The following is a 144179-nucleotide window of genomic DNA, read 5'->3' on the forward strand; positions in this document are numbered from 1 at the left end:
CCACAGATTAAATTTCCTGAATAGCAGTCACTTCTGCAGATACTTCAATTAAACTGCAATTGTTTCTCAGCTTTGGGCTCTTCTGTCAATTACATTCTTGTGCGTGGGGCTGAGAGGTCTTCATTCATAGACTCACAGAATTCTAGAACTGTAGAGTTGGAAACTGATTCCAAGGGTCATCTAGGAATCTCCTAGCCATTTGAAACCATATTGGATCCTGTTTAGCTTTGCAAACATGCTTGCAGTTTTTTTTATTGTACAGAACATGTTTTCCCACAGACACAAACACAAGCGCTCTCCAAAGAGTTACTAAGGAAACAAGAAACTATGGTAACTCAGATGTAAAGAATACTCTCTTATCCTATGAAAGGGTGATGAAAGGCAAATGATGTGGGTGGTCTGTAGTCAATGGGGATCAGAAAGTCAGGAGAGTCACTTTGGGGAAGGATTTTAAGAATGTTTGCTTCTGGGCTTCAGTTCTGGACCTCATTTATCTCATCGTGGCTGTAGGAAGTGTTCTTGATATATTATTGAAAGCTGGCTTCGACTTCACTGAAATATATATACCGTAAATGATGTTAGAATTATAAGTGCTAGTGAAATATTATGCAGCCTGTGCAATCATTTGAAATATCTTTTCTACATAAAGGTTGATTTAAAAAATACAACACAATAGTGCCTCACGACAAATGTTGAAGGTCATTCAACATTCAGCTCACAAGTTGTGGATTGTTTCATTCTCTGGGGTTACATGAATTCACACAAAAGACTTTCTCTGCTAAAGCCTTTTAATTTTTTCCCTGAAAAATTGCTCAGATGTATTTTCTCTAGCGAATAACTTAACATGAGATTTGTAGTTGTGCAACCTGCTTATTTCAAACTAGGGTTATTCTCCTGAAAATTGTACAAGGAAGTAGATTCATGGCTTCTTCTGCACATTTTGTTAGTAACAAACTGCCATTGCTCTACTTTGAAGATGCTAGGAATGCAGAATCAGTAGAATATATACAGAATATATACAGGGATGTGGGATGCGGGTGGCGCTGTGGGTTAAACCACAGAGCCTAGGACTTGCCGATCAGAAGGTTGGCGGTTCGAATCCCTGCAACGGGGTGAGCTCCCGTTGTTCAGTCCCAGCTCCTGCCAACCTAGCAGTTCGAAAGCACATCAAAGTGCAAGTAGATAAATAGGTACCACTCCTGCGGGAAGGTAAACGGTGTTTCCATGTGCTGCTCTGGTTTGCCAGAAGTGGCTTAGTCATGCTGGCCACTTGACCCGGAAGCTGTATGCCAGCTCCCTCGGCCAGTAAAGCGAGATGAGCTCCACAACCCCAGAGTTGGCCATGACTGGACCTAATGGTCAGCGGTCCCTTTACCTTTATATACAGAGATATACAGTGGTACCTCTGGATACATACGCTTCAGATTACAGACTCCACTAACCCAGAAATAGTGCTTCAGGTTAAGAACTTTGCTTCAGGATGAGAACAGAAATTGTGCTCCGGCGGCACGGCGGCAGCAGGAGGCCCCATTAGCTAAAGTGGCGCTTCAGGTTAAGAACAGTTTCAGGTTACGAACCTTCAGAACGAATTAAGTACTTAACCCGAGGTAACACTGTATTAACTTTGACAAAAGTTAGATAAATGTGTCAACAATGTACAGGCAAGCAATCCTTGAAGAAATTCAGATTTTACTCTTTGTACACAGGGATTCCACCCCCCCCAGCCCCCAATCACAGATCTTATTTAAACATGAAACAAGGTGTGCATGAAAAACTTACTTATGTAGCACTTCACATGCCTGGTTTCATATTTAACCTGGGAAAATTTTGGTCTCTCTGTTTCTGAATTTTCCAATCTTATGTCCAGTTCTCCACATTTCCACATCACTTTGCAATTTTTAAAAAGTATTCCTGAAAATTCATCAATATTTTAGTATGCTTTTTAAAACTAATGCACATATTTTTGTATATTTGGGTCCTGTGTATTTATTGTGTAGATTTCATCCTGAATGCTTTTTTTAAAAAATAGAAATGCACTTTATGACAGGAAAGTCTAGGTCGCTAAAAGGAATTAACTCCCATTTAGACACTCGACATAAAAGAGACAGATATTTCAGCATTTCCCATGTAATATGTGATCAGAATTCGGAAAATGAAACAAAACAAAAGCACCATTAAAAAGAGACGCAGGAGTTCTCTTATTAAAAATCTGATCCCTCCAAGTACGGGAACCCGTATGTGTTGGGGGAAAAATGACATGAACATTACAAATTAAATCTGTGCTTATTTATTCTGTCAGTAAGTACATATTGTGTAGATTGTTGCAGGTCACCCTTGTTTGCTTTGAACAGCAGACAAATCAGATGTCAGGGAAAAGACTTCTCCTTGACAACCCAATTTTCTCTGTGTGGGGATTATTATTATTATTATTATTATTATTATTATTATTGAAGTCATGTTGGTCAACAAGAACTAGGTTGGAATTGAAAAGAATCTTGTGCTTTTAAGAGCACGACAAAGATAGAGAATCTGGAAATAGTAATAATAATAATCGGTTTTAAGAAGGTAAGGAATGCTGTTGATTGGACTGACACACACACACACACACACACACACACACACACGATCTATAGGTCAATCTAAATCCATCTTGTTGTTGAAAACCCTTGTTGTTGAGTTCAGGTTTTCATCATAATTCCCCATGTCTTCAGCTAGCTTGATCGTATCAAATCTACGTGCAGTGTAACTCCCAAATGGTAAATTACAGCTTTTTGAACATAGTACACTGCTGGTTTCCCCCTCATGAGAATACCCGACAGATTGTATTACAATCTGTTGGCATTCTTGATGGCAACTATAAAGTTGTAATTGTTCCTCAGCTAGTAAGCTGCGAGAGGTAGGGACGCTTCTGCATGTGTTGCTTCCTGAAATGTATGCTGGTGTTTGTGTCCCTGCAGTCTCAGCTGGTTTGAGGAGGAGGGAGAGACGCAGGGAGTTTAAATGAAAGTAGACAGAAGGAAAGAAAGTAGATAATTAGAGGAAGAGATCATAACGAACCACTAGGAAGGGTTCTGCAGTCAAGGCTCAGAAACCAAGAAGACCAAAACTTCAATAAAGAATGGGGGAAAATTATAATTTATTTTGGAGACCACAGTAAGCAGATGAAAACGTTAGCAGGATTTCAACAACACTTGTAATGTAGCGAATATTATGGACAATATGGAAAGATGCAAAATATGGATTATGACATAATATGCAGTTGAGAGGGTGTACGATAGGACCCAGTGCCAGATTTAAGTATAAGCTAAACAAGCTATACCTTAGGGCCCCACTCTCTTGGGGGCTCCCCAAAAAAATTAAAGGAAAAAAAACCTGCATGTACATTTCCAAAATATAAGATAAAAAACAAATAAAATAAAACCTACATATAGCAACAATGTTTTGTGTTGTGTAGGCTCCTATTTGTTATGTGCAAATGGCTTTAGAGACCTATTAGGCACAAAAAACAGCGACAATTTGTTGCTGACAAAGGACAGTTGGACATATAAAAGGGCGCATTACTTTCAGTAGCTTAGGGCCTCAGGAAAACTTAATTCCGGCCCTGACAGGACCTATGGAGGGGAAGATGGGAAGTCCAGAGATTTGGTGAAATCTTGAAATATGGATATGTAATTTGGATTGTTATAAACTAGTATTTGTAAAACCAGATAAAAATTATTATAAAAAAGACAATTTTATTTTTTTCCCTGTTCACAGCTTATTTTACCTTGTGCACTGGTAATTTTATACTTATTTTTCAATTAAGAAAATAATAATAATAATAATAATAATAATAATAATAATAATAATAATTGTCAGCGCTGCCCAAGGTCCCAGCTCACACAAGACCAACGCTGCTTCTTTCTCTAGTATAAAAGTCTTTATTGAAGTTCAGTTTCACTTCCACACGCGCAGCGTGCAACGCTACGTCTGTACCTTAGACCGTCGAAGCTCCATCTGAATCTCCTCCCCCTTGACACCAGTTTAAGATTCTAGCCTTACTCCACCTCTTCCTCTGTTCCTTTCTTCTCTGGGTCCGCCTGCTAGTCGGAGTCTCAGCCTTCCTAGACTCCTCTGACGCTGAGTCCCCTGACTCTTCCCCCTCCCTCCTTCGGGCTTTTGGACCTGGCTCCCAATCCGGGTTTTCTGCTGTCCCGCGCTCCTCCACATTTGAACTTGGCGCGCGCGCGCAGCCTCCCACTTTCCTTCTGAGCGTTACACTTGTGTCACTGCTCCCTCTTTCGGGGAGGCTAGCTGGACCTGGCCTTCCCTCCGTTTCCCCACTTCCCGATGGGGGCGTGGTTATCCCTGACTCATCTTCTCTCCCCGCTGGAGGAGAGGCTGGTCCTGACTCATGTGACTCTTCCCCCCCACTGTGCTCTGGTGGGGGAACTGGTCCTGATCCTCCGCTGCTCCCTTGGGAGTCCCCGCTGGTCCCTTGTTTCTGGAGCGTCCCCCCTGGGACCCCCCTTGCCCTTACCATAGGCGCCCCCTTCTGGGAATCTTCTGATTCGCTGGAGAAGCTCATGGAATCTCTCTGGTCACTGTCATATTCCCCTACGCTCCCCTCGGATTCCTCTCCTCCGCTCTCTATTTGCTCTCTCCCCTGTGCTTCTGCTCCTGAGCCTCTGACAATAATAATAATAATAATAATATGGTTAGCCATTGCCATGCCCAATGTTATCAAGCTGGGAGTGAGTCTGTGAGGCCAGAAGGAATCAGACATCACTGGAGAGACACATCAACTGTACCTTCAAGAACTGCAGTCCCACATCTCCTCCCATCCTTCTCTCTCTTTGATAATGTGTAGTAAAATCAAATGCCTGACAGATGACATCATCACATTTATCGAACCCTGCTCTACTTCATTAGCTGATTGTGGGGCAAGGAAGCTTGGGGCACAACAACACCATCACAACACCTGTTTTGTTTTGCTATGCAAGAGGAAGAGACAGGTAGCTGTTGTTTTCTACATCACCAGTTGTTTGTTTTTTTAAAAAATAATATTTATTAGCAGTTTAAAAATTACAAAAAGTAAGATATTAACTGATGTAAAGGAAAGGGGTGGATTTGCCCTGCCAGACTTTAAACTCTATTATGAATCAGCAGCATTCTGCTGGTTGAAAGATTGGCTGCTTCTTGAGAATACAGACATTTTGGATTTAGAAGGTTTTAACAACGTTTTTGGGTGGCATGCATATCTGTGGTATGACAAGGTTAAAGCACACAAAGCATTTAAAAATCATATTGTCAGGAAAGCATTGTTTAATGTTTGGATTAGATATAAGGATTTATTGGAAAATAAAACCCTAAGGTGGTTGTCACCAATGGAGGCTAAGGCTCAGAAAAAACTCAATAAGGAGGCCAAATGGCCAAAATATTGGGAAATTTTGGAGCAAGAAGGGGACAGACTGAAATTGCAGAGTTTTGAGAAACTAAAAGATAAAGTGCGAGACTGGCTTCATTATTATCAGATAATGGAGGCTTACAATTTGGATAAGAAAGTTGGATTCCAGGTGGAAAAATCTAAATTGGAAACAGAACTGTTAGAACCCAAAACTAAGACTTTGTCAAAAATGTATAATTTGCTGTTGAAATGGAATACTCAGGATGAGACGGTTAAATCTGTAATGATTAAATGGGCACAAGACGTTGGACATAATATTATGTTTGCTGACTGGGAACAGTTGTGGACCACTGGGATTAAATTTACGGCATGCAATGCCTTAAGAGAGAATATTATGAAAATGATGTATAGGTGGTACATGACGCCAGTCAAGCTAGCAAAAATCTATCATTTGCCCGATAATAAATGTTGGAAATGTAAGGAAAATGAAGGTACATTCTTTCACCTTTGGTGGACGTGCCCCAGGATTAAGGCTTTCTGGGAAATGATATATAATGAATTGAAAAAGGTATTTAAATATACCTTCTTGAAGAAACCAGAGGCCTTTCTCTTGGGCATGGTCGGCCAATTGGTGTCAAAGAAGGATAGAACGTTTTTTATGTATGCCACAACAGCAGCAAGAATACTTATTGCAAAGTATTGGAAGACGCAAGATTTACCCACTCTGGAAGAATGGCAGATGAAGCTGATTGACTGTATGGGATTGGCAGAAATGACTGGCAGAATCCGTGACCAGGGAGAAGAGTCGGCAGAAGAAGATTGGAAAAAATTTAAGGACTATTTACAGAAATATTGTAAACTTAAGGAATGTTGAATGATGCTGGATTGAAATTAAGTGGTTTCTAGCTGTAATGGTATAAAGGAATATGAAAAAATGGTTTTTTTAAAGTAAAAATTTAAGGTTATAATAACCTAAGATGTCGGATAGAAAATAAGGTGTTTTTATAAGCTATAATGCTTTGAGATAAGGATTTGCTGAACAAATAATTTGAACTGGACTACAAGAAGGGGAGGTATGAGGAGGTCAGAGAAATATGTTATTGAAAATTAAGTATTGTGAATTATATGTGTTTTTAATTTTTTTGTTTGTTTTTTGTTTGTTAAAAAAATTGAAAATTTTAATAAATATCTTTTAAAAAAAACAAAAAGAAGAAAAAAGAAATTAAACAAGACAATACAATACATTACAAAAACAAAAACATTACATAAAACCTTGAATTAACAAAAGAAAACAAAACAATTAAAAACACATCCAATAATTTTAAAGTCTTATCTTTCATTCACTTGTTTCAGCGACCTCCTCACACCTCCCTTTTTGTATTCCACTTCAGTCAACTGTTTCAGCAATTCCTTTCCATCTTCCTCTGTTTTCTGTCCTGTAATTTATCTTAACATATTCTAACCTTATTTTCCCTTTAATGCATTAACAATCTATTTGTACTTAATTCCTTATAACATTTCTGCTAAAGCCATATAACTTCATTCCAACATTTTTCTAACATTCATTGATTTTACAGTATTTCTGTAAATAATCTTTAATTTTTTTTCAGTCTTCTTCCACCAACTCTTCTCCCTGGTCTCGGATTCTGCCAGTCATTTCTGCCAGTTCCATATAGTCCATCAACTTCATCTGCCATTCTTCCCGGGTGGGTAAATCTTGTGTCTTTACATCACCAGTTGTGTCTAGCAATGCCCAATTTCAATTATATGGGTAAAACACATGCTTGCCTGCAACAGGTCCCAGATTCAAATCTTTTTTAAATAAGATTTTATTTATCATTTTTCCACAAATACAATTAATCGAACATTTCCCAATATACATTCACTTAAAAAAAAAACGACTTCGCTTCCATCCTTCCTTGGTTTTCTCATTATTATATTTTACTGCTGCATATTATAATTATTACATACCTTCTTTTCTCAGCTTTATTCTCAGTCATTTCTGCCAGTTCCATATAGTCCATCAACTTCATCTGCCATTCTTCCCGGGTGGGTAAATCTTGTGTCTTTACATCACCAGTTGTGTCTAGCAATGCCCAATTTCAATTATATGGGTAAAACACATGCTTGCCTGCAACAGGTCCCAGATTCAAATCTTTTTTAAATAAGATTTTATTTATCATTTTTCCACAAATACAATTAATCGAACATTTCCCAATATACATTCACTTAAAAAAAAAACGACTTCGCTTCCATCCTTCCTTGGTTTTCTCATTATTATATTTTACTGCTGCATATTATAATTATTACATACCTTCTTTTCTCAGCTTTATTCTCAAAATACCTTTTACTGCTGAACTTACTCCAAACCAGCTAGTGTATTAACATGTTTACAATAAGTTTTTAAAATAATCTACAAACATTTTCCAAGCCTCCTGGAAGGCTGCCTCATTTTGTTCTCTAACCTTACTAGTCAAACTTGCTAATTTTGCATATTCCATTGATTTCAACTGCCACTCCTCTTTTATTGGTACTCCAGACTCTGACAGTAAAGTCTGCCAGAGATCTTATTAGAGCTCTTTGTCAGCTATGGTTATAATTTTTTTTTTGGTAATATATCTTTATTGTTTTAAAATAGATACATTTATGTCAGGAAAGCAAACCAACCAACCAACCAACCATCAAATAAACAAACTATAAATTGACAAACAGACAATAGCAATATATGAAACAACACAATTCTTATAACTAACATCATTTGTCCTCCCAATGATGTAAACGATTGTAAAACTTGTAAAACAAGAAATTAAACATGACTTGCAATTAACAGAAACTATATAAGAAATGTGTAACTGTGCAGTATAAGATAATCAACAGATAAAGTACAGCGAGAATAATATACTGTATTTTTTGCTCTGTAAGACTCACTTTTTCCCTCCTAAAAAGTAAGGGGAAATGTGTGTGCATCTTATGGAGCGAATGCAGGTTGTGTAGCGATCCCAGAAGCCAGAACAGCAAGAGGGATTGCTGCTTTCACTGCACAGCAATCCCTTTTGCTGTTCTGGCTTCTGAGATTCAGAATATTTTTTTTCTTATTTTCCTCCTCCAAAAACTAGGTGCGTCTTATGGTCTGGCGCGTCTTATAGAGCGAAAAATACGGTAACTTTTATTTTTACTTGTATGGGCTAGTATCCACTATGCAGATCTGCCAGCTCTTACTCTCCAGTCTAGGGCATATCTCTCTGCACCTTTGGATGTGTGATCTCCTGGATTTGTTCTCATCAATTTCTAAATTTATTGAGGTTTCCTATTTGATGTTTTTGGAAATTGAAGTGAGAGCTCCAAGAATCAGTTTGCTGGATAAAAAGCACTCGAGAATGCAGCTCAGCCTTGCACTTTGCAACTCAGTTCAGATATTTCCCTTTTGAATTTCTAATACCAGAGGAGACCACCAATTATTGTAACATTCTGCAGCAGAGACAAGAGAAAATTCTCAGCACCTTTGAGATGTTACAAACATAGCTGTCAACTTACAGATTTGAAAATAAGGGACCAGCAGCCTTGAAAATAAGGGACCAGCAGCCAAAATAAGGGACCTGCAGCCTCACCTCTTCCAGGCACTCCAGTCTTCCTGTCCTCCTGCAGTCTGGTCAAACTCATGCTGGTAGCTTCGAGAACACTGTCCAACCAACTTTGTAACCAGAGGTTCAACTGAATAGAATCTGAACCACATGCACCACAAGGCCTATGCAGCCTCAACTTAAGATGGCTCCCTGGCCTGGCTTTGCACTGCAAAGTTTGCAGCAGCACATGCAACAAAATGGCGTCCAGCATTCAAAACCCCCCTCAGCTTGCATTAACTAGCCACACACAAGGCATGCAAGCTCCACCCCCCAGTCGTTCTTAGACTTCTTATGGGGTGAGCAACACAGCCGAGCAACACAGTTGGAGCCTCCCTCCTCCCTGGCCGGCAGGGAGGGAGGGAGAGGAGCTGCTTCCTTTGAAATTTAAGGGACATCATTTAAGGGACATTTAAGGGACATCATCAATAAGGGACAGCAGCGGAACATGGCGCTGGAATAAGGGACTGTCCCTTCAAATAAGGGACACTTGACAGCTATGGTTACAAATATATTTTTGGAAGAAAGTGTGCATGCAAACCAAAAGGGGAAGTTACGAAGCGATGGCAAACAGGCATTCCTGGGCTTTGCCAAACATTACCCCATAGGAATATTAATTTTCACTTCATACCAGTCAAATTGTACTGAGTAAGAAATACGTCTAATACCATCAGCCCATTTTTGCCATTCTTCCTCGTAGTTATCCCTCACTCAGTTAAATTGCCTTCTTGAAACAATGGACTATCTTACATAGTAAGATGCTTTTCAACAGAAGTCAAGTTGCCAGAATGAATAAAGCCTTTTATGCGAGGCTGTGTAGGTTAGAGTATGTTCCATAGCCCTCAGCAATAAAAAAAGGACACTCACATACATATAGTGTTATGATTGAGTTCTATATGTTACTCACCAGTTAATTGGCTTTGCTTTGAAACTAGATTCACGGCAGCTTACAGCTAAAATCTTATTTCATTCCATTTAGCTGTTGAAGTTGTTGCACGCAAGCCTTTCTGTCACACGTCTTTCTTTACAACAAACCTGTGAGGTAGGATAGCCTGCGAGGTTGTAATTGTCTCAAAGGTGACAGATGTATACGTTCGTATGGCAACTGTGTGCGGCGAGATCAAAGCTTCCTTATGTAGAATAGGTAAAGGTAAAGGGACCCCTGACCATTAGGTCCAGTCATGACCGACTGTGGGGTTGCGGTGCTCATCTCGCTCTACTGGCCGAGGGAGCCGGCGTACAGCTTCCAGGTCATGTGGCCAGCATGACTAAGCCGCTTCTGGCGAACCAGAGCAACTCATGGAAACGCCGTTTACCTTCCCACCAGAGTGGTACCCATTTATCTACTTGCACTTTGACGTGCTTTCGAACTGCTAGGTTGGCAGGAGCAGGGACCGAGCAACGGGAGCTTACCCCGTCACGGGGATTTGAACCGCCGACCTTCTGATCAGCAAGTCCTAGGCTCTGTGGTTTAACCCACAGCGCCACCCATGTCCTTATGTAGAATAGAATGTCCGTATTTCCGTCGGAGAAATATTGGAGGGTATGGCTTACGTACCAAAGGTAGAGCTTCTTTGAACTTCTGAGATATATCATCTCTATCCTGGCAGCTGAAAGGACTTGAATTTTCTGGCCCTGAAACCAGGGAAGTTTCCCTTAAGTAAAAAATGTATTAACATGGAAACATTGCTGCAATCAACATATTAAGTGTTTCCTGCTTAGTTACAAATGACAAAGAGCATTTCAAATGCTTTGAAAGGGGCAATCACCATTATTATTATTAAAAAAATTCTAAGTAATTCAGGCATTTGTTCTTTAGCCTCTTATCCCAGAAATGTAAATTCTTTTGAATAATTTTGTGTATAAATTACAAGTTTTGCCATTTTTTGAAAAGAAACAAAGCAATACATAAAACGGGAACATTTTAAACTGACATTTAAAGTAGTTTCACTTGCAAGGCTGCACATCAGGGTAGCCAAGATACAGTAGTGCACTCCAGATGTTGATGGACTCTCAAATCCCATCAGCCCCAGATAAATGAACAACACTTGGAAAGTGCCATTCTATTGTTTTCCCAGTCGTTATGTATGGAAGTGAGAGCTGGACCATAAAGAAGGCTGATCGCAGAAGAATTGATGCTTTTGAATTATGGTACTGGTGGAGACTCTTGAGAGTCCCATGGAATGCAAGAAGATCAAACCTATCCATTCTGAAGGAAATCAGCCCTGAGTGCTCACTGGAAGGACAGATCCTGAAGCTGAGGCTCCAAGAGTTTGGCCACCTCATGAGAAGAGAAGACTCCCTGGAAAAGACCCTGATGTTGGAAAAGATGGAGGGCACAAGGAGAAGGGGACGACAGAGGTCAAGATGGTTGGACAGTGTTCTCGAAGCTACCAGCATGAGTTTGACCAAACTGTGGGAGGCAGTGGAAGACAGGAGTGCCTGGTGTGCTCTGGTCCAGGGGGTCACGAAGAGTCGGACACGACTAAACGACTAAACAACAGCAACAACAACAACTGTATACAGATTTATCTAGGAGTGACTTTCCCCATAACACAATGGCAGGGCCTGTGCTTTTCATGCAGACAGCATCTCCATTTTTTAAAAAGGCTTAGGTATCTGGTGATGGAGAAATGTGTTCTGCCTGAGACCTTGGAGAGACTCTGCCAATCAGAGTAGACGTTTTGGGGCTAGACAGACGTGGTAAACAGCAGCCCCTATGAGCATAATGCTGGCTCTTCTTTCGTATAATTAATAGTAATCTGATAACGGTCTTCATGTAGGGATCATAGCTCAGTCCCTGACATCTTTAGTTAAAAGGATCAGGTAACGAAAGATTTTCCTGAGATCCTGGAAAAAGCCACAGCCGGTAGACAAAAGTGGGCTAGATATATACTGACTGTATGACCTTGCAGAAGTCAGCTTTCTTAATGATGTTGCAGTTGCAAAAAAAAAGCAAAAAAAAAAAAAAAAGCAGAATGTCATAATGTAAATTCATCTCCCACTGGACAGTCGCATGGCCATGCAAAGCTGTTTTGCCCTTTCACATTTTTAAAGAGCCTGAGAGCGCTTGGATTACCAAGGAACATTCTCAAAGTCAACTCCAGCCCTGACAGCGTTATTCCTTTCACAACAGGGGGTAGGGATTTGCTGATCTCAATCCCCTTTGGATTTTAGACTCTGGCTTTCTGAGCTGCTAAGGGTTAAGCAGGTAGAAATGATGTGATGTGAACTAATTTGTCAAGCTCACAAGGATGAGTCACTAATGTTTCTGTAAAAACAATGGCAGGTTGTCTTTCTGCTATTGCAGGGTTACCAGACGTCCCCGTTTCCCAGGGACAGTCCCTGGATTAGTGAATAAGTCCCTGGACAAATTCCATCCCTGGAATGTCCCCGGATTTCATCTAATGTCCCCGGGAAACGCAGCAGTGACAGTCTCAGCAGCCCAGAGCAGCTGGATCTTGCTGGCTTCAGGAGCTGCTCAGAAGTCCCCATATGATGGTGGTGCAGGGGCTTCCAGGCTGCCTCCACCTTCCCTGACCCCAGCAACTAAGCTGTGAAGGGAGGCTTCATGCTGCCTATCAGAGCAGCCTCCCACTCCTACTTGTGTGCAAGCAGGAGGGGGCAGGGATCTCTCAGTTAGGCAACGGGAAGCCTCCCTTCCCAGCTGAGGGTTCCCCGCCCCTCCTGCTTGCACACAAGTAGGAATGGGATTGGGGCTGCTCCGATGAGAAGGGAGGCATCGTGCTGCCTGAGAGATCCCTGCCCCCTCCAGCTTGCACGCAAGTAGGAGTTGGGATGGGGCTGCTCCTGAATGTGTAGTATTTATTTATTTATTTCCAACTGTATTACCTGGGTTATGAAGGCGCCCTAAAGACGATAAAGCAAAGATTATGGGATAATGCACACAGTGACTTGCGATCTTGATCACATGCAGTCTGTAGTCCGCTGGCAGTAGGAGTACAATATGGGCATGTCTTTAAATTAACATCTTACATTAAAAGCCCGACAGTACCAAACTATCAAAGGCTTTTCACCAAAGCCAGACTAAACGTCTTTCCTTCTGCAGTGTTGGACGGCAGGTTGAGAGGAGTTCCCTACCAGGACAGACTTTGCTCGTGTGCTCAAGACATTGATTCCATAAAACATATTTTGTTGCACTGTGCAAAATATGAGCAAGCCAGGGCTGAACTGATATTACCCTTGAGACTTCCGGGTTGGCGCCTCCGGCAATGGCGGAGCTCCTCCGATCGGGAGGAACTTGCTCCGTGAAAAGCAGGGTCTGACCGCCATGGCGAAGGCGGAGACCCACAGAAATCACAGGCGGGAGAAGCCTGTGAACTTGGGATTCGGCTGGCACCTCTTGCGCCTCCCCTACTCGTGGGGAAACCCTGTTTTGGGGATCCGGAGCGACGTGGGGTGAGTGGCGCGGTGCTTTGAATCGACTGCTTCTTTCATGGAGTGAAGCCGCATTGCTGCTGCCGGAGAGCGCTGACTTTTTCCTGTGAGCAATTGGACTTTAAACAACTACCCGTGAGTAGACTGGAAAATTTGGATCTTCAAATATTCTAATTTGGCAAAGTAGCGGGAAGGCGCTAAACAGGAAGTCTGCCTCCCGCTTTTGTAAATAGATTGAAGCAAAGGCGTTACAAACTAAAGTCTCTGAAAGTTTTTGGATAAAGGATTAAAATTCCACTGGTTAAAAATATCAGACCCCCCTTGGAAGCAGGAGAAGAGGGGGGAAGCTGTGGACCTAGGGAGAACCTGCAGGAGAGAGGGAAAAGTAAACTACCACTGCTCTGAACCTGGGGACGGTCTGCCTGATGACGTTTGGGGAAGGTTCACTGACAGAACGGATTTGACAGTTACTTAAAATTAGAAAGATACTGTTTCCATGGATCTCTTCTGAGTTTATTAAAGGGAGGAAAAATAACTGAAAATCGAAACTGTTTCTGTGACTGAAAGAACTGATACAATTTGAAACTGCTTCCCTCTAGAGGGAGCATGTGAAACTGTTACAGGAGTGTAACAGGGTAAACTCCAGCTGCAAGATAAAGTTTCTGAGAATCAGAGATTGACCTTGGACTATTCAAAATACTGATAGGAGAAGGTATTGTGACTGCATTATTTAAAATAAATCATTCACTTGAACAGCTACATAAAAATGTAGACGACATGATCTCAAACTTGACAGCCGGGAACAGAAAGTGACTAATTTGAATCAAAAAGCAAGCAACAACATAGAAATAACTCAGGACTTGGTACAGGAAAATATCTTGGCAAGACAAATGGTGGAGGAAAAGGAGAAAGATGCTGTTGTGAAACTTAAAGTAGCTCAAGAAGGATCCTCAGTTCTACAGAGGCAAATTGAGGATTACAAATGGAGGCCCTGCATGATTGATTTTAGCAAAAACCAGAGCTTGAGGAAGGAACCCTGGCTTGGACTGAAGAACGAAAGTTGGAAAGACCCCTTCATCCAGGGATTAACTGACATCTGGGACATGGGTTGGGGCCTGGAGGAGCTTGAAGCTATGGGGGCCTATGGACTTGGAGGAATCCTGAAATACGTCCTGAAATACCCTATGGACCTTAGTTTCAAGTATGGAAATTTGGCTGAGCTGTTCAGAAGGAATAAAAGTTCTGTTTGGTTGGAGTTTTCCCGAGATTTGCTCCTAAGCATCAAAGAATATGAAGAAGATCCGCAGAAGGGACTTGGAAAAGAATTAAGAGCCTCGGACATAAGATCTCCAGGTTGATGGAATATATGGATCTGACGGAAAGGACTGGCAGAATCTGAAACCAGGGAGAGGAGAGGGTGGAGGAAGATTGGGAAGCTAAAGCTTATATTTAGAAATTTTGCAAAATTAATGACTGTTAGAAAAATTGTGGAATGTTATTATATGGATTTAGTAGAAATGTTAGAAGAAGTTAAGAATAGATAAGTAATTTAGTCTTAAAGGGAAATAAGGTTAAAAAATATGTTATCTACAAGACGATAAAAACAGAGAAAGATGGAAAGGATTTGCTGAAATAATTAGAAGAATGGGAATACAAAAAGGGAGTTGCGAGGAAGTCGAGGAAACAAGGAAATGAAGGATAGAATATGGAAAAGGAGAGATGTATTTTAAACTGTGTTGTTTAGATTTATTTATGTGTTTAGTTTAATGGGATTGGGTTGGGGCTTATCTTATTTGTATACTGTATTGTATTGTGGTGTTTTTTCACTTTTTTGTTTTTTTTCTTTCTTCGTTTGTCTTTAAATTTTCTCTTTTCTTCTTTTTCTGTAATCTTTAAAAGCAATAAATATTATTTTTTTAAAAATGAACTGATATTACCCTTGCTGGTACCTTTCCTGGGAAAATCAGAGGCTCACTATGTCAAGTTCCTATTGGAAGACCGGACAAACGCTTTAGCAGTGGCAAAGTTTTTATCGGTGGTTACAAGAACAAATGATCCCTGTATTCTGAACAAAATGCTTGTTTAACCTGGAGGTAGGTTGTATGAATTGTGTATTGCTTTGTAACGATTTGTTGGGTCTCTGAACCGTAATAAAGATTGATGATGATTGATTGATTGATTGATTGTGTCCCCGGATTGTGTCCCCGGATTCATTGAAAAAAATCTGGTAACCTTACCCTTGGCTCCTCTTATCCAATCGCTTTAAGGAAGGAACGGCTTTATGGTCCAGTGTGCATTGTCTCAAGTCCTCAGACCTAAGGGTGAGAATAATGCTAGCGCAATATGAAATCCAATGGAACGGTCGCACTGGTGTAAGCTTGTGTGCAGCTGATTTTTGCAACGGGAATTATTGGGGCAACAGCAATCTGTTGCATAACAATAACATGCTGGATTCCTACCCTTTTCTTGCACAAGCCATTCTGCTGCTGCAACTGGGGCCAAATGACCTTCACTTGGTGCAACATTGAATTCATCATTAGGGAATGAGCCTAAGCACACTAGGATTTACTTCTGGGTAAACATTTTCAGAATCTTGTTGATGGAAGATTGCCATTACTTACTCTTGCCTTTGATGTTGGGAAAGGTGTTGCAGGATGTTAATGAAGATATAGCACTGTACGAAATGCTGTGGAATAACATGTATAATTGCACTTCTAGCTGATAGTGGATCAGCAAGTGTTTCAGGGTGTTGTAGCAAATTATTATTGCATCTCTTATATCTGCAAGTCCCCATCCCCCTGCAGTAGCTGGTGGTTTGTGTATGTCCCTTATTGGATCAGGCACCCTCTACCGTTTTCTAAATGAAAACCAGGCTTGCTATGTGCTCCATTAGGGAAAACATATGAAAACCTAACAGATTGGAAGTCATTTTAATGTGGATAATTATAGCGGTGGTGATGGGCAAAGGGTTAACGCCCTTCTCAAAGTGTTGTGGTTCTGATTCAAGCTGGTCACTCCCTACAGTAGCTTTCTACAAAATCGAAAGAGGTGACAGAAATGAAATCAGACGATTGTTTTATGCAGTTTGGCCCTGTGCACGTAAGAAACTGGTTGGCGGAGGGAGGCTGCCTGATGGTGAGTGGAGAAGGAGGGCAACAGAGGGAAAGAGATTGTCCTCTTTGGCCTGAAAAATTAATGTTGGTCTTCCCATTTCATAAATCTCCCACTGTTCCCTTCTCCAGTCTAGGATGCTGGTTGTAATAAATCCTTCAGATTATAGTTAGAGGGTGATTTCATTTGTCTTCACTTAACAAGGGTCAGAGTAAGTGCAAGGAATCTAAAAGCCTGGCTTGATGAAGAGCAGACTGCATTAACAGAACGTCCATCTTTCCCATTAGCTGAAATGCTGGATGAAACGACTAGCTTCACCTTGTTTTCTGCTGCTGTAAACCTGACGTCACTTGTGGGTGTTTGCAGGTTGCCATATTCGGGGCCAGGCGGCACTTTTCTCCTTCAAGCAAATTGGCCGGCTTGCAGGTTTTCACATCCCTCACAGCAACTGTCACAACTTCATGAGGACTCCCCTAATAGAGGCTCAAGAAAGGATTCATGCACCCCGCCTAGCACTTTATTGCTGCCCTTTGTTACTATATGCAGATGACGCAGTCATCCTTTCTTTTTCTAGAGTAGGTCTTATGAGGGCCTTAAAATTTTTTGGATCATATTGTAACGCAAATTCCCTTACAATTAATTATGATAAATCTAAAATTCTAATTTTCTCAAAGAGCCGGAAACTCCATAATTGGAGAATTGATGGGAGAGTCATCGAACAAGTCTATAGATTCCAATACTTGGGAGTTTGGTTACAACATAACCTTAGATGGAAGGCCCATGTAGCCTATGTTACAAATAGAGCCAAAGCTATCTCCTTGGCGATCTTGCGATTCTTCTTCACCGATGGGGTCCTTCATATCCCATCGGCGTTGAAAGTCTTCAAGGTCAAGGTGATCCCGACAATTGCTTATGCCATCTCAATTTGGGGGACTTTTGTCAACCTATCTCACCTAGAGGTTATTCAAAATCAGTTTTTAAGAGGGATATTGAAACTGCCCAACTGTGTAAGTAATACAGCGCTTCGCATGGAACTTAATATTGTATCCCTGGAAAACGCTCTGTGGAAGCACATACTTTGTCACTGGTTATCTCTATGGCACAATCTCCCAAACTTGTACTTGACACAATGCATGTGGAGAGATGATTTCCAGAGCCCATGGGTAAAAAATTTACAACTGAAAATTACGGCAATGGGAATCTCCCCATCCAAATTACTAGAGCAGGATATAGTTCCAGCTAAAAGAACAGTAACCTGTAAACTAGAGGAGATGGACTTGCAGCAGAAAATGGTCTTGGGCAATGGTACCTGCTCACCTCTAAACCTTGGTTTATTACCCCTCTTAAGGCTCCCAAACTATTTGAATTCCTTAACTTCTTCGGCTCATAGATATGCCTTTGTAAAGGCAAGATTCAACACCTTCCCATCGAATGTGCTGAGAAATAGATTCTCCAATGGACAGATATCGCTCTTATGTGATTGTAATTGTGGGGCACTGGAATCGTTGCATCACATAATTTTTGATTGTGCTTTTCACTCATCGGCCAGGAGTAAGTTTCTTGCTCAATATCTAAAGGGAATTGCCGATGATACGAATGAAGCCAAACTGAGATATCTATTAAATGATGATGACCCCCTAAGATCACTCATGGTTGCCAGATTCTTGATCAGCGTCCTATCCCTGTGCGGCTCGGATAATCTTTTTAAACTATGATCTATGTTTTAGGATGTAATTAGGTGATTTCACCATTGATGTCTTCTACTAATTTATGAGTAGAGGGCGATGTTTATGTTACAAATTTATTGTAATGTATGATGTTGGTCTTTTGTTTTTGTTTTGCTTTGGTTCTTGTCTGTTTTTTGTAAGTCTTGGCGGTTTTAAATTTGGAGGTTTAAGTACATTATGTTGGTATGGGAAACTGTCGTGTGATGGGCCAATGGCCGTAATAAAGATCAATACAATACAATAACTGTCACAACTTTGGCGGGTAAGGCATTGGGCTGGGTTCTTATTCATGCAGGTACCCCATTAAAAGGGTCTAGTAGGGACTACTCTGTCCAGAAGCCCACCCAAGGGCCAAAACACCTCTCCCAATGGTGGCACCTGATCCATGTCGGGAGCAACTCCCCAGAATGAGGCTGACCCTCTGAGTTTTTGTCCGTCAGCACGAGGACTGCGGGACGCGCGTGGCGCTGTGGGTTAAACCACAGAGCCTAGAACTTGCTGATCAGAAGGTCGAATCCCTGTGACGGGGTGAGCTCCCGTTGCTCGGTCCCTGCTCCTGCCAACCTAGCAGTTCGAAAGCACGTCCAAGTGCAAGTAGTTAAATAGGTACTGCTCTGGCAGGAAGGTAAACGTTTGCCAGAAGCGGCTTAGTCATGCTGGCCACATGACCCGGAAGCTGTACGCCGGCTCCCTCGGCCAATAAAGCGAGATGAGCACCGCAACCCCAGAGTTGGTCATGACTAGATCTAATGGTCAGGGGTCCCTTTACCTTTACCTATGAGGACTGCCTGATGCTAGATACATGCCCAATACCTTAGCCCAGAATACTTCAACCTTTTTGAGACCACGGCTCTCTTGACCAACTACATTCTTTCTGAGGCATTCTTGTGGGGCTCAGAGTCCAGCTATGTCACCCTTTGTCTGTAGAGCTGGCAGCCTCTCAACGTTTTTCGAACACCCTCCCTTGTGGAGTGTTCCCTCAGCCTCCTCTCCTCTCTGAGCTGTCCTCCTGCCCCAAAGAGAGGTGCCTCCTCACGCCGCTCCACAGGCGCCTGGGAAGAGGATGCCCCTAGCCTTAGTGGCCCAAGAGAGACTGGCCAAAGGTGAACGTGAGGCCAGCGGTAGTCTCGTAATCTGGGGAACTGGGTTCGCTTCCCCGCTCCTCCACATGCAGCTGCTGGGTGACCTTGGGCTAGTCACACTTCTTTGAAGTCTCTCAGCCCCACTCACCTCACAGAGTGTTTGTTGTGGGGGAGGAAGGGAAAGGAGAATGTTAGCCGCTTTGAGACTCCTTCGGGTAGTGATAAAGTGGGATATCAAATCTCCTCCTCCTCCTCCTCCTCCTCCTCCTCCTCCTGCTGCTGCTGCTGCTGCTGCACTGGGCTCTCAGCTCCCAGGCAGGTCTTGCACACCACAAGCACCAGAAAGGCTAGTGCCTGCCTGCATAGCCTCCCACTTGTCTGTCCATTCCCAACAGCCTAGCTGGCCTTCCTCGTCTGCTTGCTTTCTTACTCCAAGGCCACCTCCACCCCTGGCAACCAGCACCCCCTGGCCAGCCCCAGAGGCACCATTTGCCCAGGGAGCTTATAGCCAGGGCTGCTGCAACAAACAGCTGTGCAAGCCTTTGGGAGGCAGAGACACAAGAAGGCATTGGAGGAGGGAGGGAAGGAAAGAGGAGCAGAGGCCAGTGTTGCCCGTGGCATCCCTGACCGGCACACTGGTTGAAAACCACTGCCTTAGCCAAACCTACCTTTACCTGAAATCAATAAAGTTGTGGCCTAACTCAACCCAATTCCAATCACTTGCGTTCATTTCCTTTGTCTTCCCCACACCAGCTGTGGACAGCATGAGGGGCAGCTGATGTGGCGGCAATCAGCTTTCTCTTCAGTTTGAAATAGTTGCCCTCCCCCTCTTTTTAACCAATGACATCTAATGTAATATGACAGCACTTGCTGGAAATGTACCTTCCCATTACAGTGGTACCTTGGGTTACAGACGCATCAGGTTACAGACTCCGCTAACCCAGAAATAGTACCTCGGGTTAAGAACTTTGCTTCAGGATGAGAACAGAAATCGTGCTCTGGCAGTGCGGCAGCAGCAGGAGGCCCCATTAGTTAAAGTGGTACCTCAGGTTAAGAACAGTTTCAGGTTAAGAACAGACCTCCAGAGCAAATTAAGTTCTTAACCTGAGGTACCACTGTAAATTAAAAATATATATAACTGTGTCAGTCGATTAATGCATTCGCTCCTGTAAGAAACAGGTGCTCAAGAATATAAAATTCTTTCCATGTCCGCACCGGGTTTACCTCAGTGTGCGGGCAGTGAGGCTTCGGATTGGCTGCAGGAACATCCAAAGTCAGTCCCCACGAGGCGCAGCATTCGTAGCTTCTTTTCAAGGAAATGCTGTGCCATGTCGGTTTAGCTCAACACACGGGGACTGACCGAGTGGGCGGCAGGGTCCATGGGCCAGATTTATGAGCCTGGAAGGCTACATCCGGCTCCCGGGCTGTAGTTTGCTGACCGCTGAGCTAAAGTCTGCTTGCAGGGATCATTCTGTGAACTGAATGTGAGTAAACTTCTTGTTACTTTTAAGGAATGACTCTTGTGTCTTTATTCTTTTAATAGGGATCAAAGGGGACACCAGGAATAATCCAGTCTGATCAAACCAGACTGGATTGCTTAAGTAAAGAGATTCAAATGAATCTGCAAACTAGCTTCCTGAGGTATTGAGGGAATCTGCTGTGCTACATGACTCACTAGCGTGAGTGAAAGAAGGATAATATTTAATCAACATATCCTCTCCTACTAGCCTTAATGTAATGGAGGAATCTGCATGATGGCGGAAATGCAATGGAATTAAGACAACTTTGCCAATCCATTTATGGAAGCCTAGTGCAATTCCGTACAAAGGCATCATCATCACCACAAATCAAGAATGGGAAGATGGCAGAGGAAAACTAGATTGTACCCTTTTACCAGTGTGCAACGTCTGGATTCTCCATAATAAGTAAAGGATGACAATTCCAGAGGGAAAGGTTAGTATGGAAATATATGCCTCGTGGTCATATAGTTATGTTAATGTTTACACCTTATAATAGCAGGGAGTTTCTGTTCAATTCTCAATCTGCAAAACCGTAAGTACTGTACAAAGAAGTCTCTTTGTTGTTGTTGTTTAGTCGTTTAGTCGTGTCCGACTCTTCGTGACCCCATGGACCAGAGCACGCCAGGCACTTCTGTCTTCCACTGCCTCCCGCAGTTTGGTCAAACTCAAAGAAGTTTCTAGAAGTCTCTAGAAAGATATAAAGAGAAAGAAAGAAGTTATTTATTTATGTACTACTTAATTAAAAACAATGAAACAATATAAAACACTCATAACATCCACCAATATAAAACAAGAAGACATAATTAAATTTATCAAAATATAGATAAAAGCAACAGTTTTAAAAATAGGTAAAGGTAAAGGGACCCCTGACCATTAGGTCCAGTCGTGACCGACTCTGGGGTTGCGGCGCTCATCTCGCTTTATTGGCCGAGGGAGCCGGCGTACAGCTTCCGGGTCATGTGGCCAGCATGACTAAGCCGCTTCTGGCGAACCAGAGCAACGCATGGAAACTCTGCTTACCTTCCTGTCGGAGCGGTACCTATTTATCTACTTGCACTTTGACATGCTTTCGAACTGCTAGGTTGATAGTAGGGACCAAGCAACGGGAGCTCACCCTGTCATGGGGATTCGAGCTGCCAACTTTCTGATCGGCAAGTCCTAGGTTCTGTGGTTTAACCCACAGCACCACCCACGTCCAGTTTTTAAAATAAATACGCACAATAAAATATGTCTGACTAGGCTGCCTAAACAAAAAGGTTTTAGCAGGTAGCTCAGTTGGTAGAGCATGAGATTATAAATCTACGGGTCATGGGTTCACATTGGGCAAAATATTCCTGCATTGCGCTAGATAACCCTCATGGTCTCTTCCAACTCTGCAGTTCTATAATTCTATGATTCTAGGTGTCAACAACAGTACAGTGGAGGTGCCTGTCTAATATCAATAGGCAGGGAGCTGCAGAGAATAGATGCTGCTACACTAAAAGATTGATTTTTCCCAAGCATGGCTTTCCTGTTCTCTTGTAGTCTAGAGGCCTAGGTTGCTCACAATACAAGGTCCCTCTGTTTCAAAGGCAGACACAGCGACAAGCGTGCAGACAGGGGCATCAAGTGTTACAGAAAAGCTTTGTTTAGAACGTTACGTTGTCAAGAAAGACAATGCACAGTTTTGACACCGGTGGCAAAACATCACTGCCAGGCAAGGGTGCACCAGAAACCTACACAATGGCTTGCAAGAATCCATGGCTACTATGTTTGTGTATACAATAACAGCTTGTGCATGTTCAAGGAGTCTCCTCCCCAAAAACTTCACTGGATACAGAACAGGCTTAGGAGCAAAGAGAAAGGCTCCAATGCCAAGACCAAAAGTAAGCAGACCGGTTCTTTCACTAAACCTGGACACTTTGAATGGCCAAATAAGAAAGGTAAGCACTGCAAAGAGGCGCTGAATGATCAGGTTAAAGCAAAGGAGGATTTAAATTCCCTCTGACTTCAACAGGGTATTCCTGCTACTCATCACTCTGTCTTTAGCTTAACATCTGATGACAAATGGCAATAAGACAATTAGAGAGATGCTGCTTCTCTCGACACAAACTATAAATACCCTACTAAATGGAGAAGCCCATGTAAGGTTGCATTAAGCTCTCAAAAGTCAGAAAATGCCACAATTAAAGTCCCTTGATCTTTATGTCTTCAATATCATTAAAGCAAACATTTAATTATATAACCACAAACTCCCACCACAATGAATAACGTTAATTTTTCTATACCTTTCTATAGGTTTACATACCTTTCTATAAATTTACATACTTTGAGGGCATCTGATGGCATTTATTGTTTCTCGCAAACGTGGATGTTCAAGTGCAAGTAGATAAATAGGTACCACTCCACCGGGAAGGTAAACAGCGTTTCTGTGCGCTGCTCTGGTTTGCCAGAAGTGGCTTAGTCATGCTGGCCTCATGACCCGGAAAAACTGTCAGCGGACAAATGCCGGCTCCCTCGGCCAATAAAGTGAGATGAGCGCACAACCCCAGAGTCGTCTGTCGTTTTAAGGTAAATGTTGGAACAGAAGATACAGTCTCCCCTTATTCATGTATTCAAAAGAACACATGTGGGCATAAACCTGTTTCACCCCCTCGCCCTTCTGCATTCCCAAATGTTGACGCTGTCAGTCACAAAGTGATTTGCAGGTGCATCCACTTTGAAGCCCCTCAGAGGTGGAAAACGTGTGCGTGGTACCAGGAGAGAACTGGCAGTGAGGGTGGCGCATGCACACACATTTTATACACTTTGTGCCCACTCACATTCTTCCAAACACATGAATAGAGCTTTCGTTGCTTTGTTTCTACGTCACACCTTTAAGCCAACGTTCAAGATACCCAAATAGGCAACTCCTACTTTGTTAGCCTTATGAAACACAAAATGTCTTGGAATGCAATTTATCATAACATATTATCAGTTTAAGTGACAGGGAGCTGTGACTCGTCTCCACTGCCTTGTGCAGTGTGCTCTGTTCTTCTGTAGCTCAGAAACAAAAAGACAGGTATGAGATATTTACGGGTGGCGCTGTGGGTTAAACCACAGAGCCTAGGACTTGCCGATCAGAAGGTCGGCAGTTCGAATCCCCGCGACAGGGTGAGCTCCCGTTGCTCGGTCCCTGCTCCTGCCCACCTAGCAGTTCGAAAGCACATCAAAGTCAAATAGATAAATAGGTATCGCTCCGGTGGGAAGGTAAACGGTGTTTCTGTGCGCTGCTCTGGTTCGCCAGAAGCGGCTTAGTCCTGCTGGCCACATGACCTGGAAGCTGTACGCCGGCTCCCTCGGCCAATAAAGCGAGATGAGCACCGCAACCCCAGAGTCGGTCACGACTGGACCTAATGGTCAGGGGTCCCTTTACCTTTAAACAAGAAGACTTACAAGAAGTCAATGTTTCCATGATTTCTGAGAGGAGATAACAGCCAGCTGCTTATTCTTCACTGCAGGGGAGTCTGCTCTTCCTGGCAAAATATCCCTACTTGTTGTGGTCTACAAGAGTTATGCTGTTACTCATGGTGGTACCTCTGGTGGGGGACACACCATGCTCCTTCCAGGGTAGTTTGTTCGCCTTCATCCCCATCCTGCACTCAGCTCTCACCTGCAGCTCCTAGAAGCTGTTAGCAGGTGTGGCTGTCTCCATCCCCTCTGACTAGCTGTATCCACAGTGAACCAGACTGAGGTTTCCAGCTCAGTGCTTTGCAAGCTACTCTCCACTCTAGTGGAATTCCACTGCACTCCATCACCAAATTCTGGCCTTTCTCAGCTTTCCATCACAGATGGCACATTGTAAACCTCCCTCCAGCAGTTCCTGCAGCCAAGCTAGTGCCAAACGTATTGCTCTGCTTTCCCTTGGACCCCATCAGCAAGTCGTCTGGGCAGCCCAGGACCTCCAGACACACTGCCCAGGCTTGAGCCCTGGGGAGGTCACTTTGCTGCCGCTGAAACAGCAGTTTGACTTCACCCGCAGAAGCACAGTCCATATGTGGGTGTCAACAATCACATATCACTGGTTATTGCCTTTCACAGGGTTTGCTATGACAGAAATGCTACTACAGTGGTACCTCTGGTTAAGAACTTAATTTGTTCTGGAGGTCCGTTCTTAACCTGAAACTGTTCTTAACCTGAAGCACTACTTTAGCTAATGGGGCCTCCTGCTGCTGCCTCACCGGCGGAGCACGATTTCTGTTCTCATCCTGAAGCAAAGTTCTTAACCCGAGGTACTATTTCTGGGTTAGTGGAGTCTATAACCTGAAGTGTATGTAACCTGAAGCGTCTGTAACCCGAGGTACCACTGTATACATGATCTTATCTTTGTGACTTCCGGGTTAGCGCCATCGGCGAATGGCGGATTCCCTCCGAGCTCCGGAGGGAATCGGCTCCGCAGGATTTGGGTTTTCCCGCTGCGGCGACGCGGGGACCCTTAAAAATCACAGGCGGTGAAGCCTGTGAACCTGGTGACTCGGCGGGCACCATTTGCGCCCCCCGACCTGCGAAGGAGCCTTTTTAAAGGCTTCGGAACGGGGGACGGGGTGAGCGGCGCGGTGCTGAGAGTCGACTGCTTCTCCTGCGGAGTGAAGCCGCATTGCCATGGCCGGAGAGCGCTGACTTCTTCTTGTGAGTAATTGGACTTTAAAGCAACAACCCGTGAGTGGTACGGAAATTGGATTTGCAAAGAAAATTTTTTTTTGAAATAGGCACGATCGGGGAAGGCGCAAACAGGAAGTCCGTCTCCCCGTCTTGTAAATAATCTAAAGCAAGGACCTGCTAACTAAGGTCGAGAGAATCTTTTCTTTTTTATTGGGTAAAAGACATTAATTTCACGATTTAGCAGTATAAGAAATCTTACTGGAGGATAAGAGCTAATTTTGGGAGCTGAAGTGCCACCCCCCCGGACCCGGGAGTGATCCGTGAGAGAGCCTGTTGAAGAGGTATTGAAGAGTTTGACAGCTGTCAAATTAGCTGTCAAGACTGAAAAAGAGAGCTTTGTTTCTGTTGTCTCTGCTGGTTATATTTGTTACAATTTGGTTATAATTTGTTGAAAACAAGGAAGAACTGATACAAACTAACTTGACTTTTGGATTTGAACTGGAAGGAATATTAAGTAACCAAAATCCCTCTAGAGGGGTTTTTGGGACATTACAAGAATGGCTGAAGGAGGGAAAATACAAGCTAAATTGGACAGAGTTTTTGTTCTCTTGGGAAAGTTACAAGGCCAAATTGATGTTTTGGCTACAAATGTTGCAACTCTGGATTTAACAGTAAATAAACTTATTGAATTTGATAAGGACTTGACTCAGGAAGTCCATGCAGCTGGACAAGAAGAGAAACTTGAGAGCTTTGAGAGTGTGGAGAAAGAGATATATGTTGTTCCTGAGGAAAAGGAAGGAGGAGCTGTAATGCTGCAGATGACAAAGGAAAGCCAGAGGCCTGACATGATAAGAACTTGATGTCGAAAATCTGGTTTGAATTGGAGATTGAAGAATGGAGAGATCTCCTTATGTGGAGGTCTGAAGATCCAAGGATTACAAATCTGATTAAGGTGGAAGTTGGAGCTTTGGGGACATTTGGACTTGAAAGGAGTAAGAAACAAGATTCGGGCTCCACTTTTAAGTATGGAGGTCTGGCTGGAAGAAACATGGATCCCATTGGGCTAGAGCTTCTCCGAGATCTGGTGTTTAATATTAAGGACCATCAAAAAAACCGGCAGAGAGGAATTGAGAGAGAATTAAGAGCCTCGGATGTGAGATCTCCAGGCTGATAGTAGATTAAGACTGATGGACATTTGTTGGGGATTGAAACTGGGAAAGGGGGGGGTGGAGTTTGGGAATCCAAAGGGTGCATAATTATAATCTGTTTTTGTTTTTATTCTGTTTTGTTATTTGTATGAAGATTGGGGAAGTCGTGGAAGGGAATTTGGGTCGACTTTAGAAAAAGGTTTTAAGAATGAGTACTGATGTATAAATATTGATGTTTATAAGGTAAAATTGGCTTTTTAAAAATGAACTAAATAGAAAAAGGTAAAAAATTAGGGATAAGAACTTGCTGAACTAACAATTTGAATTGGAATATAAGAAGGGGAGGTGTGGGGAAGTCAGGGAAATATGTTATAGAAAAATAAGGATTGTGAACTCTATGTGTTTTTAAACTTTTTTGTTTTTCTTTTTTGTTTTTTTTAATGTATTAAAGTGGAAAATTTCAATAAATATCTTTTATCTTTTGTTTTTAATGCTTTAATGCCTTAATTTCAAGATTCATTTATTTTCCTGCTGTTCCATTTATGGTGTGATCTATACATTTGAACTCCTGCCAACCTAGCAGTTCGAAAGCACATCAAAGTGCAAGTAGATAAATAGGTACCACTCCGGCAGGAAGGTAAATGGCGTTTCCATGCACTGGTTTTGCCAGAAGTGGCTTAGTCCTGCTGGCCACATGATCCGGAAAAACTGTCTGCGGACAAAACGTCGGCTCCCTCGGCCTGTAAAGCGAGACGAGCGCCGCAACCCCAGAGTCGTTCGCAACTGGACTTAACTGTCAGGGCTCCTTTACCTTTTTTATACATTTGAATGCATTGGGTGGATTTTGTAAGCCATATTGAGGGACAGCTGTCTGCCACTCAGTGTGGATAAGCCCTTGTCCTTTTTATGGTTTTTGGTGCTTTGGGGAGGGGGTAGCTACATCTGGTGTTGGGCCAAAGAGACATGTTAGGGAGACTGTTCTTGTTCAACCACCTCCATGGTGTTTGAGGAACCCAGAACTTTGGGTGACTTCAACATCCACATGGAAGATGTCTCAGGTCTGGCTCAGGAATGACATCTATGCGTAGGGGCAATAGCTGGTAAACCAGCCAGAATGGGAAAAAATACTCAATTTGGGGTTCTAACAGTCCTTGCATTAGTTTTGCTGTTGTTGCACTCCTTTTTCCATTCAGAAGCTTTACAGTAATGGAATTAGGAGCTCAGGTTACAATTATGACTTTAGGCAAAGATGTAATGATTATAAATGCCAATTTTTAATTTCCAAATACAAGAGTTCATGCCTCAGCAGGCATTAGCAAATGACATTCTGGAAACAAGCAATTAATTAAAGTATCTGGCATCCAGAGGAGTAATTTTCTTTTGACAATACTAAAAATCAGCCATGGCAAATGTGAAGGGGGAAAAAACACACATTTCCATTGTTATTGTTACAAAGCAAGTATCCAAACACTGCTGCTGTACATGTTGTCATGACTAGAGAAGATTCCGTGTTTCCATTTTGAGAAACAGAAAGGGGCTGCTGCTACCAAGAATGAGAGAATAGCATTTTTGTGTGTGTGATGCTTCAACACTTCCTCAAGCCGCAGGAAATTCCAGGGCCTGCCGCTACACAGTCCACTTCCTTATGATGAAAGTGTACAACAGACAGATGGTGTTATTTACAAATGTGCACACTGGTTGGAAAGAAGGAAGCAGGCACACTCCCTGGCAATATTAGTATTCAAAACAGTATCGAGAACCAACCAAAAAAAGAAGGCCCCAAATAAATGAATTGCTACTGGGAAATGAGAGATTAGGAGGATATGGGGGGTGGACAAGGAACCCCACAGAGATCAGGGACATTATTTAAGAAGATATGTCCGTTTCTGCAATATAGAACCATTATTCTCTATAGTAGCAACAGCAATTGTGTAGGTTTTTTTTAAATAAAAATACTTTATTGATTAGTCTCTTGGTGCTGAATGACAATGTCAGTAAAAAAATGTTTCTCACGCTTGATACTGGCAATTGGAGAATTCTCTCCTTTGCCTAAGGAGTCAACAGGCACAATACAGGGAGATAATGCCTCTATCTGCCATCTGTTCAGAGTGCCAAAATCCTCTTAAACAGCATCAGTACTATCCTAAACCTTAAGTCTCCCAAGTGTCTCAAATTAGCATGACTAGAAATACCAACTAATAACAAATAGCAATGGTCCCAGAACGCAGTAGGCTCCAGAATGATCGTCAGGGGTTCAGGTCAAATGTCCATGGTCCCAGTCAGCAGATGAGCAGGAGATGCCCCAAATGTAAGTAAGTAAGTAAATGTAAATGCCCCAAATGTAAGTAAGTAAAGTAACAACAGTAAAATGGTGCCATCTAAAAAGGGTGTGTGTCTAAGGTCACCAAGTCTGGCGTCAGAAATTGCCTAGCTACACCATTGCCAGGATGTCAAAACAAATGGAAGAGAGCCCTGAGGCAAGACAACTGAAATAAAGGAGAGGAACACTCAATCCTAACAGAGCTCTGTTTAAAACAATGCCAACAAGTTTTATAAGTAATAATTCTAAATAATATAAAAAATAAAGTTCAGGCTATGATTAGGGATCAGGGAGGATGGGATAGCCACAGACAAAATATGTCAAGACTCCATATTTGTTTGGACAAGGGTGCAGAAACCTCCAAGCATCCAAGCTAAAAAGGTAAAGGTAAAGGTAAAGGTACCCCTGAGCATTAGGTCCAGTCGCAGACAACTCTGGGGTTGCGGCGCTCATCTCGTTTAACTGGCCGAGGGAGCCGGTATACAGCTTCCAGGTCATGGGGCCAGCATGACTAAGCCGCTTCTGGCGAACCAGAGCAGCGCACAGAAATGCCGTTTACCTTCCCGCTGGAGTGGTACCTATTTATCTACTTGCACTTTGATGTGCTTTCAAACTGCTAGGTTGGCAGGAGCAGGGACCAAAGAACGGGAGCTCACCCCATTGGGAGGCGGTGGAAATCAGGATTCTCTATCATAGGGGAGTCTATATGAATAGAGCTGTGCTGAAGATGGTTCCTTGTGGCTTGTGGTAGGCAAAGCAGGGGGAGAAGTGTACAATATAGGGGGAGCAGATATTCTCCCCATACCAAATCCAGCACTTGTGCTTCTTAAATGAAAGTGTGTGGGGAGGGGGTGTTGCTACTTGGCAGAATGAGGGAATTAGAATAGTCAAGGAGTGTGGCTTGGAGACTTGCCTATAATAAATGGAAGGATCATCTGTGCTTTTCTCAGAGTGAAAGGAGGCCGGATGGAAGCATATTGGGGTGGGGTGGGGGGTTTGTCTTCGACTGGCCCAGGGCAAAATGTAGGTTCAAATCCCCACTCAGGGTGACCTTGGGACTGCCACCATCTCTCAGCCCAGCCTACCTCACTTGGGTTGTTGTGGAGGTAAAAAGCAAAAAGGAAGGGGATTTAGCTATGAGGATATTTGATTGTTGTTGTTTTTAAAAAAATCTAGAATGGGAGGGGCTTATTGTTTTGTTGTTTCTGTTTATTTGTGTTTTTATCTTGTATTTTCATTTTGTGAACTACTCTTGAGATCTGACAAAGAGTGCAATATAAATCTAATATTGCCAGCAAAGTCTAGCACACATTAGGTACAAGAAAAGCCCACCAGAAACCCTCTGGGGCTGCATTTCATGTTCAGTGAGAAAAGACTATAATATGCATTAGGTAAATATGTCTCTGCATTTAGTAATCAAAATTACAATAATGCAGTTAAGCACCTTGGGCTCTACTTGGATTGGAATAAACCTCTGAGGTCCTCCTGGCACAGAACTCAGTTGGCCAGGTTCAAAGGCAGCAACCCTGTTCTGATAAGATACAGCAAACTAGTAATTAGTAAATTGTCTTAATTTATACAAATATAAAATCATTTCATTAACTATTTTGATAAATTAAATTGCAATATCACAGAATAGTAGTTAAAAGCATTTCTAGTGTGTATTATTTCAAAAAATAGCATTTGTTGTTGATGCCTTAACCATATATGTCAGATGATTACTGCAATGTGAGTCACAGAATCCATTTAGGAATTCCTTCAAGCTTTTAATAAGGGCTGAGAGAGATTAAATTAAAAACAAAGATCCACAGAAAATTCTTTAGGGTGATTTGGTGCCTCTGAATTGCAGCAAGGCTTTCCAATCAAAGCTGTTTTTGTAAATTTGTACATTTCTATCACGGCTTTTGATGTGACTGTACTTATTGACTTTTTGGTAAATTGTTATTTTAGCAATCCTGAAAGTGTGGGGGAAATGAATAGATCATGGGGTAATTAACAAAAGAATTGGCTGAATCCCTAGATCTAAAGTGCAGAGCTAAAACACACCCTCCAGAAAGACAGAGCCCCCAGCAGAATATTAAAATCACAGAATCATGCAGCATAGTGAAGCATGAGGAATGTAGGCTGTTAGACCTTTAAAATATCCTGCTTAGTCCATTTACAGCACTTCCCCTCTCTACACTGCTTGCAATGAACAGACTATACTGTTAGTAAGTTTAAATCCTCATAAACCTCCAAAGGTCAGATTCATGAGTTATTACATGCAGCAGCAAGAAGAACATAGGCATAACTCTTGGGTTACAAAATATAGTGAATAGCTCTAAGCGCACAGTCTGAGCTTGTAGTGAGCAAGCTTAGACACATCCTATCTCAGTGAGTTCACAAGGTGAGAAAAAATGAACAGAGGAAACTTAACTTCCTTCCAGGTGAGGGACATGACCAGCTGAGTCTGGGGGGAGGGGAATTCTGTGGTCTTAACCCCTTCATGGATTAACTAGCCCTAAGCTTGCCAGTTATCTTTGTCAGCACTTTCACACAGAGAAATGATGCTAACCGATTCAAAAATTCAAAAATGCCCTTAGACCTACCATGTGATTTAGGTTTGATGAGGCCCTAAGCTACTGGAGGTAATAGGGCCCTTTATATGTCCAGCTGTCCTTTGTCAACAACAAATTGCCGCTGTTTTTTTGTGTTGAATATACACTATATGGTAATTTATGGACCTAATAGGTATCTAAAGCTATTTGCGCATAACAAAATATTGTAGGTTTTATTTTATTTGTTTTTTATCTTATATTTTAGAAATGTACATCCAGTTTTTTTTTTTACTTTAACATTTTTGGGGGCCCCTAAGAGAGTGGGGCCCTAAGCTATAGCTTGTTTAGCTTATACGTAAATCTGGCACTGCATGTGATGTTTTCTCCTCTTTCTTAGTGGATTGGATTTTGGCCACTGTGGGCTACTTGCAAGGAAAGCATTGATACTCTTGCTGTTTAGGTTTTGGTCAATGGATAGTTCAATCCAGAAGGCAGCAAGGTGAATGTAAGTCCCAGGCCATTTAAGGGCTCCAAGACCAGAAACCTGAATTTATTCGTTCATTTCCTGATGTATAATTTCCCCCATCACCAAGGCTCAAGGAAAAGGAAGTAACAAAACCCATTTCTGTAGTGAGTGTTAACTGGTGCTGACATTATAATCCGTTTTGCACCACTGAGGTTAATGGACACGACTAACTCAGGTTCTACATGAATAGAATTTAGCTGAATGACATCTGGGTTTCTTTTTTTCCTGTTTTCGTTTTTGTTGTTTTATGGTGATTTTAGGTTTTGTAATGGTTTGGATTTTGCTTTTATTGTATTGTATTATTGCTGTTTCTATTGTATGCTGCCCTGGGATCTGTTTGCATAAAGGGTGATTTAGGATTTTTAAAGGTAACCAAAATCAATAAACTAGAATTAGACTCTATTTAATTCAGTGATGTTTCGCTATGCTTTCTGAACTATACTCTGGGTTCAGCCACAGAAAACACCTCTCCTTGCACGTTTGCTGAACTGAACCGGATGCACAGACATTATCATAACATCATACGCTTAAGTGGATCAAAACAGGAAGTGGTCTCTCAGGTATGTTGGGCCAAAGCTGTTTAAGTTACAACTAGCATCTTGAATTGTCTCCAGAAGGCAGTGGAAGAAATTCAAAAGTTCCATTTCCCTTTGGTTTAGTTGCTTTCTATTGTTTCCTGATCTTCTGAACTTCTGAGCTTGTGCTGTCTCCTATTGCGTGGGCAGAATGAGGAATTTAGGAGCAGGAACCTACATTAATTATGAGTATTTGTTTCATTTGCAAGGCTTTCCACACACTTCTTCTTCTGCTGCTGCTGCTCCCACCCTCCAGCATGTCGTACCATTTGCTTCCTTTAAGCCCACTGCTCCATGGACTATGGTTTTTTTTGAGGAATCTTGGCATTTAAGAAACCCATCAGCTGGGACAAAGCTTCATTGTTCCAAGGCTTGAGCAGGGATGGGGTAGGTGGGTGGGTGGGATTCAGTTCAGTCCAGTTAAGATTTTAATGCAAACCTATTTAATGCACACTTCTAGAATAATGTGTGAATTGAAACACAGCTATTCTTCAAAATCCACACGTCTGAATTTTGTAGTGTAGTTCTCCAAGCGAAGAACGCATCACAAAATGCACATTTTAGGAAGAAAGTGTGGATAAGAATGCATGCCTTACTGGAAATACTTTTGTGTGTGTGTAGGGATTTTATTTGCTTGCAAAAATCTGCGTATTAGACATAATTCTATGTAGAAATGAACATTCAAATGCTGATTGATTTTTGTAAGGATTTTTTGCGGGGAGTGGGGGCTGTTGCAAAGTGATTTGGAAAGGTGGTGAACTGAATATTGGAAAAATGAGAATCGGAGAGAAACCTAGACTAACACATGTGTCTGTCCTTAGCCTTGAGTGTGAGCTTCCTTATCCCCATTCTCTATCTTTCTCTAATCACACTTAATGCACATTATGAAATAAATTCCTTTTAGAAGACATATTTATCAATAACACGTAGAGACACAAAAATAACTCCGTTCAGATGAAAGCTAAGGACCAACATGTCACCCAGCAATTGTAATAGGGAAATCTAAAAGCAAGGTTGCCATGGAGATTAGTTCTCTGGCCTCTGATCCAACAGGTTAAAGCCATTTAGTTCAACAATATGCAATCCACAGTGGATGCCATGCAGCTGTCAAGTACTTTGCCTCCGCTAATGGGAAAATAACTTAAAAATTAACAGCATGCTTAACTTTAAATCAGATGTATGGAAATCACTTTGAAATAGGTGACCTGTAGGGCTGGTGCTTTTACTGAAAGACTGTAGATTAGAGCTGTGTAAAACAACCATATCTCTTCAATAACGGTAGTTACGGCATTTGCTTTAATTTTGGGAAAGGCTTGAGATTTTAAAAATATAAAACCAAATGTTGTGATTCCTCATGTGACCATCTTTTGCCTTCCTCAAGGGTATCAAGGAACAGTTTTGTGGTGTCAAAAACCAAGAGGGGATGACTTGATGGGTGAATTGCTATGTTGTCTTTGGCTACATTGGAACTGAGAATGTTCAGGAGTACCCAAAGAGACTTGCGTAATGACATACATAGGATGTTATATTCAATTACAATTTGGTTTCCACAAAGACCCATGTTTTGTTTTGCTATCTGATGTGGCTGAAGCAGATGCGATGAATTACACAAGTAGGTTTGTAATTAACTTCAGTGAATTCTGCATCAAAATGTAATTATTTACATAATAATTTGGGGACTCAAGGATTGATGGTAGTGAATACCGCTCAAATTTGCTTGTGTCGTTTCTGTTCCTGACCTTGGTATGAACATGTGAATTGCAGCAATTTCTGCCTGACAGGAGTGAGCTAGCAATAAATTACAGGCATAATGAGCACAGTAACTAATCCCTGGTAGTTCTTGCCCTGTGGATCAGTTGCTGAGACTAAAGGTCCCTACTACAGCTGTCTATGTCTGCTCCTGCTAAGGGTTTTCCCCAAGCAATCAGAGACTAGGCCTGCATGCTTGTCTATGCTCCTGCTACTTCATGCCTCTTCTGGTTCCAAGAGACTGTGGGTAGGGGAGACACCCATGACTCTTCACCAGCCCGACTCATCTCTGTCACTTGACATCCCCTGCTTTGGCCTCTGCCTCTGATTCTGGACTTCTCTCCACCTTAGACTCTCCCAGCTCCTTAAGCCCTGCCTGATACATTTTCAGCTTCCCACACCTCCACTTCCCAGTCTTTCCCCCTTTCTCTCTCTGACCACTCATGGTTGTCCCACCACTACTCCATGGGCTCTGAGCCGCCTTCCTTTGGTGGTTCCCCACCTGGTTGCTCCCACCATTCCTCTGTGCCCAACCAGTCCATGACACTGCCCTATTTCCAAGGGAGTTCTGCAACACCACTATTTTATATATGAGTGAGACAAGGAAACCAGCACTGGTTGAAATTGAAGGTAAAGGTAAAAGGTAAAGGACCCCTGACCGTTAGGTCCAGTCGCAGATAACTCTGGGGTTGCGGTGCTCATCTCGCTTTACAGGCCAAGGGAGCCAGCGTTTGTCTGCAGACAGTTTTTCTGGGTCATGTGGCCAGCATGACTAAGCCGCTTCTGGGGCAACAGAACACCGAAACCAGAGTAGCACACAGAAACACTGTTTACCTTCCCGCCGGAGCGGTGCCTATTTATCTACTTGCACTCAGCGTGCTTTTGAACTGCTAGGTTGACAGGAGCTGGGACTGAACAACGGGAGCTCACCCCGTCATGGGGATTCAAACCGCCAACCTTCTGATCGGCAAGTCCTAGGCTCTGTGGCTTAATCCACAGCACCATGCAGCTTTGTGAATCTTTATGGAGTAGACTGAACCCCTTTGTACTTTTCTGTGAAGTTGCTTCCATTGCTGAGGAGGCAACTGGCTTTTTAACTTCCTCAGCATACAGCATGAACTGGAAACTCCAGGGGAATTTCTAGCTCTCTAGCATTTTCTCTCCTTATTTTGAGGGGGCTGGCTGAGAATGCAAACCAGGGTCCAATGGTGACCTCTTGGTCATTGTTTAAACCCCACCAACCTGAATAATTTTTATCAGGTGATTTCTGGACAGATGCTTAAGTGGGAAGGCTTTGAGGGCAAGGTGAAAGAAAAGGCACATTTAATTGTTTAAAAATGACAATTCCTAGGGCTTTTGTGTTTTAGCACACATTGTCTTTGATAAGCTGCTTTATAATTTCACAGTGACAGTTAAATTGAGGCACCATGTTACCTTAGTTACGCAGTTTACTTCAAACAATAATAGCTTAAATAGCAGCATGATTATATGACAGCAGGCAAGGAACCATAAAGTGACCTTCTAGATGTAAATGCAGATCAAATAGTTGGGCAGGGGGATGTGTGTAGGAAGGAATTACTGACATACTTAGGCACAGATACCTTCTTGGGTGTTGATGGCATGCATTTAACAAAGAGCCATGAAAAATAGTGCTGTTCTGTAAATGTAAAAGAGCTTGTGCTGTAGTCCACAGTGCATTAACATTTATTTATGTAAAATATTTCTCAGCCTGTCCTTCACCACAACATGATTTGAGGATGGGGAACAGTGAACATTTAAAACAATAAGCCAAAGCACAATTATGAATAAGAAAAGTGGATGAAATTAACAAAGAATCCAATAGCAATAATGATAAACACACACACAAGCCTGCTGAAAGAGGAGAGCTTTCAAGTGATGCTGAAAACACAGCAGAATTAACACTAGCCGTATATCAAAGGGGAGTGTACTCCATAAGTGAGGCACAATTGCAGAGTAAGCTGTCTCCCAGGATTGAACTTAGTACTTTGTACATGCAAACAAAGTATTCTGCCACAGAAGAGTGACAGCCCTTTCCCTAACAGCCTTTCTCAAACTTGAGTTCCCAGATGTTCTGGGGCTACAACTCCCATCATTCCCATCATCAACTCCCATCAGTCCATGGTTGGCAGTCAGAGATGATCGGAGTTGTAGTCCAATAACATCTGGGGACCGGCTTCCAGATCTGCTCTGCCTTAGTGGAGGCAGCTCCCACAACAGCAGGAGATCTTTGGCGAAGGAAAAACAAGGATGATTGAGGGTAATGATCCTTGCAAATTCCCCCCAGGGACAGGGGGAACGGGCTTCACTTGCAGTTCGTCTAGGTACCTGGTTCTTGCTCTGGCATGGAATGTGGGAGGCAAGGAGGTGTTAAGTGCAAAAGCACTTTTGCTGGCTGAAAACCCTCCAACGGCGCCATTAAGAAGCAGAGGTTCTCATGTTAATTAGAGTTTAATTGACTAAAGTACAGGCACGTGCTAGAAGAGATGATATAATAAACTGTGAAACAAACCAGCTTGCAAGGACTTTAAAGTTTGAACTTGAGATAAGACTTCATTTAAAGCCCTAAACAGCCTTGGTCCTGTATACCTGAAGGGGCGTCTCCACCTTCGTCATTCTGCCCAGACACTGAGGTCCAGCACTGAGGGCTTTCTGGCGGTTCCCTCGCTGCGAGAAGCCATGTTGCAGGGAACCAGGCAGAGGGCCTTCTCAGTAGTGGTGCCCGCCCTGTGGAACACCCTCCCATCAAATGTCAAGGAAATAAGCAGCTATCCTATTTTTAAAAGACACCTGAAGGCAGCCCTGTTTAGGGAAGTTTTTAATATTTAATGCTGTATTGTTTTTAACGCTTGATTGGGAGCCACCCAGAGTGGCTGGGGAAACTCAGCCAGATGGGCGGGGTATAAATAATAAATTATTATTATTACTATTATTATTTGGTGCAAAAGATGGTGAGGGGGGAAGGGGAGCCCACAGTTTCTTCTCTACATTTATGATTTGACAAACCTCTTCTGAATGTTAGTTCAAATTATATTTGTACAAGCGAGGATGTTAGAAATTGGATTATAAATATGGAATATAACATCAACTGGAACTGTTGTGTAAAAAAAGCAAAAAGGGAGGGAAGCTCTATTTTGCAAAAGGTTTACGATGGAAACTTAGAGCTGACTCTTCCCCATCCTTTATTATTTACGAAGTGACCTGAATAACACTAAGAGGACTTGGAATTTAATTCAATTGGAAGTATAATTGCTCATATATCTTCAGCTGCAAGGAAGGATGAAGGGAGTCTGTGAACTGCCAAGGAACTGACAAGGTTCTTTACTGAGTCATCTGCAGTTTGACAGACCGCTCTAATTCCTAGCCTGAGAGGAAAAATGGTGACAGCAGTTGTTTTTTTCCTGGGACAAAGCAACTTTTGCAGCTGTTGTTAAAGTTCTCGGTGCAAAACAACAAAGTACGGGTTGGAGCAAAGGAGAAATTTCTGGAACAGCAATGGGATATCAGCTCTGCCCAAGGCATGGCATATAACAGCAACAATCAGGGGAACAAAAGACATAACATCGTACAAGTACAAGAAGATACACCATGGACAGAATAATTGCCACACACAGGAAGAATACAGATATAGTTTGATTTTGTATAAATCGTTTAATGTGTCAACATGAATAGAAGTTATTAATATTGCAGTTGTTGTATAAGGGATTATTATTATGACCGGAATGTAATGGAAATTAATAAGATTTTGGAACGCAGGAATAAAGAAAATAATCAAACCATCAGCATGCGGGATGCCACTTTAACTAAATTATATAATTCGGCATTTGAATGATTGGTGTTACTAATTGTATTATAAATTGGTATTGTTATAATGAGACTATTATTGGACTGTACAGTGGTACCTCAGGCTACATACGCTTCAGGTTACATACGCTTCAGGTTACAGACTCTGCTAACCCAGAAATAGTGCTTCAGGTTAAGAACTTTGCTTCAGGATGAGAACAGAAATCGTGCTCTGGCAGCACAGCGGCAGCAGGAGGCCTCATTAGCTAAAGTGGTGTTTCAGGTTAAGAACAGTTTCAGGTTAAGAACGGACCTCCGGAATGAATTAAGTACTTAACCCAAGGTACCACTGTAATTTAAAACTAATAAATATTATTATTTAAAAAAACCACACATCTGGGGACCCAAGTTTGAGAAAAACTGTGAATACTTCTGTTCAGGGTTCTAGCCAGCCAGTCTTGTCCTCCTTCAGGCGAATATGGGCTGAAACAAGCCATTACACTCAGCCCTGTTTTGTTTTTTTCTTTTCCTAATTATATTTTGCATTCGGTGCAAGTTTCCTCAATCCTCACTGGGCAGTGGTGTTTAAGTCTGTTACTCCACAGTATTCACAATATCCCCCTTTTAACTTTTGCAATCTTTGGGGCTCTCCTAAGGATGCTGATACCCCGCTCTTGTTTCTTGGGGGTCCCATTTTGGTTCCAGTCATGTCACCTTGATACTCACCACCTGAGCTCACTAATAAAGGGAGCGATATGCTCCTATGTATTGCTTTGGTATCCAACAATATATCTGAAAAGTCATTCAAAGCCATTCAAAGTTTTCCTGATTTTGCATATGTAGGTCTGAGAATCAACCAATTTTACTTGAACAGAAGCAGAAGCATCTTCTACAAGCCTTTACTGGGTAACATAAGCTAATCTTTAATAATAATAAATCTCACATAATTGGGTTCTTCAGCTTCTTGTGCTTAGCCAGCCTACAGATTCTTCTATTTGTAGATAAAGTAATCACTACAAAGCAGAGAAAAGTGAAGAATTATACTGAGGAGAAATATTACACACACGCATGTCTACATCTTTCATTCAAGCAAGAACATTGATTCCAGTGTGTGCAACTTCAGAATTCAATTTAATTTCCCATTGGTACTTACATTAGTAGATAATGATTTTGAACCTCTTCCAAGGAGAATTTTCTTCCGCCACAGGTTTGTTTTGGTGCTATTTATTGCTTCATCAAATATGTTGTTCAGAGATATTACACCACAACATGAGAATCACTGCATCCACTGACAATCTCTTTCCACCCCACCTCCCATTTTACATTAAGTGAAAGTTTTGAGCAGTGAGGTGGTTTCTGTGAATCCTTCACTAATGCCTTTCCAGAAAATGTTTTCTTTGCTCCCTAAATTATTGATTGGGCTATTAAAGGTCTGAAATAAAACTTTAATTAGTCAGTAGAGGCTTTGCAAAGTATGACCTGCTAGAATCATGCGAATGTATGTGAGCAGAGGTACCCATCTGACTATAGTGCTTAGCACCAGGCAAATGAAAAACACTCAGCCCTGAGAGCAAGAAAACAAAGATCAGTTGCAGATTTGTATTGCTTTGGCAAAGATGCTTTTTAGGTGCCTGAGGAAGATGCATTTATAAAGTGCAATGAGAGATTATCTAACTCATTTGCTCTGATGCTTTGCATTTGTGTTTTGCAATTGCTGTTGGAGTACACTTTCCTGGTTTTCCTGGTCATGGCCGATACATTCAGTTTATGTAATCTGAACACTTATGAATACCTATAAAATTGAAAAATCTGGCCTTTTATGTTCATTTCCTAGACTTGTTTACTCAAAACCTTGCTCTACAATTTTGTGGAAAGCACTTTTTGTCCCCAAACGGAGTGCTATAAGAGGCTGCGTCTGAGGCTCATGTGGGAGAACTGGCTGCCAATTAGTTTCCAAGTCCAATTTAAAGTGTTGGTTTTGACCGACAAAGCCTTAAACGGCTCAGGACTACAGTACCTCAAGGACTGCCTTTCCACATATGAACTGACCTGGGTCCTGCAATGATCATCTTTGTGAGCCTTCTCCGTGTGAAATCTGGAGGGTGGCAACACGAGGGAGAGTCTTTTCTGTGGTGGCTCCCAACTTGTGGAATGCTCTCACCTGGGAGGCTTGCCTGGCCCCTTTGTTACATATCTTTAGGTGCCAGGTGAAAACATTCCTCTTCTCCCAGGCCTTTGTCTAATTAAACTATCTATGGCCTTTTATGGTGCTGGAGGAGACTCTTGAGAGTCCCATGGACTGCAAGAAGATCAAACCTATCCATTCCGAAGGAAATCAGCCCTGAGTGCTCACTGGAAGCTGAGGCTCCAATACTTTGGCCACAATCATGAAAAGAGAAGACTCCCTGGGAAAGACATTGATGTTGGGAAAGATGGAGGGCACAAGGAGAAGGGGACAACAGAGGACGAGATGGTTGGACAGTGTTCTCGAAGCTACCAGCATGAGTTTGACCAAACTGCGGGAGGCAGTAGAAGACAGGAGTTCCTGATCCATGGGGTCACGAAGAGTCGGACACGACTAAACGACTAAACAACAACAACATGGCCTTTCAAACTCTGTGTGTGGAGTCACTGTTTTTGTTTATTACTATGGTATGTATGTTTGTGTTTACAGTGGTACCTCGCCCTCCCCCTCTTTTTAACCAATGACATCTAATGCAATATGACAGCACCTGCTGGGAATGTACCTTCCCATTACAGTGGTACCTCAGGTTACAGACGCTTCAGGTTACAGACTCCGCTAACCCAGAAATAGTACCTCGGGTTAAGAACTTTGCTTCAGGATGAGAACAGAAATCGCGCAGCAGCGGTGCAGTGGCAGCAGGAGGCCCCATTAGCTTAAGTGGTGCTTCAGGTTCAGAACAGTTTCAGGTTAAGAACAGACATCCAGAACGAATTAAGTTCTTACCCCGAGGTACCACTGTATATTGTTACAAAAGCTGGGTGTGTGCCCCTCTCTTTGCCAAGCAGTGGCAAGAGCCTATGGGATCCAAGGCACACACACAGGGTCTGTGTCCCTTTGGAGACTAGAAGACACAGCAGAGACTGCCATGCTTTATTCACCTATTTACACCTTCAGTCTGCATGGAGGAAGTCTGGATCTTACAGCAGGCACATTGCCAGAGGTAGCAGCGCTGGCCACCTTTAGGCCGCTTTCCTTCAAGGATGTATCCCAGCTCATCTCCTTCCTCCTTCCTCCCAGAAACCTCTGCTCCAAAACACACCCATCACATTGGCACCCTTCAAACCCCTGTTTCTGTTCACACCTCAGGGCAGGGGCAAAATCCTCTTGTTTGGGAACTACCCTCAGTGGGCCCTCACAGCCCTAGCTTGGGCAGGCTGGTTTGCATAAGGCTCTTCAATTGGTGTCTTAATCCATATCCCAGTCAATCAAAATCCTAATATTTATTCATTCCCATCACCTCCTGGCAAATAGAAGGGGAAGAAATGGAGGCAGTGAGAGATTTTACTTTCTTGGGCTCCATGATCACTGCAGATGGTGACAGCAGCCACGAAATTAAAAGACGCCTGCTTCTTGGGAGAAGGGCAATGACAGGCCTAGACAGCATCTTGAGAAGTAGAGACGTCACCTTGCCAACAAAGGTCCGTATAGTTAAAGCCATGGTTTTCCCAGTAGTGATGTATGGAAGTGAGAGCTGGACCATAAAGAAGGCTGATCGCTGAAGAATTGATGCTTTTGAATTATGGTGCTGGAGAAGACTCTTGAGAGTCCCATGGACTGCAAGAAGATCAAACGCATCCATTCTTAATGAAATCAGCCCTGAGTGCTCACTGGAAGGACAGATCATGAAGCTGAGGCTCCAGTACTTTGGCCACCTCATGAGAAGAGAAGACTCCCTGGAGAAGACACTGATGCTGGGAAAGATGGAGGGCACAAGGAGAAGGGGGCGACAGAGGACGAGATGGTTGGATAGTGTTTTCGAGGTTACCAGCATGAGTTTGACCAAACTGCGGGAGGTAGTGGAGGACAGAGGTGCCTGGCATGCTCTGGTCCATGGGGTCACGAAGAGTCGGACACGACTAAACGACTAAACAACAACAACAACAACAACAACAACAACAACAGGCTTTATTATTTTCTAGGGTTTACCCTAAATCTATAACAATATTGTTAAATGCCCTCTTATCTTTGGATGAAGGCTGGTGTAGAAATTTAAAAAATAATAATAGCAGTTGGCTCCGTTGTGCTGAGTTCCTTTTCTGTGACAGGAAAGAATCACACATAGTGAGACTGCGAGAAAAGGACTATACATGACACACGGCCTCTGGACTCATCTTTATCCAGTTCTCAACCTGGATAAAGCATGGGAGAAGCAAGCGGTATCCTTTTCCTAAAACTGTTCTATGACTAAACCAATGAGTCTTGCTCCTCCTTCATACAAACCATGGGTTGGCCTTGTGTGGTCCAAAGGGAAATAAATTTTGCTCTTTATTTGAGGGTGTGTGTGGGTTTTGAAGTGATGCACACTTAAGGACAGGCATTTCACAACCATTTGACTATATACTGTAAAGGTAAAAAAGGTAAAGGACCCCTGGATGGTTAAGTCCAGTCAAAGGCGACTATGGGGTTGTGGCACTCATCTTGCTTTCAGGCCAACGGAGCCGGTGCCTGTCCACAGACAGCTTTCCGGGTCATGTGGTCAGCACGACTAAACTGCTTCTGGTGCAACGGGACACTGTGACAGAAACCAGAGTACACAGAAATGCCGTTTACCTTCCTGCTACAGTGGTACCTATTTATCTACTTGCACTGGTGTGCTTTCGAACTGCTAGGTTGGCAGGAGCTGGGACAGAGCAACAGGAGCTCACCCCGTCACGCAGATTCGAACCGTTGACCTTCTGATCAGCAAGCCCAAGAGGCTCAGTGGTTTAGACCACAGCACCACCCGCATCCCTTGCTATATACTGTATATAAAGTTGAAATTTTTGTGAAAACTGTTCTGTTGTTTCTCTTTCGCTTTGAAATGTGAACTACAAAAGAGTAGTAATAAGCCGACTAACAAATCATTGCTTTAAGCAATGAATAGTTGGTGCATGATGAGAAATGAGTTAAATTATACTACCAACTCTATTGTTTCCCCCCACAAACATAAGTACATTATACAATGCATCTGATTTCTCTTTTAGGAGGAAACTGGAGATAGCTTCAAAGTGTGGATGGAACTAAAGCACTATTTTAGACACACACACAGGAGTATTTGGCTCAGATCACCTTTGACACACCTTTGACACACCATCACATTCATATGTCTATCTCACATTCATAGGATTTGGGTTGGATCAAGTCTTCGTCATGCTTAGGGTAGACCCACTGAAGTTGATGGGGCTGAAGCCCCATTGGTTTTGTTGGGTTTGCTGTAATGATGACTAAGTCTGCAGCCTTTGTTCCTCCCTGTCTTTCCTGGTCATACCCTTCCTTTGGCTTCTGCCATGTCTACATCTCCTGCCTGTTCCTCATAGTCCTTAAGTCAGGCATCCCCAACCTGCGGCCCTCCAGATGTTTTGGCCTACAACTCCCATGATTCCTAGCTAGCAGGACCAGTGGTCAGGGATGATGGGAATTGTAGTCCAAAACATCTGGAGGGCCGAAGGTTGGGATGCCTGCCTTAAGTCCACCTAGTTTCCCCTGCTTGCTGCAGTGCCTGCCATGCACCTAAGCCTTGATCCCTACTCATCGCAGGGCATGGTCTGAAGGCATCTGAGGGACTATCTTGCTGAAGCTTAGGAGCCCCGGGTCTGCTCACTTCCGAGAGGGCTAACCTCTTGGGAAAAGCAGATATGCTGCTTGGGGTTCCATGGTGGAAGAATGATGATCTATAAATGTAAGAAAATAAATAAATTGAACTGAATATGTTGGAGTACTTGGACTAGAAACAGTTACTGTTTACCAAAAAGGTATTTTGTGTGTGTGTGTGTAGATGTTTCTTCCTTGTTGCCATGGCAGCTGCTACTCCAGCTCTCCTCGACTCTTTTAAACACCTGTTAATCCTCTGACCTTTTCTACAAATGGGATCACCTGCCGTGAGGGCAGACAGTTTGCAGAAGGATGGTATCCTTCACTCTTTGGAGAACGGCAATTCCTGCTGGGCTCCTGCCCCTGTTTCTAATTATTTCGTTGGCATTACATCTTGAAGGTATTGCCAATTAATTTCCCAGAAAGATCCTCACTTTATAAGTCAGAGGAAAATTGTCTCAATAATTTTCTTTCTTTCTCATAATAAGGGAAGTCTCCCAGTCTCTTCAGTGCCACATCCTTGAATGCGAAAACATTGTTGGGAATAAATTTTCAGGACATCCTAATATTGGAATTGTTATGGATTGCTCGACATGATGGCTCTGAAACCTCTATATATAACTGGCATATTTCTCCAAAAACGCCTAAATGTACTTGAAAATGTGTGGCAATATCAGCTGAAATCTTAGATACCAAAGAGCTATGCTGAATAAAATTTATGGTGGTTGACTATGGGGGGTTTAATGACTCAGCTGGATCGTACTGGGAGCCAATGTAGTTCTTTCAAGACCAGGGTTATGTGGTCTCGGCGGCCGCTCCCAGTCACCAGTCTAGCTGCCGCGTTCTGGATTAGCTGTAGTTTCCGGGTCACCTTCAAAGGTAGTGTGCATTGCAGTAGTCCAAGCGAGAGATAACTAGAGCATGCACCACTCTGGCGAGACAGTCTGCGGGCAGGTAGGGTCTCAGCCTGCGTACCAGGTGGAGCTGGTAAACAGCTGCCCTGGACACAGAATTGACCTGCGCCTCCATGGACAGCTGTGAGCCCAAAATGACTCCCAGGCTGTGCACCTGGTTCTTCAGGGGCACAGTTACCCCATTCAGGACCAGGAAGTCCTCCACACCTGCCTGCCTCCTGTCCCCCAAAAACAGTTCTTCTGTCTTGTCAGGATTCAATCTCAATCTGTTAGCCACCATCCATCCTCCAACTGCCTATGTGCAGGCTTGCGCTAGGAGCTCCCTGTCTACAGCTGTGTGCTCTGTATTCAAATTTCTGTTGCACAATAGCTCCAACCTTAAAGACTTTCCAACATCTGCCCTTTTGTGTTTCCTACACTATCAGCAGACCACCTTATCAGCAAAATAACAGGAACAATATGTTTTCCGTGCACTTAATTAATTATGTTTTCATAGTCAACATCAGATAACTTAAATTGCAGTGAAAACAAAGAATTTTAAGTAGGATGTTTTACACAGTGTGATGGGGGAAAGGAAGCCCTTAAGCAGTTTATTTAATGGAGTTTCAAATTCCTAATTTTGTTAAAATCCCACAGGCACATAGCATAAGAGACACTAATGTGAGCCACTATGTAATTAGGGCTAATAACTAGTCTTTGATGTGGGGGAGGGGCGGTAGGAGAAGAACTGCGGATCCAGCTGGCCCTCTTACACCTGCAAGAAACAGATGATTTCCTCTGCTGAAAACTAACAGGCTAATGACAGTATGGAATTAAACGAAAACATTAATTAATTCCCTGTAACAGAACGCAAGGAAGGAGACCACCAATTAAGAGGGGTTGTTGTGTGCAACTTAAATTACGCTAACGGCTCAGAAATCTTGCATCGGATGAGTTGTGTGAATTGTGACATCTCCCTCATTTGTTCTGAAGTAAGATTTTATTTAAGTTTTTCATACTACAATAAAAATAAACAGCTACAAAAAAATACAAAGAGAAGAAATAGAATGGGAATCCTCTCTTAAGGGTAGTTCTTAGCCGTTTCCACCCACAGAAGGTCCCTCCCAGCTCTCACCTGGGATATTTCCTTTCTCCTCCAAGATCGACATTTCCCTGCCCCCCCAGCTCCTCCACCAACCATCTCTCTCATTGGTGTGTTTGGCCAAATTCTGGGGGGCAGCAAATGTATACCTACTCTATACCGGTTCCTCTCTATCAGCGGCGGTGAAAAGCAATGGAGCGAAAGTCCCTGCCCCCTTCCTCTGTTGCTCTGTTACTCCGTAGCGTCAAATATTCCAGACGAGTCAGGAAACAAAAGCAGTTTTTATTCTGCTGCGTCGTTCTTAATGGTAAAGGTAAAGGGACCCCTGACCATTAGGTCCACTCGTGGCCGACTCTGGAGTTGCAGCACTCATCTCGCTTTATTGGCTGAGGGAGCCGGTGTACAGCTTCCGGGTCATGTGGCCAGCATGACTAAGCCGCTTCTGGCGAACCAGAGCAGCGCACGGAAACGCCATTTACCATCCCGTCGGAGCGGTACCTATTTATCTACTTGCACTTTGACGTGCTTTCAAACAGCTAGGTTGGCAGGAGCAGGGACTGAGCAACGGGAGCTCACCCCGTCGTGGGGATTCGAACCGCCGACCTTCTGATCGGCAAGTCCTAGGCTCTGTGGTTTAACCCACAGCGCCACCCGCATCCCTGCGTCATTGTTACAGGTGAGCTATTCCCCCCCCCCCAAAGAAAGGTCAATGTTCTTTCGACAAGAGACCTGTGGGCCCTTGGCACTAAAGTTTCTAATAAACCTTCTGTATATGTCCTAAAGAGATATAGGGAAGGAGGCTTTTGTTGACTTTAGGACAAAATTGAAATGAAATTCTTGTTCCGGTGTTTAATATTTCTCTTTTGAGACTGAAAAAGTATCCTTACTTATATTACTGTGAAGTGCTCTTGTGGCCCACTTATGGTGTAATTTTTTTATTTCCATGATCTCATTCATTCAGTGGATGCTATGGGTGGGGCCAGCCTAGGTATAATTATTATTATTATTTATTGAATTTATATACCACCCTATACCCAGAGGTCTCAGCGCAGCTCACAGAAAAGATCAGCGTAAAAACCACAATATAAATAATCAAAATAAAAACAACAACCCAATAACCCCCCCAAAAGAGCCAAATTTTAAAAGGCTATAGGTTGCCTAGGTACGACAATTTTCCCCACTCTCCAATTACACTTCAAGCATTCAATTGGAAGAATGTGTGTAATCCCATTTTTCACTTTTTCTGGTTCATGTCTGTTTGTAACAATTAAGCTGCAAGAATATTTGGATGACACACTTTGTATGGATTACCCTTCCTTGCCCCGACTATCTCTGCAAACATGAGGTCTAGAAACTTAACATGGAAAACTCCCTGCATTTAACCTGCAGACCATATAATATCTGTTTATGAGTTAAATCTTTGTTATTACTAAATTCAGCGAAGTGTACTCAACTGTACCATAGTAATTTAGAAGCCATGTTTACCTTTGGATGTGCTTTAACACTGATTATTTTTCAGCTTCATGATCTTCTGACTGCAGAGTAAAAACAATTTTATACAGTTGTTTTCCCATTTTTACCATGGCCAATTTACTTTTAATTATACTGATGCTTTAATAGGGGATTTCCACAATTCTGAATAGGCATGCCAAATATCCATCAATCAATAGATACCATATTGGCCTGAATATAAGCCTCATTTTTTCCCCAAATTCCAACTGTGAAAAGCTAAAGTTCGGCTTAAATTTGCGACCTTACAAAAATTAGGTTTTAAGATATTGCTGCTGAAACAGACATACGGTAAAATGGAACAAAAAATGTTTTATTGCCGATTTGCGAGCTTGAGATTGTTCATTTGCCAATTACAGGTGTGAGTGCCTGCGGAGTTGTAACAATTAAATAGCGATTTGCAATTTTAGCGATTGTACAGTAACTTTTGTGGGCTTGCAAGATCAAAGGCTTAAATTGGCTCGGAGTTACAGTTCTACCAACTGTAGCAATTTTCAGCCTGTAACCCAATTTTAAGGGAGTGGCTTATATTTGGGTACAGTGGTACCTCAGGTTACAAATACCTTGGGTTACAAACACTTCAGGTTACAGACCGCTAACTTGGAAGTAGTACCTCGGGTTAAGAACTTTGCTTCAGGATGAGAACAGAAATCGCATGGCCGCGGCGCGGCAGCAGTGGGAGGCTGCCAGAGAAAACTTGGAGGTAAAAATACTTCAGTCATAGTTCCAATTTACTGCTTATAGATACTGTTTAGCCCAGTAGGGGACCTACATATTTTGCGTTGTCCAAATCATACTCTATGGGACTGAAGGATAACCAGAAGTTAAACAGAAGGGGGAAACCAACATGTTCTCATTTGTTTGCTATGTTAGGACTTGTGAGAATCTTGCATGATAGAGTCAGTTGCACTACCGTTTTTATATGTAAAACAAGAAGCAGCTGGTTTGGCTAATTAAACCTAGAATGGGAAAGTCAAACTACATTGGTAGCTCAGCTAGAAAAAAATAACTTTCAACATGCTAGGAAAGTATTGCATCTTTCTCCCCCTGCCCCTGTACACTGGAGAAGAAAGATCAGATTGATTTAAATGATAATTCCAACATTATCATGCCACAAAGATATACTCATAACCCCCTTTACATTTTAATAGCATCAAACTGCAACAATGATGAGTATACCACAACTGAAGTCATAGTTTGTTCCTATATCGGATACATACTGCCCTGGGCTCTTTCTGAGGAAATGTGATTTATAAATAAGCAAATAAAATAAAAACAATTAAAGTAATGAACATGAGAAGTTGGAGCCACAGAGACCATCAAGACTTAAAAGTTTTGGAATTAGAGGAAAAACTTGCAGATCACCCACAAGCAATTTTTTTTTGCAGGGTTTGCAAGTAATTAAGTTATTTTGAAGGAAACAAGTCTAATTTTGATAATAAGGTCTGCGTTTTCAAAATAAAAAATAACTCAATTCTATCTTTCAAGACAAGTTCTTTTCTCCCTCTTTTCAGACTGTAGCATGCTGTGATATCCCCCTTATTGAATATGCCATCACTCCTTCCAATGTCCCTTGTGTTTTGCTAGATTCTACTGCTTCTAGGCTATATATTACTGCTTATTCCCTTAAAACAGTATCATTTCTTGGCTGTTATGAAAGTGTGTCATTATTTTTAGACTTGCTAATTGTACACTCACATGAGGTTGATTTTCTTAAAATGTTCGTCGCTTTGCTATATGTGTTGGCAGGGAAATGCAGTCTCTTGCAAGAGGCTGGAAGCAAACAATGCTCTGGTTTCATCTGCATGGTGATAGGTACCATTCAGATTAGCCATTTTGGCATTGGTTTTTAGGGACAATGGAATGTCTTCTGAAATTTCTCAGAAGGATTTTGCACATTGCTATTTAGGGCACAATCCAGTTAGAGTTAAACAATTCCAAGATCCATTAATTTGAAATGTGTGATATTTAAAAATGCAATCTTATATCTTTCTATGGAGAAATAAGGGATGCGGGTGGCGCTGTGGTCTAAACCACAGAGCCTAGGACTTGCTGATCAGAAGGTCGGTGGTTCGAATCCCCGTGACGGGGTGAGCTCCCGTTGCTCAATCCCAGTTCCTGCCCACCTAGCAGTTCGAAAGCACGTCAAAGTGCAAGTAGATAAATAGGTACCACTCTGGTGGGAAGGTAAACGGCGTTTCCATGTGCTGCTCTAGATCGCCAGAAGTGGCTTAGTCATGCTGGCCACATGACCCGGAAGCTGTCTGCGGACAAACGCCGGCTCCCTCGGCCTATAGAGCGAGATGAGCGCTGCAACCCCAGAGTTGTCCGCGACTGGACCTAATGGTCAGGGCTACCTTTAAGTCCCAAAATTCAAGCAATTTCTCTCTCTCTCTCCCAGGTAAGTGGGTATAAGCTACAATCTGATACAGACTACCTGTCTTTTTGGTAAGACTTTTGAGCAGAAACGTTATGCAGGCAATCATCAATTTGCATGGGGGTTGCATTCTGGGTCATTATGTGTAACGCCCCCCACCCTGGCCCTGCTCCCATCATGCTCTGTTATGCCTCTATTACGCCCTCTTCTGGGTCTGAAAATGTCCTGTGCATGCACAGTCATGCGATCTTTGAATGCCTGCAAAATGGGGGTTGCTTGTATATTGCCTTAACTTTGCAATTTAAATCAAGGAGTTGTTGAAGTGGTTACATCTGTCTGTATTGTGCCAATAGAATGATTCTTTCTGTGCCAGCAGCCAGGGTCGGATGTGGTGACAATAATTATGCATGCACTGAATGGGTAACAAATGAGGAGGAAAAAAACATTTTATTGGTTATGGCTCACAATTTGGTGTGATGTAAAGCAAGGAGCAGGGACGTGGGTGGCGCTGTGGGTTAAACCACAGAGCCTAGGACTTGCCGATCAGAAGGTCGGCGGTTCGAATCCCTGCGACGGGGTGAGCTCCCGTTCCTCAGTCCCTGCTCCTGCCAACCTAGCAGTTCAAAAGCACGTCAAAATGCAAGTAGATAAATAGGTACCACTCTGGCGGGAAGGTAAACGGTGTTTCCGTGAGCTGCTCTGTTTCACCAGTTCTGCAAAGTCCATCATCTTCATCTGCCGCTCTTCTTTCATTGGCACATCTTCTTGTTTCGATTTTTCGGCTAAAAGAATTCTTGCCACAGTTGTTGCATACATAAACTGTCTTTTATCTTCCCTTGGTATCTCTTCACCAACCATACCCAGTAAAAAGGCTTCTGGTTTTTTTAACAAAAGTATTTTTAAACATTTTCTTTAACTCATTATATACTATTCAATCTAATTACACTTATATAAGCTCACAATGAGGAAGACCGATTTGCTTTCACTGCATTTGAGTAAAACTATGCCAAGCGTTACCAAATTTTAATTACATTGGATTAAAAATAAGCTAAAACTTATGTGAGCAAAAACATGAATTGGACCCAACACACGCATTTTTGTAGACATTTCCTCCTAATATATGCATTTTTGCAAACATTGTTTGTCTGGAGAACTGCATCAAATTTATTTAATAAGTATGAATTTTGGAGGATAGTTGTATTTTGGTTCTTCTTGCTTTGGAAAGTGCTGTTTGATATACTTGGTTGTTGTTTAGTCGTTTAGTCGTGTCCAACTCTTCGTGACCCCATGAACCAGAGCATGCCAGGCCCTCCTGTCTTCCACTGCCTCCCGCAGTTTGGTCAAACTCACGTTAGCAGCTTCGAGAACACTGTCCAACCATCTTGTCCTCTGTCGTCCCCTTCTCCTTGTGCCCTCCATCTTTCCCAACATCAGGGTCTTTTCCAGGGAGTCTTCCCTTCTCATGAGGTGGCCAAAGTATTGGAGCCTCAGCTTCACGATCTGTCCTTCCAGTGAGCACTCAGGCTGATTTCCTTAAGAATGGATCAGTTTGATCTTCTTGCAGTCCATGGGACTCTCAAGAGTCTCTTCCAGCACCAGAATTCAAAAGCATCAATACTATTCTTCTTTAAATTTGAACTGAATTGAATTGTTTCTCCATCCCTAAGCCATCTCCAAGACATTGCAAAGAGGACCTGTGGCTCAGCTGTAATATCAAACTTAGACTGGCAGGAACCTTGCATATAGGAAGATATACAATAGTTGCTGTAATTTTCCATACCTGGGTACTACAAGTAGGTTACTGTCTTTTCAGCCCCACCCACCAGGACATCAGTTTTCTGAAACTGCTGTTTGTTTTGTTTTGTTTGACAATCCTTTGGAATATACTGCTATCTTGTGGAAAGAGGGAGAAATGCAACTTAATAATTCTTGCGTGGGAGGCTTATTCCACTGAGAGAATCCATTGGAGGATAAAGCACACTAATTTGGCAAAAATGATGAAACAGTAGAAGGAGAGTAGAAGGAGAAAAAAAGGACAGTAACAGGGTATGAATACAGTGACCAGTATTTGTATTTTATTTCTTTCTTTCATGAAACAGAATATCTAAAAGTGGTATTTTGCATCAGTAAACATTTTAAAGATGAGCTCAGATTTCAAAAATGGTTCAAAGTCTATGCAAGCTAGAAAACAACAAAAAGCACATTTTGACCACTGATATTTTCTCCAGAGCATGAATTAGCTGGATACAGCCCCCTGCCTTACAACACAATCCTAACTCTGTTTATTCAGAAGCAACACTGCTATGTTCAACAATATGTTTCACATTAGGGAAAACATTGCAGGTGTGAATATGGGAGCACCCAAATAAATAGCCTTTATTTATGCCGTTTTGGACTATCTCTTTGCAAAGCTGTCTAATTTACTGGCATCTTCTGGTCGCAAACAGAATAAGTCTATCACACCTGAATGCAATGTTTTCATTCTGCAATTTCCATACTTCCATGCATTTATTACAAGGCAGTGACAAGTCATATCTCAACGGGACTTGAGATACGTTTCTCCTCAGCTGATGCTGACTAAGATCCAGTAGCCAATTGACAATTTTGAACTGATGCTATCAAATTCTTTGATCTCTCAAACTGTTTGAAATTTCATTTGAATATATTCCCTCCTCATGCATGTGCACTGGCGTCAGGTATATGGGGCACAAGGGGCTCCAGCCCCCTCCATATTGTGAATCGGGGGCCCAGCCCCCCCCAATATTGAGGGGGCTGACATCCTTAGCATGTATACTACCTATCCAAATATAAAGTTTGTGTATTGTTGATCAATGCATGGATGTTACAGGTGAGGGCAGCAGAGACAATCCTAGTCCAGCCTCTGTCAACTGATTCTACTGCTTTTCAGAAAATCTGAGTTGGGGTAGTGCATTAAATACCGTATTTTTTGCTCTATAAGACTCACTTTTTCCCTCCTAAAATGTAAGGGGAAATGTGTGTGTGTCTTATGGAGCGAATGCAGGCTGCGCAGCTATCCCAGAAGCCAGAACAGCAAGAGGGATTGCTGCTTTCACTGCGCAGTGATCCCTCTTGCTGTTCTGGCTTCTGAGATTCAGAATATTTTTTTTCTTGTTTTCCTCCTCCAAAAACTAGGTGTGTCTTGTGGTCTGGTGCATCTTCTAGAGCGAAAAATACGGTAAATCCCAAAAAACAAGCATTTCAAAAACAAGCATTTCTATTTCCCCTCCAATATATCTTTGGTAACTGGCACTAGTGATTAAGCTTGTATAGCTTGTCTGCTCCTAATAGATTTCGGCAGAGATTTGCTGCAATCCACTTCATCGGAAATGAAACAAATTCCGTATCCCAACCGGGCTATATGCTTGCTGATTAAGGATTTGCATATTTGCACATGAGATTGTCTATTTCAATTTGGTGCAACTCAAACTGAAATGTCGAAACACTTTCCATCTGGTTTCTGCATAACTCACTCGGAAGGTAGAGGAAGTGCGGCAACTGTGAAAACAGTCTTCGTACAGTAAGTAATTGTTACCCAGGGATCTTTCAAAACTACGCGAACACAGGATACCATCCTTGTAAACCACAGGCTTTCTTTCTGGAAGCAGAACTGCTTTAATTGGAAAAACAGGTCAATGAAGAAAACCGAAGACTGCTTCCTCCCAGCAAAATAAAATAAATTGAAATAAATGAATGTAGGGAGCAGCTATTGAGAGAGCGACTTCCCTTGTGGAAATTCCATGGGTGGGAATTTACTGCTGCATTCCCAATCAAAGCCCCAGCAAGACTTTTAACTTTTTGAAAAATGTGGGAGTTCCAGTGTCATACCTACTCCCATCTCATCCAGTTGCACCTTTATTAATTGACTAGGTTTTAAAAGAAAGAGAGTGTTTGTTCATTTTAGTGAAAGTTATATACCGTATTTTTTGCACCATAACACTCACTTTTTTCCTCCTAGAAAGTAAGGGGAAATGTCTGTGCGTGTTATGGAGTGAATGCCTACAGATGGCGGGGGGATCTGCTGCAGTCGTGAGCAGAGGATCCATGGTTCCCCTTCCTTCCCTCCTCTGTGGCTCGCTTTGAAACAGCAAAGCGGGAGAAGAGCCGCTGAGTGGGGAGGAGAGAGGGACAGAGAGCCTGCTTCTTTAAAGGAGCAAAGCGGAAGAGGAGAGGAGCCGCTTACACAAGTGTAAGCGGCTCCTGTCCTGTCCGGTTGGTTCCTTTAAAGCAAGCAGGCTCTCTGTCCCTCTTTCCTCCCCACTCAGCTAGCTAAATAGCAGCAAAGTTTTTCAGCTCGCTAAGCCAGGGATGAGCAGGGAGGAGGGAGAAAAGCAGAGCCTGCTTGCTTTAAAGGAGCAAAGCGGGAGAGGAGAGGAGCCTTCTCCCCTTATACCCCTCTTCTTCATTATTAGCAGCATCCTTCTCCAACCACCCCACGCATGCTCCTTGTCCCTTGAGTGCTTTTCCTTCCCTCCCCACTTAAAACGTGGTTACAAAGGATCCTCAGGATTTTTGCATTGGGCTACTCCAAACTCACTGTCAGATCACATGTCTGTGGCCACAGCATGAGCCACAAAAATCATACACCCACTGTTTCATTTAGAATATTTTTTTTCTTGTTTTCCTCCTCTAAAAACTACGTGCGTGTTATGGTCGGGTGCGTGTTATAGAGCGAAAAATACGGTAATTTTTTTTAAAAAACCCTAATTGTCTGGTGTTACATCATGGACACAAGTCTTGTACCAGCTGGTGAGATAGTGTCCATTTGTTTACATTCATGTGCACTGAAATCAACACACATCCTCAGCCCTGAGAGATCAAACTTTGAAAATTTGGGGGACGACTGTTGAAATGTAAAGAGAGGCAACTCTAATGTACTAGTTTGCAAACTAATAAGTCTTTCTTCCTTTTTAGAAAGGCGTCCCCCAAGATTGCAACCAAAGGCAAAATGGGGATAAGACAAGGAGAGTCACTCACTAGGATTAGATAGCAGAAAATGGGAATTACTTCTATAAAAGTGGGGCAACTGTTGTTGGCATCCGCCTGTCTCAAGAGACAATGGAGTGTGCCCCAAGGGTGAAGCTAAACTGTTGGAGAATCAGATCACCCACTATGGCTGCTGATGCTGGTAACTCGTAACTGCTGCCTCCTCTGTTGTTGTTGCTGTATTGACAGCACCAAAGTGACCTCTCCGGGACACAAGCCTGGACAGTGTGTATAGGGATCCTGGACTATGCTGCCCAGATGATGAAACTCCCCGCTTGGCTTCACTGATGTGGTCCAAAGGAAAGCAGACGAATACATTTGGCACCAGCTTGTCTACAGGAGTTGCCAGAAGGAGGCATGTAAGATGTTGTCTTAGGGACTCCAGATTTGTGCTGGGTTTAGCCTTTTCTTCTCCTGAAGATACCTCACAAGGCAGCAGAGGTTTAGGCTCAGAGTTTCCTTTCTCCTAGATGGGCTACCTTCCTAGGTTGAAGAGCCCCATCTGCATGTGAAGAAACCACCTTCTCGACTGTTGACTGTTCTTGACAACTGTGTGGTTGTTGCAGTTACAATGATGACTACAACACGGTTCATGAATCGGGGGAGGATGTTAGGATTCCTGCTCCATGTTTGCAGTCTTGGGATTGTTGTCTATCACATGACGGTGTATGTTTCCATTCCACAGTGTGAGAAGTGACGGAGACAGGATGTTTTGTGTTACTGTGTTCTGGAATGTAGGACTATTGTCCTTTGTTTCTTTCTCTTTGCTGTCTGATGAGAAAGAAGAAGGAGCTAAAGAATGCTCCAAGTGTATTATATGTAAATAAAGTAGATTAGCCAAAATGCTGTGCTACTGAGTTCTGTTACGCAAACTGCGAATACTCTGTGGATCCCTAAGTGTGCAGATGCTTTTTGGCATCAGTTGCTGTGATGTTCGGGCTGAAGAAAGCTTTTGAAGCCCCTGAACAACCGACTAGGAGGGAGAGAACATGCCAGTCAGGCATGTGTCTCTGCCAGGGTCATAGACGTGAGTAGGACGATCCTAACAAGACACACTATTGGTCTTGCCTGCTCAATCCACCAGATCCTGTCTTTGCATGCAGGAGAAGCCCCTAACTCACTGAGGTTTCGAGACCCATCGGTTATCCTCACCTGGTTTAGAGGGCCAGTCAAAGCCATTCCTGGGGTGGGGCTGCTGTCACATGCTGACAGCTTCTAGGAACTACAGGTGAAATCTGAGTGCAGGGTTTCCTCTAACAACCCATATACCCCAAGCAGGACAACTGGAGCATATGAACCCCCAGTACCAATCTGATTGCTTTATAAGAAATTAGTGTCCACAGGACTAGTGTTTTTCCAAAAACAGAGATGCTCTTGATGAAGACATCGTAAGTGTGAGCTACATCTGCAGATTCCCGCCTCAATTGTGCCCCTGACTAGGCCAGATTATGTATCTTGCTTTCTAGTTGATTTCAACCCTAAGTCATACTTCTCCTTTTGTCTTTTTAAAGACCCTTATTGGAACATAGGTGTGGTATTCAACTAAGATTTACTCAGGTAGACCCAGTTAAATTAATGAACACGACAAAGTTAGGTCCATTACTTTCGCATACCCTCCAACATTTATCCAATGAAAATAGGTACGTCCCATTCCATAATGATAATTTGGCTTTTTATACCCCACACATATTACTGGGTTGCCCCAGCCGCTCTGGGCAGCTTACAACATATATAAAAACATAATAAAACATTAAACATTAAAGAAAACACCTTCTGTATATAGGGTTGCGGCTCGATGGTTGGATAACTCCATACCCTCCAACATTTCTCCAATCAAAATAGCAACATCCTAAGGAAAAGTGGGACATTCTGGGATCAAATCAGAAACCGGGACGGCTTCTCTAAATCAGGGATGTCCCTGGAAAATAGGGACACTTGGAGGATCTGCTTTCGGTAGGTAGGTCTACTCTGAGAAAACCTTAGTTGTATACTCAGTTCCTATTTCAGCAAGAGCATGCTGAAGCACAGTTCCGGCACCTCTCAGGTGGGCGCCACTGTAGGTCAGCACTCCCCCCACCAGCTTCTTGCCTTTATGTATTTCTGAGAAGCCCAAAACGAGCATTTCAAGTCAAAACGGAAGCTGGCCAGCATGTGTGAGTCTACACTTTTTTTTGGATCTATGACTCCACCTAGCTCCTAGCTGCTCCTAGCCACAATTGGTCAAGCTATGGGCTGGGGTCAATTCATATTTCCTTTTCTTCAATCCATCACACATGTAGCTGCAGTGGACTTTAAGGTTTCCAGCTAGACCTCTACCATTGCACACAAATGCATTTGCGCAAGGTCCTTTCCGAGCTGCCCTAGCCACCAGCCTGAATTTAAAAAATTGAGGAAGGTGGGGGTACATTTATTTAATGTTCACTCATTTCTTCTCCTTGGCTAAATAAAAGATGAAAAGTACAAAATAAATCTAACCTTCCAGTAACCACCCAAGCGCCAATGTGTCCTGTTCTGTACTTCATCTATATGACAAAATCATTTGTGAAATATCCGACTTTTAGAGGAGCACAGGGAAGAAGAGTAGGAGAGTGAAAGAAAGGACAAAAAAAAATGGAGGCAGCTGTTTTTGCTCAGGAAAATGAAAGAAAGTGAAAGAGGACTATTTTAATGATCTAATTTTTCTTAAAGACTCTGTAAAATTGGTTGGATCTATGCTCTATTCCTTGAAATTATTTCCCCTGACTTTGCTGCAATGCTGTTAGATTTATCCCCCCCCCCGCCCCTCTTGAGACTAATTTGTACTGGTTTATTGTAAGTGTGGTTTTACTGAGAATGCCAACATTAATTCAAGAGCATTTTCATCTTACACAGATTCAATGCTCATTATGGCAGGGCAAATCCAGATGTCACCAAAGTGAATATTACAGACACCGCTGGGTTTCAATAATGCACAATCTCATATGCAAAATAGAACAGCATGCATTATTAGTTTTTTAACAGAAAGTACTTCTAAAACGGGATGCGGGTGGCACTGTGGGTTAAACCACAGAGCCTAGGGCTTGCCGATCAGAAGGTCGGTGGTTCGAATCCCCGCAACGGGGTGAGCTCCCGTTGTTCGGTCCCTGCTCCTGCCAACCTAGCAGTCCGAAAGCATGTTAAAGTGCAAGTAGATAAATAGGTACTGCTCCGGCGGGAAGGTAAACGGCGTTTCTGTGCGCTGCTCTGGTTCGCCAGAAGGGCATAGTCATGCTGGCCACATGACCCGGAAGCTGTCTGCGGACAAACGCCGGCTCCCTCGGCCAATAAAGCAAGATGACCGCCGCAACCCCATAGTCGGCCATGACTGGACCTAATGGTCAGGGGTCCCTTTACCTTTAAAGGTAAAGGTAAAGGTACCCCTGCCCGTACGGGCCAGTCTTGACAGACTCTAGGGTTGTGCGCCCATCTCACTCAAGAGGCCGGGGGCCAGCACTGTCCGGAGACACTTCCGGGTCACGTGGCCAGCGTGACATCGCTGCTCTGGCGAGCCAGAGCTGCACACGGAAACGCCGTTTACCTTCCCGCTAGTAAGTGGTCCCTATTTATCTACTTGCACCCGGGAGTGCTTTCAAACTGCTAGGTTGGCAGGCGCTGGGACCGAACAACGGGAGCGCACCCCGCCGCGGGGATTCGAACCGCCGACCTTTCGATCGGCAAGCCCTAGGCACTGAGGCTTTTACCCACAGCGCCACCCGCGTCCCCCCCTTTACCTTTACTTTACTTCTAAAACAAAGTAGTTGTATTGATTCAGCACACACAAAAAATGTTTCTTCGACTGTAAAACTTTCTTGCCATGGCACCGACTCAGAAGGAAACAAGGTGCATTTGCTAGATAACTCATGGCAGAGAGAGATGTTTTTTGGAGGGCTGGTGAGCCCTTCACAGCACTACAGAGGAGAACACTACATTAGAAAAGCTTTTGTGATTTTTTTTTAAAAAATTCCAAATTATTGGAGCTTTTGGGGTGCTGCACAAAACTTTGGGGGTGGAGGCAGATTGACCCTATGAGCTGTGGGTTCACTGATTCTGATTTTTAAGTGTCCCTTTGATCCATTACTTTTCAAGCAATGGTAGACCATGGTGGTAATTCACTGTACAACAGGTGATCCATTACAGAACATCTGACATCACCTCGGACCAGTGTTTTAAAATGGTATCCAAGGGGAAATCATTAACTTACTTTTGAACAGAAGTCTGAACAGAATCTCCTGATGTTGGAAATAAAGGATGTCTTTTTTCTTCTTCTTTGGCGATCACTCGTAGCCGAGTAAGATTGTCTTCCATAAACACAGTTTTAAAAATGAGTCCGTAAGTGACTGTGGAGGCCAATTCTGGACCCACACGTCCTTCCACAGTGGGGACATTGGTTCCCAGGCAGGAGTGGATTTGCCAAGCCTCTTAGTACGTTTCTCCCTTGTGTTCTGAGTTCAAGTCTCGTCAAAGTCCATGACACCTTTGGTAAAGGCTGTTCTCCAACTGGAGCACTCACAGGCCAGTGTTTCCCAGTTGTCGGTGTTTATACTACATTTTTTTAGATTTGCCTTGAGACAGTCTTTAAACCTTTTTTGTTGACCACCAGCATTACGCTTTCCATTTTAAAGTTCGGAATAGAGTAGTTGCTTTGGAAGACGATAATTGGGCATCCAAACAGCATGACCAGTCCAACGAAGTTGATGTTGAAGAATCATTGCTTCAACACTGTTGATCTTTGCTTCATCCAGTACACTGGTATTAGTTTGCCTATCTTCCCAAGTGATGTGTAAAATACAGGCTCTGGGCTGCTAAACAGGACAGGTAAGGTAAAGGTAAAGGTAAAGGGACCCCTGACCATTAGGTCCAGTCATTACCGACTCTGGGGTTGCGGCGCTCATCTTGCTTTATGGGCCGAGGGAGCCAGTGTACAGCTTCTGGGTCATGTGGCCAGCATGACTAAGCCGCTTCTTGGGAACAAATCTCACCAGTGCTCAAACTGCCAAATTAGCTCTTGTGCTCATGTTCTGCTCACTGGTTTCTCACAGGCGTCTGGTTGGCCACTGTGAGAACAGGGTGCTGGACTAGATGAGCCGCTGGCCTGATCCTGCAGGCCATTCTTATGCCCTTATGTTCCTTCCCCACCCCCATGAATCAGATTGTCTTACTTTGATTTTGCTGTAGGAATGTCCACAACCAGCTTGGCTACTGTGGTGAGTGGTTCCTCTCTTGGCTTTCCTCTCAATGTCTTGCCCTCTGGTGAAGACTTTCAGCTGGGAATGGATAGAAAGATTTGAAGTAAGATATCAAGGTGCCCAGAAACATTTCTTGAAATCATGCTCTCCCCCTTCATAATGCTACAATTCAGGGTTATCCAGTTAGACCCATTTACCGGGTGGCACTGTGGGTTAAACCACAGAGCCTAGGACTTGCCAATCAGAAGGTCGGCGATTCGAATCCCCGCAACGGGGTGAGCTCCCATTACTCGGTCCCTGCTCCTGCCAACCTAGCAGTTTGAAAGCATGTCAAAGTGCAAGTAGATAAATAGGTACCGCTCCGGCAGGAAGGTAAACGGCGTTTCTGTGTGCTGCTCTGGTTCGCCAGAAGTGGCTTAGTCATGCTGGCCACATGACCTGGAAGCTGTACACCGGCTCCCTCGGCCAATAAAGCGAGATGAGTGCCGCAACCCCAGAGTCGGTCACGACTGGACCTAATGGTCAGGGGTCCCTTTAAGGTTACCAGATGTCCCCATTTCCCGGGGACAGTCCCTGAATTTACAAATCAGTCCCCATACGAAATCCTATCATTCCTACTGAAGTTGAAAAGTGTCCCTGGATTCATTGAAAAAAATCTGGTAACCTTATCCTAAGGTACTTCACTGAACAACAAATAATTAGTGTATGAAACTTGCGGCCAAAAGCAATCATGATGGCCTCCAGCTTTATCAAGGAGTTAGACAAATGTGTATGGAAAATGGCTATTAGCCATGATAGTGAAATGGGAACTTCCCTAGTGTCAGCCTATTGGGATCATGCTACTTCAATCCTGAAAGAATAGCACTGGCTGCCAAATTCCTACTGAGCCAAACTCAAGAAGTTAGAAATGACTTATTAAGTCTTCAGCTTGGGAACCAAATACTTGAAGGAGCATATCCTTCTGCATTGACCTGCTCATGTACCAAGGTCAGCTGCCCAAGGAGGCCCTTTTGGTTGTTCCACAGATGCTAGAAATCTTCCATGTGGCAACCAAGGAAAGGGCCTTCTCTGCCATGGCCCCTTGATTATGGAACATCCTCTCTGCAGGGCTGCCAACTTTAATAAAATATTGGAGGGGCAGATAAGTCTTGCCCCACTTAATCACAAGATGTGGCACACACTCACCATTTGAATGGCAACACCAATTAACTTGGGGGGCGCCCTCAAATATTTTATTATGGGGGCCAAAGGGACCTCAGCCCCTAGGAGTTGGCTCCTATGACCTGAGGGTGTCCTTGTTGGTTTTCAGTGCTAGCTGAAGACCCATTTATTAAAGCAGGTCTTTGTTGTTGTTGTTTAGTCATTTAGTTGTGTCTGACTCTTCGTGACCCCATGAACCAGAGCACGCCAGGCACACCTGTCTTCCACTGCCTCCCACAGTTTGGTTAAACTCATGCTGGTAGCTTCAAGAACACTGTCAACCATCTCGTCCTCTGTCGTCCCCTTCTCCTTGTGCCCTCCATCTTTCCCAACATCAGGGTCTTTTCCAGGGAGTCTTCTCTTCTCATGAGGTGGTCAAAGTATTGGAGCCTCAGCTTCACGATCTGTCCTTCCAGTGAGCACTCAGGGCTGATTTCCTTCAGAATGGATAGGTTTGATCTTCTTGCAGTCCATGGGACTCTCAAGAGTCTCCTCCAGCACCAGAATTCAAAAGCATCAATTCTTCGGCGATCGGCCTTCTTTATGGTCCAGCTCTCACTTCCATACATCACTACTGGGAAAACCATAGCTTTAACTACACGGACCTTTGTAGGCAAGGTGATGTCTCTGCTTTTTAAGATGCTGTCTAGGTTTTGTCATTGCTTTTCTTCCAAGAAGCAGGCATCTTTAAATTTCGTGACTGCTGTCACCATCTGCAGTGATCATGAAGCCCAGGAAAGTAAAATCTCTCACTGCCTCCATTTCTTCCCCTTTGTAGGATAATTGTAATGTTTGACTGGGTTATGATAACGCTGTTCCAACTGTTACTTCTGCCCCTCTTATTGCTTCTTCTGTTGCTTTTATCTACAACTGATTTTTATGATTTGTTGTCAATCTTTGATTTTTCAATCTTATTTTATTTACCCCACCATGGGATTGCTGTTGTGATGAAGGGTAGACTTGATAGATTAGATAGATAGATAGATAGTCCTTCCTAGATGGATTTTCAGTCTGATCAGGTAAATATGCCATTGCATCCTTATGGTGCTCTACTGACCTCCCTGTTGCCCTCTCTTCTCTCCAGTGGAGGATGGGTGGAATGATCAATTCTTGGATCAGGCGCTTGAATACAATACATTAATGTGGGAACAGAAGGATACCACTAGATAGGCCTTTGGTCTGATCCAAAAGAGTTCTTTTTATGGTCTTAGCTGTGAGATAAACAAGTCATTTAATAAGGAAGAAACACAGTAAAAAAGCAAAATCCTAAATGCTTACTTTAATCTTGTCTGTCTAATGCCACCCACAGAAAAGTGCATTGGATGAAGAGCGTGTGCTTTAGTATTTTAGAAATAAATGGTCACAAATGCTGGTTTAATAGCCTGTGTTTTCCCTAGTCGCATATTCATGTGCAGGGAGAATAATAAACACTGCCTTTGATTTCCCTCTTTCTTCCTTACTCAGCCAACACAAGACGTGTCACATGAAATTAGGAAAACAGAAGCCACAGAGGAAGCAATATGGAGACTCCAGGGTACCTTGGGATTTGTTAGCAATAGATGACCATATGGCTCAACTGAAATGGGGAAAAAAGCAGTGCTACTAATTATAGCTTTAGTGGTGAAAACGAGGTTAACTGTTGTTCTCATTAAGCAGCAAGCAAAGGAGGGGCTCCCCAATGAAAGAACAGACTAGGATTCATACAGAAGGACTGCCTGAAGGAGATTATTTGCATTTGGTGTAGCTGTCAGGTAGGAATTTGCAGGCCCATGCTGAGAAATGCTGCTATCCTTCCTGACACTCTCTTTGCTTTTCTCAGAATTCCTTAGATGGGATCTGTCTCAGCTTCAGCCCCCTGGACTGCAAAAGTCCTGGCTCACTTTACACAAAGCCATTTCCGACCTGGGAGGAGAGGGGGTTGCGGGCTAATCCCTCCCACACGCGCGCGGGGGCCGGCCTTTGCCCCCGCGTGAACAGGGAATCCCCGGGCGTGTCTCCGACCCGGCCCGGGTGGCGGTTAGGCATTGGCAGGGGTTAATTGTTATGCAAATGAATGGGGGGGAAGGAAGCGCCATCACCTTCCCCCCAATGAAAGGGGTAGTCCGGTAGAGGACTCCGGGGGGCGTGGCCTTGTCCGAAACCTAGGGAGGTAAGGGCCTCCGGCACACCCCCGAGCGGTGACACCCGTGGGATCCTAGTTGGCGTACTTCAACAGGACTCCCACGGCTTGTGGACAACCCTTCCCGGTTCCCATGCTGGGTAGTCGATAGGAGCCAATGCCTAAAGCCAATACCTTTCAATTCTGTAATCAATAAAGTTGTGGCCTTTTATGCCCATTAACCTTAAATAATGTGTCGAGTGTCTTCATTTCACATGGGGGAGGGGACTTGCCACGCAATTGCTGTAAGGAGAATCGCAGAGAAAATGGGTGGTAAGTGTGTTGAATGCTCAAAATAGGCCAGGTATTGTTCTTATCAAAGGATGCGGGTGGCGCTGTGGTCTAAACCACAGAGCCTAGGTGTTAAGTTGTGAGTGAACATATCAGACGACACAGAGATTCTTCAAACAGCTCTTGTCTATTCACAAGCCAGAACAGACCTGAACTGAACTGAAGGGTTCAGCCAGCCTGCTTATATAGAGCTCCACTACAACACAACAGTAACTACTTTCTGTAACTATCCAATCACTGAATGTCACTTACAATCCCTTATTTGCATATGTGGACCTGAGTGAAAACTATCTACCGTATCCCCCTGCTGGCCCAGGGTGAAAACTTCAGTAAATAACACTAGGGCTTGCCGATCAGAAGGTCGGCGGTTTGAATCCCCGCGACGGGGTGTGCTCCCGTTGCTTGGTCCCAGCTCCTGCCCACCTAGCAGTTTGAAAGCACGTCAAAATGCAAGTAGATAAATAGGTACCACTCCAGCGGGAAGGTAAAAAACAGCATTTCTGTGCGCTGCTCTGGTTCGCCAGAAGCAGCTTAGTCATGCTGGCCACATGACCGGGAAGCTGTCTGCGGACAAACGCCAGCTCCCTTGGCCTGTAGAGTGAGACAAGTGCCGCAACCCCAGAGTCGTCCGTGACGGGAGCAAACAGTCAGGGGGTACCTTTACCTTTACCTATTGTTCTTATCATTATTGATTATGTCACCATGGGTCTGCTTAACAACGTGTGAGAGAGCACAGGAGAAAAGAGGTTATACCCAGGGTTATACACGACACAATAGAAACAAGAAGAAAGCAGAAGCAACTTAATGATAATGATAATAATTTAGCATTTAGATAGTTATTTCTGAAGGAATTTAAAATGATTTCTATAAGATCAGCAAGATCTCAGGGTTAGCCCTCCCTACTAGACAAAGAACTTGAGCTGCCACTTCTGTTTCTGCCAAAAACTTCAATGCACAAATCAGATCAGCACATAGGCAAGACATAGGTATAGCAGGTGCTAGAAATGTATGGTTGCATGGCTTAAGTGCTAGCTGAGGTCATGTGCCCCCTGCATTTCCTTTTTAAGAGTGATGGTGGAGCAGCTCTTAGTGGGGCAAGTGGCTAGAGTTGGCCCTGTGAGGTTTGTTCACACTGGGCTGCAGTACAGTGGTACCTTGGTTCCCAAACTTAATCCGTTCCAGAAGTCCGTTCCAAAACCAAAGTGTTCTAAAACCAAGGAGCGCTTTCCCATAGAAAGTAATGCGAAATGGATCAATCCGTCCCAACAACCCCTAAAACAGCAATTTAACATGAATTTTACAATCTAATGGGGCCATTGATCCATAAAATGAAAGCAATAATCAATGTACTGTACTATAAACTAAATAAGACAGCATTGTAGATGATAGAAATTCAAATTAATTTCCCCCCCTTAAGTACACGGATGATAAAAAGGGATGCGGGTGGCAGTGTGGGTTAAACCACAGAGCCTAGGACTTGCCGATCAGATGGTCGGAGGTTCGAATCCCCGCGATGGGGTGAGCTCCTGTTGCTCGGTCCCTGCTCCTGCCAACCTAGCAGTTCGGAAGCACGTCAAAGTGCAAGTAGATAAATTGGTACTGGTCCGGCGGGAAGGTAAATGGTGTTTCCGTGGACTGCTCTGGTTCGCCAGAAGCGGCTTAGTCATGCTGGCCGCATGACCTGGAAGCTGTACGCCGGCTCCCTCGGCCAATAAAGCGAGATGAGCGCCGCAACCCCAGAGTCAGTCACGACTGGACTTAATGGTCAGGGGTCCCTTTACCTTTACACTGATGATAGTCATTGTTTGGATGGAGGAGCTTTTATCCATTTCTGCAGTCACACAATCAATCAATTAGTAGCTGAACTGGGTTCCACACAGTCACAAGCAACAGTCACAAAAACGGAGTCACAAGCCACAGTCACAAGTCAGTCCCATAAAATGAAGAACAAGTCACAGTAAAAAAACCGAATACCAGTTGCTGGAAACCATGAGAGGAAAGAGGGCTCTTGTGCTCATGTTCTGCTCGCTGGTTCCTCAGAGGCATTTGATTGGCCACTGTAAGAACAGGATGCTTGTCTAGATAGGCCATTGGCTAGATTCAGCAGACTATTCTTGTGTTCTTTTGACAATAGTTGGCTTGCCTAGCAGTTACCTGAAGAACAGGATAAACTGCCACTTGGCAGATAGTCTTCTGTATACAACCATAGTGGTTTAACATCAGAAGAAGCTAGTATGCACCACTAGATTTTGGGATAGATTTGAAAATGTATCAGTCGAAATGTTTTGTTTTTGAAATATACTCAGAGTCGAGAGTGGATTTCATGCTCTTTATTCAGCTCATAGTGGTGAGGAGGAATGGAAATTCCCACAGAATGCCTGCTTTATATACATTATTTACACAATGGGCCCCACGTGATTGGCTAATTCCGGGATTCTCCTGTAGGCCAATCATGTTGCGGATTCACTTCCACCTGGAGCTGGATTGGGTGGCTCCTGTGGACCAATCAGACTGCTGCATTCTGGATCCTATTGTTCTAGGACCAATCAGACTGCTGCATTTTGGATCCTATTCAACTCAGTACATAACAGTTTTGCTCTGCTAGTAGCTTTCTACACCATTTTGCGGATGGGACTGGGATTAGAAGTAGACATTTGTTTCAGCAAGATGACCAATTTCAGGGAAATAAATTTCCTCTTCGCTTATTGCTTACTATGTGAGCAAAAATTCTACTAATAATAAAGCCACAATTGAAAGAATATATCCACAACAGAGGGAACAATATATGTGTTTATACCTTTACCAGGAATATGCGTGAACTAGAGCTCATCAAGGGAATAAGTTCAAGGAAATGTTCCTGTCTGTGACCAGGTGGTCCAAGTCTATCAGAAATAATAGGGAAGCAATTCCTATTAATGAGGGAAATGACTGAAGGTAATAAAACATAGGACCACAATATGTTGGAACCACACACATACACACACAGTTTAGTAGAAAATTACTGCTATTAAGTATACAGTGTGTTAGGATGATCTAATAAAATAGACAGGGTCTTTAATTCTGTACAGAGTATAACATAACCTCTCATGTATTCTTTCCAATAGGCTTTTTATATTTTCTTGAGCTCTGCAAGTATTCCTGTCGTACTTACCACACAAAGTTTTATGATTAGTTCCGCTTGTACTGCCCTCTGTAGATAACCTTCTTTACAACCATTTTGTATGTAAAGCAGTAATATCTCAACTACCACCAGCCAAGCATGTAGAACAGGCAGTGGCCCACTGCATTCAACAAATGTATGTGTACCTGGGTACACAAATAATCGAGTGTATGGTTGTATGGCTAAAAAGGGACACGGGTGGTGCTGTGGGTTAAACCACAGAGCCTAGGACTTGCCGATCAGAAGGTTGGCGGTTTGAAACTCTGCAACAGGGTGAGCTCCCGTTGCTCGGTCCCTGCTCCTGCCAACCTAGCAGTTCGAAAGCATGTCAAGTGCAAATAGATAAATAGGTACCACTCCGGGGGGAAGGTAAATGGCATTTCCATGTGCTGCTCTGGTTCGCCAGAAGCAGCTTAGTCATGCTGGCCACATGACCCGGAAGCTGTATGCTGGCTCCCTCGGCCAATAAAGCGAGATGAGCGCCTCAACCCCAGAGTTGGCCATGACTGGACCTAATGGTCAGGGGTCCCTTTATCTTTATACGTGTATGGTTAGTTGTTTCTCCCATGCAATGTTCAGTGAGTGTATAGTTTGTGTACTTGTGTATTCAGTAGTTGAGTTTTGATGAATCTTACCATCCTCTGTTGGAAACTGAAATAGCTTTGCTGTTACCAATCCACTAACCGTATACTGAAAGATCAGTACTTTCAATGCCACTGAAATAATTAATAGTAGTAGTAGTAGTAGTAGTAGTAATAATAATAATAATAATAATAATAATTATTATTATTATTATTATTTATACCCCACCCATCTGGCTGGGTATCCCCAGTCATTCTGGGCAGCTCCCAATAGAATATTAAAAACATGATAAAACATCAAACATTAAAAACTTCCCTAAACAGGGTTGCCTTCAGATGTCTTCTAAAAATTAGATAGTTGTTTATTTCCTTGACATCTGATGGGAGGGCGTTCCACAGGGTGGGCACCACGGCCGAGAAGGCCCTCTGCCTGGTTTCCTGTAACCTCACTTCTCGCAGTGAGGGAACTGCCAGAAAGCCCTCAGAGCTGGACTTCAATGTCCGGGATGAACGGTTGGGGTGGAGATGTTCCTTCAGGTATACTGGACCGAGGCCGTTTAGGGCTTTAAAATCTGCCAAAGTTGTCCTTTCCTAAACAATATATGAAATTCACACTTATCCGAATTTTGCAATGCAGCTCTCCAATCAAAGCATGTTTACAAAAACACCATATTATGGGAAAGTGCGAATAAAAATGAAGATTTTAGTGAAAATAAAATACAAAAAAGCATTATATTATGGAAATCACTTTCAAAAATGCACATATAATGTGTCCAGAAGGAGAAATTCTCACAAAAATAATGCTGATGAATTTTTCATGAGGATTTGTGCTTTTTAAAAAATAAAAGGAAAATGAAAATTCCTTAAATTGAATTTAAGATTGGGAAAATGAGGAACCCAGAGAACCAGAATTGACAGATACTTCCATCCCTACTGAGTTCTGTCTGTCTCCCTCCTGTTTACTCTGCCTGTCTCTCATGAAATGATGCTTAAAACAAGGACCATGTAATAATGCATTATTCCCCCCCACACACAATAGGAACTATTTCCTCAGCTGGGTCTTATTTCTTGGCAGGTGAATAAATATTCATCGGTTGAACATGATTGTATTCCATCCTTCTTTGTAATGTTATGAAACACATCATTATAGGTTTCTTTTAAAAAAAAATCATAACTGCATTAGATCAACTCTCACTTGTGTCCGAAAACTGCTTTCAAGTCAAACGAGAGACAAGATTTCTTCCCTTGAGCTGCACATGCGCAAATTACCAATTTTATTATTCTCTACTCTCTTATTTCGGCCTACGCCTGTGGATAGAATGTCACACTTGGTTTTTCTATTAACATATCCTGCAAGAAGATCCATTTTTCTTGATACAATACTGCCGTCCTAGTGTATCTACTGGTTCTTTTAAGAGCCTTGGCTCAGTATGAATGGAAAGTCCACCCTTAGTCTACCTCCTGACTGACGGAAATGGAAAGAGGCCAGTCAGTGGAAAATCATGAAATAATCTGGGATGTCTATAAATTACATCACATTACTAAAAGCTCTCACCATGGGTGGGAGTCAAATATATTTTAATCAGAATAGACCCACTGGAATTAATGAACTCAACTAAGTTAGGTCCATGATGTCAGGTGATTGGGAAGAATTGGGAGCACATTTACGACTATGTTTCTGCATCCTCCTTTTCAGCCATGGCTCAATCGGCACAGTATGAGAAATTTAATCTCAGTGTCATGAGATGTCATGCATAGCTGTCAACTTTCAGATTTGAAAATAAGGAATCAGCAACCTCAAAAATAAGGGATCAGCAGCCAAAATAAGGGATCAGCAGCTTCACCTGTCCCAGACACTCCTGTCTTCCACTGCCTCCCGCAGTTTGGTCAAACTCATGCTGGAAGCTTCGAGAACACTGTCCAACCATCTCGTCCTCTGTCATCCCCTTCTCCTTGTGCCCTCCATCTTTCCCAACATCAGGGTCTTTTCCAGGGAGTCTTCTCTTCTCATGAGGTGGCCAAAGTATTGGAGTGCCTCAGCTTCAGGACCTGTCCTTCCAGTGAGCACTCAGGGCTGATTTCCTTCAGAATGGAGAGGTTTGATCTTCTTGCAGTCCATGGGATTCTCAAGAGTCTCCTCCAGCACCATAATTCAAAAGCATCAATTCTTCGGCGATCAGCCTTCTTTATGGTCCGTGTTTTACACATTTCTCACAAATTGACTTACCTTTTAACTAGCTGAAAATGAAAGTATTAATTATTTCAAAAAGTGAATTTTAAAGGCTGCTTTCAACTTTAACAAATTATTCCCCCCCCCCAGTGACTGCTGAGACCTCGTCTAAATAACCTTGCCACAGCATGCACCACCAGCTCTCACGTTTTAAGGAAATGGGGGACATAAGCTTTCATGCATGCCAACGCCATTGCCTGTTTTTTATTCATATGCACTTTATGCAAAGTGTTCTGAAATTGTCTGGACCTATTTGAATGCGAAGCTATTTTGTCTGCATCTATTTCTCTTAATAAGTGAGGAGAATTGGTACAAATCTTATTGGGCTGCGAGCAATAAATTGCATTCCAACAGCTTTTCTATTAAGAGTTAGATTGTCTGACATCGGCTTGAAAGAGATGTAATATTTCTCCACGTCAGATTTTCTCCTTGTGTTAGAGTTGTTTGTGTAGTTTACGTGCCACTGTCAATAGAACTGAGGACCTTGGCATTTCATTTTGCTCTGCTAAAAGGAGGTAAACAGTGTCAGGGACGAATTGAAATGACCCATCTACATTATTGCATCGAGCTTCTGAATGAGCAGCTGAGAACAAAAGCTGGATCAGTTGAGGGTTACAGAGGCTCTGCATGTTGTTTTCAGCCGTGCATATTCGTTTAGCAAAAGGAGAAGAGGGAGAAAGACAAACATGCCATTTACAAATGCAAAAATAAAATAAAAATGGTCCCGCTGTTCCAGGAAAGAGATCAAGAAGTCATTTTCTTGTTCCATTAGAAACAATAATAATTTCTATTTAACAATTATATAAGGCATTTGACTGTTAGAGGCACTGTACAATAATTGTTTTCAGAACCTGTTCCCATGGTGAGTGTCTTTTCCTCCCATCCTCACATGAATCAGGGCTCTCATGCCATGGCTTTCTTCATCCATGATCCATCCTTTGTGCTCAATTATATTTTGATATATCTTAAGTGAGCTGCTAACCGTTGAATTTTTAGTGGTATGTTGTGGTGATATTACAATTTCTATTGTGTGTTGTACTCCTGGCTTTAATGTGTGTGTGTATGCTCTGTGGTCTAAACCACTGAGCCTCTTGGGCTTGCTGATCGGAAGGTCAGCGGTTCGAATCCCCATGATGGGGTGAGCTCCCGTTGCTCGGTCCCTGCTCCTGCCAACCTAGCAGTTCGAAAGCGCGTCAAAGTGCAAGTAGATACAGTGGTGCCCCACAAGACGAATGCCTCGCAAGACGGAAAACTCGCTAGACGAAAGGGTTTTCCGTTTTTTGAGCTGCTTCGCAAGACGAATTTCCCTATGGGCTTGCTTCACAAGATGAAAACGTCTAGCAAGTTTGTTTCCTTTTTCTTAACACCGTTAATACACTTGCAACTTGACTTCGAGGAGCAACTCATAGAACGCAGTGTACATAGTAGCCTTTTTTGAGGTTTTTAAAGACTTTGGTGATTTTTGAAGCTTTTCCAAAACTTCTTTTGCAGCCATTTGGTAAGTTAAGCTTTTAAAGCTTTTTTTGGGGGGTTTTGGATTTTGGGTTGGGGTGTTTGGAATTCAAGGACTTGGTGTTGGGGAGGGGTTTGCAAGAATCTGGAAGCTTGTGTGTTTTTTTCCTGCATTTTTATGATTTTTTGTGACCATTGGGCCACTCTGCTGTTTTTTTAAAAAAATTCTGGATTTGAATTTCTGTGTGCTGGGTGGCTGGGGGAACAGTTGGGGAGGGGTTTGCAAGAATCTGGAAGCTTGTTTTCCCCCCTGCATTTTTATGATTTTCTGTGACCATTGGGCCACTCTGCTGTTTTTTAAAAAAAATTCTGGGTTTGAATTTTGAAATGCTCTTTACAGTATGTGTGACTTTAAAGAGCACTTAATAAACTCTTGTTGTACCAAATTTGGCTTTGTTTGGACTTTTTTTGACCATAGGAACGCATTAATTGATTTTCAATGCATTCCTATGGGATTTCGTGCTTCGCAAGACGAAAAATTCGCTAGACGAAAAAATTCGCAGAACGAATTAATTTCGTCTTGCGAGGCACCACTGTAAATAGGGACCGCTGCGATGGGAAGGTAAATGGTGTTTCCGTGTGCTCTGGTTTCCATCAAAGTGTCCCGTTGCACCAGAAGAAGTTTAGTCGTGCTGGCCACATGACCCTCAAAGCTGTCCATGGACAAACGCCGGCTCCCTTGGCCTGAAAGCGAGATGAGCGTCCCAACCCCATAGTCGCCTTTGACTGGACTTTACCGTCCAGGAGTCCTTTACCTTTACTATAGATATAGATATAGGTATATAATGCTATTTCAAGTGATGTTGCATTGCTTTGTGCTGTGCAGTAACACAGGATAATTATTATTATTAATTGAATTTATATACCACCCACCCCTAGTTCGGAGTGTCGCTCCAGAAAGATACCATGGTTGATGGTATCAAAAGCCACTGAGAGGTCAAGAAGAATTCACAGGGAGACATTTCCCTTGTTTCTCTCTTGACAGAGGATGTGTTGATTTTGTTCACCTAAAGCTGCACAAAGGGTTTTCTTCTACTTCAGGTGTAGCAGCAGGGCACGTCTCCAGACCTTTGTTTGGGGTCAAGCGCTGCTTTTCTTACTCCTGCACCACAAGGACTACTGGTGTTCTGGTCCCGTGGGCTAACCGGGAGGCGAGGTCCGAGTCCAGTCCGAGGTCAAAGGTGCAGTATGGAGGTAGTCCATAAAAATTGAAGCTGGATGCAGGGCAGGGAGTCGGGTGAGGTCAGGAACTCCGGCAGGATAGCAGGACTAGGTTCAGGCAGGAACTGTCAACCAACAATGTTGCTCCTGCAACTTGGGACTGGGGCTGGCTGGCTTTTATCTGCCCCAAGGCACAGGGTGGCCCCGATCCTCAGGTGACTTGCCTCTCCTGGCCTGGAGGTGAGCACTCCTTCTGCGGGAACTTAGTTCCCTCCGCCTCTCTGCCCTGAGCCTCTGTAGCTCAGGAGAGGCTGGAGGGTTACCAGACCCAGAGGCAATATCAGTTTCCCCTGATGGGGCTGAGAGTGGAGCACCTGCAGGCAATGAGTCCTCCATCACCTCAGGAGCCAGAGCAGGCTCAGCTGGTGCCTGCACCTGAGGATCCAGCACAGGTGAGGACCCTTCAGGCTCATGCCCCAGCCCCGGCTCAGCTGGTTCTGGAGGCGGGGAATCCTGTGCAGGCTGGGATTCTTCAGGTTCAGCATCTGAATCCGAATCCCAGGCCATCACAACTGGTCTGAGGATGGAACTGCATGTAATTCAAATCAGGACACTATTGTCACAGCTCAGAATCCTTCCGTTCCTGGCAATCAGGGGACACGAAAGGCCCAATCCATGCCACAGCTTGCTATAAAACTCTCAGAAGTCCTGCTTTTGCTAGCCCTTGAAGCTGAAAGCTTGAAAAGGTTAAGTTAAAACAGCCCACAGAGTTGTATAAATACTTTATACAACAACTGCAACATTAATAACGTCTGTTTATAAAATGATTTATAAAACTACAAGTGAGGCACTCACTTGATCAGAATGTAATTGAAATTAATAAGATTTTGGAACGCAGAAATAAAGAAAACCATCAAACCATTAATTCTAGCACGCGGGGGCCACCTAAACTATATAACTTGGTATTTGAACGACTGGTATTAGTAACTGGATTATAATTCAGCATTGTTATAATGAGGCTATTATTGGATGGTAACTGAAAAATAACAAAAATTATTATCACAGAGTTGTAAAAATAAATTCAGCAATAGAGGTGGAACTATTAACAAACAGGAATGCTATCATAAGGACTTCAGTAAAACTTTTTGTTTCAAGTTCAGTCTTAGCTGAAAAACCCTCTCCTATTGAAATAAGCTTTGTTTCATCCTTTTGAAGCCAAAGTCTGCAAGAGTTAAAGGGAAAGGGAAAGGAAATGATGAACGACCAGGGCTGAGATTTATGAAACTGCAGCCTCAAGCTAAGCTTCTAAATCATTATTTCGATGCCTGCATGAGATGCATGGCTGTCAAAAATGCTAAACACCTCTTTGTTTATAGAGGTGGTACAGCTTGCTCAGCACTTCTAAAGATGAGGCTGCTGGCTACCCCTCCCATATTGAAACTACCAATAACCCAAACCACAGGCATCACATTTATCCGTCATAAATGTGTTGGACAGGGCAGAACATGGGCAGTTGCTTCTGGATAGTCCAGAAACACCTGAATACAGGAAGCACAAGTCTAAATTCTTTACACTCCCATCCAGGCTGGTGAGGAGCCAATTAGATTAAGGGTACATTCCCAACCTTACCATAATCCATTTATTAGGGAACATAACAACAGAGCTATCAAATGGCAATATTACTTGTGCTGGCCTTGCTGACTTAACTTTGCATTAAAGGTAAAGATAAAGGGACCCCTGACCACTAGGTCCAGTCATGACCGACTCTGGAGTTGAGGCGCTCATCTTGCTTTATAGGCTGAGGGAGCCGGCGTACAGCTTCCGGGTCATGTGGCCAGCATGACTAAGCCGCTTCTGGCGAACCAGAGCAGCGCACGAAAACGCTGTTTATCTTCTCACCGGAGCGGTACCTATTTATCTACTTGCATTTTGACGTGCTTTCGAACTGCTAGGTTGGCAGGAGCAGGGACCGAGCAACGGGAGCTCACCCCGTCGCGGGGATTCAAACCGCCGACCTTCTGACCGGCAAGTCCTAGGCTCAGTGGTTTAACCAACAGCGCCACCCACGTCCCCTTGAGATTCCTTACGGTAGTGATAAAGCGGGATATCAAATCCAAACTACTACTCCTCCTCCTCCTCCTCCTCCTCCTCCTCCTCCTCCTCCTCCTCCTCCTCTTCTTCTTCTTCTTCTTCTTCTTCTTCTTCTTCTTCTCCTCCTCCTTCTTCTTCCATCCCTCAGCCACTCCTAGATGTGCACCTGTTGAGGCTGCAAGAGAGAGCCCCCCCCATTTTGGCTTATGTATCTCCCCCATCCAAGCAGTGCACACGCAGGTGAAGACTCTGCCTGAGTGTAACCTGTTTCTGCTCCTCCCAGTTCAATCCTCTACTGGTCCTGGGAGACAGTGGAGCAGGAGAAGTGGGGGCAGGAGGAGGAGGAGGTGCGGAAATCCTTGACTCTACATCAGCCTGACCTATCGCTCCTCCTACACCTGTTCTTCACTCTCCACTCCTGCAACTTCTTCTGCCCCATGTCTCCCGGCTGCCTCTCAATCTAGGCTTCCCATGGTCACTATTCCCTTCTTCCAAGTCAGTCTCCAACTCCACTTCTCCCGGTGCCCACTCATCCTTAGACACCATTCCTCAGTGTCCAGCTGGTCCTTGACCATGACACTTTTAAGAGCCATGGATATCAAGCATTGGTGTCAATGTGTCCATTGGTAGTAGTGGAGCCAGGCTTGGGTGTAGCCAAGGGTGGCCAGCTGCCCCCATCAAATAAAGCAATAGAAATACTTAACTAACTGACCAATCACGTCGGTTCTGCCCCCTCCCCCAAATCCTGGCTACACCTTCTGTATGCAATAGTTGCTGCCAGACTATTAGTTGCTAAGAATTGGAAATGTGAAAGTGTACCTTCAGTGACAGATTGGCAACTAGAACTCTTTGAATTTGTCGAATTAGCAAAAATGACGGCAATAATGAAAGTTATAGACTATATGGGATTGGCAGAGATGACCGGCAGAATCCGAGACCAGGGAAAAGAGACGGCGGAAGAAGATGGAAGAAATTTAAAGACTATCTTAAGAGACATTGTAAAATTGCTGAATGCTAAGACGTTGTGGATTTGGAAAACATGAGGTTGTATGCTGTAATTATTATGCAATATGAAAAGAAAGGTTAAAATTATTTATTAGAAATTAGGGAGGGATTTGTTGATCAAAATTAATTAGGGATTGGAATGCAGTAAGGGGAGGTATGAGGAGGTCGGGAAAATAAGTTTTATGAAAATAAGGGATTGAAATTATACATGTGGTGTTTTTTGTGTTTTGTGTGTGTTTATGTTTTTGTTTTTTGTGGTGATATGTGTGTTTATAATGTGTGAAAAAGCTAATAAATATCTTATAAAAAAAAACAAAAATGACGGCAATAATTAGAACGCAATCCCATCAAAATCTTTGCACATGGTACAAAGATGCTCCAACAATAACCTACTGATAAGCATAGATTGATCCCATAAAGATAAGACATACGAAATTGAAGGTCAAATTCATACTTTTTAATAATTTAGATATTAAAGTACAAACAATGGTAAAGTTAGAAAGAAGTATCAAGGACGCCATGTACGGGGGTGGGGGGGAGTCACAGGGGACAATGGGAAAAGGAAAGATGCAACTGTATATGGTTTAATGTGGGTATACAATGCAATGTTAAATGTGGAATATACATGACGTGTTTTTTTTTTAAAATAATATTTTATTAAGTTTAACAATAGAAAAGTAGAACAATAAAAACACAAAGAAAATATAAAACACAACAATACAAACTTTCACGATACATAAAATACCAACATTTAACAAGAAAACAAAAAAAGACAATCAACACTCAGAAAGTAGAATAAGAAAAACACAAATCACTCTTTTCCAATTATTCATCTTCAATTAACTTATTTTCCTGACTTCCTCACGCCTCCCTTTTTTATATCCCTTTTTAACAATTAGTTCAGCAAATTCGTATCCTACTACTTTATCCTTATTTATTTTACCTCCCAAATTTCAAATTTTTATCTCTTATTACTAGAACCCCTTCATTTTAATTCAATGTCATCAGCATTCATACATTTTACAATACTTCTGTAAATAAGTTTTAAATTTCCTCCAATCTTCTTCCACCAACTCTTCTCCCTGGTCTCGGATTCTGCCAGTCATCTCAGCCATTTCCATATAGTCGATTACTTGCATCTGCCATTCTTCCAAGGTGGGTAATTCTTGTGTCTTCCAATACTTTGCAATGATATACATGACGTGTTTTATGTATAGCTTGAATATATAAAGTTATGTGTTTTACTTATACTACCTGAACATATGATGTGTATGAACAAACAAACGAATGAACAAAAATCCTGGCGACACCCATGGAGCCATAGCCGACTACTTGTGGCTGTGTCACTATCTTCCTTCCCGCTGAGTTCTACAAGGAAGCACTGAGACTAAAAATGAAGAAGTTGAGAGGCAGTTCTAAATCTTGGGCTGGTTGTAAGTAAGAAGGCAGGCTGGTGGGGCTGGCTGGGGGCAGACCGAGGTTGGTGGGTCAGTGCCCCATTCACCCTAATAGATCTGAGGAGATTTCACCCCTCCCATTCCAAGAATCTGCTGATGTTCTCTGCTGATTCTCCAGAGAGGAGGGGGCCGGTTTCTGCTCACTACTTATTCCGCTCCAGCCTCACATCAAAGAGAGAGACTGAGTGTTAGAGAGAGAGAGTGTTATCTCTGTGTTGATAAGGTTGCTGCTAAGAGCAGCTGCAGACACTCAGTGCAGTTCAGCTTCTCCATTTAGCTCTGTATATAGTTTGTATGATAGTTGTAGATAGAATAAAAGTAGTTATTCTACAGAGCTGTTCTCTGAGTGGTTTATGCTCTGCTGTACTCTGCTGTGCAACGACTGTCTTCGGGAGTGAATCTGGTGCTCACAGCTCTGAGTTGTGAGTCCACAGCACTTTGACCTGTTCCTGTGCAGAAGGTGGTCTCTGGAAGTGCTACCCAGCTCGCCTGGCCCAGTCGGGGCTGAAGTGGATGAGTCCAGTCGGTGGCACTGGCTCAAGGGCGATGCTGACAAGATCGGCCTCTACAGATGTCAAAACTACACAGATGGCACCAGTTAGGAACAGGGCCGTCTTTAGCATATGCGCAGTCGGGGTGCAAAGATCCGCCCAGCGCCCCCAAATTTAGTTTAGCCCTTAGCATATGTGCCACCGGGGTGCAAAGATCCACCCAGAACCCCCAAAATTAGGTAATTTCATGAGGAAGGCATGTGCATGGCGCCATTGAGAATGACAAGCGCCGCTGTTGCCACCATTGTGAATGACAAGTGCAGCTTGGCGCATCTTTGGTAAATGAGCGCACAAAGTCGAAAGTCCTTTAGTGAAGCAGTAGGTATACATTTCGGTAATACCTAGGTATACAGTGGTACCTCGGATTAAGAACTTAATTTGTTCTGGAGGTCCATTCTTAACCTGAAACTGTTCTTAACCTGAAACACCACTTTAGCTAATGGGGCCTCCCGTTGCTGCCGCACCGCCGGAGCACAATTCCTGTTCTCATCCTGAAGCAAAGTTCTTAACCCGAGGTACTATTTCTGGGTTAGCGGAGTGTGTAACCTGAAGTGTATGTAACCTGAAGCATATGTAACCCAAGGTAACACTGTATATGTATTTTGTTCTTCTAGCTTGAACAAAATTATTTATTATTTCATAACAGGTAGATAGGTAAGAGCTTAGGCGGCTTCAGCAGCAGGTCCCTGCCCCCCCCGAATTTGGCGCCTGGGCCCCCCGAATCCCTTGCACCCCCAGGTAAAGATGGCCCTGGTTAGGAAAACAGGGCAGTGCATACCCATTTTTATACTCATCCTTCTTTTGTGACATGACCCATGGGGAAAATGGTAAGGAGGGAAATGTCAGAGTTCTTTCACAGTGAGGAGTTTCCATGAATGAATGGCGAAGGGTTTTGCATGGGAAAATGACCTGGTGGATTGTGCCCATTGTAAGACATCAAGAAGAAGATTTGGATTCTTTCAAACTTTACCATTAGTGCCCTGCATTCCATTGATCTAAGAGCTCATTAATTACCATGATGATATTTGCAATTGTCTCCTGCAGAAAGTGATGAACAAAGTCATTCTCAAAAGCAATCCATTCCAAATCTAATTTGTTGGCGAAATGAACCATATAAACAAAATGCCACTTCCAGTTTGACTCAAATGAGATGTGCTTAACGAGCCTATCATTGTCTGAAATGCTCATCACTCTGCGGCCATAGTGACATAAAAATCCAAACCAATGCGCACAGAGTGGAAACATTGTATTCTGTATAGGGTATAACATAAAATGGATGGCCACTCTGTGGAAACATCCTTAATTTTCACACTTCCTCATTTACTGAGTTTTGGGCAACTGGATTTAGAAAAGTGAGTGAGATGGCTAAAAGTGAATAAGTGAAAACCAGTCACATGCCTATTTTCTTGTGCATATTACATTATAATCCTAAACTGAAACCAAGGGCTTTTAGAAGCTATTATACCTGCGTAGACTACAGAACAGTGTTCTAAGTGCAGAAAGCGAAGCTGTCGAGACAACCTAATTACAGATTAGGTTGGAAGCTATGCTTTTGGGATGGGTCTGAATATTTTCAGCTGTGGACCCTAGACCCAAAGGTTTTCCAAAGAAAAGCCAAATAAGTCAGTATCAAGCTTTTTAATTTTGTCTGTGGTATAAACATGCAAGGTTTGGAGGCTCCGTTGAATCACTTGATAAATGCTGTCTCTCCAACAGTGGAAGAATGGAGAAGGAAATTGACCGAATATGCAGAATTGGACAAATTGACTGGGAAGATTCGATACCAGAAAGACCAAAAGTTTATCGAGGACTGGGGAAAATTTACAGAATATCTGAAAAATATATGTGATACACAGACAACGCTTGTTGGTTTTGAAGAGACTCTGTGAAATAGTAAGAAATACTGCAAAAAAGAGAGTAAGAGGAAAAGGAGTGGGGAAAGGCAATATCATGTTTAGAAATGCGTCAATAAATAGAAATTTTTCGAAAGATTGACAGAGAAACTGAGGGAAGTCAAAAATTGAAGCATGAGTGTAAAATAATTTGTTGACTGTATAAAACTTGTTTGGAAAATGAATAAAAATTATTTTTTTTTAAAAAAAAGATAAATGCTGCCTCTGGTTACAAGAATCTGTCTTTCAAGAGCCCTGGGCCCTTCAGTGTTATTGTTGATGTATCTTTAAAATTTAAATGCTCAGTAGCTGCAAGGCCAGGGCTTTTTTTTCAACCAGAACTCACCAGCACCTCTTAGGTGGGCACCATTGCCATTATAAGAGAAGGAGAGAGGTGTTCATGGTGAGTTCTGGCACCTCTTTTTCTAGAAAAATAGCATTGTCAAGGGTATTTTGTAACTAAGCTGTCCAGCTCCCTATGGCATTGTATCTTACTAATGGGCACTCAAAGCAGACCCACTGAACTGAACGGGCCTAGGCTAGCCATGTCTATTATTTTAATGAGACTATTTTGAGTAGAACTTACATTGGATACAACCCATGGAAAGATCTTTATTGGCTCCCAGTACGTTTCCGAGCACAATTCAAAGTGTTGGTGCTGACCTTTAAAGCCCTAAACGGCCTCGGCCCAGTATACCTGAAGGAGCGTCTCCACCCCCATCGTTCAGCCCGGACACTGAGGTCCAACTCTGAGGGCCTTCTGGCGGTTCCCTCATTGAGAGAAGCAAAGCTACAGGGAACCAGGCAGAGGACCTTCTTGGTAGTGGCACCTGCCCTGTGGAACGCCCTCCCAGCAGATCTCATAAGCAACTATTTTACTTTTAAAAGACAACTGAAGGCGGCCCTGTTTAGGGAAGTTTTTAATGTCTGATGCTGTATTGTTTTTGATATTTGGTTGGAAGCCGCCCAGAGTGGCTGGGGAGACCCAGCCAGATGGGCGGGGTATAAATAATAAATTATTATTATTATTATGAAACTTTATAAAACCACACAAATAAATATAAGACTTCTGGAGAGGCATAATCTCTGGATTACAGGCTGCTTAACATTGAAATGTGGTTGGTATTTGGCATATATGGCTAGTTATTTCGGTGACAAGTTCCTGAGAACCTGCCTGGCTGCAAGGAAGGGCCTATAAGCTTATCATTTCTGTCAGAATTCAGCTGCCACCCAGCAATCTTCCACAGAGACGAATCCGATACCTCCTTCAGATGAGGTAGAAAAAGAGGCACTCATCTATGGGGTTAATGTGCTGGGAGCCCAGGGACTCGTGCAAATGGTTCCGTATGATTAGTTGGCAGCGATAAGTAAGAGTGATAGGAAGGTGTTAGGAAGACTGATGACAGTCGTGAGCACAGCAAAAGACACTTAAGGGGCAAGGGAATGCTCGGACTGATAGCAGAAAGCCCACATTGTGTCTCGCTCATCTCCCATACTTAGATCATGAGACAGCGTGTCTCCTACCTTCTGACACGTGATGACCTTGGTTCCCCCCCACCGAATGGCCGAAAGCAGTAAGTAATAATACCAATAATCTCTACTTGCAGCTTTCTTATTGCTTTAGAGACACCTTGGATATTTCCCAATGAAAGGCTCTTAAGTTTACGAATATTAACAATACATTTGCATTTTATATTCTCTCAGGTTTGATTAAAAAAGAAGACGATAATATTGTTTATGCTGACAAATTTTCCAAAATACAGCGAACACAAAATATTAATGACTTCTATGTAAGTTAAAAAGGATTGTTTCTGAGCGGTATACAGTGGTACCTCAGGTTACACACGCTTCAGGTTACAGACTCTGCTTACCCAGAAATATTACCTCGGGTTCAGAACTTTGCTTCAGGATGAGAACAGAAATCGTGCTCCATCGGCACAGCAGCAGCAGGAGGCCCCATTAGCTAAAGTGGTGCTAGAGATACCACTGCAGTGTGTTGTTACTAGGTAAAGGTAAAGGTAAAGGTACCCCTGACCGTACGGGCCAGTCTTGACAGACTACTCTTATCTTAATGGGCTTAATAAGTTAGGTCAGTGCGGTAAGAGATAGAGGGCTTCCCTAGTAGTTTCTGCATTTTAACTAAGAAATCTGACATGGGAAGGCTTAGCAATCTCAGGTATATTTTTCTTTTAAGAGGAGCCATGGTCCATTTAGTCTAACGTCTTGTTCTCACACTGTGGGAAGAGTGCAAGTAGGATCTGAGCACAATAGCAATCTCCTCACATGGGATTCCCAGCAACGGATACTCAGAGGCTTACTGACTCCCAAGAGCAGAAGATATCTTATTATCCAGGAATTTGTCTAAGCCTCCTTTGAGAGCACCCAACATTTATGAGTGAGAGACACGTTTTCTTCTATCCACTTTCTCTATGCCATGCATGATCTTATACATCCCTACAGTGCTTTTTTTCTAAAGTAACAACAACAACAGCAGCAACAACAACAATGTTTAGAGGGATGCAGATGGTGCTGTGGGTTAAACCACAGAGCCTAGGACTTGCCGATCAGAAGGTCGGCGGTTCGAATCCCTGCGACGGGGTGAGCTCCCGTTGCTCGGTCCCTGCTCCTGCCAACCTAGCAGTTCAAAAGCACGTCAAAGTGCAAGTAGATAAATAGGTACCACTGTAGCAGGAAGTTAAACGGCGTTTCCATGCACTGCTCTGGTTCTCCAGAAGCGGCTTAGTCCTGCTGGCCACATGACCCGGAAGCTGTACGCTGGCTCCCTCGGCCAGTAAAGCGAGATGAGCTCCGCAACCCCAGAGTCGGCCATGACTGGACCTAATGGTCCGGGGTCCCCTTTACCTTTAATTTTGACTCAAGAAAATCGCCATTTTACAGTTCAAATTGGAAAAAATAAATACAGTAAACAGACAAAAGTACAAAGAAGCACAAAATGTTTAGGGGTATGCGTACCCCCAGGGAAAAAAAGCACTGCATCTCTATCGTGTCTACCTCATTTGCCATGTTCCTAATCTAAAAACCCATAAATGTCACAGTATTTCCTAGTAGGGAGGTTGCTCCATCCAAATCCATTGCATCCTCTGGTCATTTCATCACATCAATGAGCCAGTGGCTTACACGTCATTTATCAGATACGCGATTCTAAGATGACCCATTATCATTCATTTCCATTTTTGGTGATTTAAACAGGCTTGGCATTTCAGCATCCACTCTCTGAGTAAGGTATACAAAGCCTTTTTAAAAAAAAATCAATTTTGGTGGGCCTCCTGCTGCCACTGTGCCACCGATGCATGATTTCTGTTCTTATCCTGAAGCAAAGTTCTTAACCCGAGGTAATATTTCTGGGTTAGCGGAGTCTGTAACCTGAAGCGTATGTAACCCGAGGTACCACTGTATAATGAATTTCCATGTAATTCCATATTCTTAGGTAGAAATTTTTAGAAAAATGAAGTAAAAATTTAAGACAAATGGGGCAAGATTTTGTTTCAAAATAATATTACAATATCCCTTTCAGCTTTTTAATTAACAAAACACTTTTAGGTGTAGGAAAGTAATTAAAACTCACTGGAGTTTCTCCCCATTAGCAGGAGAGGTGGCACTGAGTCTAAATTTCCAAGCAACAAATATGTTGAAATGATATCTTGCATGAACTGTGACATAAGGGTGACAACTGCACAAACAAACAGTTCTACTTGGCTAAAAGCAAGGACGCCAAAAGCAGACAGGCACGGTTTGTAGTTATTGTTCCCGCTATTCCACTAAAAGCTATTAGTGCCTTTCCTAAAATACACAAAAGCAAGTTCTGTGTATTAGCCCAACTTTTCTTAATTTAAAGTTTATGATGCTTGTAATATGGAATATGCAACATTTCATTGCCTGTGGGTGTCCTTGGGTCTGGCATCACAATACTCAACGAAGCGTGGCAATTAATTGTAATAAATAAAGCTCAATGAGCAGAAACTGAGCAAAATTAACACAGCGGTTCTTGACTAATTTCCAATCCTGCCTTTAGATCACATCCCTCTGCTCTGTAAAGTCTTATGCATTCTCTCTTGCAGAAGACAACTCCAGGAGCAAAATAGCGCTTGAGCCCAACATTAATAATAATAATAATAATAATAATAATAATAATAATAATAATAATATTTATTTCCCCATCCACTCTTGGCGGCTTCCAACAGAATATTAAAATACAATAGTCTGTCAAACATTAAAAGCTTCCCTAAACAGGGCTGCCTTCAGATGTCTTCTAAAAGTCTGATAGTTGTTTTTCTCTTTGACATCTGGTGGGATGGCGTTCCACAGGGCAGGCGCCACTACCAAGAAGGCCCTCTGCCTGGTTCCCTGTAACTTGGCTTCTCGCAGGGAGGGAACCACCAGAAGGCCCTCAGAGCTGGACCTCAGTGTCTGGGCTAAACGATGTGGGTGGAGACGCTCCTTCATTGCAAGATTCAACCTCAGACTCCATTTTGGAAAAGGCAAGAGGATTACTCTAGTTCTTTCATGAGGGGTTTGCAGGCTCAACTTTCCACATACAAGGAAACATATGCAAATTACTAAATGAAATAAAGACACATGATCCAATGGAGTATATTTTAGTATTAAGTATAGGCACAATTTAGCATAGCTGGTGTACACAATAGGGACCTATTTTACATTTTTACTGGCTAGATTTAGCTCTTGGCTCTATTTAACCTTTTTCCACTAACAGAAGCCAGAGTTAGGATTAATGCAAGTGGGTTCCCCCCAGAACAGTGTGTGGGGTGAGGGCAACCGTGCTTGAATTCAATCAAAGAAAGCAAATGGGTTGTAATTTGAGATCTAAACGAAAGGGTTGCAAAAACTGCTCTTCGTCATAGACGTTAGATTCACCAGGAACAGAAGGGAAAGCTTAGCTCCATCTCAGTAGTGTCCTTCAGACTTCCTGTTCCTTTCATAAATAAATGGTTCCCATTCACAGCTATGGGACAACAGACACTCTTCCCTTAGGTATAATGTTACTATGGAAGGGCAGAGAAGAGAATCGCACATGTGATGTCAGCATGGTCTGAATCTGGCATAAGGTGCAACTGGACTTAATTCCATCTATATATAATCAGTTCAACCTCCCTAAACTATTTTTAGAATGAGACTCGCCCCCCCTATTGATTATACAAGATGTATGCATTTGGGCTGCACTCCCATGTTAATAATAAGTAGTATTTAATGGCAAATAATTTCTCCAACATGTCCGTTTCCCTGCACCATCCATTCTTTATTTGTATACCCTGTTTATGTATTTAATGGCTTCTAAAGCTGGCAACACTTGAGGAATGTTTGAAATATAGGAGGTATATGTAGGGAATAAAACACGGGAGAGCTTTCTTCAGACATACAATGGGCCTTTGGGGATGAATATTCTAGGCTGCCTTCACAAAACTATAGCCCTCAGATCCGCTCAGTACACCTGATCCTTCAGTTGCCAAAGCACAACAACTTGTCTGTTTTATTTATGAAGGAAGTGAAAAAAGAAAAGCATCTTTCCAAAAAATAAATTTGGTTTCCTATGCAGGCTTGATGAATTTTCTAAGTCAGGCTAGAACTCAACCATGGTATTTGTTTCCTATTCAAAGGAAATGAAAAAGGGCAGATTTTTTTTGGTGGTTGATGGTGTCCTAATGTAAGCTAGTTCAATGCACACGATATATATTCACCAAGAGCATTAATACTGGGTTTAATCCAGCCAACATTAAGCACTTTCCATTCTCGGTGATTCAGTGGGACCATGCCCACTGTCCTGAGTTGTAAATTCTGCGTCTACTTTTGACACCTAATTCACGATAACAACAGGGCTTAGGGCCAGTTTGTATGTAACAGCCTCCATCTGGAGGTCATTTAAAATTGCTTCCATACAGCTGTTAGCACATGGTGAGCTGTTAATATGCAGTAATTCATCACACCACTGAGTGATTTTTACTCCCAGAAAACTATCCCCCAGAAAGAGAGAAATGTTTGCACAATAGTGATGTAGTTGGTCTGGTTTGGATAGAGTAGCTGGATCTGAGGCAGCCTCATTTTGGGGCACCATTTTGGTTCACATTTAATCCAGGCAGCCTGGATGTAGTACACATATGTAGGAATATCTGTGGATGTAGATCTCCTCCTCCTGCTCCCCTATTTGGTCAGGAGAAAGCAGGACGCTGCCATCCTCTAATATTGGGTCCAAGACTGTACTAGGACCTATAAAGTGCTTTCATTGTGCCTGCGTTGGATTGGTAGTGAAAGGGTTTCTGCCATTCAATAGTTCTCAATCTTACCTTGGTGGTATCTAGACACACATAAAAAAACGCTGTGAAAAATTATTATTTTTTTAAAAAAGTTTTGAAAAATACATTGAGTCTTGCATAGCTCACTGTTGCCATCTAGTGTCACATTTGTAAATTGCACTTTACAATACATTTAAAACATTTTATTTGCAGCTGTATAGCTGAGTTTTTAGTTAAGGAGAATGCAACAGGCAAGCTTTGGACACATACACAAAGTTTCTTCATTCACATTGTGTGCCCAGGTGGAGACCCCCTGACCCCAGGCGACACCTGAGTGGAATAACGTGACAACGTGTTATGGGATTAAAATTGGCCACAACTTCATTAAACTTTCAGATGTAGGAAGACCTTGGCTTAGGCATTGGGCATTTATCCCTCCCAGTTCCTGGCCGGGGATCTGGGGCACAATCTGTCTGCGGATTGACCTGGCTCTGGAAGACCTATGTTTAAGCAGAGAGCCAGCCCCCCCCCCATTTCACCACAACACAGGGGAGTGCACTGACAACCTTTCAGCGTATGGCCAGTGACTCCCCTCAACACAACCCTTTAAGGGGGAACCCTGAGATCGCCGCCACAGGGGGGGGCATGCGTCATGCCCCCCCCCCATTTAGGGAAGATAAACTAAAAGATTCCACCCAAGGCCTAAAACCGCCAAAGTTATGACGTTTTGCTACGGGGAAGGCGAAACCTGCCAATGCAGGGAAAATTCCTTCCCGGTCCTTTAACAGCAACCATCGTAAGTCCATAGCAGTGCCTGAATACCTGTAAGGAAGAAGTTAACTTGCAATAAAAGGCCTAAACGAAGGGAGGGAAGGGAGGGTGAAGCTTTGGAGCCGACTGAGAGCTCCCAGGTAGGCTCCACCCCCTTTTATGCTTAAAGAGCGAACCCTACCCTTACTTGGTCCACTCCACTCCCCTGCTCTGCCTCGCCAGTCACGATTGATTATTTGAACTGAGGTCGGTGGGAACCTCAAGGTTCATGACTTGGGGAGGTGGTCCAGGAGCGCTCTGCCAGGAGTCACGTAGAATCAGGGGTGCTGTGTGTGGGCACGCAAAGGGCGCCCTCCGTTTGATGTGGAGAGAGCTCATTCTCTTTCCTACATTTTTCGTATCCTTTTCTCCTGCCTCTTCCGTCTGCACGAGCAATTGTTATTCTTAATCCAGCTGTTTTGTGGAAGGGTAAGGTAAAGGGACCCCTGACCATTAGGTCCAGTCGCGGACGACTCTGGGTTTGTGGCGCTGATCTCGCTTTATTGGCCGAGGGAGCCGGCGTACAGCTCCCGGGTCATGTGGCCAGCATGACTAAGCCACTTCTGGCGAACCAGAGCAGCGCACGGAAACGCCATTTACCTTCCCTCCAGAGCGGTACCTATTTATCTACTTGCACTTTGACGTGCTTTTGAACTGCTAAGTTTGCAGGAGCAGGGACCGAACAATGGGAGCTCACCCGGTCATGGGGATTTGAACCGCTGACCTTCTGATCGGCAAGTCCTAGGCTCTGTGGTTTAACCCACAGCGCCACCCGCGTCCCTTGTGGAAGGGTAGTTACATGCAAAACAACTGTTTTAAAAATAAAAATACTGCGAAGGTGTCTTCAACAACAACTAAAGGGGAAAGGTGGGCTTCATCCTTTCCTGTGGGCTATTGGAAACAAAATGGAAGGAGGGGTGTGTGGTGATAGATGGAACCCAGCAAAACATCACCACACATGCTTTAAAAAAACCCAGAACACCCCCCAATACTCTTCGGTATTTTCACAGTCAGGTAACATGCAATTCCACATTTGATTTTCTTCCATGATTGGATTAGGAAAATCAGAATTTAGTACTGGGACAGTGTGGGCTGCCACTTAGATGAAGACTACGCCATGTTGATGCCACAAGATGAAAACAGGAATACAGCCACTTTCAAATCCACCTTAAACTTCATTGTGGACAAACGCATGATCAGGAAGGTGCCCTTAAATAAGATGAATCTTGAGTTGAATTAGTATATAGCTGGAATACAATACTTTTATCACACTTTAGCAGTTTTCCTATATGCATTCATGTTATGCTTTAATAATTAAACATGTTTGCATATTTTGCCTAATATGGTTAATACGAAAGTTGCATAAATTTTGGAGAATATTAAATGTAAATAAATAAATAAATAAATAAATAAATAAATAAGTAAATAAAAATATTGCTTTTGCAAAACACAATAACTTACACTGTTATATTTTATTTCGAGCCATAAATTTATGGCATTTCCATCTTCTTGGTAGAAAATGAATCACGAAGCTGAACATGTGTCACTGATATTTCATCTTCCCCAGAAAGCTCTGTTCTGAGGTGTGTTTTGAATTCAGAGAAATTCAAAATGGCCCCTGCCATAAAAATATGATTTGGCTTCTTTTGTCACTCTCGGGGGAGGGGCACCAATATGGTGGACAGCTGTTCAATATTTACAGAAACACACACACTTTTACAAAGTGGGCAGGTTACTCATAGCCGATTTTAACTGGGAAGTGTTATTTGAGCAGTATCCACAATGAAAGGGCAGAGATTCGAAGGAATCTTGTTAAGTATATGAATTCAGAGTTGTATTCAACTTAGCCCCAGGTAGATTGTTCCACCAGTTCCCATTGCCCCCCTTGCAAGCAGATTTGAGGGTTTTGTGGGGCAGAGGCAGGGGCAAAATCCTCTTGTTGCTGTTGCAAAATATACTGTATTTTTTGCTCTATAAGACTCACTTTTTCCCTCCTAAAAAGTAAGGGGAAATGTGTGTGCGTCTTATGGAGCGAATGCTTTTGCTGCGCAGTGATCCCTCTTGCTGTTCTGGGTTCTGGGATTCAGAATATTTTTTTCTTGTTTTCCTCCTCCAAAAACTAGGTGCGTCTTATGGTCTGGTGCGCCTTATAGAACGAAAAATACGGTAATTGAATACTGCCCTCAGTGTGCCATTTCACGCAATCCTATTTGAAATACTAAGAAAAATGTATTTTTATGATTGGCTCTTCCTTCAGGAAGGAAGGAAGGAAGGAAGGAAGGAAGGAAGGAAGGAAGGTCCAATAAAAAATGGCCTGCAAAGTTAACCTATCCCAGGGATTGTATGACTTTGAATTCAGACAGAATGCAATGGCAAGCAACAAAATTATAGTTATAATTTCAGCAGGAGTTTATTTGTTGAGGATATTATAATACTGAGTGGAACTTGTGAATATTTTTAAATGTGGGTGTTTTATTTGAGGGGGGTTCTTGGGTTCTTGTTTTTGTTCTGATTATGTATTTTGTGGTTTTATATTTTGACTTTATTTTGTGAACAGCCCTGAGACCTCTGGGTATAGGGCGGTATATAAATTCAATAAACCAATAAATAAACCATTAAATAAATAAACCAATAAACCAATAAATATTAAAGAAATCTGTGCCAGTGGCAGGATGGAACCTCAGAGCCACTGGATGGCACTACTTTATCCTGAAGGCATCAATATGTAGCCTAAAGCAAACCTAATTCAGGTAGAACAGAGTAATGCGGGACTCCAGGCAAGGAAAGAACAGCTGAATTCAGATACTGATTTTTTTTTAGAAAGCAAAATTAAAATGTGCAACATAACAATGGTTAAGAATGTGCAACATAACAACGGTTATGTGAGTGAAGCCAGATACAGGTGGGATTTAACATAGTAAACCACTGCCTGCTGGCTTTATTACAGAGGTAGTATTGCACATTCCTTTTCTCTTAAAAAGGTAAAGATACCCCTGACCATCAGGTCCAGTCGTGACCGACTCTAGGGTTGCGCGCTCATCTCGCTCAAGAGGCCGGGAGCCGGCGCTTGTCTGCAGACAGCTTCCGGGTCACATGGCCAGCGTGACTAAGCCGCTCCTGGCGAACCAGTGCAGCACACGGAAACGCCATTTACCTTCCCGCCAGAGAGTAGTCCCTATTTATCTACTTGCACGGTGAGGTGCTTTCAAACTGCTAGGTTGACAGGAGCTGGGACCGAACAACGGGAGCTCACCCTGTCGTCCCTCCTATTCTCTTAGGTGCCTTTTAATCTTTTCTTAAAGCAAAGGGGGGAAATCCACATACACATTTATTCATTTCCCCCCATTTATCTATTTCTTTGTTGCCTTTTTAATAAAACATAAGGCAAATGTGCAAACAGCTACAGGGATTGGGTGCGTATGTCTTGGTGACATCACAGATGCTGGCCAATCAATATCACGCAGAGACAGCTTCTGTAGTAAACCTGCAGAACTTTGTTTTTAAAAAACTCAACCAAGCCTGGAGAGGATTAGGTGCTTCGAAATGATTGTGATAATGCCAGTTCCAACTGAGTCCCACTGTTTTCTCTGAGTTGCCTATACACAGCTACATCTGTTCAAGGCCCATGTTGTGGAAAAAGTGCGGCTAAACACTAGATGGCAGAATTCCCATTGCAATTGGCAGTGTGGTATGCTAACACACAAAAGGCACGTCCTGTTTCGGCACAAAATGATGCATAAGCATAGACCGCAAGATGCCATTCGTAACATGAGGATGAAAGAGTTTGTTCCATTTCAACCTCCCCTTGTCTTACTAAACCATTGCTATCATTATTTTTACACTATGCCAGTGGCTTATCTTAACGCCATAAATACGCCTTCATCAGGCAGGTGTTTGCAATATCTTTTCTTCAAAATATTCAGAACTGCCTCCCTTGATGAACACAGGCTTGACTGTGATCTTACTGGCAATCTGTTCATGTAGCAGGTTGGAACAGCCATCACACCATCACAGCCATCTATTCCATTTGGATGTCACCATTTAATAAGTTATTAGTAGGAAAACAAGCCAACCCATTATTATGCCAGATTTCATTTTTCTGGCTTTCTGAGGGTAGTACAGTGGTAACTCTACTTATGTGCCCCACTTGCTACATATCTTTCGGGATATGCACACGGAAACCCCAGAATTATATTTCTAGATTTCACTGTGCGCGCATGCGCAGTAGCACTCTATTGCACCATGTGTGCGCGCAGAACAGGCACCTCCGGTTGTGGAAACCTCAGGATCCGACCAGAGCTCCAGAATGGATCCCGTCCACAACCAGAGGTACCACTGTAATGTGTTGCTTTGGTGGCTATTAGAAAGCTACCTTAGGTAAAGGTAAAGGGACCCCTGACCATTAGGTCCAGTCGTGGCCAACTCTGCGGTTGCGGCGCTCATCTCGCTTTATTGGCCGAAGGAGCCGGCATACAGGTCATGTGGCCAGCATGACTAAGCTGCTTCTGGCGAACCAGAGCAGTGCATGGAAACGCCGTTTACCTTCCTGCCAGAGCGGTACCTATTTATCTACTTGCACTTTGATGTGCTTTCAAACTGCTAGGTTAGCAGGAGCAGGGACTGAGCAACGGGAGCTCACCCCGCCGCGGGGATTCGAACCGCCAACCTTCTGATCGGCAAGTCCTAGGCTCTGTGGTTTAACCCACAGTGCCACCTGCGTCCAGAAAGCTGTCTTAGATGGAGTTAAAAGATGATTGATCCGTTTGGTTCAGTATTGCATTCTTTGACTAGTAGGAACAAACCAAAGTTTCAGGCAGGGTTCCTCCGCCAAGAAACTTGGGTTTTCCTGCATGCAAAGCACTGAAATACACCCTGCCTTTTATCCAGCTTACTTGGGGAGTGGGGTTTGCTATTATTGCCTCGGTGCAAATATCATTGAATTTTTTGTCACAGAAGCATAGAATCATAGAAATGTAGAGTTGGAAGGGGCCCTGAGGGGATGTCACATAGAGGAGGGAGAAAGGTTGTTTTCTGCTGCTCCAGAGAAGCGGACACGGAGCAATGGATCCAAACTACAAGAAAGAAGATTCCACCTAAACATTAGGAAGAACTTCCTGACAGTAAGAGCTGTTCGACAGTGGAATTTGCTGCCAAGGAGTGTGGTGGAGTCTCCTTCTTTGGAAGTCTTTAAGCAGAGGACAACCATATGTCAGGAGTGCTCTGATGGTGTTTCCTGCTTGGCAGGGGGTTGGACTCGATGGCCCTTGTGGTCTCTTCCAACTCTATGATTCTATGATTCTAGGGTGATTTAGTGCAACCCCCAGCAATGCAGGAATCTCAGCTAAAAGTATCCATGACAGATGGCCACCCAACCTCTGTTTAAAACCCCCCAAGGAAGGGGAGTCCACCATCTCCTGAGGGAGACCATTAAGGGTCGAACAGCTCTTTCTGTCAGGAAGTTCTACCTGGTGTTCAGCCGGAATCTCCTTTCTCTGGTTTGAGTCCTACCCTCCAGAGCAAGAGAAAACCAGCTTGCTCCATCTTCCATGTGACTGCCCTTCAGATAAATCTTGTCTGCGGATTTGAGCCACTTACTCTTTACTCTTCTTTCTATAATCAAATATATCAAAAAAGCACTTGGGTCATAGCACATTCCAAAAGAATGGATGCTCTGGTTTTCACCCTTGCCTTTTCCTGCCTTAGACTGATCCTGTAGATCTTGTACGATAATGAATCTTTTCTACCATCAGGCTTCCAGATCATTGCCCCCAACCCTTCAGGAACTGGCATTAGTTACAAAATAGCTTCAGACTTTAAAGAGTTCTGCTGCTGAAATTCCAAATTCTCACTCTTCACACTGCCATTGTACAGAAGCTGCTGCAGGAAAAAGTGCCAGTGTGTGAACATAGTGTTGGTGGCATAGCAATGGAAGAGATGATTAGCAGCTGCAGCTGGGAAATCAGAACTTAAACTGAGGGTGGAATTTTATCATTCAGATCTGAATTTGGGCTGTTTTGGGTTTACCGACATCTTTTTTCAGTAGCCTGTTTGAGCGCATTCTACAAAGGCTACTGTGTTCAGAAGTCACAGTAACTGACTGGCGTAGGAGCAGACAGAGAAACTTGCATTCCTGCTGCCAGCAGTACCTGCTTCTATTGGCAATTTCCGGATCTCCCGATGTCTTTGCAAGCAGAAAATTAAAATCTAAGAGGCATTGATTGGTAGAATCATTGACGCAGTAATTTGTTTGTAATAATTGTTGTGACTGTAGCAAAAAAGCTGCGTTATAATTTACTGTATAAGAAAAGTGGTTGCATCTAAGAGGCATTACCTAAATGTCAATGAATCCACGTTAAGATGCTGACTTAATCCAATCAAGTAAACAACCTCATTTTCTGATTACTGTGGCAAAACAAAGCGGATTTTGCTTTCCTAATCTATGTGATAAGCTTGGTTTCTGCAAAACTTTGCTGCATCTTAGGCCCAATTTTTTTCTTTTATTAGTTGCAATTAGCAAATAAAGGCATGCTTTGTCACAAGGGCAGGAAACACTTCCAGCTCAAGGACCACATCTGGGCCGCCATTTTCTTTTCGGAGGGGAGGAGTGCATGCCTGATGTAATGGTTCTAGGGGTTGCTTGTGCATAAGCCGGTGCTTATCTCCCCGGCTGGGTGCAAACACCTGGCTGGGTTGCCAAAGTGAACCTTTTCTGTCCAGACAGCCACTCACCCGTGGCTGACTCAATCGCTGGCAGAATCCGTCAGTGGGCGTTTCTTAAACTTCTTCCAGCAAAGAAGCTCTTTGACGCCTAGTCTCCTCCTACTCTCTCTGCGCGAAAGCCTTCTGCGCAAGGAGGGCGTAGGCAGCGGAGGACCCTTACTCTCCCTGCTGGTCCCCGGCAAGGAGTCATGGGACCGCCTCGCCGATTCCCCCATCTGCCCCCCTTCTCCACTGGTGCTACGCTGATTCTCTTCCCCAGAAGATGGGCTGCTTCTCCCAATCCCTGGACGCTCTCTGGAATCCCTCTGGCTTTTGCTCTCTCCCTCCGGCACTGATGGCAGTTCCCTGACACCTGAGGTAGGTGACGCCAGACGCAAACATGGGCATAGCAATGAATGTGAATTTTATCTTAACAGAAATTCATGGCATGTTATTCACTGAAAGAAAACTATATGAAAATGATGTACAGGTGGTATTTGACTCCTGTTCAATTAGCAAAGGTGTACAGAATGAGTACAAATACTTGCTGGAAATGTAAAGAAAAAGAAGGTACCTTTTATCATATGTGGTGGATGTGTAAAGTAGTAAAAATAATAATAATAATTGGGAGATGACATATAATGAAATGGAAAAAATGTTCAAAATAACTTTTGTTAAAAAAACCAGAAGCTTTATTATTAGGAATTGTAGGTACTGAGATCCCAAAGGATCAGAAAAGACTGTTTATGTATGCGACAATAGCACAGATACTACTGGCCCAAAGATGGAAGAAGGGGTCAACTCCAACCAGAGAAGAATGGCAAATCAAGATGATGCTCTATGCCAAAATGTCAAAATTAACTGGGAAGCTCAGAAATCAAAAAGAAAAGAACTTTTAAAAAGAATGGGGAAAGTTTATAATTTATATACGAGACCACTGCAAGCAGGTTAAAACATTGGCAGGATTTTATCCATACTTGTAAAGTAATGGAAACTATGGACAACTCAGAGGAAAAATATTTGGATAAATATTAATGTGCAGTTGTAATCATTTTCATTAGGACGCATGGAAGGGATAGGGGAAAGTAAGGAGATTCAGAGTAATCTCAGTATTTGGATTTCAAAGTGTTGTTTGTTGTATGTTTATATTTTAAAAAAATCAAATAAATATATATATATATATTAAAAAGAATGTGAACTTTATCTTTATCCAGTAGAGTAGTCCTTACCTCACATACTCTTCTCTGTCTACCATCCAAACGGGCATCTATTCCAGTCAGGCAAAAATATTCAAGGAAGGGGCAAAACAGGCCCATTGAGGGATGAGTCTTGCAGAGGATTTGTGGCCTGGGGAGGGTCCCAAGGGACAGATAGAGAAACTGGGGGCGGAGGGGTTAAATTGGCCACCAGGCCTGAGAATCTCCAACCCTGCCTTGCCCCTTAAGTCTAACTGGACCTCATCCCATCTCCTCCTGTTGTAGGAAATTGTCAGGAAGCTGTCAGCAGCTCCTAGCTGGTCGCCCAGGAAAGTATAAAGACAAGGAAAAGTTTCTCATCGTCCTTTTTTATGTCAATCTTTACAGAGAGAGGTTATAGAACCCAGCCTCTTGGATAATTGTCCAGAGTGAATCTTCACCTCCATCTCTCCCACTTCCTCATTTGTCACTTCTATGGGTGCTGCTACCTGCCCTCTGTCTTTGAGCAATTTTCTCTCCTACTTTTAAGGCTCGCCAGGTTCTGGGAGATGGAGGGTCTGGGATGCTTTCTATCGACAACGTGTCAGACGGGTGTGGCTCTGGCTCTCCCATGATCTTCCAAGTTTCCCTCCATCTGCCTCTGAGTTGCTACCTCCCTCAAACCCCTGTTGTAAATCTTCCTCCTCTTCCTTCTCCCTGGAAGGGTCAGGATGGGGAGGCAGTCTCCACCATTCCTCCTCTGCCCAGTCCCGGACAGAAATGTGACTACGCAGACCTGAGAAAAGTGTTCTTTATTCAAAGTCACAAACACAATATTATCTTACGAATAATAATAATAATAATAATAATAATAATAATAATAATATATTATTTATACCCTGCCCATCTTGCTGGGCTTCCACAGGGCGGGTGCCACTACCGAGAAGGCCCTCTTCCTGGTTCTCTGTAACTTGGCTTATCACAGTGAGGGAACCGCCAGAAGGCCCTCGGAGCTGGACCTCAGTGTCCAGGTAGAACGATGGGGGTGGAGACGCTCCTACAGATATATTGAATATTCGTCTATGAAAGCTGTCAAATGCAGATTATGTTTTATGTTGGGTAGTTCTGGGTGCAGTCTTCAGGCAAGTCCTTCTCCCTGAGCCCCCACTGAGAGTGAAGGAAGCTTAATTATCTTCCTGTACATTTCCTGTTTCAGTGGGGCTTGAAAATCCTGGTGAACTTTGTCCTGTGCACCTGACAAATGCAACAGTAATTCTTCAAATTACTATTACCCCTTTGCTAGTCCAAAGAGCTTCATAGATCTCAGCAGTCCTTGTAACAACCTTTCCAGGTGGGCAGTATTATTCCGATATTGTGGATGTGGGGCTGTAGCTTGCTTAAGACCAGCTAGTAAGCATGGGTCTGAGAAGAAATTTGAACTTCCTCCTGGCTGCCACCCGCTTCCACTGTGCTATGTAATGGAACTGGTTTTGACAGATTCAGCATTAATCACAATCTCCCTCAAAAATCATTCTCTTCCCATCTCACAGCACTTATCTGTATGATGTATGCAGGCAAAATCTCCCCTATTTATGTTAGGCTTATTTATCCTGTGAGACACCTGAAACAATGTAAGATCTGTGATTTACTAATTTATCAAGTGATCTCTGGTAACGTCAAGTAACGAGGGCTTTGCTCCTGTCACAGTGATGCATCCCTGCAAAACGTTCTGCTTTGTTTTCCGTTCATTATGTAAATGAAATCATGTCTGCATGAGCAGAGGGTCTTATTCGTCTATCACTCAACATCTATCCATGCCCCCCTCAGGCAACCATAACTGCCCCTCTCCTTCCGTATATATTAACAGCACTTCCAACACCCTCATTTTAAAATATAATAATAATAATAATAATAATAATAATAATAATAATAATAATAATAATAATTTATACCCCACCCATCTGGCTGGGCTTCCCCAGCCACTCTGGGCGGCTTCCAACAAAACACTGAAATACAATAACCTATTAAACATTAAAAGCTTCCCTAAACAGGGCTGCCTTCAGATGTCTTCTAAAAGTCTGGTAGTCGTTGTTCTCTTTGACATCTGGTGGGAGGGCATTCCACAGGGCGGGTGCCACTACCAAGAAGGCCCTCTGCCTGGTTCCCTGTAACTTGGCTTCTCGCAGTGAGGGAACCACCAGAAGGCCCTCAGAGCTGGACCTCAGTGTCCGGGTAGAACGATGGGGGTGGAGACGCTCCTTCAGATATACTGGACCGAGGCCCCAAGGACTTTTCTGTTGCAGACTAAGAAACAACAGTCACCCCCAATTCAGTAAGGGAGATCTGCAAACAGAATAGCTTTTAAACACTGATTTCACTGCTGAGTCAGGAACCATTCAAAAAACCTTTCATCTGTAGAGTAATGTAGCTAAACAACTGTTGCTCACAACTGTTCCTTAAGAAGGTACAGAGTGTACACATCACTGGCAAAAAAGAACTCTGGATATAATTTTCTGTTTTTTAATCACTGCTGCTCTTAGGGGATGAATTGAAAAGCGTGTGCCTTAGTTAAGGCAAAAGCAACTGGAGGCAGACGAGACAGAATAAATTGTAGGATCCATGTTATAAGGCACTTGCGACCATAAGTCTCCAATGCCATTTGGCTGAGCAGGTGCGATGGCACAGAATGTACACGAACATTCAAGATGCTCAAACTACCAGAGGGTTGTGGAGCTTATTGAACATCTGTGGGGAAAGGGAAGGTTGTTAAAAATATAGCCCCCCAGGAACTAAAGTAGCTCTGTGAAACAATTTTAAGACTGGGAACCAGGGAAGGGAAGGAGACCCAGAGATGGGCGAGGGGTGGTAGTGATGAAGCTAAACAACAGAATGAAACAGCCTGCCCCGACCTGGTGCTCTCCAGATGTTCTTGACTAGACTTGGTGTCCAATGTCCACAGGGCACCAGCTTAGGAAAGGCTGCCTTAGGGAATGGCAGATGAAAGAGGAAGCTTAGAAAAGAAGGCAGAGACCGGAACGAGGTAAGAAGGGGGCCAATGGGTTAAGGGGCTCTGGGGAAACATCACAGCCCAAGGCTGGATCAATTGCAGTGTGTGGAAGCAAAGGCAGGGCAGGGCAGCCAGGGAAGAAGAAGAAGAAGAAGAAGAAGAGTTTGGATTTGATATCCTGCTTTATCACTACCCGAAGGAGTCTCAAAACGGCTAACATTCTCCTTTCCCTTCCTCCCCCACAACAAAGACTCTGTGAGGTGAGTGGGGCTGAGAGACTTCAGAGAAGTGTGACTGGCCCAAGGTCACCCAGCAGCTGCATGTGGAGGAGCGGGGAAGCGAACCCGGTTCCCCAGATTACGAGTCTATCGCTCTTAACCACTACACCACACTGGTGAAGAGTTGCACCAGCTGAAGGAAATGGACAACATTGCCTGTGGGGTGAAAAACTGATACCCGACAGAACCATGTCTGATGCAGAAGGGAGGGTTAGACCAGATCACTATATGAGTCGCACTGCACCCTGCTCTCTATTTTATCAAATAGGTGGCCTTGGGTTTTATTGCATCCATTGTGTTGTTTTATAAGGTTGATAAAATGTGGGGATATTTAGAGGAGATGGAAAAAGTGGCCAGTCGTGCCATATGGCGGAGATACAGCAAAGTGCACTGGAGTGCCTAATCGCTTTTTCTGTTTGCCATCCGGGATTAATCCTGACTCCACTGATACTGCCAATATAAATGAATGATTGTCAGCTGCAATAAATGCCAGCCACATAATCTGCCAGGAAGGACTCGTAAATCTTCTAAGCAAGGCAAAGGAAGCTGTCCCCCCCTTTTTTAAACAGACAAACAAACCCAAAACCTTTATATATATCACTGTTCTACTATTGCTCTTGCAATATTTCACGTTAGCGTGGGCTTCTAGAATTATTCCCCCCATGTAAACATTTTTTATGCACATAAAAAACAGTTCTTAACATTCTATCACAGTCTCCCATCATTCTGTCACACTCTGGTGTGGCCAAGAGACTATCTTAGTGGAGGGCTTTGTGGGATCAGACTGGGTTCTTACATTTCAGTGGTGTTACACAATGTACCCTTAACATTCCCCATTATGATTGAATTGCTGCCATTCACTCTTAAGAAGGGACACGGGTGGCACTGTGGGTTAAACCACAGAGCCTAGGACTTGCCAATCAGAAGGTCATGCTGGCCACATGACCCGGAAGCTGTACGCCGGCTCCCTTGGCCAATAAAGCGAGATGAGCGCCGCAACCCCAGAGTCGGTCACGACTGGACCTAATGGTCAGGGGTCCCTTTACCTTTACTCTTAAGAAGAAGGGATGCAAGTGACGCTGTGGGTTAAACCACAGAGCTTAGGACTTGCCGATCAGAATCGGTTCGAATCCCTGCGACGGGGTGAGCTCCTGTTGCTCGGTCCCTGCTCCTGCCAACCTAGCAGTTTGAAAGCACGTCAAAGTGCAAGTAGATACCTTCCAGCGGGAAGGTAAACGGCATTTCCGTGCACTGCTCTGGTTCGCCAGAAGCGGCTTAGTCATGCTGGCCACATGACCCAGAAAAACTGTCTGCGGACAAATGCCGCCTCCCTCGGCCAGTGAAGCGAGATGAGCACCTCAACCCCAGAGTCGTTCACGACTGGACTTAACTGTCAGGGATCCTTTACCTTTTTAAGATCATACAATAAAAATGAACTTTCAGTCTCTTACTTTGTTTGGGGTTCTGTAGAGCCTCTTTTTCTCGCTTTACCTTTACTCTTAAGAAGAAAAGCAACCCTCTGCTTATGACACTGCGGCAACTTGCCTTCCCCTGAACTGTCCTTAAATATACAAGCTTTTCTTGCACCAACACACACACCTGACACAGTGATAGGCACCTTAGATACAGTGGTACCTCTAGTTAAGAGCTTAATTTTTTCTGGAGGTCCGTTCTTAACCTGAAACTGTTCTTAACTAGAGGCGTGCTTTCGCTAATGGGGCCTCTTGCTGCCGCTGAGCCGCCGGCACACGATTTCCATTCTCATCCTGGGGCAAAGTTCTCAACTCGAGGTAACTTTTCCAGGTTAGCGGAGTTTGTAACCTGAAGAGTTTGTAACCTGAGGCGTTTGTAACTGTATTGTGCTGTGTAAGGATGTCAGAGAATACCTATGGAAACAGAAACTGTAGCAGAAATTGCTGGTGTTCGCTTATTTAGACCCATGTTCAGAATGGAAATCATCCAGTGAACAAAGATCAGTGTTTGTTGCTGCTGCTGTTGCTTTCAGTCCGCAAACGATACGTTAATTGATTATGTTTGACCCCTTTCTGGAAAAGTGCACAAAAGTGTGAGGGGAAACAGTAGCTCTTTAGAACCCCAGCAATTCCTATTGTCTGGTGTACTTAGCAGTCACAGCCTCATTCATTCACTCATTGGCTTTAAAAAACCGACAGGTAGAAACAGCCAGACTAGCTCATTTCCCAGAAATATCTACCTGTGCATTTTGTTTCATAATTTTATTTCTAGGAGGGCTGGAAATGGTTGTGGTTTTTTTTTGGGGGGGGGACCCAAAAGCTCAGAGTTTGGAGGCCCTGCCCAGGTATTGCATTGGCATCACCTGTACTAGTCTGTGAAATAGCAGCAGTTCCTTAGGGCAGCTTCTTGCTAGCCAGTCCATTACTTACCAACTGTATCTTTTCCACTCTCCATCCCTGGCAGAGGAGAGGACGTTTGTAGCATCCCAGGTTATTTCCCCCCCTTTTATTAGTTGCATTGCATTTGGACTGTTATAACACTTTGCATGTATGTCACCTAGATGCTGCACCATTAGGTGATTAATAGATTTAACAAATACCGTATTTTTCCCTCTATTACACGCAGATTTTTTCTCCTAAAAAGTAAGGGGAAATGTCTGTGCGTGTTATTGAGCGAATGTGTGGTCCCTGGAGCTGACAAGCGCGAGTGAAGGCAAAAATCAGGCAAATATCAAATCGTCCGGAGAAGGGAAGCCTTGAAAGGAGGAAGCTCTGCCTCAGGGTCTTACTGCCCACCCGCTTCTGTTTCCTTACTGTGTTTGCTCAAACGGAACAAAGAGCAGAGAAAACCCCTCCCCTCCAGGCAAGCAGAGTGGAAAGCAGAGGGTCCTTCTAATTCCTCTCCGTGCGTCTGGGACTCGCAGGCAACATGCAGGTTGGGGGGGGGGGAGAGAGAGAGCTGGTTGGCTTGTGTGTGTGTGGGGGACTTTTGCCTTCCTTTCCTCCCTCCGGTAAAACCCCTCTCCTGCATTCTTAGCCAGCTGCTTCTCTGCACACCCCTCTCCTTGTCGCTTCTATGTTTTTCCTTCCCTCCCTACTTAAAACGTGGTTCCAATCACGGATCCACATGGATCCTCAGGATCCTTGCATTGAGTCACCCCAAATTCACCATCAGATCACATAGCAATGATCTGATGCAAAAACAGGGCTGCAATGGTGCAAAAACATGGTTACAAAGCACGAATCCACATGGATCCTCAGGATCTTTGCATTGGGTCACCCCAAATTCACCATCAGATCACATAGCATGTCCATGGCTACAGCCTGCACCAAAAAAATCACGCACCCACTGTTGCCTGGGGCTGCAATGGTGCAAAAACGTGGTTACAAAGCATGGATCCACATGGATCCTCAGGATCTTTGCATTGGCTCACCCCAAATTCACCATCAGATCACATAGCATGTCCATGGCTACAGCCTGCACCAAAAAAATCACGCACCCACTGTTGCCTGGGGCTGCAATGGTGCAAAAACGTGGTTACAAAGCATGGATCCACATGGATCCTCAGGATCTTTGCATTGGGTCACCCCAAATTCACCATCAGATCACATAGCATGTCCATGGCTACAGCCTGCACCAAAAAAATCACGCAACCACTGTTGCCTGGGGCTGCAATGGTGCAAAAACGTGGTTACAAAGCATGGATCCACATGGATCCTCAGGATCTTTGCATTGGGCTACCCCAAACTCACCGTCAAATCACATGTCTGTGGCCGCAGCATGAAGCACAAAAATGATACATCCACTGTTTCATTCAGAATTTTTTTTTCTTGTTTTCCTCCTCTAAAAACTATGTGCGTGTTATGGTCAGGTGCGTGTTATCGAGCGAAAAATACGGTAAATAAAATTATGATAACAGCGGTTTAAGCTACCATCATGGGTGGTGATGTCATTTTCAGAAGCTTACAGTTTCCACCAGCCATTCAAAATTATTAATCCATCAAGCTGTTTGAAAACCTAGAATATGACAAGAACATAATTTCCACCTTTCTCTTTCTCTACTTCTCCAAATCCCAGACCACACAAACCTAAACACGGATGTCCTCATGGGCCTTTAGCTAGAGAGAACAAGGAAGAAATTAAGAAAGGAAGAAAGAGGATGCAGTTGATTTAGAAGAATTTCTGTATTGTTGAAGGACGGGGTGGAAATCAAAGACAAGATTTTGTATGAACTCTCCATCATCTCCACCTTGACCTGACACAGAATCTAACGCATGGCTAGTGATACTATTGGCTGAGGTGTTTTTTACATGACCTAATTGGGATTTCGTACAAACACATCAGAATAGCTGCAAAGCGTTCTGTCAACCCAGCTTCAAATCAGTCTGAATCAATTTGATAGCCCTGAGGAAAATCCTCTAAAGGTGTATTTTGTGTGTGTAGAGATTTATTATTCTTCGCGTTTTCCTTTTTACATAGAGACATTTTAACTCATCCAGTTTGCTGGTGCTTGTGGATTTAATATCATGACAAAACAACTGCAGCATATATATATATGCTATATTAAAAGAACTCGGCATGAATATTTTACATGACTTCTTGATTCCATCTGGAGTACAAAAAAATCTGTCAGTACAAGTGTGGTGGGAATCCTTGAACAGCTGTGCATGTGTGAAGTGGCACAGACACTATTGCATTGCTGTGAAGATAAGATGGGTGTCTTTTGCCTAGGATGTGCAAATAGCAGATGAACTTATAAAAATATTTATTGGCTATACTATTTCAGACTGCAGATTGGAAGTCAGATAGTTCTCCACCCTTAAAAGCAAAATCTACACACAGTACGCTGTACATAGAACAAAAGGAGGTCCAGGCTAGACCCCTTCTCCCTAACATCTGGTTTCCAGTAAGACCACACATAAGGTTAACAAAATTTGTTTCATAATCCGAATATTTCAAAATTACGTACGTCTGGTTTACAACTTGCATGTTCATTACTCAGTGATATCAAGAAGAAGTAATGGCTTTGATGTGCAAACTGACCATTAAAGGTAAAGGTACCCCTGACCATTAGGTCCAGTCGTGACCGACTCTGGGGTTGCGGCGTTCATCTCGCTCTATGGGCCGAGGAAGCTGGTGTTTGTCCGCAGACAGCTTCTGGGTCATGTGGCCAGCATGACTAAGCAGCTTCTGATGGACCAGAGCAGGGCGCGGAAACGCCGTTTACCTTCCCGCCAGAGCGGTACCTATTTATCTACTTGCACTTTGACGTGCTTTCGAACTGCTAGGTTGGCAGGAGGCCATTACAGATGGATATTTTATATTGCCCCCAAACCAGCTCAAAATCAGTGCTTGCTGGTGGATTTAGTCCACGTATTCAGCTTCCACCCTCAAAGTGATTCGAAATAAAAAATGATGTAATGCCCTAAGATTGACATTATTTACTGAATCTAATGCAAACTGAACAGGTATGGTCGCAAGATTTAAGGATGCAAATAGCAGTAGGTATGGGAGAAGGTTGATAACATAATTAGAGGTGGTTTTAGGGTGGCATGACTAGATCAGCAGCACTGCAGGGTGCGCCTAGAATGCTGTAGAATGGAGCATGAGCGGAGAAGGGCGTGCATTTTAGTGCCACACAGGGTGTCGCTGAAATGTGAGAGCTCAAAGTCCACCACTGACATACTCTTCATCATGTTTGGAGAACCTCAGTGCTTTCCCACTTCCTGCAGGTTAAAAGTTAGCAAATGGCACACTTGATAGCACAGTCTCTACTGTGCCTGTTTTCTATTTGCAGGGAGTTTTGTGTTGTTGTTTTAACTTGGGGGATGTTAAAAATGTGGTCACTTCTTCCATCTCATTTTCCTGTATGTATAGATGAGTGCTGTGGCAACACACACACACACACACACACACACACACAGAGAGAGAGAGAGAGAGAGAGAGAGAGAGACTTTCACAATGGACTGTCAGAAATGACACGATAGATGTACAATCATTGCCTTTGCCATACTTTTACTGTGTGTTGACTGCGAATTTAGTGAAATAATGTGCTATTTGCAAATATTTGTATTTTGAAATTATCTGTGTCCCCCAACCCACCCTCCCCACCGAGTCCCAGCAAATGAACATCTCAAGCTAAAAGTTAATAATTAGACTGGGCAGTTGAAGTGAAGGCATAATGAACATGCAATATAGAGCCAAAATGAATTTTGTTAAGCCTCAATTTTGTACAACATTTAGAATTTTGGCAGATTTTTTGTTGTTGTTGGTCACATCAGTAAACATATTATGCAAGAACTGATGGTGTCAGACTTAGACCAGCAAGTGGGGCTGTTGTATTACATCGCTTGCAGCTGTGACTTTAGGTTTTAGTCACTTTGTATTTGTCCAGTAACAAAGAAGAAAGCAGCAATGTCTCGTGTCGAGTGATCTAAGGGGGTGTCTCTAAAGTAGCGCTTCCAGTTATGTGAGGCCCTGCACTTTGCTCCTGAGATGGTGTTTTCAGGAACAGTTTCATATCCAGTATTTGATGACTTCAAGCATTAGGGTCAATGGCAAAATTAGGTCAATGGGTATTAGACGTTAGAAGGTACGGCATATATATCCTCTGTTTGAATAGTGAGTGGAACCTTCTTTTCTGGGCTGATGCCTGTTTTGAGGAAACCATCAAAAGAGCAATGTGCCTTCTGGTAGTTCTCCCAAAGCTTACCAAGGGAATGGAGGGGATGGATGGATGGGCAGTGGTACTGATAGCATCACTGATCCAGCTGCCTGTCAGGTCAGTGCTGTGAAGAGAAAGTGAGGCCACTGTAACTGCTACCATCTTCAACATCAGGTGTGATGGGTCTTCTAGAGCCTAAGCTGTCATTTCCTCACCATAATAGTTACTATGGCTGGGTATGCCTGTTGTCTGCTTACATAGGAGCCAAGGTCCCTTCTGTTCCCTCCATAAAATATTTGAGGGCCCCCCAAATTGATTCCAATGGTGTACATGTCAATCAATCAATCAATCAATCACACACAATGGTGTGCATGTCAATCACTCAATCAATCAATCAATCAATCAATCAATCAATCTTGTGACTGATTATGCAGGGCAAGGTTTACCTGGCGCCGCCAATAATTTATTCAAGTTGGCACCCTTGTCTGCTTATCTTTATTTTATCCTCCCCCTCAAAAAAATCCTCCAGATGCTGGCCATGGTCATTCCATTTTGGCCTCAGAATGCTTGCCAGGGTCACCAGGACTGGTTGGCACACCTGGTGGAAAGAACTATAGGGTTGGGGAGGTGAGAACTCAACCTCTCACTGGGAACTGGGAAATGAAAAAAACCCCAGTGATTGAGTTATGGCAGTGGGTTTTTGGCTATCTTTGGCATTGTGTTTGAGGAGATTTGTGGCCTTCTCTCTCTTTCTCTCTGTCTCTCTCTCTCTCACACACACACAACCAGAGAGAATTTGTAATGGATGTTACCTTAGGTATCCTCTGATGGCGTCTGTTTTCTTTGCTACATTGTAGTTCTGTTCTTTTCAGTGCTTCCAATTCTCACTTTGTTTCCCATTTTTTGACCTCCACTTTAATTGCATCTTCTGAATAAAAAGAAAAGAAAAGGAAGAGTGAGTCTGAAAAGCAAAGTGGTTTAGAGGCCGGCTAATATTCCGTATGAAGCGAAAGTGTGATGCAAGCAAAAACCAGAACAACACACATATTGACTTTGCTTCACCTTTGTTTCCATTCCTTCAGCTTACTTAATGTAGTCCCTTTATTGAACCAGCAACATGGAAAATCACTGGTGTTAATGTGAGCACGAGCCTGCAGTTGCTTTCTATGCTTCTTGCATATCAAGGAGGAGAAAGGACTGAAACTGGAGGGGAAAATATATATTCTAATTACATAAACAGACAATCCAGAGATGGTAGCACAAATAATCCTGTGATGGTTATGTTCTGCTACTGAATGTAAGCAGAACCTGCAGGATCCAAAGCTGAATCTGTCAATTATAGTTTCTCTCTGTTTCTTGTCCCACCTCCCAAATTCAGATACCTACATTTCTGCATCATTTTGCATTAAAAAAAAGTCCTAATGAAAATTATTCAGTTATTCAATTACTGCATTTTTAATGCAAATTTCTAATATACATAGTTTTGTATACATTTCCCCCTAATATAATATATTTTCACACATTGCTATCAATAACATATGCATTTTAAAAGCACATTTCTCTCTAATACACATATTTTTGCACATGCTATTTTGGATGTTTTAAAGCAGTGTTCCCCAACCCCCGGTCCGCGGACCGGTGCCGGTCCGTGGATCAATCGGCACCGGGCCGCCCGAGGAACTTCAAATCATTTCACTGTGGCGGGCGGCCGAGGCGCAGAGCATTGCGCCCTCTCAAACCCGCCCATTGTGTGACAATAGCGAATGAAAATTCGCTATTGTTACACTGATGCTCCTCCTGGCCAATCAGGGAGCGGGTCCTCCCGCTTCCTGATTGGCCGAAAGGCAAACCTCACGCCATTGGCCGAGGAGGAGGCGCCACCGGAGGACTGAGGACTCGAGGTTGGGACTCAGCTCAAAACAAGCGGGCCACGGAAAAATTATCAAACATTTACCGGTCCGCGGCGATAAAAATGTTGGGTGGCACTGTTTTAAAGCATGGTTGTTAATTTTTTCTTGATTTTCTTGTTTTATTTTTTTGTAAACTGCTTTGTGGTGGGGTTTTTTTGTTTGTTTTTGCAATTAAGCAGTGTATAAATTTTATGAAATAAATGAAAGGTAAAGGTAAAGGGACCCCTGACCATTAGCTCCAGTCGTGACCGACTCTGGGGTTGCGGCGCTCATCTTGCTGTATTGGCCGAGGGAGCCGGCGTACAGCTTCCAGGTCATGTGGCCAGTATGACTAAGCCGCTTCTGGCGAACCAGAGCAGCACACAGAAACACCATTTACCTTCTACTTGCACTTTGATGTACTTTCGAACTGCTAGGTTGGCAGGAGCAGGGACCAAGCAACCGGAGCTCACTTCATCACAGGGATTTGAACCGCCGACCTTCTGATTGGCAAGTCCTAGGCTCTGTGGTTTAACCCACAGCTATACAGGTGATAATTCTGAGGGCTTGCTGTGCTTTGATTCGTATCTTTTTGGGTTGTGAATCAAGCAGGTCCACCTTTAAATGTGAGCAGAACCAAATCTATTATCTCCTTAGCTGAATAAGACTACAGGTCAGCATCCTGTTTAAGTGGCCACATGCTAGAACCAGAAAGGTGGGCATTGTGGTATGAGCCCTATGCCTCCATCCAGCAAGAGGGTTGAATCCTGAAGCAGGATCCCACATGCCCAACCAATGTGGATGCAGATTTTCACCTAGAAACAACCATGCTAATATTTGCATCACTGTTGGCTTACTGAGAGGCAGACAGGGTTGGGTAAGCCAACAGGGAGGTCAGCATGGTGTGGATGCACTGGCAGAGTGCTGAATTGATTCTGCACATCTGCATAGCACAAACCCAGCTGGAATCTGATCAGCCAATGCCAAGTGACGCTCCTCCTAAGGGAAATGTGACACACAGAAAGCCAGAGACAGATTTAATTGTCTTTGATGAAGACCCCCTGATGGTCCCAGCAATTCAGATAACACCGTCGATGCCGGGAAATTGGGAAAGTGCTGCAACTCAACCCCGAGAACAACAACACCGTGCCAACCCTAAGAACGGTTGCATCACTACCGAACCAGTGGGATTGCTGATAACAATTTCCCCACCACAATGAAGCCAAGTCAGTTATAGAACGTGCAGCCTTAACATTATCTCATGGAACATAGTGGGTTGGGCCAACAAACTAGGGGACGAGCCATTTCGTGAATATATAATGGGTTTTGACATAATAATGCTGCAGGAAACTTGGGCAACTGACAACATAGTTCTTGACGGTTACCACGCCTATGAAATCAAGGCCTCTAAACCACTCAGAAGGGGACAACCGAGGGGGGGCCTAGTAACTCTGGTTTCCACTCAATTGGCGTCACAGGTTACTGAGGGCTCAGTTTTCGAGCAGCTGGCACTGGGGATCACTTTGCATCTGGAATCCAAGAGTATCATTCTTGTTTCAGCTTATATCCCACCATATACAGTGCAAACACAGATCGAGAGCACATGGCGTAAATTCCATAGTTTCCTTTATTCCCTACAAATTAAGTACCCCGGATCACCATTTTACCTAATGGGAGATATGAATGCCAGAATAGGCTCAAATGATGATAGCCTGGAAATAAAATTCCCAATATTATGAGATCTAAAGGAAAATAGCGCCCTCTTTCTAAACCCAAGAACAAATGATCCCTATATTCTGAACAAAATGCTTGTTTAACCTGGAGGTAGGCTGTATGGATTGTGTATTGCTTTGTAATGATTTGTTGGGTCTCTGGACCGTAATAAAGATTGATGATGATGGCATAGCACAAACCTCCCTCCCATTTCACCCCAGTAACCTGAAGCGGGTCTGGTGTGGGGAGGCCAGATGCCCCCTGCTGCCCCTCCCTGCTGGTCATTTCTGCGGGAGGGGAGTCTTAAGTCCTTTCTCTCTTTCATTGTTTCAAGGTTGCCCTCTGCGAATGTATGTTTAGGGCTGAATACACAAACAACACCACTGAGGATAAGGTGTACTTCTATTTATGCAATAGCTCCACTCCTTCACTTACATACCTTGGGTTCAGTGTCTTGGTCACGGTCGAGTGTGATGTAGCATGTGACCAAGAGACAGAATCCAGACGTGAGCTGTCCTTTACCAGTTTCAGATAATAAAAAGGGTCAGAATAAATCTGGCGAGGAAGTCCAGTAAAGTTAGAAATAAGAAATGTTCAAGTACTGTAGAAGCTTATACTCTTTGCTCTTTTCCTTTTATTTTTTAGAACCCATGACATTTATCTGCATCTCGGTGCTTCAGCCATGGAAATTGTTTGCCTTGTGTTCATTAATTAACAGGATGCACTTTTGCAAGCAATCCATTTTCTGATAAATGTAGTTTAATGTGCATTGATCTAAGGCATTCTCATAAACATCACTATATAATTTATGGTGAGTTCCACCCTGGTTTATCGTTCAATAATCTGCATCACTGATTTTGTTCTGATAAAGTTGCAGGCTGCTCTTCCGCAGATTTCCTCATCGGGATTTTCAGCCTTCACCATTTGACTATTCACTATGTCACTCCTAATGTTCATCATTATGAACCATGGCTTGCTTGCCTTTGAAGTTATCTTGCATGCAGAATATTGATCCATCAAACAGGCACCTAATTCACTCTGATAGTCCCTTGTTTTTTTCGTCCTTGCTTTCTGTGGCTGTTTGCAGAAAACCTCTCTCTCTCTCTCTCTCTCTCTCTCTCTTTCTCTTACATATTCCACTGCAGTTACTGAGACCCTTCATTATGTATAAAAGATGACAGGTAGTATCATATTTGCATATACAGATCTGTGATGCAATATTACGTCCCTGCAGTTCAAATTCTGCACCAAGAGTTGAATTCTGTGATCTCTGTGCAATCCTCCATAGAATCATAAAATTGTACAGTTGGAAGGTACCAGAAGGACCATCTAGTCCAACCATCTTCTATACAGGAATCTTTCAGCACCCAATGTGTGGGTGAACCCACAAACTTCTCCTCACCTTGGGAGGAACTAGGTAAACAGACCTATTGTTCTTTCTTAGCAGGGGTGCCAACTTGAATAAAATGTTAACAAGCCTAGGCAAGCCCTGCCCTGCATAATCGATCACAAAACATGGCACACCCCTCCCTATTTGAATGGAAATGCCCTTTTTTGGAGGGGCAAAGGAACCTCAGCCCTATGGCTCCTATGTCTCTCAGTCTACCTGAAAAGCTCAACGCGTGAGGACGTCTGAGTTGGTTGCTCCAAGTTCAGAACGCATGGCTGTCACCAGCCACTATTGAGTTCCTATAACAATAATTTAGGAACTTTCACCACTTTGTAACAAAGCCAAGCTTTACTGTCTGTGCAATATTCCTGACTGATGTATGGGAAAGCGCATGAACCTGACCTTTGAAGAATTTGCAAGTAAACCATTTTTTAAACTCACCAACCATTTGCCTTTTCCTATGCTGGGGCAAAATTTTGGAACTCACAAGGACAGATTTTAAAGTTATATTTCCACACTTTAATTTGTTGCATTTTTTAAAAAACCAAATCTCTGCTGGGCTTCTATCACCAAAGAGTAATTGTCCCAAATCTTGATCTTGGTATCCAGGAAATACCCTTTTATACCCATTTTTCCTTGAACCAACACACCTTCACATGTTCACTAAACACATGAGTGAGGAGTGTTATATGAAAACACCTAGTCTAGCAATGGACAACCAGATACCAGTTGACTATATCTAGTGTGTTGACAAGGCTGGAAGGTGTTTTTTTTAAAAAAATCTTCTGAATAGTTGGGTTGTTGATTAATATTTTAAACACCTCTCCAGAAAACTGACATGTTCTTTGCTGTAATTTGACACCTTGGTTTATTACTCTATTTGTTAAATAGTGGGTAGACATATCAGACGACACAGCGATTCTTCAAACAGCTCTTGTTTATTCACAGGCCAGAACAGAACTGAACAGCAAACAGCTCAGCTGGCCTGCTTTTATAGGCAGCCGGCTGTCAACATTGTAGCAACAACAACCCAGGGTTTCCCGCCTAAAGTAACTGACGTGGACCTGAGTGAAAACTATATACATGATACTCCTGGTGGCCAGGGTGAGAACTTCAATACTTAAAACTATTTGTATACAATATTACTCAAAGTGGTCTTTGACTTTGCCAATGAAGTTATAGATAATAGTTGATAGCCTCCAATACTTGCACAGAGCTTCCAGCATTGCTAAAATATAGTAGTCTGTTAGTAGGCAGTTAATTTTGTTCTTGAGCACAAGATGGAAATGGGAACACTTCCATGTACCACATTTTTCTGTGTATAAGACGCCCCCATGTATAAGATGCCCCATATTTTTTGAGCCCAAAATTAAGAAATAAATATTTTAAACATTCCGTGTATAAGACGACCCCCAATTTTAAACTTTAAAAATTTGTGGGAAAATATAGTCTTATACACAGAAAAATACAGTATAATTCAACCACTAGATGTCACCACCTATGGTCTTTAGAATACAATTTAGCAAATAGGATAGTTTCCTCATCAAGCTGCGGCATGGAGTGCAGAATCGAGATTTGCTGAAGAACTTACTCTGAAAGAGACATTGATTTCAATTGATTACACTAGAGATGAATTTGGTAAATCAACCATGAGCAGTGAGAAAGATGTTACTATGGAGAATAAATCTTGACTGGGGAAAAATTGATTGCTTAATTTGGAAAGATGTAGAAAAATAATAGATGGAAGGAATGCAGTGCATCTTCAGTATCTCATGACTTTTCTAACAATGATTAAACAGTTCTTAAAAAAAAAAAAAAGTTGAAGCAGAACATGGGCTAAACGTGAACAGGTTGGATAGCCCAAGGATTGATTTTATGAATTAACCAGGTGAGCAGGGTATAAATAATAAAATTATGATCATTATCAGCAGCAGCAGCTTTGATTCAGAAATAAAAATAGCAGAATAATAATGAGTTTTAAGAATGGTTTTGGAGTAGATGAAGGCTCACCAGAAAATACTGCACAATGGAAAAGGGAGCCAGTGTAAAATTGAGGAATAGCTGGGAAATGCAGCCTAATATGTTTAATGAAGTAATCCTAAAGAATATGTAAAGCTAGCCAAAAGTTGCCTGCTTTTCTAAATGATTTTGCACCTCATTCCTGAAATTCTCTCCCAAATGCTGCTTCCCGCCCACTTTTGGGCTTAACGCCTTAGCTCTCATTCCTAATGGAAATAAAACTCAGCAGAGCAATCCTACAGTTGTGATGGCTGTGATTAGAGAACATGTGGTGAAGCAGACATCACTTCCAAACCCCTGCCAGTTCTTTTTTTTTACCTTCCATTTCTTATCCCTATCCCACACATATTGATTGCAATGGGAGGTAATTGTCTATGCTAGCTCCAGGGCTGGCTCAGCTTGGGACAGTATGGGACTGAGGGGATGCAGGATCATGCCTTCCTGACGTGCCTTCCAGATCCCACTGGAACATCCACTTGGTGGAACATCAATGCCCATAGAACTTGACATAGGTGGATTGAGGTGATTGGGGCTGTTCCGAGACAGCAGGATACAATTCTACATTGTAACTGCTACCACCAGCTCAACTGTTGCACCTGTACTCAAGTGGTGCTGGTGTGGCAAATTTCATCTGCAGTGTGATACCGAAACCTGACAGCTGGTGTGCGTAGTCAGAAAACAATTTTGCAACATCAAATTGACTCACATGCCTGGTTCCAGTGAGGCCAGAAAAGATGTCGAACCCATTGTAAGAAAATATCCTCCGTGAAAACGGTGATGCCACAGCAAAACTCAGCGTATATTCTTGTGGCGTGCTTCTTCGCCCTCTTGCCACTTGCGTCTGTTTTCAGGGAAGGTGAGGAGCAATGCAAAAGTCAGCGCTCTGTGCATCCCAAGTGAGCCCTTGAATGCTGATTTCCTAATAAATAATAGGAAACTCCTGCCAACCTAGCAGTTTGAAAGCACGTCAAAGTGCAAGTAGATAAATAGGTACCGTTCCGGCAGGAAGGTAAACGGCATTTCCGTGCGCTGCTCTGGTTCGTCAGAAGCGGCTTAGTCATGCTGGCCACATGACCCAGAAGCTGTACGCCGGCTCCCTCAGCCAATAAAGTGAGATGAGCGTCGCAACCCCAGAGTCGGTCACAACTGGACCTTATGGTCAGGGGTCCCTTTACCTTTACCTTAATAGGAAACAGATCTAAATAAATTGGTGGTGGGAGACAGGGGCGAACGAAGGCGTCGCAACACATGGGGCATGGTGTCGCTACGTAGGGCGCATACGGCATACGTAGTGACACAGCACATGCACTGTACATAGTGGTTTGCCGGCGGTCGCCGCTCCAGCACTGTACGGACAGTGCCGGGATCCTCTGCTTGCGGTTGTAGCAGCGACAGACGGATCCCACTGCCGTCCGTATGGCGCTCAAGTGACGCCAGCAGCAAACTGCTATGTACAGCACATGTGCGGCTTCACTACATACAGTGCATGCATGCAACGCAGCACATGCGCTGCACACAGTGGTTGCCACTGGTGCCGGGATTCTCTGCTCACAGCTGCAGTTGCAAATGGAGGATCCTTCACACGTGGCTGCAGCAGCATGATTGCTGCTCGTGCTGCCGCGAGCCCCATGGGGTGCTTTCTTGTCACCCCCCCAGACACGCACCTGGGGCGCACTGCCCCCCACCGTTGCGACGCCACTGGTGGGAGAAACCTAATGAGAAAATACCCCGAGAAACAAATCATCCTGTATCAGCAACCGAGGAGATTTTCTCTCCCTTAATAAAGGAGATAGAAATCTCGGGAGCATCAGCAAGCTTCAATATGTCACCGTTGGTGTATGACCAAGGACCTTCGTAAACTGAAGCATCCATGTGTGAAGGAAGAAAAGCAATTAGCAGGGAAAGGATTGCATTAGGTATAGCTCATTCAGTGCAAAAAGAGGAGGACCTTCATCGAAAACCTGAGCGCAGAACAGAGGGGGCTGTAATACTTCAAGGACAATTCTAATTGCTCTTTAATTTCTTTATGCATTATCTCCATTGACATATTTCTTCCTCTCAGTACCTACCCATTTAATTTAATTTTCACTAATGTTGCTGCTTTCTGTCGCATTGTGTTGTTTTCCTCCTTCCCTTCCCAATCTGGGTTTTGTTTAATTATAATTAATAAGTCAAGTTCATTGCTACTATAAAGGCTTTTAAAAAATAATAATAAAAAGGACTCCATTTGCCATTTATTTCACACAATGTGGGGTAATGGTGGCAAAGTGTAAGATCCCTGCTATTTTCAAACAAAAGGGAAGCCGCTGCATTTCTTGAAATCCTCCCCAGGAACCCCAAAGTATCCGTCTGGAGGAAACCTGGCTTCGTCTTGACACAACAAAAGCAGCCAGTTTAATGAAAGTGTATTCAAAACGTATTATGAAGTAGGCATGGGTTGTGATCCCCAAAGCACTTGGTGCAGAAGAACCACCACGGAAGTCAATGGGATTGCTGTGGAGTAAGTGGTCTAAGGATTTCAGCCACTACCTTGAATTCCTGCATGCGCCTTCTCTTTTATTTTCCTGCTTGTCCAGACATCAAATTTGGAAGCATTTCCTCTAATGCTGACGGGAAAGGGTTTTTCTTTTCCAAGCTCAAGTGCCTAATTAGGAAAAAGTTTCTCTGCCTTTCACCCCTCCACTTGAGTGCGGCTGCTCTCCAGAGCCCCATCGACAATGCAGGCATTTATAACCTTAGAGTGGAGCAGCAGGAAGCTCTATTCCATTATTGTGTGATAAATGAAAACAACAGACAGAAAATAGCCTCATTCAAGCAGTACACCTGCTTTGTGCCTCTTCTGATCCCGGCTGAATTTTACAAGGGCTTTTTCCCCCCTTCCTTTTTTGGAGCGGGGACCATAAGCAGAGACCAATTGGGGAAATCATCATTACTGAAGTCTCTGAACTGGCCACTTCAGATAGGTTGCCTAGTTCTTAGGTTATCTTTTCCCAATAGCTATAGACTTCCCTCAATTGTTTCCATTTTAGAAACTGCCTTTGATTCTGAAGCTTTCAATTTGCCACAAGTCCTAGTTATTGCATGAGTTATTTCATCTGGTCCTCATGCAGACATGTTGTGCTTAAAGTTACCAGATGCAAAGAAAGAGAGCTTCTCTCCCCACTCAGCCGAACTACGCTTTGCAAATACCTTTAATAGCTGTGTAGGAGAAGGAATTTCTAGGCCAGAATGGATTCCCCCCCCATTCTTCCCCTTTATTGTGTACTCTGCTCTGCATGCCACTGTTCCTGAATTTTGGTTTAACTAGGATAAATACCCAGCTCTACCTCTCATTTAAATTGGAACCAGTGAGAACAGTGAATGTCCGGCGTCAGTGTCTGAAGACTGTGGGGGGATGGATGGCAAATCTACATCTCCAGATGTTTTGCTGAGTGGATCCCTGGACTTCTGTCCCAATGTCCCACCTTGTCAATTCAGTTCATTTGTATCTCCCCTCTCCCATGTTACTGATGCTCCTATACACATAGGCAGGCCACTGCCAGAAACATGATACAGTCATGTGTACAATTTTATGCACTACTCCCAGTGCTACCTCCACTATCATGCCTTTAAGCACCAGTTCTGAGGATCACCAGTGGGGACAGAGTTGTTGCAGTCATCCCATAAAGCATCGGATTAGTCACTAAGGCAACAGGATCCTGGACTTTGATGGGTCTTTGATCTGATTTAGCAGGGCTCCAAATGGGATGTGGGTGGCGCTGTGGTCTAAACCACTGAGCCTAGGGCTTGCCAATCAGAAGGTCAGCGGTTCGAATCCCCGCAACGGGGTGAGCTCCCGTTGCTTGGTCCCAGCTCCTGCCCATCTAGCTGTTCGAAAGCATGTCAAAGTGCAAGTAGATAAATAGGTACCACTCCGGCAGGAAGGTAAACGCGTTTCCATGTGCTGCTCTGGTTCGTCAGAAGTGACTTAGTCATGCTGGCCACATGACCCGGAAGCTGTACGCCAGTTCCCTCGGCCAATAAAGTGAGATGAGCACCGCAACCCCAGAGTTGTCCATGACTGGACCTAATGGTCAGGGGTAGTTATAAGTAGTTGGTTGCATGTTTGAATCATGTCTGCAGTCAAGCCAATTTGGAGGTTTTCCTTCAGGCAAAATGTCTGGGGGATTGCGAGATAAGCCAAAAGGGTTTTAGTAACACTAGATAAATTTCCTGGGGAGATTGCGCACACCACTAAATCATCTGTGGTGTGGGATGCATAATTTGCTTATTTATTTTATTGATTCCATAAAATTTATATACCACTTGATTGTAAAAAAATGCTCAAAGCGGTTTACAAAAAGAATAGAACAATAAGATTATTAGTAAAACCATTCCGAAAATTAAAACCAGCACCAAACTAAAAATATACCAGCATTCTAGATATTTGGGTAGGCTTGTCTAAACAAAAATGCCTTTAACAGGCACCAAAAAGAGTATGTTGAAGACACTTGTCTGATATCAAAAGGCAGGTGCCATAACACTAAAAGACTGAGTTCTTACAAATGCAGAACAGATATTATATGGAACCTGTAACAGTGCCAGTTCTGCAGATCAAAGCAGTTGAGTGGGCATATATGTGGTAACGTGATCTCATAGGTGCAGTAAATGGCTCCCAGCTTACTGAGGGCTTTGTATACTACTAGTAGTAACACCTTGAACTTGGCCCAGTTGCAAATCGGCAACCAGTGCAGATCTCTGAGCATGGGTGTTCTATGCTGACAAGGCCTCACTCCCGTCAGCAATCGTGCTGCAGCATTCTGCACTAACAGCAGCTTCCAGATCAAGCGCAAGGGAAGCCAAACATAGAGAACATTACAGTAATCCAGTCTTGAAGTAACCAGTGCATGAACTACTGTGGCCAGGCTTTCCCAGTCCAGGAATGGTCAAAGCTGAAAACAGGTACGAAATTCACAGCCTATTATGGCTTGAAAGAAAATTATGATGATGTATAGATGGTATTTCACTCCAAAGAGGCTAGCTCAGATGTTTCAGAATGTATCAAATAAGTGTTGGAAATATGTGTAAGAATTGTGAAGGTTCTTTCCATCACATGTGGTGGAACTGCAGGGAGGCCAAGGCCTATTGGAACTTGGAGGAGAAGGAACTGGGCGACATCAACCCCCTTTCCAGCAGCAGAGGCCAAGGAGACCTAAGGTTTGCCTAGTCCCATTACATATGCAGGGTTTTCGGGGTGGGTGGGTGTTTTGGGGGGTAAAGTAGCATTAAGATATGAGACTGCAATAAGAAAAGTACAATCCATGAACAATGAGTTATTTGATTCGATGGCAGCTAAGAAACTGGACTCATGAAGGGAAGGGAAGACAAGACAAGGGAAAAGGTAGAGTAGATGAGTTCAGGTACGCAGGATATGGAGAAGTTTTCTCACCTAGTAACAGGAAGAGTGAAATGGTTGTCACAAAGCTGGAGAGCATCAATGGAAAGGTTAACATTTCATAAAACTTTTCCTAGCTTGGACCACTTCATGCTACAGAGGCAGGTTACATACTTGAGTCTTTTCCATGCAAAATCCTCCTTGCACCTACACAAATAACACGCCCAGAAGACGGGTTCAGCATCACTACTTAATGAAAGGGTATTTCTTTGTGGGATCGAATATTTAGTCGTACAGTTTCTCCAACTTCAGTGTGAAGTGTCTCAACGAAGGGAACATTTTAGTTTTTGATTCTTTCACTCAGATAAACTAACAGTCCCCTGGAGTGGGCCCTAATGCCCCCATTGGCCAGTTGGACCCACTGCCAGGGGAAAATCTGAACAAGGACTGCTGGCATTGGCCAATAGCTGGCAGCTGGGCGATTAGGCCTGCCACTTGTGGTGTTTGGGGCCTGGCCGCAACACCACCCACCCAGGAAGGTGAGCGGACTAAGAGAAAGACTGCAATCCAAGAAAGGTGTGTAAATAGGATTTTGAAAGAATGTAGGTTAAGATTCTGAATAAGGTCTAATAAATTTTAAATAAAGTGTCTGAAGCGTTGAGTCCATCAGAACCTAGGGCTGAACCTTTGAACGTTCACCCTTCACTAATGTGAACAAGTCTCCTGTTGTATTTGCCACATCTCTTTATCCTCTGTCCAGTCAGAGAACATCACAGAGCATTTGTGCCTGATGGATGGAATTGCTTATGGCATGTCATAACGTGATCGAAAGTGACATGGTGTGTTAAAATATTGGTCAAAAGCTCTCAGGGTGGTAAAATCTTCATGACACATGAAAATGTCTTGAAGCAAATACTTCATTTGTTGCATGCCTTATCCTTGGCCTATGCACCAGATAGGCATAGTTTTATTTTTCCAGAATATTTGGGGCATATAATATTCGCTTCTTCCCCCGAAAGAACCATGAGCAGATTTTATCTAACTGGAGGTGTCAGTGGAATGGACCAGCTGCATTAGCAGCAAGCAGGCAGAGTTACAATCCACAAGTGGGGGGAGACCTAAAATTGCAGCAGCAGCAAAATGGTTTCACAGAAGCAGGGAATTAACTTTATTTTTTCGGAGTTGTTGCATCTGTAGCACAATTCATCCAGCGCTGCCTATGACCAGAAACAATTTTCTCTAGCAGCTGCTAGTGGTTTAAATGTACCAGGAGCACTGTTGCCTGCATGCTGAATATATATCAACTGAGCTGAAACTACTCACTGGTTTTTGTTTCATCTTTTGAAAACAGTGGCAAACCGGCAACACATTTGAACCTGATTTTAGGACTCCTCTATGTTCAAGAAGAAGACAGATAGATAGGAATTTTGTTGGCTTCTGTCAATAGACAATGGAGTGCGCCTCCGGGGGTGAAGTCAAACCACTGGAGAATCACAGCGCCTGATGTGGCTGCAGACACCAGTAGCAGATAACTGTTGCTTCCCACATTGTTTTGCTGTGTTAGCAGCACTGGGACTTATCTGGGATGCAAACCTGGGCAATGTCTCCCGGGCTACCCAGACAACAAGACCACCCTCTTAGCCTCACTGATGTGGTCCAAAGGAAAGCAGAGCAATACATTTGGCACTAGCTTGGCTGCAGGAGTTGCCAGAAGGAGGCATCCAAGATGCCATCTAACCATCTTATGGACTTCACTCTGGATTTGTGTAGGTAGGGTTTCCTCCTTAGCCGTTTCTTCTCCCAAAGATGTCCCACAAGGCAGCAGGTATGGATTTTTCCACTGGGTTTACTCCTGAAGCCTTTCTCACAAGGCAGAAGAGGTTTAGGACCACAGTTTTCTTTTTCCTAGGCGAGCCTCATCTTCCCCTCACTTCCTTCTACAGCATGTGAAGAAACTGCCTTCTTTTTTTTTTAATAATTTTTTATTAGTTTTTCAACACATATTGAAAGACAATACAAAACAATACATAAACAAACAAACAAACATATAAACACGTATAATTTCTTAACCTTCTTTTCCTTAAGCCTTCTTTCATCGACTTCCCCATACCTCCTTTTTCTGCATCCCTGTTTTAAATCTTTCCAGCAACCCCTAATTTTAATTACTTATAACACTTCCTTTAAATCCTTTTTCTCATGTCCAATTGTTTATCGCTGCAATTCTATTTTACATTACTCAAAACATTTTAACACTCATTAATTTTACAACAGTTCTTAAGATAAACTTTAAATTTCTTCCAATCTTCTTCCACCGTCTCTTTCCCTTGGTCACGGATTCTGCCGGTCATCTCAGCCAGTCCCATGTAGTCAATCACCTTCGTCTGCCATTCTTCCAGTGTGGGTATGAAGAAACTGCCTTCTTGACTGTTGAACCCACTATTGGTTTTGTCAACTCAATCTGCCAGTCTTTGCATGGAGCGGAAGTCCCTAACTCTCAGAGGGTTTAAGACCCATTGGCTATTCTCACCTGGTGTGCTGGTCCCGAGGGTTAACCGTGCGGCGAGGTCAGAGTCCAGTCTGAGGTCGAGGGTGCGGTATGGAGGTTGTCCATCAAAGCTGAAGCGGGGTCCAAGGCAGGGAGTCAGGTGATGCCAGGAACTCTGGCAGAAGAGCAGGACAGGGTGCAGGCAGGAACAGGCTACCAACAACATTGCTCCCACAACCTGGGACTGGGGCTGGCTGGCTTTTATCTGCCCCGAGGCATAGGGCGGCCCCGGTCCACAGGTGACTCGCCTCTCCTGGCCTGGAGGTGAGCATTCCTCCTGCGGGAACTTAGTTTCCTCTGCCTCTCTGCCCTGAGCCTCTGCAGCTCAGGAGAGGCTGGAGGGTTACTGGGTCTTCCATCACCTCAGGAGGCAGAGCAGACTCAGCTGGTGCCTGCACCTGAGGATCCAGCACAGGTGAGGACCCTTCAGGCTCAAGCCCCAGCCCCGGCTCAGCTGGTTCTGGAGGCAGGGACTCCTGTGCAGGCTGGGATTCCTCAGGTTCAGCTTCCGAGTCCGAATCCCAGGCATCACACCTGGTTTAGCTGGCCAATTGAAGCCATTTCCCGGGGTGCATCCACTGTCACATGTTGACAGCTTCTAGGAGTCACAGGTGAGAGCTGAGTGCAGGATGGGGACCAAAGGTGGACCAACCACCCCAGAAGGAGCACAATGTGTCCTCTACCAGAGGTACTACCCCTGAAGCAGAGTAAGCCCATAGAAAAATAATGAAACTGCATTGGGACAGCTGCCTTATAAGAGCAAGGGTCCATTTTGCTCAGTACGGTCAACATCTTTCCAAGTGTTCAGATGGCAAGCTTATATACATCTGCTACTGAAATTCATGACATTCCCAGATTCTGATGTGTGGGCTTTCCCCTGCAAGGTTGAATGATGCACTGCCTGCCTGTGGGGTCATGGAGGCTTGCAAACATTTTGTATTGGCAAATTCTGAAGTACAGTGTCTCTAGGCTTGCCTTATGTTAGGAAAATTCCTGACAGGTCCTGGTTTTTGGGTGTAAAAATGGTGTCGGGGGGAATTTAGCTGAATCGGCAAAATGTCAGGGAAAACCCGGATGGAAAAAGCAGAGGAAACAACTAAAAAAGCTTAAAATCACTATTTTTGGGTTAAGTTACCCCCCAAAAGAACAACAACAACAACAAAAGCTTAGCAATTTGGGTGGTTTCCTTAAAAAAGGCCCAACTTCGCAGGTGTGGGGAATTTTACTTTTTGAAATGTGGCAACCCTAAGTGTCTCTTTGTGCTGGTCACAGCCATGCCCCTCCTGTGATTTTACAACTTTTGCTGTGATCTAAACCACTGAGCCTAGGGCTTGTCAGTTGGATGGTCGGTGGTTCAAATCCCTGCGATGGGGTGAGCTCCGGTTGTTTAGTTCCTGTTCCTGCCAACCTAGCAGTTCGAAAGCACATCAAAGTGCAAGTAGATAAATAGGTACCACTCTGGTGGGAAGGTGTTTTTGTGCACTGCTCTGGTTTTGCCAGAAGCAGCTTAGTCATGCTGGCCACATGACCCGGAAAAACTGACTGCGGACAAACATCGGTTCCCGTGGCCAGTAAAGCGAGACGAGCGCTGCAACCCAAGAGTCATTCGCGACTGGACTTAGCTGTCAGGGGTCCTTTACCTTTTTAAGATTATACAATAAAAATGAGCTTTCAGTCTCTTACTTTGTTTGGGGTTCTGTAGAGCCTCTTTTTCTTTTTCCTGCTTGTGTCAGATCCTTGAAGGAGGGAGCCATAGGATTTTGAAAGAAGCAGAAGAGAGGAAAATGTATCAGCTCTGAGTGTGCTTTTGCGGTGCGAACCATTTCCTTTTTAAAGCCTTTGACTCATGGTCATCACCTTGTTGAATCAGCACAATCTGCCCAGTTTTGAAAATAACTCGCCTAGAATAAAGATATTGTAGCCTCTCTGGAGGCAACCAAAGTATGGACGAGAGGAGAGAGGTAGCATATGTTATTCTCCCTCCCCAGCTCCTACTGAATTGTATAATGCCAGGCAACATTAATCAGTACTAAGAAGAATAGAGGTTCTAATGTACTGCCCTGGAGAGACATCTCCATTAATTGCTTGCCAAGTAGTTGATTTTACTCTACTGCCTGCAGTCTATAGGAAAACTGCGATCCATTAAACCAGACTGGATAATTCCATAACCTTTCATGCTGCATTGCACAATGTCAAGTTATGTCAAAGTTTTTTTGTGTTTTTTTTAGCCACCCACAAGTGGTAGCTTTCTTGTCATCTCAATTTCAGATTGTGTTCAGTTTAACTGAAGATTCCGCCCACTAGGAACAGAAATGATTTTGCCCAGGACAGACAACTCAGGGGTTGTAAGCTAGATACAGGTCCCAAGGTAGCCTGATCCAGCCCCTGCCAGCCCCACCATATTTTCATCATGGTACAGATTGTAAACAGGGATGCTGGTGGAGCTGTGGGTTAAACCACAGAGCCTAGGACTTGCCAATCAGAAGGTCAGCGGTTCGAATCCCCGTGACAGGGTGAGTTCCCGTTGCTCGGTCCCAGCTCCTGCCAACCTAGCAGTTCGAAAGCACGTCAAATGCAAGTAGATAAATAGGTAACGCTCTGGCAGGAAAGTTAACGGCGTTTCCGTATGCTGCTCTGGTTCGCCAGAAGTGGCATAGTCATGCTGGCCACATGACCTGGATGCTGTACGTCGGGTCCCTCGGCCAATAAAGTGAGATGAGTGTCACAACCCCAGAGTCGTCCGTGACTGGACCTAATGGTCAGGGGTCCCTTTACCCTTTACCTTTACAGATTGTAAACAGGGAACCCACAGTTTTGCTTAAAGGTTTTGAGAACTAAGCATACCCTACACTTTAAGGTTACGTCTTTTCTATGAATTTACAGTGTAACATATAGGTGATGGCCACAGAGCTGGGCATTCTCAAGCCGAGGAGTGGCTAAACTGTGGGCCTGAAGTCCCATCAGCCAGAGTGACCAATGTCAAGGATGATGGGATTTATAATCACCAGCATCCAGAGAGCCACAGAGTGGCCACCCCTGCTTTAGCCCACAGATAGCAGTGGACTTAAGCACCCATTTAGGGCTGCTTTGGTTCGTGACCATTGCAATTAAATGTACACATGTTCATGTATTGGGGTGCTGGGACATGGGTGGCGCAGTGGTCTAAACCACTGAGCCTCCTGGGCTTGCTGATCAGAAGGTTGGCAGTTCAAATCCTCACAGCAGTGGGGAGCTCCCATTTCTCTGTCCCTGCTCCTGCCAACCTAGCAGTTCGAAAGCACGTCAAGTGCAAGTAGAGAAATAGGTACCACTCTGGCGGGAAGGTAAATGGCGTTTCCGTGCGCTGCTCTGGTTCGCCAGAAGCCGCTTAGTCCTGCTGGCCACATGACCCAGAAGCTGTATGCCGGCTCCCTCGGCCAATAAAGTGAGATGAGCACCGCAACCCCAGAGTGGGACATGACTGGACCTAATGGTCAGGCGTCCCTTTACCTTTACCTTTACCTTTATGTCACTCTACCGCCTGAGTAGCTTGCATTACAAGTTGGGGCAAAAGCAAAAATAAAATAATGAACGCCCCCCCCCCAGTCATTTAAGACGGCTACAAATTTAAAATATTCATCCCTTGAAGCAGCACTATTGAGTAAAGGCAAGCATCTGCTTTGGGCGAAGCCTAAATTCTGAGGTGAAAGCAAGGAAATTTCACAAAAATTGAGGCCCCTTCCTTTAGGTCATACGTTATCATTCCTCTACAGGAAACTCTGCCGTCAATCTACATTTCCTCTCGGTGACACCATTAAAAAGCCAAATCTGACATGACTTTGTGGTGTCCAACACATGATCCCTGGTTGGCTGGGATTACTTGAGGAATGAGACGAAAGTGTGAGGGGAGGCTGCCTAAACAGCAAAAGAGAGGGAATGCAGTTGTGAACAACTGGGAATTGCCCCTCCTTTTAAGTAAGGTTATTTTTTTTCTTCAAGATATTCACTGTCCAGATTTACTTTGAACTTGCTGAAGAGAGCCCTAAAAACCTTAGCTCAGCGCAGGTGGTTACTTTTCCAAATAATCTGAGTTTGGATCTAAACCTCACTTGGGCCCAACTAAATATCAGATCACAATGAGATGTAGTCAACTTAATCCTACTCAGAGTGGACCAGGGGGTCAGCAAATTTTTTCAGCAGGGGGGCGGTCCACTGTCCCCTTGTGGGGGGCTAGACTGTATTTTTTTTGGGGGGGAAGAACAAATTCCTAGGCCCCACAAATAACCCAGAGATGCATTTTAAATAAAAGGACACATTCTACTGATATAAAAACATGCTGATTCCTGGACCGTCTGTGGGCCGGATTTAGAAGGTGATTGGGCTGGATCTGGCCCCTGGGCCTTAGTTTGCCTACCTATGGAGAAGACCCATTAAAATGAACCTAAATTATTCATATCTGTTAGCTTCAATAAGTCTACTCCGAATAGGACCAGCACTGAATCCCACCAGTTATATTTGCTGCAAATGTTGAATTCTGTTCTATTCATTATGATGCACCCTTCAAATATGCCACAATTTGGATTGTCCTGCTCTGAGATGGTGCCATATGGTCACTCTGACAGTCACTGAGAATGCTACTCCCGGCTGTGCAGGAGACTGTGCCTCACGTGTAATTGTCAGCTATTAGTTTTATTTCCTAAAATTAAGCTTGAGAGAGAGGTTCCTCATTGAGTCTGGTAATGGCGTGATTCTAAATGGTCCCACTATCCCCAAAAGAGCAGTACTCTATGTGACTAATAACTTTCTTTCTTTATTTTTAAACCCTGTTGGCGATAATGAGTGTGTGAAATTTTCTATTAGGGGGAAAAAAGGCCTGACAAGCATGAGTGATTGACTGACGATCAAAATTATCAACATTTATAATCATTAGAATGTGGGAAAGTAATTATGAGCATGGCATAGCCGTTACATTAATTAGCTGTAATGGATGCTCACAGCCAGTGGAAGGAACAGGAACAATTTAAGGTAATAATAGACGATTAACTTTTTGGACTATTTCAAATCATCTTCTCATTAGCAATGCTGTTAAGGATACCCTTTATTAAGTTCTGCAAGTTTCCATTCAAAAATCTGGGTTTCACTAGTGTGGCACACACACACACACACACACACACACACACACACTTGCTGTCATTCAATGTACTTTTTATTTATTATTTTGCTTGAATCAACTTAGATACGCTGTTGCTATTCAACTATTCACTTCCTTTCTTCTTACTATCAGGGGATCTGCCATGGTGTGATTGCACACAACTTTAAGGAGGACATCCCGGAATCACAGAAGTCATCCCAACTTCTGTTTCAAATCCCGGACGTTCTGCTTCTGTCGCCTCACCTCTGCCTCCTCCATGATCCCAGAGATCGGGTGGGAGAGAGATTACAGAGATTGAGTGGTGAGGATGGGAGATAGAGCACAGAGTTTGGGTGCAAGAGATCATGGCAGAGACTTTCGGTTGATCGCCTGTTTAATGGCGGACGGGAGCTCTTTCAGCTGAAAGAGCCCCGGCGCTTTGAAGATTGGGGTGACCACGAGAGCGTCACAGAACCCCGAAAAAACCTCAGATTGAGCATTCTGAGGACCTGGTGTTTCTGCGGTTGCCCTGAGTGACTCCCCTGCTCCCCGGTAAGCTCCAATAGGAGCCCTGAGAGCGAGCGGGGTTGGAGATGTGGGCACTGTGGAATAGACTCGCTTTCTTCATAGCGCGAAGCTCCGAGTCCAGCGAGCGTGAGTGATCAATTTCTCTGGAAAAAAATAAGATTGGAAAATCGTGAGTAAAAAAAAAAGGGACTTAATTGGAATTATAATTGGCAAGGAAGGAATTTAAATACAGAGGTCGGTCCCTTTCCACTGAAGTAAAAGCGAAAGCAGTTACCGCCGACTGAAGCCGCAATTAGAACTTAAAAAATTAAAACTTCCAAGTAAGACTTCTAAGCCTCCCTTCTGCAGGGGGAAGGGGGAAAAATATTTGATAGAAAAGATACCCTGCATAAGAAAGACTTGACAGACTCTTGTTTTCTGAAGCGAAGCTCCCAGTGAGGGAAGGCTAGACTCCATTGTGACGTCACAAAGACACAGGATACTTTCAACTTTCGATTTCCTCTTTGGAGAATCCAAAGTACTGGTAACTGCAGCTGCCTGAACTGGCTAAAATATTGCAAGAGGTTCTTTTTACCCTCCTGGAGAGTTCAAATTGACTTTGGATATGTTTAAGTAAATATAAAAAGAGTAAAAAGAATCAGTGTAAAAATAAGTGTAAAAAGGAGGGAGCGTCTGAGCATGGAGATTGGGTGGTGTCCGGGACTGGGCAGAGAAGGAGTGGTGGAGACCAACTCCCCAGCTTGACCCTTCCAAGGAGGAGGGAGAGGAAAACAGTTTAGAATTACAACAGGGGTTTGAGGGAGGTCGTAGCTCATTGGCAGATGAGGGGAAAAGTTGGGAAATCATGGGAGAGGAGGAGGAAGCACTGGGGGGGGGGGGCGGCGACAGCTGATGGACACAGTGTCTTTAGAACGCATTCCAGACCCCTCCTCTTCCAGAATCCGGCAAACCTTGTGTGCTGGGTCCGGGGGTAACCCAAGTAACACAGTCCAGGTCCGGTCCAGAATCCAAGGGTTCCTCGAGGAGTCAGTCCGACAGGGCCAAGGCAGGACACGAGGCAGGAAACCATGCAAGGCCAGGCACAGGATCACAGGCAGGTTCTGGCAAACAGCAATGTTTCTCCCGCAACCTGGGGTGGGGTCCAGCAGCCTTTTATCTCTGTCGGGGTAACGGCCGGTCCTGATCCCCCGGTGATTCACCTCCCTGTCTTGCCTGAAGGCGAGCACTCCTCCTGCGAGTAATCAGGTCTCTCCTTTTCTCAGACCTCCGTCTCTGTAGCTCAGGAGATGTCGGTGGGTTACTAGACCCAGAGGCCGGCTCAGCCTCTCCTGACCCAACTGGTAGTGGAGCAGCTGTAAGTGATTGCCCAGCTGAAGGCAACGAGGTAACCCCCGCATCTGGAGCCAGGGCAGGTTCAGGCCCCTGACTGGGCCCAGCTGGTGCTTGTTGCAGGGGAACCTGTGCAGACTGGGGCTCTTCAGAATCAGGCCCCAGACTAGGTTCAGATGCCACCTGGGGCAAAGGATCCAGTGCAGACTGAGACTCCTCTGGCTCCGAGTCCGAGCCTGAGTCCCAGGCCATCACACCTTGAAAGTAGGAGAGCAAAGAGCTCAAAGACAGAGGGCACGTAGCAGCACCCATGGAAGTGACAAATGAGGAAGTGGGAGAGACGTGTGTGTGTGTGTGGAGATTCACTTGGGACAACGCCATTATCCAAGAGGCTGGGTTCTATAGCCTCTCTCTATAAATACTGGATAAAAAGAGGATGGTAAAAAACATTTCCTTGTCTTTGTACATTCCTGGGCAACCAGCCAGCAGTTGCTGGCAGCATCCTGACAGGTGGGAGAAAAAGGCTCTTACTGCTTTGGTTGATGAATACAAGGCAGAATGGGAAACGGTACTGCCATTTGCCCGGAGTGACAAATGTTGTTTCTGCAGCATTTGCCACACTACTGACACCCCTACAGGGCTCCCCAGAGTTTGGGTTCTTTCATATGACTGGAAATCAGCATACATTCTTTTTTTTTAAATATAATAATATTTATTAAAATTTCAGAGGAAATACAAAAATATGAAAAAGAAAAAAAGAAAAAAGAGGGGAAAAATGAAGAAAAAGAAGGCAAAAAGATACAAAATACAGAAAAATAAAAATAGTTAAAAACAAATCAGTCATTCCATATCCTATCTTTCATCTGCCTATTTCCCCGACTTCCTCACACCTCCCTCTTCTTGTATCCTGATTCAGTCATTGTTTCAGCAAATCCTTTCTATATTTTAGCTTATAACCAATTAATTAACTCTATATATCCTATCCATCTTTCACCATATTCTATTATTCAATTTACCTTACTTTATTTAACCTTATCTTACCATAAAATACCTTAACCTTATCTTACCATAAAATACCATAAAATACCTTAAAACTTAAAAAAACTTAATACTTATTTATCCTTATATCATTTCTGCTAAAGCCAGACAATTTCATTCCAACATTCTCCCTAATATTCATTAATTTTACACTAATTCCCAAAATAAAAAATTTTCTTTATAGACTCTTCCAGTTTTCATCCAACGTCCCTTCTTCCTGGTCTCAGGTTGTGTCAGTCCTTATTATCCATTCCATCTAGTCCATCAGCCTGGTAGTCTGATATCCGAGGCTCTTAGGTCTCTTCCATGCCCCTTCTGCAGATCTTTTTCTTCTTGTTTATTTTTACACTTTTCCTTGTCTTTTGTTGGTCTCTTTCTTAGTTTCTTTCCTTTCTCCTTAGGAAGTAGGTCTCCGGGGAATTTCCACCCATACTCATGTCCATCTCCCCGCATCAGACCAGCCCATTCCCCACAGTCCCACTCCCCACAGTCATCAATATAATCCAAAAGATCTTTAACAGTATATTTCAAAATCTCTCCAAAGTTGAGAGCCTCCTCAGCTCCAAACTCCCTCTGGCCTAATTCAAGTTCATTCTTCCAAAACAGCGGCTTATGCTCCTGCAGGGCCTCGGGTCTCTCCATTTGTGTTGCTTGAGGTAGCACCGTAGCTTCCTTCATTATTGTCTGCCCTTGCATTTGCCCAGTCGAACCAGTTTCCTGGATTGGTCCCTGTATGATTTCTATGTCAGTATTCCCTACTTGTCCACATTCACTGATTACAACAGTCATCAAATCCAACTTCTCATTCATCAAATCCACCTTCTCATGCAACTGCTCCAACAAAGCACTTGTCTTGCAAAAAGCAAGCACCAGGACTTCTTCCAAACACATTTTTATTCAAGGTCACAGTCTGGTCCCACGATGTTAATCTCGCAGCTGTGAAATCTCCAAGTGAACTGCAGCAACAATTTGACAAGCTCCCTCTAGAGGATACAATTTCTATTTGTGTCCATCTTTTTAAATCATGTCCAACAAAAGAAAGTTACTTTCAATTTTCGAATATTTTGTTTCTTTAAAATGCAACAGGCAACATTGGAATCAATTTGTTTCTCTTTTTTCTTACTATCTGTCAAAATATTCCATTCACAGTCAATGGACATCTCCAATAATTTCTGTCTCTGACACCCCGTTCCCAGGTTTGAGACGGTGGAAACTTATTCTCCTTTACTCCCTCTCCAGCAGGCTTGAACAGTTTAATTTCCCCCCCTTTTCTCCTGCTTCCAAGGGGGTTTTAATGGTTATAAATGAAGGAAATTTCGACCTTTGTAAAGCAACTTTCCAGGCTATTAGCTTACAAGATTTTTGCTTCAGTCTATTTACAGAAAGCGGAAGGCGGACTTCCTGTTTTGAACCTTCCCGCTTCGGTGCCAAATAAAATATTTCTTGATCCAATTTTCCGTTTCTATTCACGGGTACTTGTTTAGAGTCCAATTGTCGACAGGAAAAAGTCAGCGCTCTCCGGCAATGGCAATGCGGCTTCCCTCCGTGAAAATAGCAGTCAGTTCGCAGCACCGCGCCAATCACCCTACTTCACTCCGGAGTTCCAAAAAGGGGTCCCCCGCGAGCAGGGGAGGCGCTCCTGGTGCTCTGCCGAACCCCACGTTCCCAGGCTTCTTCCACCTGGGATTTCTAGCGGGTCCCCACCTTCGCCGTGGCGGGTAGACCCAGTTTCCACGGAGCCAGTTCCTCCAACCGGAGGAACTCCGCCATTTCGCCGATGGCGCTAACCTGGAAGTCCGGAAATCAGCATACATTCAAAGAGATGAGACCTTTATTAATGCATTTGGAGAACCAGGGAAACCAGGAGACCACAAATACCCAACTGGAGTCATAGTTTCAACACATAAGCGTATAGTTTCAACACATAATCTGCACTGTTCAGTTTCTCTAAGTCCCAAAGCTCCCAGAAAGACTTTCTATATTTGCATTTAAAGCCCAGAGTGGCAAGGACTCCTGCATGCTAGCTCTGCAGGTCCCTGGTGACTGGATTACTATTTTTTTAAAGATTGAATGACAGATTTTTGTGTGTGCGTGAAGAGAGACAACAATCAGTCCCTTGGAGTGACGCAGGCATTGCCCCATGAAGAAGTCCTCATGACTCCTGATCCAGGTTATCAGATCATATCTGATGAGCCCACGTAGGAACCTGAATTTACTGTACATTTCTAGCCTTTGGTAAAGCTCTAATTCCAAAGGCACGTGCAGGCTCGCATTTTTCATTTCAAGCCGCAAAAGAACTTCACAGGAGAATGATGTCCACTTCACAGTACATCTGAACGTTTTGAGCCAAGCAAATTAATGTTCTGAACCAGCTAATTAGAAACTTTGACAACATCTTTAGTAAATAGGTGATTTTGGGGGGGGATTGGGGGTGGATGAAGATAGCTGTTTTCAACCTGAAAATTTATGCTGGAAAACGGGTGCTTTACTAAAATTTATTTGTGATTTTTATGCCTTTAGAAAGCTTGGTTTCTTCAAACCAGCCAACAGTCCGAAGTTAATCACGGCAGCTTTCTATCAGAGCAATAGGAGGTGCTGGCAGTTGTGGGAGAGTGAAAGTTGTCTCACTTCTCAGTTCTACACCCTTCAAATCCTTTCCTGCAGGGATCTATGAATGCTCAGGATGATAAGGTTACGAGAGAATAGCTCTCTCTGCTGGAATAAAAAACTCCTGGGTGGACTGTCATGGCTATTGTTCAAGGTCACTTCTTTTTATTACTACAGACCTTTATAGAGAGCCACAATTCATCATGACTTAGACATGTGATGCATCATTTTCTGTGGTATGTCTCTGACTTATTTCACTCTGAAGATGATGGTCCTTTGCCTTCTATTTCTACCAACACTACATTAAAGGAAAGGTGTGTCTATATACCTGCTCACCAGATCCTTTCTTCTGTGCTTTATGATCTTTCAAAAGGGCTTTGAATCCACATCTTTGTGGATTCTGCTGAATATTAGGGTGCATTTTCACCTGCTTAATTTAGCATACTCTTTGGGTGGTTTCCAGAGAGGAAGGCAGTTCCAGCATGAGCTACCTTGTGAAGAAAAATAACTGAGGTTTTGTTGCTTATATAATCAAAAGAGTGAGTACAGTGGTACCTTGGTTCTCAAACTTAATCCGTTCCGGAAGTCTGTTCCAGAACCAAAGTGTTCCAAAACCAAGGCAGGCTTTCCCATAGAAAGTAATGCAAAATGGATTAATCCGTTCCAGACTTTTAAAATCAACCCCTAAAACAACAATTTAACATGAATTTTACTATCCAACGAGACCACTGAGCCATAAAACAAAAGCAATAAACAAGGTACTGCAGTCACACAATCAATCAATCAATCAATCAGTAGCTGAACTGGGTTCCACACAGTCACAAAAACAAAAAACGAACTGCAAAAACACGAAATAAATTGCAAAAGAGGACAGACCTCAGCGTAACACTCAAAACGGAAGTGTGGCATTTAAATGGAAGTGTGGCACTCAAATCAGAAGCGTAACACTCAAGACAGAGCACGTTCGGCTTCCAAAAAAAGTTTGCAAACTGGAACACTTAACTTCTGGGTTTGCAGTGTTTGGGCTCCAAGTTGTTTGAGTACCAAGGCATTTGAGAACCAAGGTACCACTGTATTTTAGACTTAGAAAAATAACAACCATGCAGTCCTCTGGATAGGATTATATTCCAAAGAGTTCAAGGTAGCACGCATGCTGAGAGTCTATTGCACTCCAGCCTTGCCCATAGGTGTCCGGTTGACCTTGTGAGAACAGAATGCTGGATGCTTGGTCTGCTCCAGCAGAACATTTTCCTGTTCTTCTGCTTTAGCAATGTGCTCGCATCCATATGAATGTCCAAGATAAAGGTTGTTGTATGGAAAGTGTATCTTTTGTGTGTAGGGCCCCCTTTCTCCACTCTTCCCCTTCCCAAAGTTTCCCCTTCTGTGCGCAACACGGAAATGTTATGCCAATGAATGAGAATCAGCTGTATGAAGACCTTGTCATCTGAGCTATAGTCCTCCAGTGTAGGATTTATATAATGGCGGTGGTAAATGCAATCAGGTATTTGCCACATACTGTGCTCTGTCATGTGATATGGGTGGGTAATAATGATAATAAAGGTAAAGGTAAAGGGACCCCTGACCATTAGGTCTAGTCGTGGCTGACTCTGGGGTTGTGGCGCTCATCTCGTTTTACTGGCTGAGGGAGCCGGCACACAGCTTCCGGGTCATGTGGCCAGCATGACTAAGCTGCTTCTTGCGAACCAGAGCAGCGCACGGAAATGCCGTTTACCTTCCCGCTGGAGCGGTACCTATTTATCTACTTGCACTTTGATGTGCTCTCGAACTGCTAGGTTGGCAGGAGCAGGGACTGAGCAACGGGAGCTCACCCCATCGTGGGGATTCAAACCGCCAACCTTCTGATCGGCAAGCCCTAGGCCCTGTGGTTTAACCCACAGCACCACCAGCGTCCCTCAATAATGATAATATTATTATTTATACCCCACCCAACTGGCTGGGTTTCCCTGGGTGGCACATCAAAAATTGTAAAACATTAGACATTAAAAAATTCCCAATACAGGGTTGCCTTCAGATGTCTCCTAAAAGTCAGATAGTTGTTTATTTCCTTGACATCTGATGGGAGGGCATTCCACAGGGTGGGCACCACTGCCTGGTTCCCTGTAACCTCACTTCTCGCAGTGAGGGAACCACCAGAAGCCCCTTGGAGATAGCCATCGGTGTCCGGGATGAACAGTGGGGGTGGAGATGCACCTTCAGGTACACTGGGCCGAGGCTGTTTAGGGATTTCAAGGCCAGCACCAACACTTTGAATTGTGCTCAGAAATGAACCAAAAGCCAAAGTAGGTCTTTCAGAACCAGTGTTATATAGTCTTGATGTGTAATTGATGTTAGGCAGGTCTAGGTCTGATAGGAAGTTGTGCCATTGATGGGCGTGTGACCATGTTCTTCATGAGCACAGAATGCTGCATGAATGTGCACCTTCTTTGTACTGCTTGTATTCCACCCATGAATCTCCTTTGTCTATTCTGCCAGTGTGTCTGAGCTCTTTTCCTGGCATAGTGGACTTCCTACAAATCCTACAGCCCCTCATCCAGGAGGTCTTACATATAAGAGTGCACTGTCAGTGTGCCCTTAAAAAATAATAATACCCACGAGAAACTCAAGGACACATACCATTTTTATTAATTAATAGGTGACATTTCCATCATACCTCTTCTTAAAAGATTTTGAATGATTAATATATTGTGTCATTTTTAAGGGACCTCTCATTACCATCTCCTATTTAATATTCATTGATAAATAAAGAATTCTGGGAGCAGTTGCTGCTGTTATATATATAGCATATATAAGTCCCATTCATTTCATATGGCCCACTCTCCCATTGATATGAATGGGCCTGACTCCTGTTGGATCATGCTCTGTTTCTCCACACAGGTTTGTGTGTGTGTAAAACTTAATTAAAATTTCAAAAATATAAACATACAGCAAAAAACAATTCAAGATCCAAATATCCAGATTACTTTGAATCTCCTGACTTTCCCCCATCCCTTCCATGAGTCCTAATGATAATATTTTCAACTGCATAACAATGCTATCCAAGTTTTATCCTTCCAATCAATCAATCAACCAACCTTTTTATTCGACCGTCAGTCAGAAAAAAGTACATTTGTCAATACACAGTTAAAACATCCAGGAAGATTTTAGAACTTAGCCAACACTAAAATGGGCTAAACAGATGGCCCCATATCAATACAGTCAATTACAGTCTTGCGACGCTTAAAAGCTAAAAAAAGAAATTTGGCCACCAAGGAAGGTATAGCTCTAGTGACATTATTCAGCAAGTGTAAAACCTGGTTTTCTCCGGGTAGGAAGCTAAATTGACATAGGAGTGGGTCTATAAAATTTTGTCTAAGCTCTGCATAAGAAGGGCAAGTCAAGAGAATGTGTTCGGTGGACTCAACCACACCCATGGCACAATGACAGGTTCTCTGGGCGTATGGTACTCCCCTGTACCTTCCCCACAATATCGCAGAGTCAAGGACATTTAATCTAGCCGCTGTAAGAAGTCTGCGGTATTCCACATAGTGGATTTCTGCAAGGTAGGGTCCGATAAATCTGGTCCCCTAGGAACATCCCTGGTTTTACCTGGGCTATGTCCTCTTGTCTGACAATGTCACTCAGTCTCCGGGAGATCACAGCTCTAGCTTGATTGTACATCATAGACTCAAAGTAAAGGTGAGACAATCCGCAGGATTGAACCTCGTTAATGACCTCCCTTTCCCACGATGATTGGAAATCGTCCCTCAATATCAAGGGGGCAATACCCACTGGTTTAAAACAAAGCTTGAGCCATAGCCAGAGCTTCGTCTTCAAGGCCACATACCGTAGAGCTTGCCAGCTGACCTCTAATCTCATAACCGCACCCGCTACCGAGGGGGGAATCCTAAGGATGGCTCTAAGGAATCGCGTTTGGATAGAATCCAGTTTCAAAAAATCCCTACGGGAGCCTAAAGAGATGCCCACCAAAAGAAGGGGGAGGACTTTCATTTGAAAGGGTCTCAAAGCTATCTTCACTGATTGAGCCTGATTCTTAGCATATAGAGATCTAATCTGGGTGGCTGCTTTAGATGCATTAGTTGTTATATAGTCTCTATGGGCCAGAAAAGACCTATTTGACCGTATTACTTGTCCCAGATATTTAAAGCAGTTAACCTGCTCTAGGGGGATCCCGTTCATCGACCATCGATGGAGTCTCGGTCGGGCAGAGAAGACCATGATCTTGGTCTTAGCATAGTTGGGTTGGAGCTCATGCTGATCACAGTATTCATGTAGAGCTTGCAACATTCTCCTCAGTCCAATAGGGGATCTGGCAAGAAGTGCGGCGTCATCCGCATACAGAAGAACATTCAGAGATCGGCCTGCTAATTTGGGTGTGTGTGTGGAAAGCATCATTGGCCATGTGAGTCACCAGTGAGTTAATGTGAAAGCTAAACAATGCTGGGGCCAATAGACAACCCTGTCTTACCCCTCTAGTGGTGGTAACAGGGCTGGAGACTAGGCCTTTATTGTCTAGCCTGATTCTCAGAAAGGTGTTTGTATGGAGGCTGATAATCAGATGAAGGAGACGACGATCGATCTTTGTAGCAGCCAGTTTTGTCCATAGCTGCTTTCTAGATCTATTTGATCTATTTGATTTTCTAGATCAAATGCCTTTATCCTTCCAAATTATCCATACTTTCTATTAGTTTACAAGTGTGGTTAAAATCCTGCTAATGTTTTAACCCGCTTACAATGGTCTTGTAATTAAATTGTAAACTTTTCCCATTCTTTTTTAAAGTTCTGGTCCTCTTGATTTCTGAGCTTCCCAGTTAATTTTGCCGTTTCAGCATAGTCCGTCAACTTGGTTTGCCATTCTTCTCTGGTTGGGGTTATTTCTTCCTTCCATCTCTGGGTTAATAGCATCTGTGTGGCTGTTGTCGGATACATAAACAGTCTTTTCTGGTCCTTTGGTATCTCGGTACCTGTAATTCCTAATAAGAAGGCTTCTGGTTTTTTAACAAAAGTTGTTTTTCAATTCATTATGTATCATCTCCCAGAAATTTTTATCCACACAGGTTTTCTGCTGCCTGATGGCTTGTATTCCAGCCTATGACATTGACTTACACAAAGACCAGCTTCTTCGCCTTTGTATGGATGGCATGACTCTCAGTCTCAAATATGCACTTGGTTGGATGACAAAAAAAGGTGACGGAAAAGCTTTGCTCTTGGATATCATTGTACATGATTATAAGTATTTATAAATATTTTCTTTCCCATCTGCACGTGATGTGGAATTTTGCCCGTAAGAGAACATAAGGCTTGGAAAAAGGGAAAGCATGTTCTCCTTCGTGGAGAGCACGTGTTGCGGTGGGGTCTAACAGAATACCCCCTCTTGGTTGCTGGGTGGGGTTCTTTAAATGTCCAGGATTGTGATTGGCTATTCTGGGTTGTTGGGCAAATTATGATGTTGCCAATTTTTGGGGTGGCTTGAGGGTTTATATACTTAGCACACAGCATTTAACGTTCCCTTTTGCTGCATGCATCGGATCACCTGCCCACCCTCCCTAAGTTAGGGCTTGTGTGTCTGACCTTCCTATGCCTGTCATAGGGTCGTCTGCTTTTGGGGCAGGGGCCTGGTAGGAATTTTGTCCATTTGGCTGATTGGCTGGTGCCATTTGGTTTTTGCCTACTGCGTAGCGAATCGTCACAACTTGTAAGGTTGTGGTTAGGTAAAGGGACCCCTGACCATTAGGTCCAATCGTGGCCGACTCTGGGGTTGCGGTGCTCATCTCGCTTTATTGGCCGAGGGAGCCGGCATACAGCTTCCAGGTCATGTGGCCAGCATGACTAAGCCACTTCTGGCGAACCAGAGCAGTGCACGGAAATGCCCTTTACCTTCCCACTGGAGCGGTACCTATTTGTCTACTTGCACTTTGACGTGTTTTCGAACTGCTAGCTTGGCAGGAGCAGGGACCGAGCAACGGGAGCTCACCCCGTTGCGGAGATTCGAACAACCAACCTTCTGATCGGCAAGTCCTAGGCTCTGTGGTTTAACCCACAGTGCCACCCACGTCCCAAGGTTGCAGTTAGGCATTGGTTAAAACTGGTTGGTGGCGGGGTAAGGATTGGCTGTGCCTGCCCCTCCAATGCTGCTGCTGCAAGGGAATTCCATTAAAGGAATCCAGGGGCTCGGCTTGCTTTTGTCCGAATCCCTGGTAAGGGGCTTGGGCCGTGCAAGCCCCTGGGAGCATGTGGGGAGGGGTGACGGTATGGTGCCCAGCTCCATCCTATCCCCAAATATTTTCCCTTACTGACTTTCGCAGGGTTGCGGAAGTCAGTTCTGTCCCTGGGTGGAGACAGATAGTCGTAACCAATGCCTAAGCAACCACTCACATTATGTATTTTAATAAAGTTGTGGCCAAAATTATGCCAAAAACCTTAAACATCTGAAGGCAGCCCTGTTCAGGGAAGTTTTTAATATTTAACGCTGTATTGTTTTTAACACTTGATTGGGAGCCGCCCAGAGTGGCTGGGGAAACTCAGCCAGATGGACGGGGTATAAATAATAAATTATTATTATTATTATTAAACAAAAAATCTGCATGAATTGTGATTTATTTAGTGGGTGGCATGGGGACCTTCACTCACACAATCTTTGGATGTAGTGGTCTGCGAGTTTCCCCCCTCCTGACCCGCATTTTGAATTCTCAAGCACTTAGGGCTAGGGGAGGTCACAGAATTGGCTCCAGCACCTATCTGCCTCACTGAGCGCCAACCTTGGCTAGACCTCAGAGGCATTATTTCTCACTCAGATACATGGGTACCAACCAACAAGAGAGCTGAAAGGGAGAGACAGCAAATGTCAGACCTAAGAATTTGATTCAGAACCAGAAGCTGATGCTTTGCAGCTGCCTTTTGCCTTCCAGGCCACAGTGATTCAAGGAATCGTTTTTCCCCTTTCAAAAATTTCACTTGGAAATCTGAAGATCAGCCACCTTGAGATTGAAAGAGGATTATTTCACGTTCCTCACTCCCCCCCTTCTCCCATTTCTGGAATGAGCAGAATTAATCCACTTAGTCTAATGCTGGGCCTCTCAGCAGGCTTGTTTATCAAGAGAACAGGGTGGGGGAAGGGATTTTGATTCTTGGACCACTTTATGATGCAAATGTCAGACAGGAACCGTATCCTTTCTGTTTTGCAAGCCAACACCCATTATTTTTCCAGCATGGGAATTGATTTGCAGACATGTTTTGAGAGAATATTAAGATTGTCTTCACATAAGGCTGAGCTCAGGGAATAGGAAGCTGAGAGGAAGTCACTAAAGGCCATCGTACAGCTTATGCGCTATGAATACTGTTACTAAATACATGTTTGTCATAGGTTTTCCTGGAGGAGTTCACATGCATATATTCAAAACATATGGCAACCCCTCAAATGCCACAGAACTGCTTTATATAATTTTATCTTTAGGCAGTTTTTATAACAAAGGTGAATATTGACATGTACCAGGCAAGTCCAACTCTCTAGAGACTGCGATCTACTCCCAGGATAATAAAACTTGCAGTGATTTACCCATTGTCATTGCCCAGAGTTCTTGAGCTTTCACACCAGTCTTTAACATCAGCAGTGACATCTAGACCATGGGAGTGTTTTAGCCCTGTTCTTGAGTTTGTTTAAAATCTAAAACAGCTTATCTTGTATTCCTTTCTTTGAATTTGTGCCATTTAGGTTTTTAAACCTTTTTGCAAAAGCAGCACTAGAATTTTCACAGTTGAGTCTTCAACTCTTTATTATTGTGCTTTGCTTTCTTCAAGTTGGGCTTTGTTTAAAACTTGCTATTTAGGTTTTCAAACCTTATTTGTAAATTCAGTATTAGAAACTGTACTTTTGAGTCCTCAATCCTTTATTACTGCGCTTTGGTTTACCTAAGACAAGCTAGCATCATAATACGTCAGAATTTTTTGGGTTCTACCCTTTTTAGAATTTTGGTCATTTAAAGTTTATGATTTTTCTATTTCCTTCTGAGGAAACTGAATAGTTCAGTGAAATGGGGTTTGTAGCCGGTAACCCGTTAAGGCTTTGTTCTATTTTAGGTTTTTCTATTCTCTCCCTTAAGCTTTTTGATTTTTATTATTTAGTTTATTTCCGCAAGATAATATTTCTAGTCGATTACTTCTTGTTTCAGGGATTTTCATGGCATTTCATTTGTTTTGTGCAATTTCACAGCAGTTGCGGCAGCAATGGGACCTAGCGCCGGGTGCAGGGCACAGTAGGATCAATCAGGAGCAGACAAGTGATCACTTTTTAAAAATTGCAGTCAACCAGTTGAACATGTCTGACATATACCGTGAGTGAGAATCAAAGAATTGTAGAGGGACCCTGCAGATCATCTAGCCCAACCTCATGGAATGTAGGAATAAGCAGCTGTCCCGTATGGAGGTTGAACTTGCAACCTTGGCATTATCAGCACCATGCTGTAACCAACAGAATTAATATATAAAAGAATAAGGTAGCATAAAAAAAAACTGGACCTGTCATCCAATGGCACTAAGAACTGGGAAGAAACAGATGCAACTCGGAATTGGCACCTGGATGCCATTGCAAGACTTTTTATTTATTTTTTTTAATTTAATTTAATTGACTTTCCAGATTTTTCACACAGAAAAAAGAAAAAAAACATGACAAAACACACAACAAAGACAATAACCTAAACACAAAAGAAAATTATTACTTCCAATACCTCAGTCTTTTAACATTGGTAACTGACTTCCTCAAATCCCCTCTATTTGAATTTCATTATATCACCTGTATAACAGTTCTCCAATTTCATATTTCTAATAATATTAACTCCTTTCATTAACTAATCTCTTCTCCTTTATTACTATTCTAATCATTAATATTTACTACCACATATTCTTATTCTACCCCAAAGCCTATTTGTTACTTCCAAGAATTTTCTATTTATCTTATATTACAATATTTAGCTAAATATTCTTTAAATTTCTTCCAACCATTGCAAGACTTTTTAAAGTGTTGGCACTCGTAAGAGTTGAAATAATTAGTGTGAAAAGAGAAGCAAAATATTCAAATCTTTATTGAATGTCTATTTTCAATGTCTTGTTACTTGGGGAAAACTCAGGTGTTTGAGAAGTCAAATCACAAAATGTTGAATAGCCTAACGGGAATGAACAGATAGTCTGTTAACAGGCCTGAAATACTCTTGTCTCCTTTTGAACTGAGGTCAGTTAAAAAAAAATGACCCAAGTGATGGCCTTCCAAATGAAATCCATTCTTCTTCAGCCTAAAATCAATTGTTTAAATTTTATTTCCAAAGTCGCACAAATTAATTACAATTATAGCAAGTGTGGAATGCTGAAATGGAGATGGATGAACCTGCAAGCTCTCTCTGACTCTTTAATATATTGTTTGCCCAGAGAGGAATTTGTCACTTCTGTTGACAGGCAAAGCACCATAAATTCTAATCTAGTGTGAGACATTCTTGGTCTCAGATTATCTTGCAAATGCTCCGAGTAGGACCTCTACATAGCCTTTATGTCGACCTGAAATAAAGGATGATCAGAACATCTTGTCTTGAAGGGATAATGCCCCTAGTCTTGTTGTGCACTAAATTAGAAACTGATAACAGGGTGGGACTGAATAAAGTTTTGGACACGCTCATTGTCTTTAATTGCATTACATTGCCACAGAAGCATGCAAAGGAATGTTGTTCTCTCTCTCTCTCCCTCTCTCTCTCTCTCTCTCTCTGGATAGCATGCAAAGAGGGATTGCTGCTCTGCAAAGTGTATGAATGGCCCCTCATAATGTTTCTCAACATTTCTCAGGTCTTTTGCCTACAATGCACCTCCAAATGCACCTTAAATTTCACTTGATGGCAAGTCTGACAAATAAATGCACATAATCAGTATAGAATATGAGCAATTTGTACTCAAGCCCCATGTTGAGCAAAAGATTTCTGCATTGCAGTTTGAAAGCATGTCAAAGTGCAAGTAGATAAATAGGTACCACTCTGGCGGGAAGGTAAATGGCGTTCCCTTCCAATTCTACAATTCTATGATTCTATGAATACACAGAAAACAATGTTGGTGATGGGCAACAGCATGACACCAGTGACACCCATGTTTGCAGCCCAAATCCTCTTGGACTAAGTAGTATTACATACAGAAGAAAACCTGTTCTTTTACATTCAGAAAAAGCAGCTGCCCTTCAGTTCTAGCACTTCAGTTCCATTAAGTATGATTTCAAATACAACTGTTGAGTAAGAAAGGAATAAAGTACCCTTCATATCCATTCAGGTTTGGTTACCGTATTTTTTGCCCTATAGGACGCACTTTTCCCCCTCCAAAAATGAAGGGGAAATGTGTGTGCGTCCAATGGGGTGAATGCAGGCTTTTGCTGAAGCCTGGAGAGCGAGAGGGGTCGGTGCGCACCGACCCCTCTCGCTCTCCAGGTTTTGCACAGCTCTCCGCAAGCCATGGGAGCCCGGCGCCCGGCTCCCGCGGCTTGTGGAGAGTTGCCTGCATGCTGAAGCCTGGGCGCGCTGAGCTCAGCGCGTCCAGGCTTTGCACAGCTCTCAGCAAGCCACAGCAGTCGAGGATGGCCAAAGCGAGAATAATTCCAAAAACCTTCCTCAGAGCAGATATAAACATCGGAAACATCAGGCAGCATGGGGCAATGCAGAAATACAACATCACCAGAGAGAGCAAAGACACTTCACTGTGCACTATAATTTCCCCCCTCATGTCCATGACTAGCATTTCTGCTACAGAAAAAGAAATGGCAGTTTCTTGCCGCCCAAAGCATAAGTTGCTGCTCCTGCAGGAAATGTAGTTTGTGGTTCGAGGACCCGATCCCCGCTTTGTGGAATAAAGACACACGGACACAGTGTATAAGGTTAATGGGCCAAGAAAAGGCCACAACTTTATTGATTACAGCAAGTGAGAAGGTATTGGCTTAGGCATTGGACCTACGACAGATTGACTCCACCCACTCAGAGAGGGGTGAGCCTAAAGGGGGTTTATTCACCAGTAGGTGGAGCCTGTTGATGCTAATACAACTATAAGCTCTCCCCTGATGTCACCGAGGGTCGTGCCGTGGCCCCCCGCAACACAGTCATCAGACAGGATCCACGACCGCCAGATTCCTTTAACGGAATACCCAAAATTGAAGGGGTAGGCGATGGCCACACCTAGCCCTTCTACACACCAACAACACATTCCAATGAGGCAGAATGGTTGGCGCAGCGGTATCTTAAACCGCACACCATGCCCCCTCCAAGCCGCCCGGTTGGGCGCTTACCTGTGGGCATGGTGCGCCAGCCAGGTGAGTGGAGCAGGGGGCATAACGCCCCCTGCGTGATGCAGTAATCGTGTCCCGCCCACAACACCTCCCCTCCGTGACGACGAGAGGCTTTACTCCACAGCTAGCATTTCCATTGTATTTGTGAGTGTGGTATCAACTATGCTTGTAGGAGCATCATGGATATCTTTTGGGCTGCTGCCTGGGTCATCACTGCTAATAGGGTTCAGCACTAGTCTTGTGGAAAGCAACCATGACCTCTACCAATATTATGTGATTCCAAGTACACAGATGTTACAGGTGGGGCACTGGACCCGACCATTTGGGAGCAGGGGCCACATTGCAAGGACCATGTATGAATGGGCGCTTTGTCTACTCTGTATGAAAGGGTCAATGTCTTAAGTAGGCATAAGTTCTGGGGATAACAGAAAGCTCACAGAGATCAAAATAGCCAAAGGGAAAACATCAACAAAGCTGGACTCAAAAGTATTGGCATAATTAATCCAGTGTCTTGGCACCCATGTGTTATTTAGACATCTTGAATTCACACAAAGGCTAATCTGCCTTAATTAAATTTTTGAGTGTGCACTACGGTTGCTGCTCTGTACCCAAGTAATTCCTTTAAGACCCATTTAGGTCCTGGGTGCAGGATTTCAGCCTGTGGTTACAATCCTTTCCCACATATTTTGGAGGAAGTCCCAACAAACTCAGTGAGTCCTGCTTTTATGCAAACATGTAAAGGGCTGGCTTGTATGACGTGTTTAGAAAATGCAGCAAATGCATTTTAATGGTCTAAAATATGGTAATTTTAGACCATTAAAATGTATTTGCATCAATAAAAGATGCAACGCTACTAGTTTATAGAAACTATTGAAAATTTGAACTTGCTGAAGTCAATAGTATTTTTATTAGCCATACCGGTGGCGCCAGGACTAAACTCTCAAAAACAAAGACACCATTAACACTGCCTAAGCTCTTCTGATTTTCAGTTTCTGTTGTTCCTTTCTTCTTTCATCATATGAGATTTGGGGAAATTAAAGAAAATTATGTTCTGACTCAGACTACATATTCAAGCAGCCTTTAGAAGTGATCTAAGCAGTGCTTAACATCTTATATCCTGCTGATTGCAAATGCTTACCTGCTCTCATTTGGCAAGACCCGATCTCTCTGTGTGAGTCTTGCAATTTCCCTAGCACTGATTGACGGGTGGGTCAAAAGTGACAATTATGACCAAAGCCTGATTCAGAAATTTCAAAGGCTACTTTTTCTAATAACTGAGAACAGGAAGCAGCAGGATAACACTTCACAGTGACCAAAGAGCAAAGGTCCTTCTAAAAAAAGGAAAAGGAAACAGACTTTAAGTAATATCAGAACTCTCAGGAAGTTTAGGAATCAAAATTCCACATGTAAAAGGAAAAAGTGAAGTAGCTGGCCCTGAAAGCCTTTGTTTATTTAGTTACAAAGCAGTGGCCTTATATAGAAACATGGCGTGCTGAAGAACCCAGTTCAGTTAGGATTGCAATCTTAGACATACAACTACCTGGGAGTGGGGGTGGTAGATAAATCCAGTTCTGTTCACACCTACCTAGTTCAAGCTTTCTGAATTGAAAGCACAGACATCTTTTGAAATCTATACTTCTCTGCATTTTGCAATGCAATTCTCTAGCCAGGTGCAAAAAAATGGGTATAATAGAGCAAAGTACAGTGGTACCTCGGGTTAAGTACTTAATTCGTTTGGGAAGTCTGTACTTAACCTGAAACTGTTCTTAACCTGAAGCACCACTTTAGCTAATGGGGCCTCCCGCTGCTGCCACGCCGCCGGAGCACAATTTCTGTTCTCATCCTGAGGCAAAGTTCTTAACCTGAAGCACTATTTCTGGGTTAGCGGAGTCTGTAACCTGAAGCGTGTGTAACCTGAAGCATATGTAACCTGAGGTACCACTGTACTAGAGCAGAGTATGCAGAAAAACGCATATCTTGGTGAAAGCTGCCTTCAAAATGCATTATTATTGGGGGAAATTGCTTTGCAAAAATATGTATATTAGGCAAAATACACACTTAAATGTTGACGAATTTTCACAAGAACATTTAGTAACTGAAATGGAAATGGGGAGAACTGAATTGAAGAATTTCTTGCCTGACTCAGTGTGTCGTCCTGGTTGTCTTGGTAACTGCTGGTCACTGAGCTAGGCAACACACCAGTCTGCCTCTATATGTTGTTGTTGTTTATTCAATTTTTACACTGCCCCATACCCGGAGGTCTCAGGGCAGTTCACAAACAAGACCACAACGTATAAAATCAAACCAAAAGCAATAAATCAACCCCCGCAAAAGAACCACATTCTAAAAGGGTTTTGGATGTCAATAAGATCAACCAAAGGCCTGGTTAAAAAGGAAAGTTTTTGCCTGGCACCTAAAGTGTATAATGAAGGCATCAGGTGAACTTCCCTAGGGAGAGCATTCCATAGATGGGGAGCCACTGCAGAGAAGGCCCGTCCTCGTGTTGCCACCCTCCGGACCTCTCAAGGAGGAGGCACACGAAGGAGGGCCTCGGAAGATGATCTCAGGGTCCGGGTAGGTTCATAATTAGTAGCCACCAGGACTGAAGGTCCCTGACTTCCACCTTTTCCAAGGCTCCTTCTCTCCCAGTTGTTTCCCAAGCAGTCTCCCAGTTGTTTCCCAAGCCTTATGAGGAATGGCTAAGGGAGCTGGGCATGTTTAGCCTGGAGAAGAGGAGGTTAAGGGGTGATATGATAGCCATGTTCAAATATATAAAAGGATGTCACATAGAGGAGGGAGAAAGGTTGTTTTCTGCTGCTCCAGAGAAGCGGACACGGAGCAATGGATCCAAACTACAAGAAAGAAGATTCCACCTAAACATTAGGAAGAACTTCCTGACAGTAAGAGCTGTTCGACAGTGGAATTTGCTGCCAAGGAGTGTGGTGGAGTCTCCTTCTTTGGAGGTCTTTAAGCAGAGGCTTGACAACCATATGTCAGGAGTGCTCTGATGGTGTTTCCTGCTTGGCAGGGGGTTGGACTCGATGGCCCTTGTGGTCTATTCCAACTCTATGATTCTATGAGTCACAAAATGTGCACTCTTCTGCTCTCTGTTCTGCCCTCCTCATTATCCTGCAT

The sequence above is a fragment of the Podarcis raffonei genome, chromosome 9, assembly GCF_027172205.1.
Source record: "Podarcis raffonei isolate rPodRaf1 chromosome 9, rPodRaf1.pri, whole genome shotgun sequence".
Taxonomy (NCBI): domain Eukaryota; kingdom Metazoa; phylum Chordata; class Lepidosauria; order Squamata; family Lacertidae; genus Podarcis; species Podarcis raffonei.